The sequence below is a fragment of the Camelus bactrianus genome, chromosome 21 (assembly GCF_048773025.1).
Source record: "Camelus bactrianus isolate YW-2024 breed Bactrian camel chromosome 21, ASM4877302v1, whole genome shotgun sequence".
Classification (NCBI taxonomy): Eukaryota; Metazoa; Chordata; class Mammalia; order Artiodactyla; family Camelidae; genus Camelus; species Camelus bactrianus.
Window position 1 is genome coordinate 27,489,874 of NC_133559.1, and position 132,824 is coordinate 27,622,697.

The 132,824-nt window shown below is 46.0% G+C and overlaps 2 protein-coding genes and 3 long non-coding RNA genes across 8 annotated transcripts; 2 read left to right on the forward strand and 3 right to left on the reverse strand.

Moving 5' to 3' along the window:
- The first annotated feature begins 2,157 nt into the window (after positions 1–2,157).
- LOC105068937 (uncharacterized) lies at positions 2,158–36,614 on the forward strand. The gene is made up of 3 exons (XR_006724855.2): positions 2,158–2,433; positions 8,590–8,825; positions 31,959–36,614. It is a non-coding gene; the product is annotated as an uncharacterized LOC105068937 (long non-coding RNA).
- A 29,125-nt stretch (positions 36,615–65,739) lies between these two features.
- On the reverse strand, positions 65,740–97,108 carry LOC123616833 (uncharacterized). Its single transcript, XR_006724857.2, has 5 exons — positions 96,714–97,108; positions 78,371–78,556; positions 73,608–75,235; positions 69,297–69,477; positions 65,740–68,316 (listed from the first exon to the last, which is right to left on the reverse strand). It is a non-coding gene; the product is annotated as an uncharacterized LOC123616833 (long non-coding RNA).
- An 8,532-nt stretch (positions 97,109–105,640) lies between these two features.
- On the reverse strand, positions 105,641–115,004 carry GLUL (glutamate-ammonia ligase). 3 transcript variants are annotated; one of them, XM_074349903.1, is made up of 8 exons: positions 114,846–115,004; positions 113,681–113,794; positions 111,996–112,174; positions 110,569–110,730; positions 108,857–109,003; positions 108,321–108,448; positions 107,917–108,116; positions 105,641–107,350 (listed from the first exon to the last, which is right to left on the reverse strand). In XM_074349903.1, the coding sequence occupies exons 2-8, from the start codon at positions 113,689–113,691 to the stop codon at positions 107,032–107,034; spliced, it is 1,146 nt and encodes a 381-aa protein (XP_074206004.1). In that variant the 5' UTR covers positions 113,692–113,794; positions 114,846–115,004; the 3' UTR covers positions 105,641–107,031. The 3 variants fall into 3 exon arrangements, with proteins under 3 accessions (XP_074206004.1, XP_074206005.1, XP_074206006.1); XM_074349904.1 differs by lacking the exon at positions 113,681–113,794; XM_074349905.1 differs by lacking the exon at positions 114,846–115,004 and having other exon boundaries at positions 113,681–113,812.
- LOC141574392 (uncharacterized) lies at positions 114,556–117,942 on the forward strand. 2 transcript variants are annotated; one of them, XR_012501426.1, is made up of 2 exons: positions 114,556–114,794; positions 115,679–117,942. It is a non-coding gene; the product is annotated as an uncharacterized LOC141574392 (long non-coding RNA). The 2 variants fall into 2 exon arrangements; XR_012501425.1 differs by lacking the exon at positions 114,556–114,794 and adding an exon at positions 115,198–115,333.
- Positions 117,943–121,861: 3,919 nt separating this feature from the next.
- TEDDM1 (transmembrane epididymal protein 1) lies at positions 121,862–122,767 on the reverse strand. Its single transcript, XM_010954937.3, has one exon. The coding sequence runs from the start codon at positions 122,765–122,767 to the stop codon at positions 121,862–121,864; it is 906 nt and encodes a 301-aa protein (XP_010953239.2).
- Between the last annotated feature and the right edge of the window lie 10,057 nt (positions 122,768–132,824).

Genomic DNA, 132,824 nt, shown 5'->3' on the forward strand with positions numbered 1-132,824 from the left:
TTATCAAAATTCATCAAACTGTACATCTGAAATATGTGTAGTTTACTCTACAGAAATTATACCACAATAAAATTGTTTAAGAAATTTTTGTTTAGTTGAAGTGTAGTCGGTTTAAGATGTTGTGTCAATTTCTTGTGTACAGCATAATATTTCAGTCATACATGTACACACATATATTCTTTTTCATATTATTTTTCGTTATAGATTACTACAAGATTTTTTTTTTTTTTTTGGATAAGAAGTTTCCACTACATATCTCAACACTAAAGTTTTCCAGGAAAAAAGAGATGTAACTCAAGAAGAATGATGATTAATTTATGTGCAGTTTTGGCATCCTATCCTGATAATTCTCAAGGGTGTGTTTTTACTAGTTTGCAGAACAACAAGAAACAGAGAAGATAGTGGAGAGGTGATAGGGCCAGAGGTCTAATCCTGCCACAGATCCCAAGGCCTTGCATGAGGCTCTGAGCCTTTGTGAGCTCCAAGCACCCCCAGCAAAACAACAGGCTGGGACCAGACGAACTCTGTGGGTTCTTCTTAGGCTGCAAAGCAGAGCACGAGTGTGGTCAGACTAAGAGTCAAACCACCTGGGGCTGGTTCATCTCCCTACCTTCTCCAGACTGCAGTTCTCCTTAGAGTATAAAATGCCTGCAACCCACCACGTGAGGCTGTTTGAAGGTTGAATGAGAAGACACACACAGAGTACTTACACGCTGCCTACCACATTACGGGTGCTCAGCAACTTCCGTGTTATCCTCACCTCCAACTTAGCCTCTCTGTCATTGGATAACCATATTAATTTTACAAAGAATTCACGGCATCTATCTGCCCTAGGGTAACAGCTTAGGGATGTGGTAGTGGAGGACGTGACCTTGTTCTTCCACAGAATGCCTTCTGCTATCAGTGTGGGAGGGACGGAATCCAGATGGATGGAGGGGACCCTGCACCCACTCCCTTGCACTGTGGCAGCATCTTGGAGCAGGTTTTTTTGCCAAACTGTGGTTTGGCTTGATTTGTTTTGCCTTCTCCTCATTGAATTTTGATCATCTGCTCTTTACAGATGGGTTCTTTTTTTTTCTTATTTTTTGAGGTTCATTTTTTTCATCTGCCATTTCACTTGCGCTATTATTTCCTGATTAGGTCATTTCCCCAAACTCCCCTCTCTTTCATCCGGCTAATCCTCCAGGGCTCAGCTTTTCCTCCAGGGCTCAGCTTTCTTCATGGAAATTTTTCTGAACCATCACCACCCCTGCTATTTGCTTTCATAGCCCCCTGTGCTGCTTCTTCCTGACCCCAAGATTACAGTTACATAATTTATTTGTGTCATACTAGTCTGTCTCCCTTACCAGGCTCCAAGCGCCAAGGAAGCAGCAACCTGCTCTATTTTATTCCCTGATCTGTCCCCACCAGTGTAGTGCTTAGCATACAGCAAAGTTTCCATGAATGTGTACCGAGTGGACGGATGGATGAATGAAGGAGTGAATGAATCCCTGAAGCCAGCTCTTGTGACCAGCTCACTAGTGTCAGTCCTGCCCTTTGCTTTTTCCATATTTAGTTTCATCTTCGCTCTTTGCAGGATTGCTTCACAGCTTCTCCTACACTTAAAAAAAGAATTGATTTACTACTACTACTACAAAAAAAAAAAAAAAATCAACCAGAAAGCCCCAATGGATCATGATTTTAAAGAAATGTAATCTTGCTCAGGTTGTAGCTTAAACACACATCTACAAGACCCCCCATGTTCTCTAGCTGGGCATTTAAATCTACTCTGAGATGTCCATGTAATTATCAAGAGAAGCAGAAGGGCTGAAGGACCTTACTGATGACAGAGCCCATTTTAGATTCCACTGTGACAATTTTTCCAGCCCAACCATTTGCTACTAAAGATTCCAGGTGTGCCATCTTGGGCGCCTCGCCTTCGTCTCTGGCATTTCCAACTCTCATCAGGCCCCCAGGCAATCAAATGAGCAGGTGAGCAGGTAGGAGCTCCATAAAGGTAGGTGTGTATTTGAGTCAACTCAGTATTTCCTCCTGATGACCATGACCCTCAGGGCTACAAGGACGCTTGAGTCACGGAGAGTGAAGTCAAGGTGGGGGCAGAGTAGGGAGGCCAAATAGTGGGCTCTTCCTGAGACGTGACTCACTCCGCTATTCTTAATTTTCTCTTTCTGTTTCTCCCCTTAACGCAACAGCGACACGCAGGAGTCGCCTTCCTCTCCCAGTCCGGCTGAGTCAAAATTGGGTTGAGCAACCCCAGGCGGCTGTCGGGGAAGAAGCATTTTCCACCATAACTTTCTGGAGTGCTGCTGTGTTGGGGTCAGCCCTCAGGCTTCCTGACAATGCAGCTTTGTTCCCGTTTCCTCCCCATCCCTGATCCAGCGCTGGGACGATTGTGCTGCACAGCGGAGAGGCCCCCAGCTCAAACTCCCAGAGGTAAGCTGTCATTATGAGGGAAACAATAGGCCAGGCTGTGCTGGGGAGGCTGCATATTCAAGGACGCCATGTTTAATGTCCCTGCTTCCATGAATAGTCTTCGAGATGAATAGCTTCAAGATTCCCAGGATTTCTATTTCTTTTTTTGTTTCTTTAAATAACATACAGGGTCCCCCTCCCTCCCCACTTCAGCCTAAATAGTGCCCATTTCAAGGATTCAGACCTGCCTGGGTGTGTGTCACAGAAGGGTGGGCAGGGGGCACTTTGGGAGGGATTCATGTGGCAGGGGTGGGGATGGGTATCTCAGACATCAGCTGGTCCCTCCTCTGGCTCCAGGGAATGAGAAGCCACAAGCTGAAGCTACAACGGCCAGTTTCCAAAATTGGAGGTGATGTGAAAAGCATGATTTTGAGGCCAGGGTAACGAAGGGTAACAGACAGTGGGAGGGAGGAGCATTCTGCTTGCTTGCTTCTGGGATGACACCGTGGCGTTTCAGTCACACTGAGGTCTTCTCAGACTGTAACAGCTCACTGGTCTACACGGCTTTAGGGGGCACTGGGTTGCGGGCCGGGAGCAGCACCTGCACAGAATCGGCAGTCATGCCAGGGCACTGGGAACTGTGGTGCTGAGGGGTCCTCCAGGGGTTTCTCCGGCACCGAACGTCTGTAAGAGTACATGTGAGAAGAGGAGGCGGCCACCAGATCGGGTGTGGGAGCACGTGCGCACATGCAAAAGATGCCTGGGGGTTCCAGAAATAAACCTGGGGGGAGAGACCTAGCTCACAGAGGGGATGGAGGGAGGAGTCAGTGAAACAGCAATGAGTATGGTGGTTATGACCTGTTTGGTTTTTTGTTTGTTTTTTATTAAAGTATAGTTGATGTACAATATTATATTAGTTTCAGGTGGACAACATGGTGATTTAACATTTTTGTAGGTTATACTCCATTTAAAGTTATTACGGAGGGGGAGGTATAGCTCAGTGGCAGAGTGCTATGCTTAGCATGCACGAGGTCCTGGGTTCAATCCCAGTACCACCGTTAAAGCAATAAATAAGCAAGTAAACCTAATTACCCGCCCCCCTAAAAAGACTGTTAAAAATAATAAAATTATTACAAAATATCTTCTGTAGTATTTTACCTTATCCTGCCCGTCCCCTCTTCCCCTCCTCTGGTAACCACTACTTTGTTCTCCGTGAGTCTGTTTCTCTTTTGTTATATTCACTAGTTTGCTTTATTTTTTAGATTCTACATATAAGTGATATCATACAGTATTTGTCTTTCTTTGTCTGACTTATTTCAATTAGCATGATACCCTCCAACTCCATCAATGTTGTTGCAAATGGCAAGATTTCATTTTTATGGCTGAGTAGTATTCCATTGTGTGTGTGTGCGTGCGTGCGTGCGTGCGTGTGTGTGTGTATGCTGTGTCTTCTTTATCCATTAATTTGTGGATGAACACTTAGGTTGCTTCCATATCTTAGCTATTGTAAATAGTGCTGCTGTGAACACTGGGGTGTATGTATCTTTTCAAATAGTATTTTGATTTTCTTTAGATATATACCCAGGAGTGGAATTGGTGGATCATATGGTAGTTCTATTTTCAGTTTTTTGAGGAACCTCCATACTGTTTTCCATAGTAGCTGCACCAATTTACAGTCCCATCGACAGTGTACAAAGGTTCGCTTTTCTCCACATCCTCAACAACATTTGTTATTTGTGGTCTTTTCGGCAATAACCATTCTGACAAGTGTGAGGTGACATCTCATTGTTGTTTTGATTTGCATGTCCCTGGTGATTAGCAATGTTGAGTATCTTTCCATGTGCCTGTTGGCCATCTGTGTGACCCTATTTAGACTCATAGTTGGATATAGCATAGCATGGGGAGAGCACAGGTTACAACAGAATTATAAATGTCAGTGCTGGGAAGGATCTTAGAGATTGGCCAAAAATTCATCATGATATCACAAATGGCAAGAGATCACCTTTTTACAGCTGTGTCGTGTCCCACTGTATATATACACAGAGGGCACTGAGGGTATTGGGCTAAGTGAAATAAGTCAGATGGAGAAAAACCAATACTATATTATTTCACTTACATGTGGAATACAAAAAACAAATAGAAAAAAAATGAACAAACCAAACAAAAACAAACACATAGATACAGAGAACAGAGTGGTGGTTACCAGGGGATCAGGGGGGAGACAGGCAAAATAGATAAAGGAGATCAACTGTATGGTGATGGATGGACACTAAATTTTTGGTGGTGAGCACGCTGTAGGGTATAACGAAGTAGACATATAATGTTCTACACTTGAAACTTATGTGATGTTATAAACCAACATTGCATCAATAAAATAAATAAATAAACCAGAAGAAGTTGGGGGGCAACATGAGGAGCCTTTGTGGTGATGGCAATGTTCTGTGCCTGGATTGTATCCATGTCAATATCCTGGTTGTGAAATTTTACGACAGTTTTACAAGGCGTTGCCATTGGGGGAAGCTGGGTGGAGGGTACGTAGGATCCACTATATCATTTCTTGCAACTGCATGTGAATCTACAATCATCCCAAAATAAAAAATTTAACTTACAAAAAAAGTAAAAGTCCTCATGACACAGGTGATGAAAATGAGGCCCAGAGAGGTTAAGCTACTTGCCCTTGTTGCACAGCCAGTTAACAGGGCAGCCAGGGGCAGACCTAGTCCTCCCAAGTCCCAGCCCATGACACTCGAGGGACTCTTGACATTCGAGAAATGTGTGTAGGGTATTGAGGGCTGTTGCTCTGCCTACAGGAAGGAAGTGTGTTTTGGTTACTTTGAGAAAACTCCAGGGTGCCTTTGGTCAGTGGAACTTGTGGTGAAGGATTCTGTGTGGGAGCACATGTTTCCAAAAGCCCTGCGGGGTGGAGTTCTGCTAGCACTTAGGACAAAAAGGTGCTGTCTCGACTGTGGCTTGGGAAGGTCAGAAGGAAAAAGGTGTAGCCTCGTAGAAACAGAACATAAGCTGCATCTCAGGGTGCTCAGTCTGTTCATCTAACTATACCCACATCCTTGAGGACAGATGTTTTCCTGTTCAATACCAGATCAGCCTACAGGGTCTAGATCCACCCACTAGGGCAATAAGACAGTATTTTGCATCAGTGAGGGTTTTGTTTTTTTATATCAAAATTCTCTCTTCCGCGGTTTCAGGCCATTTACTTTTGATTTGTCCTGAGCAGATCAGGAGCAATGGTACTGCTGTTCTGTATTTCTCTGTGAAATCTGGTCCCCCCTCAGTCTGCCCGAGGTGAAACAGGCTAACTCCTTTATCCACTGGCTCTTTGGAACGTGGGACGAAGTGAGTCTCTGGTTATGGAATGTTCCAGAAGCTGAGAAGAAGATTCAACTTTCTACACCTCACAGCGTTCATTTTCAGTGGTTCACCTACGTTACAGTATTAAGAGAGTCTGCTAAATTTAGCTCACCCAGAGCCCTCAGGAGGTGTATTCTGACTTAGCAAAGGTGTATGTTACACTGCTGGGTAATTTAAAACTTAATTTTAAAAAATGCACGCACACCTTTAACTTAAAAATACACATATGATATATTTTAAAAAACCCACAAAATTAAAGCATAGCTCTTTCCTCTGGATGGGGAAATTTCGATGTAGAGTAAACAAACGGCCATCTGAGCCAATTTTAGGGTTATGCAGACGCCCTGTCTCTCTGTTCCTTTCAGCATTCTTGTGAATGAGCCCCAGTTGTCCCCGACACAGTTATATTCTCTTTCTTTCCCTGTCACTCCATCGATGCACCCCTTAGTCCCCACACCTCCCTTCTCCTTTTGCCATCACAAGTGCTCATAATAGAACCGCACAGAGTCATTCTAGTGACTCCTTCGTCACGGCCTCACACCAAGGCTGCGTCTGCAAAGTCAGAGCAGTCTGCTGCGAGAGGCGGGTGCTGTATGCGGGAGACCCACTCTTCGGAGTCATCATTTGATTGTGCATTGAGCCAGCAGTGCTTAAGGGAAGAATGAACCTTCACTGGGTTTCTGGTCCAGCTCCATCCCCCACCCAGTGCAGCCCTTGACACTCTGGGATCCACTCACATACAAATCATTCTCTCGGGCCTGTCTATACATTCCAAGACTCCTGCTTAATCTCCCTAGCAAAAGAGTCAATCTGAAGAATGTCTATGTCTTCCCCCAAAACTCCCGTAAGAAATCTTGCTCTAAAGGAAGTTCCAGATACCAATGGCTATAACACGCAGGGTGAGATGAAGCCAGCAAGACGAAATGTAATAGAGTTTGGGGAAGTCTCCGGAGATTTAAAACAACAAAAACAACAGCTCTGATAAAGGCATCATGAAAAGATTGAGGGTCAAGTGTTGTGATGAAGGCAGATGGGGTGGTACCTGCCCAGGGTCCCACAGCAAGTTGTAAGAGATCTCACAACCACCCCGTGTCTTTCTAAAGAGCAGGATTGTCAGCAGCAGGGCACAGTTATGTCACTGATCAAGTTCCACAAGGCTGGGATGACCCAATGGACATGACCCCATGGCCATTCCCTGCTCTAGGCTAATCCAGGGAGATAGCTCACGGCTTGGGAGAGGGACAGATTTATGGATCTTTTACCTCTGGACTCCTTTCCTGATCCTGAACTGAGATCTTGTCCTCTACACAGTTTTTTGGTCAAAAATACATCAACCGGTAGCAGGTAGATGGAATGACTCTCTGTTAGAGAAAGAAGATTTCAACTGCCAGAATAAGGAATCCAAAAGATGTGGATTCCAAAAGTACCAAGACAAGAATGATGACATTTTTTTGTCTCTCATTTGGAGGGAAAAAAAGTGAACCTCACTGGAAGGTTAACAAATCTCTCACATTTATTTTGTTTTTATTCCAGTTTTCCCAATTTGTCCCCAGTCCGATTCCTCCATGAAGTCTATATCTTCCAATTAAAATGGAATTGTAGCAGCCTGCTCTGAGAACCTGCGGTACTTCTGTGTACTTTATAATGCTTTACTATGTCAGCCTGCTCCACCAAAGTGGAAGCTTCTGTGTCACTGTCTCAAGAGCGTTCAGCCATTAGAAGACCAGTCAGTGGGAGATACGGGCAAGTAATTCATGAAACTTCCTGGGGACGAGTAGGCAAGTCTTCCTCACTGTCCTGCCCTTTCTGTTTTACACTCGGCGCTTTGACCACTGCTAACGCCCGTCCTGTGGTCCAGAAAGTGGAACCCACTGAGGTTGCGTAGGAGGAGGGCTCTGTTGAACAAGAGATGTACATAACAAAACCTCAAGTGAACTGTCTAGAAAGAAGCACGCTGGGGAAGAAGACCCAATGAAGAGTACCAGGAAGCTTTTTGGGATTTCTCATATTTTTTCAGGATGCGGCAGAGTTTTAGAACTATAAGGCATCAGTCCTAGGTTTCCCTCTACATGACTTACCCTTTTTCCAGAGGCCACCCGGTCTCCTTTAGTACATCTACTATTCGAATGGGGACCAATGGTTCTTGTCCTTACCTATTTATTCAAGGTTAACAGATTGGTCTGCACCGCTGTCATTAACACCCTCATCTCTGTAACTAGCACTGTGATCACCACCACCCGCGAACGTCTGGGGCCTCACAGTCTACAACGTGTCTGCCTGTTCAAGCTCATTCCGTGCTCACAACAGCCCTCCGAGAACAGGTCTGCTGCTGGCGTCGTCAGCACTGAAGTCACCGCCTTTTCCTTAGGCCTTGAAGTGGGTGTTTTCATAGTATAAGAGCAGAAACAAGGTCATAAAAAAGTACTGTTGTCTAACCGGGGAGAGAAGGACCCTTTAGATACTTGTGTCTTTGAGGCCATTTTGCTGGGGTCATCTATTTGACTCGTCTCCTGGTTTTTTGCTGCAAAGATAATGATGCTAACAAACAAACAAACAAACAAACAGGACATTGGTTAAGAAGGATTATAATGAAAAGAATAATTTTCCAAACTGTCCTTTTATAAAACAAGACTAAGACCCACTGGGTCAAGTCACGTGTGGAATGATAACATGTAATAATAAAAATCATGCAGAATAACACTGATATTACATACAAATGCTCAGTTCTTTATAAGTGCCTTTATCTAAGTTAGCCTCGTGGGTACCTTTCAAATTATTAAAATAATCATTATTATCTCCATTTTACAGATGAAAAAGGATCTCGGTTAAATAACCCCCGTATCTTGGTGTCAGAAACAGACCAAGACCCACGTCACCTAGCTCCTGGACCACCGCTCCTCCTTACCCTGGGCTGCCACCATGCAGTTGTGCATCGGAGGCCGGGCTGTCCCAGAAACCCTCTGCGAGAGAAGCCACAGAACGGTAGACTTCTTCTGACTGGCACCTCCCATTTACAGAACTCAAATTGAAGACACTGTAAAACAGTAAGCTTATATTTTATGCTCTAATTTATTAACAAACAATTTGATATTAACACACGAAATGTAGATTTAATATACTAGGGTGTTTTGAAAGGTTCACAGGATCTTTGTGGAATACAGAGACCGATGGGTTGTCATTTAGGAATGGTCTTTGGTTTGCCCGGTGTCTGTAAGGCTCTTTTCCATGGTTCTTTCAGGCCTCCCTCTCATGTCTCCTTCTGTGGGAGTGGAAATCACCTGGTACTAGGGTTCGGTCAAGGTCTAGTTTGTTGTTTTCCCGCCCAGGCTGCACCTTAAATCGCCCGGAAGCTTTTGCTCCCCTCCCCAGGACAACTGCATCCGAGCCGCAGGGAATAGAGCCTAGGCATCTTTTAGGGACTCCCCAAATGTTTCTTTGCTAAAGTAAAGGTTGAAGATAATAGTTTAACTTTATTATTTAAAATATTATCACTTCGATTAGCATCATTATTCCTGCGTGTTTACAAGCCAGTTTGACTCTGTAAGAGTGTGCAGCAACCGGAGTGTCACCCTCTGGGCCCCTCTGCCCTTTTTGGCTCTGCTTTCCTGGGTTTGGGGGGACATTGTGGTAGCGGCAGAACCAGAAGCGGACAAGGGCCAAGCCTCCTCTAAGCCAATCTTTCTTTCCACGGTAAAGAAATGGTACTTGTTGGTTAAATAAGTTGGAAATGGAAAATCTCAGCCTAGTTTTTCATTCTCTTCTATCTGCTTGTGGACAAATTACAATCTGAACTATTTAAGTTACATCACCAATCAAAAGGCTAATTGAAAAATAATCTCCTCCTTCCCCCTCCCCTGAAAGGCTAGTATAAATGCAACTTTAAGTGTACTTTCCATGTATCCCTAAGTATGTTTACATTAGAGCTGTATTATTCTTAGCTGACTCTGGTACAGTGAAGGGCACGGCCTTGTTCAGGCTTCACAGAAGTCTGTGTCAGGAGGGGCCCTAACCCAAAGCTAGGGACAGAGTTTCAGGAGTTCTTTGTTTCTGACATGTTGTCTATGCAGGACGAGTAGCTCCTCAAAAGGAGAGACTGGGCCTGCTAAGCCTATGAGGGACCCTCTGAGTTTGGGGGAGGTGCCCAGAGAGGAGCCAGGTCAGTCCTGGGGCAAAGGGAGGCTCCCCTCAAAGGAAGGAAACATCTTTGGAAAAGAGAATTCCAACCGCTCACTTGGAAGGCTGGGTGAGACATTAGGGGTCATTCCTGCTAGAATTAAACTCCAGTGCATTGGTCCATACGTAATCTAACCGCTGGCCCCTTCCCTTCCCACAGGGTGGGTGACTGTGGGCACCGCCCAAAGCTCCTGTTCATTGGGAGCACCTTCTCCTGCCTCTGTCTTTTGCAAGGCCAGGCCTGAACGAGACCGTGCGGCAGCTGTCATCCACGTTCAACTTTCACACAAATACCAAGCCAACCCATCCCTGATGCAAGCTTGCAAGTTCTGATCTTTTTTCGGCTGGTGTTAAGAATCGCCGTGGGTGTGAGCTGAGGGAGGGGCATGGTGGATGCTACAGTGAAGGCTGCCAAGGCGTCTGAGCTCCCTGGCATGCAGCTGGCTTGTCCTCAATCCCAGAGGCACCGCTTCTTTTTCATAATGAGTTATTTGGGGGCCAACTTGGCCTTATGCCTCCGTGGATATGGCAGGACTCAGCTCGAGATGAATAGTCCTGAACTCACCGGCACTTGATCTCCTGTGGTCAGGCATTCTGCTTCCATCAGGGCTCAGTACCACACCTGGACTTATTTTTTCCAAAAGTCATGTAATTTATCTACTGCAAAGTGCATGGCCTTGATCCACGTGACTCTCTTTCTAGGGCTTTCTACACATTCCACATGACACCTTTCTGTACCACTGGTGCCTCTGACACCACTGGGTCTGCTGGATCACATGGTCCAAGTGGCAGGAATACTTGCATTGTTTCCTGGACCTGCCGCCAAGCATCTGTCTGCTCTGAGCCTCACTCGAATCTGACAGCCTTTCGTGTCCTCCATTCGTGGGAGTGGAATATGCCGCCTCCAGAACCCCAAAAGGCCCACTGGGGGTCAAGCTTCCTTTTTGTAGTAGGAGGCCTGTGACTTCGGAGGCCTGTGATGCAATGAGTTGCATTTCATTTTGAAGGGGGTGTCCCAGCATCCTCCTAACCACTAGACCTCCAAAAATTAGTCAGAAGCGACAGGCCCCCAAATCTATGTAGGGTTAATTTTCTACCCTCTGGAGCTCACGTGTGCCAGCCACCTGCTGTACATCAGGCCCAATGAACACAGTGTCATCAATACAGTGGATCAATGTGATGTCCTAGAGAAGGTCCGGACAGTCCAGCTCTCTTTGGACTTTGTTAGGACAGAAGGAGCAACACATAAACAGCTTCTGACCCTCTTTTTCAACTGAGATAAAAATCAATGGTGATACACCATGAACCTGAGGCCACGTGAGCCTGTTCTGGCAAAAATACTTAATCTAGAAGCAACTGCCATCAGGCTACTGATGTGAGCTCGTTATCATCTCCAGTCACCCTTCAGGGTTCATCTTGTTTTGTAGTGGCCAGACTGCTGACTCAGATAGAGAGAAGATAGGAACCACCACTCCTGAATCCTCTGGACCCTTAAGGATGACCCTAATCTCTGGCATCCCCTCAGTCCCCCCTGGAATGTAACAGTGGTTTGGTTTTCTTTTGTTTTATTTGCCATCTTGTGCAGGGGCGGTTTCAGGAGCTTCCACTTGGCCTTCTCCACCATGATAGCTCTTACCCTATAAGCTAAGGACCCAACATGGGAATCGGACCCGGTATGTCCATCCTAATTATACATTCAAGGGCCAAGGAAGTGACAGTGGGTGGGTCTGCACACGCGGGGGACCTTATGAGCAGAACTTTGGCTGGAACTCCATTGACAAGCCGGCCTCGGGTGCCCTCCGGGAAGGCCGTGTGTGTACTTCAGGTCTCTAGACAGCAGCGTCAGTTCAGACCTGGTGCCCACCATGCAGCTACCCAAACAAATAGCTGGAGGTCCTTTGGGGAAAGGACTAGAGAAATAGCCTGTTCACCTGTCATGGTGTTGCAGGACCCTCCTGATTGTTGCCTGGAGATCCAGCCACTTCATCAGATAGTGTGTTCCAGGTCTGAAAACCAGCTCATCCCTAGGGGCTGTGCAAAGGCTGGTGTCTTGGTATCAGGCTGACCACCCTTCTCTCATACCCAATCTCCCAGTCACCCATGCTAATTTTTCTGCTCATACAAGCTGAGTAGTACCCTGGTCAGCTTCCCATCTCTCTTCTCCTAGGAACCCTAGGTCCTATTAACTGTTGCCACAACTCTCTCTGTGGATCAGGCCTTCTTGGCTGCCACTCTGACCACACCAGTCTTTTTAATAATTACAAACACTTGACTTTGGCAGTTAAATGCTGTCTCCTGGCCTTTATTATTTCAGGGTCCTATCATCCCTACCTCTATAAGCAAGCCAAGGTCTGTAACAGTTGCTGCTACCATCAGCCCTTGGCCTTCAGAGGAGAGCCCCTATTTCACTCTCCCCTAGCACATCCCAATAGCCATGTTGGATGGTGTGCCCTTGGGGCATTCCTGTGGACTGTAAGCTTTTGGTGGATCACCCAGCCGAAGCTACTATGCTCACTGCCACATGACCACCCAACCCCATGGCCCTTGGAGCCCTCTCCCTACCATCTTCCACTGCAATTCTGGCACTTCAGCTTTTCTCAGTGTGGACCACCCCCCCTTTTTTTTTTTTTTTTAATGTTTCTAGGACCCGTCTTAGTAGCAAGTTCACACTGTCTCCTGGGCTCCTTGCCAGGGTGTTAAGCCTTGTATCTCAGGAGGCTTCCCCCAATCGCACAGACCCTTCTATACCTATGTATTTGTTTCATCTCCCTTGATCAGAACCTCAGAACTTAACTACATGTGTGGTCCCTCGGCTTCTGCCAGCACATTCTGCTCAGTTCTTCCAGCTCCTTTGAGGTGTAGGCACCCTCCTTCCTCATAAGGCCTGGTACTTTTCCAGATGTGCCTCAAATCCAGAGGCCACGAGAGAGGTCCTGTGAAGGGCGAGTCAACCCAAATGTCCCCATGCGATGTGCTAGGGTCTCAGGTCTTTCCAGTCAGAGCCCTGAACTTGGCAGATCAGATCTACCTTGACTGGGCATTTAAGTTGAGTCACTCTTCAGCCATGGGCTTCATCCTTGACTTTCCCCATTCTTCCTCTGCAGGACGTGAGGGTAAGTGTCAAAGAAGCGCTCTGGCTTCCACACCTGGCTTTCAACTGCCTGTGACTCTTCCTCATCCCGTCTTCGTCTTCCTGCAGGGCACCAGTGGTGCTTGCCAGGAGCCGTCCACCACCATCACCCTTCCCTCCACACACTGCAAACACCCGGCGTATCCGCACGGGTTAGTGCATTCCCTGCCACCAGTACACCCTCCTGATTCACAGAAGTTCAAGTTTTAACAACTGAGTAACTGCCTCGTGCAGGGGGCTGTCTGTGCTCCACTCTCCACCAGGACAGGGGCCCACTTGCCAGCTGGGCCACGAGGGGTCCAGCGAGTGAAACCCCATTTCACCCCTTGCTTTTTTGGCAAATGTACTCACAGGCTGGGTTCTTTGGAAGACGTCAAGATGAAGTTTAGGGGGTAGATTCTTTTAGCTGTCAACTATGAATGGATGGGATGCAGAAGCGGAGCGGGACAGAGGAAGCAGTCAACCTGCAAGGCAGATCCGACAGAGGCCAGGCCGACCTGGTGGGGAGACCTAGAGCGAGGGTTGCCCACCCTGGGCTGAAATGCTGGGCCTTTTTACCCCTTTGCACTCAGTCACCCCCGAGACGGGGTGACTCCAATGAGTTAGCTTTTGGCCACTGGGGCAGCCTTGAAGGAGATGACAGTGAGGGGGTGCCTGCTGGGCAACCACACACCCCTCAGCTGCTCCTTCCTTGGCAGGAGAAGTCTGGGAGGTGTATCGCCACGTCTGCCACTCCTCTACGCTGCAAAGTAGGGATGCTGAGGTCGGACTGGGTAACACAAGGCAAGTGACAGTGTCATACAGCGCCAACATTTGGGTGGGAATATTGTCACTTTAGATGTTACTTAGAAATATATTGGCCACGGCTAGGGACATGAAATGTTTAAAATTTTATTCTGAACTTTTTATGATCATGGTACAACTTTTAAGAGGATTTTACCTTAAAACACCAAAAAGGCAACTTTTAATAACGGCCCTAGGGATAAGAGGTGCTGATTACAGACTATCTGGTCAGCCCGGAAGCAGCCTCTGTGCCAAGGTGTCTTGTGCGCTTTTATGTTTGGGGTGCTGGTGGCGGGGGTCGGAGAGTAGGTAGTTAGTATTTCCCCAGGAGAAGCAGTGACTAAAAAACCCTGCACCCCTCTCCCCTGCCCTGCAGCAGCTGAGCAGCCCTGTCTCATCTTAAATAATTTTATTATCAGCGTTATACATCTAGTGAAGACATGCACACTTTTAGAGCATGATTGTAGATTTGAAAAATGGTCAGGATGGTGCAAACCACCAAGTCAGCTCTGTGCAGTGGGGAGGTAGGAGGACAAAATCCATTTTAAAATAATCGTATCTGGGTTTGGGAAGACAAAGGCAGTATTTTGAGCATCTGTATCATCAATTGCATTTTACAAATTAGTTCTTTAATACTTTCCATCCAAATTAGGAGCAGTCTAGGAACCTCTCACTCCTGCCACGACCAGGTCGGGGACCTTAGCAGCAGGGCCAGTGGGGGAGTCAGATGAGAGCCTTCACCTGACCACAGGGGTGGGACCCCAGTCCTGGTCTCCTGACTCTCCAGGCCCTGTTCCAGGCTGTCATACACCCAGCCTCTGAGAGTACCCAGCTCTGCTGTTCACATTTTCAGCCTAGAGAGGAGTTCCCCTTCAGGCAAGAGGAGGACCAGAGCGGGGTTTTAGAATCTTAGGCTGGTGATGGTTGGTCCAGGACCCATCTCTGGTCTCTGGCCGTATTTTGACTGGCTTCTCATTCTTCCTCCAAATTAGGTGGACCTGCCAGTCTTGCTTGAAGGAGTCGTCCATTGGGTTCATTAGACGCTTTCTCTAAGGGAGCCGCTGTGCCTAGCCCAGTGGTTTTGGTGTAGGTAAGACAGAGGCAAACGCTCCCAGAATTTCCAGCTCTCAAGGTGTGGACCAGAGGAGCCGAAAACAAAACAAAGGGTGCGGAAGTTGGGTGTGTGCCTGCGTGGACTGAGATGGGTCAGAGCACTCGGCCTGGGGCCAGTCTTTCTGTGCTGGCTTTAACGAGGTGCTTTCAGTAAACCCTGGCAGTGAAGCCGGCCGTTTCTAAGAATGGAACTTGCTGTATCAGGAAACAACACTTGCCAAAGACAGGGCAGGGAAAGCGTCTTTCTTTTCTTTCTTTCTTTATCTCTGTCTGTCTTGTTCTCTCTCCCTCTTTCTCCTTTTCTCTCCCTTTTCCTTAATAACTAGTGATGAAACTTTCAGAACTTTGGGGCTTGGGGCCAGCATCTTCCTCCCAGAGCTCACATTTGTGTGTGATCAGTTGGCGAAATTGCCCAGAAAAGTACAAGACCGGTCTCAGGGCTCCATCCTGAGTCTCCCGCAGAGGTTGGCTCTGATCTGTGGCCCAGACTGCTCCCCCTTGCCCTTGGAAGCAGCTACCTTGCTGCCTGAACAAAACAGGCCACCACGCCTCCCCTCTCCCCCCAGAACTCCACAGCAGGTCCCATCACAAGCGGGCGCATGCTAGCACTTGCCGAGAAAGCCTTGCTCATGCCTTTCACTGCCAGTTCTAACTGCTGGGCTTCCTGGGTGCGCAGCGCTGTTAGAATCAAAAGTGCCTCAGCCTTCAGCAGCAGCATCGCAGGCTGTGGCTGGAGCCTAACAGTTGTGCCCTGCGGTTATTTTGCCAGTTATGGGTGAACCTCAAACAGTTGAGAACTGGGACTCCGTTCCAGCTACGTCGCCAGTGACTTGGGCGCTTCTCTTTCCCTCATGAGTCTGCAGAAGAAGACGGGCAAGTGTTCAAGAACAGGCCCTCTCATGAGATTTCCTGTGCTTCCTGCTGCGGCGGCTGCTGCCCAGGCCACGTGTCCCCCAGAAAGCCTTTCTCTTGACAGGTCAGCACTTCTGCTGCCAGCTGTGGCAGAGGCCAGATGTCAGGAGAAACATGAAAAGCCAAAAATGAAGGAGAAATGTACCCTCTACTTTTTCTCGGGGGGTAGGGGAGGGTCTGAGGGAAAGAGGGGATGACTTGAAAAATTTACATGCAAGCTCATGGAAAGTTTGCAAAGAGGACTAACTACTGTATACAAAGTAGGTAAACAACAAGGTCCCACTGTAGAGCACAGGGAAATGCATTCAATACCTTGTAATAACCTATAATGAAAAAGAATATGAAAAGGAATATATATGTCTATATATGTGTATAACTGAATCACTATGCCGTACACCAGAAATTAACACGACATTGTAAACTGACTCTACTTCAGTAAAAAAAAAAAAGTGCGCAAGGAAGGCTCACAGTGCGTTTTAAGTGGCCCCAGGCATCGTGGAATTAGCCACATGGGCGTGCATCTCTCTCAACCAGACATTTACGTGGTAGAGTACTGCAAGAATGAATATTCAAGTTCTTTCTCTGCTTTCCCCCAGCTCCTCCTTCATGAAGTCCCTGTACAGTTCATTGAGTATGACTGTGTGATATTCAAGAGGGAATCACCAAGTTCAAGGTGGTAGAGAACACTGACTGGTCACCACAGGAATCATGTGCTTCCAGACCATCTTGGAGCATAAGATGCTTGTGATGTCAGTGGTGTATCTCCGTGCCCAGGAAAGTGCCTGGTAGCTAACCAGCACTCAAGCAATATTTATGGACCAGTGAATGGAGGCAATTTTGGCTCAGGTGAGCATTAGATTTAGAGAAAGATAGCTATTTTAAAGCAAAGCAGATACGCTATTTTGTTGCCTGTAGAATGATCGCTGGCCTTTTTCTTTGACCCCTATCCTAGAGAGAACCCAGAAGTGAATCTCCTCTGCCCCACCCGCAATCACACAGCCACTCCGAGAGCTTACCTTTCCTTTTTTTTTTAGATGATAGTTTGGACAGGGAGGAACAGGGTGGTTCCCACAACACGACAAGGTCCTTGATCTGTGTATCTCCTCAAAACCTCAAGTCTGGTTCAGCCAAGAGCTAGAGATGACCAGGGGACTGTGGGTGGCAGCTTGACTCTGCCACACTTGGAGTCGCCCCTGAGCCAAGGGCCTAGGCAGCCCGCCACACTCTGAGATGTCCCCAGCAATTCCAGATAACTTCTGAGGGAAATTCCTCACATTTCCAGTTCTTTTTGACACTTCACTCCAGAGAGTTTGTGGAATAAATGTACATTTCCTTAGAATTCTAAGACTGGTCTGTGGCCTCTTAGCCATCTGGGACATAGGGTACACCCCCCATTTTCATCTGGACCCATCTCGTACCTCCTGAGGTGGCCCCAGGCTCAAACTCCTGGTGACACCCCTCTCTCTCTCCTTTCCTTCCTAGAGAAGTGGTTAGTGAATTATCGCAGAAGAGCTAAGACCGTCCCTCAGGCTCCATAAATACTTAACTGAGCTCTTACTCTGCCCGAGGCCTCCTTTGAGGCTTACGGGACATAGGAAGTTTTATGTCCCTTAGAATGCGGACTAGTGGTAAGAAAAATACAGACCAAAAAATGAATGTAAAGGAAAACATGTTAAATTCCACTAGGAAGCGAAGCGCTGTGGGGGTTTGGCGATCGGGAAACTCCATCTATTGTGGGAGAATGAGGAGATGCGTCATTAATCCTGGGTATAATTTTAAATAATTGAGATAGAAAGGTCTGTCTAGTAGAAAGTATAAGAAAGTAATGGTATGGGGTTAGAAAATTTAAGTGTGCTTTGAAAACACCAGGGAAGACACTTTGCTTACAGGATATGAGCACATTTAGAAGAGTCGTGATTGGTAAGACTAGAAAAAGCATCTGGGGTCACTTTGAGAAGAGCTGCAAATGGAGGTAGATGAGTTTGAAGTCAGAGATGTTTGAATTTGAATTAGTAGATCAGGGAGTCCAGAGGTTTTTGAGTAAAGGATTCTTTCAGGAAGAATTTGGCTTGAAGGGCATTGAGGCTAGAGGTGGAGAAAAATGTTAGACGTCTGTGGCAATAGGTCTGGAGACCTTTCATGAAGGACAGCATTAATGAGATGGTGTCTGTGGGCACAGAAAGCCAGAAGGAGATTCAAGGGGAAGAACAGAGAGAACGCGCCTGGCAGTGGAGTCGAGGGCAAGGGGCACCAGGGATGACCGGACTGAGACCGACACCTGGGAGAGTGGTGGAAACCACAGATGTAGGCCGAGGGGGGATCAGGAAGAGCAAACCGTCTGCTGAGCCCGCTTCTTGCTTCCTGTTGCTCTGCCCCAGCCCGTCTGGGCAGCCGTCTCGGGGCCAGTTCTTTGTGAGGTCCTGACTCTCGCGAGAGCAAGGACCTGTCTGTGTAAGAGGCTGGATTTTTTTTTACTCTCCTCTTGACCACAGTGCTTCAAGGAATTTCTTATCCAACAGGCCACTCTGATCATACCTTGTGCTTCCTTAACTTCCGTAGGAAAAACTCTCAAGGAGCAAGTTTTCAGATCCATCTGCCAAGTGTTCCCAATAGAGGCTCTTTGTTCCAAATAGCGAGAATAATCTGCATGTGCCAGTGCCGCAGGGTCTGCCCGCTCAGCTTCTTGTGTATAAACTTGAACTATAAATTGCATTTTTCATATTGGGGTAAATATGCCTCAAAGATTACCTGAAGTTCTCATTAACCCAGAAAACAAATAAAGAGCTCGCAGTCTCTTTTGGGGGTGTGGTGGGGTGGGGACTAGGTTCACTTTTTTATTTATTTATTTTAGAGGAGGTACCGGGGATTGGACCCAGGACCTTGTGCGTGCTAGGCATGCACTCTACCAGTTAAGCTATATCCTCCCCCGAAGAGTTCTCTGTCTTGCTGACATATATCACAAAACTGGGATTACCCTGGTCTGCTTTAAAGGTAACAAGATTTTTCTTCAATACAGTCAATCTTATTATTCATGGATTTTGTACTTGCAAAATTGCCTACTTTATAAAATTTGTTTGTTACCCCCAAATCAGTACTAAAGGCACTGTTCCAGTCATTCACAGACCTGTGCAGAGTGGAGAAAAGTTTGAGTCTCTTGATGTACAAGTTCACAGCTAAGGCCAAACTAGGTTATGTCTCACTTTCTTACTTCAGCCCTATACTGTGGGCAAGAATCCTTTTTTGTGGTTATTTTGTGCCATATTTTTTTCACAGTTTTGTGCTTTTGTCAATGATTTCACTGTTTAAAATGGTCCCCAAGCATAGTGCTGAGGTGCTGTCTAAAATTCCTAAGCACAAGAAGGCTGTGTTACACCCAACGTTGAAAATACATGCGTTAGATAAGCTTCGTTCAGGCGTGAGTTATAGCGCTGCTGGCTGTGAGTTCAATGGTAATGAATCAACAGTATGTCTTAAATAAGGTGTCTTTAAACAGAAATGCACATAAAACAAGTATGTATTGATTGGTTAACAAAAAAAGTTGTGTAAGACCAGAGATGCCTACATCCTAACCTGGTTATCCCCTCTGGGCAATGGTTCAATACTGCTCTGTTGAGTGTTTGAGCCTTTATTGAGCGTAACTACTACAAATAACAAGAATCAACTGCAGTCCCTTCCAAAGCCGTAGCCTCGTGCTGAACCCCAAGGAGCAGAAAGTCAAAGACAGGGCAGCCAGCCCCCAAGTTCAGCTGGATGGATAAAAATCCATCCTGTTCTGAAGACACCATCATGGAGACATCGCTACCCCATCCCTCCACTTACGCATTGTGCACCTATCCTCATTCAGAAGAAGCCAAGAAGCGACTTACCTGAAAGACAACATAAACCAGAACTGGCTACAACAAGAAGTATTAGAGAGAAAGAAAAAGGACACACAGAGTTGGACACAAGATGGTGCCAGGAATGAAGTTAAGACACAACGCAGGCTCGGAGGCACTTATCAAAGGTCACGAATCTAGCTCAGAACAGTTGAGCAGGAGATGAGAAAGGGAAGCGGGTTAAGATATCTGTTCACGGGGCCCCCAGATCAACATGGCAGAGCAGCCCCGGTGTGTTCTCAGCTCCAGAAGCTGCCCCTCCCCTAGAAAGCCTGATGCGCGGGTCCTTCAGGGCTTCGGTCTCAGCAGCTCACAAGCCCCTGCTCCCTCCACACTGGCTCCCTTGCTGTGACTAGACCGTGTCAGGCTTGCTCCTGCCTCAGGACCTTTGCTCTTGCTGTTCTCTCTGTCGGGGAAGCTCTTCCTCAGACAACCGCGTGGCTCGCTCCCTCAGTTCCTTCAGCACTTTCTCAAAGTCCCTTTCTCGTGGAGCCTTCCCTGGCCATTCTATCTAAAATGTCAGCCCTACCCTGGCGTCTCACGTACTTCTTGCCGACTTTATCTTTTATCCTATCCCCTATCACTGTCAACCTCCCAAGTCCATCTCAGAATGTAGGAAGAGAAAGATGCCAAAAATAAACAAACAAACAAGCAAACAAACAAGACACACAGGACTGAGCATTCTGCTCTATCGCTAACAAAAGAGGCTGACCTTCTGGCTGAAGTTACAGTAAGCCTAGTAAGAACCAGGAAGAAGATGACGCAAGAGGTACTCATTTCTATGAAAAAATGGGGTTTTAACCAGCATTTGAAGACTGAGGAGATATCCCCAGCTGCAAGTACAGAGCCAGATTCTATAAAAGACTGTTAAGAGTTCCAAAGAAAGACCACAGAGAGAAAGGCTGAGAAGAGGGCCCACGTGCAGCCGGCCCTTGGCCCACCTTAGGTTCTGCATTGTGGATTCAGCCAAGAGCAAATTGAAAATATTCAGGAAAACAATTCCAGAAAATTACAAAAAGCTAAGCTTGAATATGCCACGAGCTGGCAGCTATTCACATAGAATTTACCCTGCATTGGGTATCATAAGTAATCTGGTGGTGATTCAAAGTATCCAGGAGGATGTGCCTGGGTAACATGCAAATACTACCCCATTTTATGCAAGGGGCTTGAGCATCTTCGGATTTTGGCATCCACAGGGGTCCTGCAACCAACCTTCTGTGGATAATGAGAGATGACTGTAGTAGACTTCAGTAGTAATACCAGAGTTTAAGTAACAAAATAAACTGGAAATTTCCATATAAGATTGGAAATACAGACTTAAGGATTTTCTAGAGACTTAGTGGACAGTGTCTGGTAATTGCAACATGGCCCTATGCTTTTGCAGATTTGCTGGACCTAGCGGACACAGCACATCTTGAATATCCAGGAACTCAAAGACGAAAGCCCGAGGGGACCGTTTAGGGGAAAGACAAGGAAAACCGGTGGTAATGACACGGCTGGACTGAGATGGACCTGATGAGGGACTGCTTTCAGTTATCTGGAAATCTACTGCAAGTATCTTTTTTTCCCCCTAAAAGCCGAAGTCCTCTAAATTCTTCTCCTGCACACAGAATTGAGGAAGCCATAAAGAATCTGCTATTCTAGACTTAATTTTGATCAACAAGGAAGGAGTCATCAGGATTGTAGAGATGGGGAAAATTTTAGGGAAAAATCACCATGAATAGCTAAAAAAGGAAATGATGAGTGGAATAGTCCCAACTTCCAGAGAGCCAATTAAAGTTCAGAGAAAAAAGATCATTGGTCCCATGGTCAGAAATGCATACAACAAAACTGACTTGAGAATTGCTAGGCATTATACCACGGCTAGAACACAGCACTGAATGAAGCACATTTCTGGTTCTCCTGGAACTTTCAGTGTAGTTAAAGGAGAGAGGGACAAAAAAGCAAATATACAAATAAGTATGTAATTTCAAAAAATAGTGCTAAGTGGTATTATAACATTGAGTAAGCTCTTTGGAGAAATGGCTGATCGTAGAACTAGGGCCGGAAATACACAAGATAAGCTTGAACTATCTCATAGGGGCAGAAAGCAAGGAAGTGCTCGAAAACAAAACACAAAAACCCCCACACTCATGGGAGCACGTCAAAGGGACATGGGAGCAAACTGAAAGCACTCCCAATGGCCAGAACTGGAATAAACTGAGCAACAAAGTTAAGTAGTACTGAATTATAACCCACGGTGTAACATAAATATCTCTGAGTCCATACTGGCATAAATAAATGATTGAATAAATACATGGAAAAGAGGCAAATCTCCCATGAAGAAGAATTCCAAATAATTTAAGTAAATAATCCTGCCTCAAGGAGGTGGGCGATAGCTCCCACCCCTTAAGTGTGGGCTCTGCATCGTGACTTCCTCCAAAGGCAAACAGTGCACGTGCCGTCTCCCTCCGGCCTGCCCAAGTCTCCTCCCGGCTCCTCCAGATAATAGCTGTGTGACCTTGGAGAAGTCACTTAAACTCTCTCAGATAGAAAGTCTTCATCTATACGATGCAGATCGTACTAGAAGCTGCCTCTGGTGGTGGTGGGGGTTAAGTGAGTTAATACACATAAAGCAGTAACATCCTTGGCATATGAGAAGGGCTGCGTAAGTAAGTGTTTAACCCCTTGGAGGTGCTGAGCAGAATGGCGCTAATGGCTTAAATTAGTTCTTGAAGGGACTGCTCTGCGTTTTCTGTGGAGAACAGTCTAGGGTGGCAAGCACAGGACTAAGAGCTCAAGTGGGAGGCCAGAGATCATGGCGGAGGCCAGCGTGACGGGAACGCAGACCAAGGTGGTCATGGTAGGGGTGGTAAGAAATAGTCAGCTTCGGGATAAATTTTAAAAGCAAAATTGGTAAGATCTGCTAATGAACTGGACATAAAGTATAAGTGAAGGGGAGGAGCAAAAACATCTACAAAAATTTTAGTTTGAGTAATTGAATGTTGGTACCACTTCACTGATATAATCAGGACACTGTTATAGGGAGGAGGGAGGGGTTTTTTTTGGTTTTTGTCTTTGGTTAGGGGAGGTATTAAGAAAGTGTTTAAAAAGGGAAGTGAAATGAGAAGCTCTAAAAAATTCAACTCTGACAATTTAATCATAAACTATCCCAATGGAGGAGAAAGAGGATGGCGTTTGAAGAAATTTACATAGTAACAGAATTTGTTATTTAATGAACTCAGATTTTTAAAGTCAAAAAGTAGACAGGCATGACTGGGACATTATGCTGTACACCAGAAGTTGACACATTATAACTGACTGTACTTCAATTAAAAAAAAAAAGTAGAAAGGATGGCAAAGAACCATGCCCACCCGTGGAACCAATGCCAATTTCCTGGTTTTGCTATTATATTATAGTTAAGTAAGAAGTGACCATTGGGAGAAACTGGAGGAATAGAACTTGGGATCTCTTTGCATTATCCTGAGAATCCATCGTTGTTTCAAAATAGAAAGTTTAAAAAACTACTCTTGTTCAGGAGAAAGAAACAACAGAAGATATTTTACAGGTTCTGGCTGACTCCGAGATGTTGTGAATCAAAACTGCGATGTGGTTGACGAACTAACCCTGATGTGGCCAGGATTAATGGAAGTATAAAATTCCAAGGAGGGACTGTAGAAGTACCGCTTTATTTTGTTCAGGTCAATCCACATCTGAAGTGGCAAGTTCAACTCTGGGTGCCACGCTTCCAGATTAACAGCTGCACTGAATGACAACGAGACAGAATATCCAGACTAGGGCAGCCCTGTTGTGTAAGAAATTGTTGAAGGAGGCTACAATAGTTAGCCAAGAAAATTACAGACTTCCATGAGCCATAACAGCTCAAACACTCAACAGACTGTCATCTGGTGATCAAATTTAGGTGAGTCTTTGACATCCCTTTAGCTACAATAAACTTACACTTTCTCTTCACAAAATGCCAGGAGTATTTTTAAAGAACATTTAGGAAAACCGCTTCAGCTGCGTTGAAATCTATGATTTTTTACAACAATTGAAGCAGAATAAACCTGGGACATCAGAATGTTCTCCCAACTGAATCTTAACGGTTATTTCACTCTATTTGAAAATGGCATTAATTTTAAGGAGTCTCCACTTTGTTACCACCACCTTCAACCACTTCGTCCTGAAACTGTCTCAAGAGCTATTAAGATAAAAGATCTATGACTCAGAGGTCTGTCAGCCTTTCAGATGGAGCCAAGACGTTTTTATTAAATATTTGCCTTGACTAGCAAGGATGGGAGCATAGCACCTGACCTAAGGATGGAAAGGAAGATGGATTTAAGACTGCAAGGTTAATATTGCTACCTGTTAATATTAGTTTATATTATACACTGCAATGAAGTTTAGACCAAAGTTTAAAAAGAAATCACTAGCACTTTGCTTTAAGCAAAGGCTATAAAAAGTATGAAAATGAAATGCAATGAAAAGAATCTTGCAGACACTGGTTTTCATATCCTGATCATGATGGAGGCCTTAACTGAGAAGTCTCACTGTTGTGTGTCTTTTCAGGCTGCTGATGAATTTTTCCATTTCTGACCCAGCAGAGAGCTTGAAAATCAATGTACTGCTTTGGTCCAAAAAGTCAAACAAAAGTGCTGAACATCACCATGAACCAGAAACACAACAGAAAACATTACTCTTCCTTTGAACAAAGCCAGACTCTTGTTGCACCTGGCGTGGAGAGCGCTTGTGGCTCTGGACAGCGGCCGTCTGTACAAACTCACAAGGGAAGTTGGCTGGAGAAAAGGATGAAGCCACGAAGGGACTTTGCACACTTAGGATGTGCCAGCTTTTTACCCGAGGGGATTGTGCTAAGGGAACTCTGTGTGCATACGAAGGCTCACAGCCACCTTATTCAGCGGGGAATACTGCTGTTCTCCTCATTTTACAGATGAAGAAACTGGAACTTAAGGAGGTTAAGTCACTCCCAAGGAGACCCAGCTGGAAAGCGACAGAGGTGGGATTCCAACCCACATCTGCCTTGAGCCCAAAGCCCACACTCTTAACTACCATGTCCTACTTCATGATCACTGAACATTAGAACAGCACCCATTCTCCCCATCCCCATCTGGAAGATCAAAGGCTCAGAAAGTTGAGGAGACTTTCCCAAAGCTGGCTGGTAGCAGAGCTGAGGTTTGAACCACGATCTTCTGACTCCCAGGCCAGGATCTTCCTGCTGTGCATGGGACCACTCTGTCTGGAAGGCTAAAAGCTGAGAGTGAGTGACACCAAACTCTAGGAGATTCCAAAGGCTAAGGAGAGAATAAACTTAGACTCTTCCAAAACCCAATAGTATAAAAACACTCGGACTAGGACGCGTTCTGGAAGCTTGAGAGAGATGCATTTAGAACAAGAAAGGGAAGTGCTATTGTGTTCACATGGCAATGAACTTACAAAACTTACGGCCCCTGAAAAGCAGCAGAGGCTGAGAACAGAGATCCAGACAAGATGTTAGCTTTTATTTTTATTTTTTTTTAACATACTATGTGTTAAGCACTGTTCTAGGTGCTTTTATTGGCTGAACCGTGTTCCCTCTGAATTTTTCTCTTAAAGCTTTAAGCCCCATAACCTCAGAATGTAACTGCATGGGTGATAGGACCTTGAAAGGGGTGGTCAAGTTCAAATGAGATCATCAGGGCGAACCCTAATCCGGTCTGACTGGTGTCCTTATGAAAAGAGATTAGGACACACAAAAAGACACCAGGGGTGTGTGTGCACAGAGGAAAGGCCACGTGAGGACAAAGCAAGAAGTTACCACCTGCAAGCCAAAGAGAGAGACATGAGAAGAAAGCAGTCCTGCTGACACCCTGATCTTGGGTTCTACCCCCTGGAACCGTGAGGAAGAAGTTTCTGTTGTCTAAGCGCCGGTTTGAGGACCTTCGCTACGGCAGCCCTAGCAAGCCGGGACAGGGCTTTACAGCCACGCGTCCGTCAGTCCCTACTGCAGCCTTTTGCTGTAGGAACTACTACCATGATTGCCATACTACAAATGAGGACCCGAGGCTTAGAGAGGTTAATTAACGACGTCAGTGTCACTTCACTAGCAAGTGGCAGGGAAGGGATAAATTCACGAATGACAGACCTAACAGATTATCAAAGGAGTCTGGGTCCTGCCCCCAGCCTTAGCAGGCGGACTTTGAGATAAAGACGAACCCATCTCATACACCATTTTGCTCTGGACCAGGTGGATGGGGGCCATGAGCTAGCGTGACAATCTGTGTTGGTATATGAAACGTTGAGGAAGGCACCTCTGAATAACACACAGAACATCTGGGGTCAAATCCAGTCTCCAGGGCTCTTCTAATCCCCAGGTATTCTTTGTTTGTTTGTTTGTTTAATTTGGGGGGGGTAATTAGTTTTATTTATTTGCTTATTTGTTTAATGGAAATGCTGGGGATTGAACCCAGGACCTCATGCATGCTGGGCGCTCACTCTGATGAGCTATACCCTCCCCCCAACCCCCAGGTATTCCTGAGCAACGTAATCTCCAAATCTGTTTTCTAATCTGCGGAAAGGGAATAATCTCTGCCTACTGCTTTGGGGTGTTGCTTTAGTGACATTAACGTTTCACAGCTCTCGCCGGGCTGTATTAGAGCTGGCTTTAATATCACTCACCCTTAGCACAGGTTCCTTGCATGTGATTGGCTCTCCAAAAACGCACAAGGGATGAAGATGGAAGTTCTCAGCGTATTGTGTAAAGAGAAGACTCTCTGGCTGACACAGAGGAAGACCATTTTATCGTGTTTCCCTTTTTTCAACCCTGGTCCCGAAAGGGTAGAAAGTTGATGAGTCTAGAAGCAAAGCCCAGGGCCCAGGTAGCCCCAAGGGAGATCGCAGAGGAGAGGGCTGTCATCTGCTCCGTTTGCATGATGCTCGCATCCTTCACCATCTGCACGTGTCTGAGTGCGTGACAGTTCTTCCCATGTCGCCTTCATCAGTAATCTATTGCCTCTGCCCAGAGGTCCTTAATATCCACCAATCTGTACAAAGGAGCAGGAGGGAGCTCTACAAATGGAAATGGAAGCCTTTGTTCATTTCCTTCCCTAGAATCAGTTCCAAATCCCTTTTCCAAAAGCCGTAATGGGTCCCTAGGAGTAAAGAGTCTACCTTGCCTTCCTGGCCCATGTCAGCAAGGGAGGAGAGGTGTTAACACCCAGAATAAACACTCAACAAACACTTTCTCACTGATGCAGAGGGTGTGGGTGAGCCTCTGTGGTCCAGCCATTCTGCTCCAAAAAAATAGCAGAGTCAGTTGGGGAAGGTATCACTCAGTGGTAGAGTGCGTGCTTAGCTTGCATGAGGTCCTGGGTTCAATCCCCAGCACCTCCATTTAAAAATACATAAATACATAAATAAACTTAATTACCCCCCCAAAAAAAGCAGTCATGCACCCACTTATTTGTTTATTCATCAATGTAATCATTCATTAAACGTGTATTGAGTGTGCTCTATGTGCCAAACACTGTTCCAGGTGCCGGGCTGCAGCAGAGGACAAGACAGGCAAAAGTCCCTCCTCCTGTGCCACGTGCCTGCTCCGTGGGAAGAGGCAATAAGCAAAATCAACGTAACTTGTGAGGCGAGTAAGTCTTATGGAGAAAAATGGACCAAGAAAGGAGATGAGAAAATGCTGAGATCAAGGCCTAAAGCTGAGAGAGTAGGGTAAGCGAGAATTAAGGGAAGAGCACTTCAGGAAGAGTCTTGGGGGTGGACCTGGCGTCTCCCAGAGCAGAGTCAGCAAAGCAACAGCGTGACAAGTCACAGGGAGAGCCTGGCAGGCCACTGTGAGGGCTGTGGCTTCTATTCTGCATGAGAAGGGCAGCTGTTGGGGATTTGAACAGCAAGATTGACCTGATCTAAACTACAGTTTTCAGGGAGGAGGGTATAGCTCAGTGGTAGAACACCTCCTTAGCACGCGAAGTTCCTGGGTTCAATCCCTGCTACCTCCATTAAGTAAATAAATAAATAAATAAGTAAGTAAATCTAATTACCCTTCCCCCTCAAAATTTTTTTTAATTAAAAAAGAATGATAATAAACTACAGTTTTATAGGACGGCTCTGACTGCTATGGTGAGAAGAGGCAGCCAGGCTGGGAGGGGAGCACTCAGCGGGAAGCAGAGGGGTCAGGAGGCTGCTGTAGTAATCCAGATAAGAGCTCATGGTGGCTTGGAGGGCGACTGTGCTCAAAGTGGGGAGAAGTCACTGGGTTCTGGATTTCATTTGGAAGGTAAAAATCAAACAGCATTCGCCACCAGTCTTGTTGTGGGATGTGGGAGTCACAGGAGAGCCTGGGAAGGATGAAGTCACCATGAACTGGGAAGAGGAAGACTCTGGAAGAACAAGTTGGGAAGATGGAGGACATTGGAACGTCATCTGGGGGATGCTTGGCGGGCGATGCCCTCAGATACCGGATGGGTGATGACAAGCGGGCAGTCGGCTACGTGAGGCTGCGATGCAGGGGCCAGGTCTGAGCTAGAAGTGTAAACGGGGGGTGGGCATGAATGGTCACTGGACTGGATGGAAACACTCAGAGCGAGGCTAGATGGAGGGGGGACGAGGCTCCCCGCCTGAGCTCTGGGGCGTGGCAGCGCCCAGCAGCAGAGGAGGAGGAGGAACTCGAGGCCGGGGCTTCCCCTGTCCCCTTGCTGCTTGCTTTCTCCCCAGCTCTCACTCTCCTTCTTCACTCTCCGCCACTCTCAGCCTCGCTCTTAGGTAAACAAAAATGTTTTCTGTCAAAGTGCGTGAGCCAAAACAGATATTGACTAGGTAAACACTAGCCTTTTAATTGGGTGACTCTTTTAAAAAGGTACACAGACCTGTCTTCAGGGCATTCCTTGCAGCGTGTGGATCAGCCGGAGCATCAACTCTGTGGGTTCTGTGGCCCCGCCTGCCAACTGGCGTTGAAGATTTCCTCATTAGTGTTGCTGCTCTTATTGCTCAGGGAGGCTTCAGCCCCCGCCGCACCCCTCCCTCCTTCCTTCTCCCCCTCCACCCCCTGAGCCAGAGGGCAATGAATGCTCACATCATTTCACTTCGGTCCAGCTGCCAGGCTGGGGAACAGATGTTGTATTGTTAACACCAAGAAGAAAACAAACAGCCCCGCTCCTCTGTGTTCTCCCACCTCCCCGCTCCCCTGGTGAGAATGGGCAAACAGTGCTGGGGAGAGGAGAGGCTGGGGCTCCAGTGAGCGATGCCATCCTCCCCGGCCAGGGCTGAGCCCTGACCGGAGGTGCACAGAGCGTTCTCCCGGGGCCCTGTTTACAGCAGACACGGGTTCTGTCAGCTGAGCAGCTGGCTCGTGGCTGGTGACATGAAGATGCTCGCACTGAGCGGGGCATTGAGAGAAAGAAGACAATGGGCCTCTTCTGCATGTGGCCCCGGGAATGCATTTACCTGCGTTTGATGAACAAAAGCTAGGACCAAAAGACAATTTCAAAGGCAAAAGGAAATGGTTCCTTGGCCGAGGTCCATTGCTGTGTGTCTGACTCTTCCTCCTTTGGAAACTTGTCAGAGGCAGAGTAGGGGGATGTTTCTTTCTTTTCTGGTGACCAGGGGTTTAAATGCTTCTGACTTTTTTTTTCCCCACTTCTCACGCGGGCCTGAGCGTCTGGGGGCTCGGGGGAGGGGAGTAAGCAGGGACAGCCCAGAGCGAAGGCTAGGATGAAGCAGCGTGTGGCGCGGGGGAGGCCGGGTCGGGGGGAGCAGTGTGCGCGGGACCGTGGCGGCGAGGCTCAGTAGCTGGACTTCCCTTCCAGGTGCTAAGTGGCAATGGAAAAGTTTTAGGCAGGAGAGTGACATACAGGAAGCAGATACTCAGCTCTGTGACGGGCGGCGGGGAGGGGGAGCTTGTGAAGAGGCTGCTGTCACAATCTGGGGAACAGGCAGAAAAAGCTGTAAGATTCCGTTAGAGCTGGCTCACCTGTTGTCAATGAGGCAAAATCAAAAGGTCTTAGGGACCAACTGGGTGTGAAGAGGGGGTGGCTGGGGATGACCAGGGCTATAGTAAGAGCTTATTACTGGTTCTAAGCCCTGAAAAAGTGCCCACCCACCACCCTGTATACATCACTCAGAATAAAATAGGTGTGAGGAATTCCAAAAAGCCTCCTTTTTATCCTAGGGATGGCTACATAGATACTTTTTTTTAAAAACACTAAACTCTTCCCAAATAATTTTTTGGCACCCTGGTTCTGTTTTCTTGGTGTTTCAAGCACATCCCTTTTCATGCTTATTGGCAGCCCGGCACTGGGAGGGAGCTGTGAAATCGGTGTGCGGGCCGCTAGGTGGATGGCACGCTTCGCACAAAGAACAGAGATGCAGGGAGAGAGGAAGCAGCGGGCGGAGTGGGGATGATGAGCTCAGCCCTGGACGTGTGGGTCTGAAGTATCAATGGAGACAGACACTGCTGGAAGCCAGCTGACCAGATGCGCCTGGAGCAGAGGTGGCGGGGCTGGGCGTCGTCGGCATCGTCGGGCATCACGGGGTGGTCGGGGGGGAGAGTGATGGGAGAGCGTGAGGTCATCCAGGGTGACTGTGTGGAGGGAAAGGGAGAGGGCCTGGAACAAACCCTCCAGAAAACTGGCATTTTTAGGAACTGGATAGGAAAAAGAGTCTGAGGATGAGTCTCCAGGAAGATGGAAGTAGATTCAGGAGGCAGGAGAGCCCCCAAAAAAGGAATAAAGGAGTTTCAAGGAGGAAATAATCAACAGCATCAAATGTGACAAGTCAGGTAAGAGGGTGGGAAGGGCTGATGAGCACCATCGCACGTAACATCACAGAGGTCACTGTTGGCTTATTACTGAGAGTGAGTCCTCAGGACCAGGATATGTGGAAGGATGCGGGAGAAGCCAGCGAGATGATAAAAAAAGAGGCAGGGAGTTTACTGTGCTATTAGCAGTCGCTGTAGAAGAATGGAAGGGTGAAGCTGAGAGAGAGTTTTATGTAAAGATGGCAGAGAACACATTCATATTTCATTTACACTTGCCAGACAAATACATCAAGAACCACCAGATTTGGGGGCAGAGTGGGGAGCTTTCAATACGTAAGTGATTTTTAGGGGACGATTTCCCTTTGTACCATCTGTAGGCTACAGAGAGTCAGCTGAGGCAATAATTTTGTTTGCCTTGGATGTGGTGTTCTGCAAAGTTGGAAATCATCTGTCAAGCACCTGTTAGGCATGCTGGTTAATGCATGAGCTGCTGTAGGGAATTCAGAAACAGTGAGCTCAAGGAGCTTGTCACCTCCTGGAGAGAGAAAACTTGCATCAAAGACTACAAATCTACAGTATGAAACACTCATTTTGTTTGTCCTACATAGTGTCTTTGTGATCATGTTAAAAGGTTACATACAAAGCTGGGTATCTGGTTTCTTATGAAAAACTAGAAGATATAGGACCTTTGACCTGCATTACTGCCAGGCAGCAATTGACTAGAGTGAAGGTGTGACTGCCCATTGTAGCTCCAATTTACTCCAGTCCCCAGAGCTCTCTGTTAGCTGACTCACTGAAAAGACCTCATTTACATTATCTGCCTAGCCCTTGGGGGTCATTTGTATTGGTGACTGCACCCGAGGACAAGCTAAGTCATGATGTACTGTTTCCTAGAACGCATAATGCCAATAGCTATGATGCAGGTGCTCAGGGAAAGGAGAAATCTGCAGAATTAAATAGTTGAGCAAATCTTCTTAGACTTGGTCCTGACAAATAGGGAGGATAAGGATAGGTGGTTGGATGGATAAATAAATGGACAGACGGAAGAGAGGAAAGCATTTCCTTAGGGTTCTGGGATGGACTCGCTGCATTTGCATGGCAGGCCACGGCTGAAATTGTGGGAGCACAGATATGGCACTTTTCCTTTGAAATCTGAAAACTTGTTTTCAAAGCTGGGAGAAGAAATTTCAACTTATTTAAAGACAGTGGTATCTGTAATTTTTCTATTCCCACATAACTACCATTTTGCAGACAGCTTCCCAAGTTAACAGCAGTAATCAGATAGCAATATTGCAAGAAGGTGCTCCTTTGAAAGTCAAACACAAAAATCATGTAACAGTAGGGCTTTATATTATATAATAGCTCTACTCTTGCTTGGTACAACTGCATTAATCCCAATTCCCTGGGTAGTCAGAATGTCTAAGTAATCTTTCTTTTCATTTTTTCCAGCTGGTTGTTGGTGCCCGCCCCCTCAAAGAGGATGCTCCTCAAGCTTAAAGGGTTGCAGTTCCAACCTCGCATCCAATTTCAAGTTTTAGACTACATCTGAAATGACCTCAAAGGGATAATCATCTATTAACCCCTTTGATGATTTCCAAAGTTCAAGAATGAAACAAAAGAAAAGCCACCCTAAATGAAAGGAAAAAACACTGAACTTTTACCACACGAATTCATTGATCCCTGTTTCTAGGACTTTACAGAGTGGCCTTTGCACTGCATTTTCTGTCTTCTGAATGTGACCAGCTGTGAGTGAAAAAGCCCACTTGCCATCTGATGACTCCAAAATGCAGCCTACCAGTCGGCAAACTTAACTCTTAAGTAAGAGCAGACAGCCAGAAAACTTCAGATGCTTAGGGAATCCCTTCAGCGTGAAAGATGGAGATGATAACAAACAGTGATAAAGCAAACTGGAGGAGGCAGAGGCAATTCAGAAAGTAGAAAACTACCAATGAATATATGGTTAGTCTCATCAGTGTCTTCAGAGAGGTGGGAGCAATATTGTATCATGAAACAAGAATAAGATGCAAAAACAACAACAAAAGGAACCATGAAAATTAAGAAAAAGTGCTTGAGAACTAAAGATACAATAAACTCAGTGGAAGATGTAAAAAATAAAGTTGAAGGACTCTTCCAAAAGATCGGAGAAAATGTGTAAAGTGATAGATAAGAAGACAAAAAAAAAAATAGGGAATCAATCCAGGGAGTTATTTTTCTGACCAATGATAATTCCAGAAAGAAAAAGAAAATAAAAATAATAGAGAAGAAATTATTAAAGAAGTAATACAAGAAACTGAATAAGACAAGGTCCCAGACAGAAAAGGCCCATCAAATACACAACATAATGAATTTTAAAAAGATTCACACTAAGGTATAAAATCGCTGAATTTCAATACACTAGGGATAAACAAAAGCTTCTGGGGGGAAAGTAGGTTACAGATCAAGAAATGGGAAATATGAATAGCAGAAGAGGTGGGAGGGTACATCTCAGTGGTACAGTGCGTCCTTAGCATGCACAAGGTCCTGGGTTCAATCCCCAGTACTTCCATTAAAATAAATAAATAAACTTAATTACCTCTTTTCTCACCTCAAACAGAAAACAGAATAGCAGCAAGCTTCTCAACATTGTCACTTAAACTAAGCTAGTAGACAAAAAGGAAATTTTGAAGGAAAGTTATTTTCAACTATTCCCTAAAGTTCCTAAGTAAACGTGAGCATAGAATAGACATTTTCATATAAGCAAGATTTCAAAATGCTTACTTCAGAGTCGGGGGAGGATATGGCTCACGTGATAGAGTGCATGCTTAGCCTACACAGGTCCTGGGTTCAGTCCCCAGTCCCTCCTCCAAAAATGAATCAATACGTAAACCTAGCTACTTCCTCCCCTCCAAAAAATAAAAAATACTTACTGCCTATGTACGCTTTCTCAGGAATTCTTGGAGAACATGCCCCACCAAAATGAGGATGTAAACTGAGAAAGGGGAAGACAGAGGATCCAGGAAACAGGAGAGGCAACGTAAGAGAAAGATGAGGGAGATTCTTGGGATGACAATGAAGGGAACTGTAGTCAGATTTTCAGTGAGCCTGGAGAGCAAGCCCAAAGTGGGGCTGGAGGACAGAGGCTCCTGGAGGAAGATCTACAGAAAAAAAAAAAAAAAAAAAATGAAGCTGGACACAGAGCAGGCTTCAAGCTGAATGAGAAATTATCTCCATCCCCCACCGACACCTGATTTGACCACGTGGAAATTTATACAGAGGGGATGTTGAATGGTGTAGTTTAGCCATAGATACAGAGATAATTGATACAAAGATAACTGATGAAAAAGAAGAAGGGGCAGGGGGAGGAGGGGAGGAAGGGGAGGAGGAGGAGGAGGAAGCAGGCCATCATGAATCACCTGAAAATAAAAACCAAAGGGTGAAATCATAGTCCTTAGGCTTAGCACGAACAATCTTTCAGTGATCACAATGATCTAACACACTGAATATTGTTTTAAATTCTCTGTTGGAGGAGTTGGAAGCATTAAAGAAAGAAAAGAGGGTGTAAGAGATCTAATACCTCATTTACAGTAAAGTTTTTAAAATAATGTCAGGTCATTAATCAAGCAGCAGGATGAGCATATTACTTAAAAATATAGTTAAAAAAAAAAAGTACACATTGCAAGGAAGGACTGAAAGGCTTGAATGCAGTTGCCTCTAGCGATCAGGATGCGGGGGAGGTGGTCAGGAAGCCACTGGGCTGCTGTGTTGATAAGTATTTTTAGCACATTTGACTTGTTTCAACCCAGGGCCTATGTCACTTTGATTAAAATTTAAACTAGTTTACTATCAGAAATAAATAGTAGCCCCTAAGCAGTTTTAGAATAACTATGCACCTGCCGAGGTGAACTCTCAGAACGGTAACAGCTCACTTAGATGCGCCGTTTATGCATCTGGCATTTTATCAAGCAATTACCAACCCGGACTTCCAGCTCCTTCATGCACAGTCACCCGTGCGGACAAACACTTGCCCATAAGCTCAGGCAACAGCTGCTTCTGCCAGTCCTGTTTCGGGAAGAAGGAAAGTGGATGAGTTTGGCAAAAATAGGTGTCTGTGTGGGATGAGGTATTTTTACCTTCATCTTTAAGCCTGCTACGTGTTCACCTCCTATGACAGAAGCCCGAATTTTGAACAGTGTTGAAACCAACAACAAGTTCTCAGCCTCCTTCAGAGGGGTCTAGGCAAAGCTATAGAGAAATGGAATGGAACTGGCCAAATTGCTGAGATTTATTCAGTATTCCCTCCCAGAAAAACCATCAGCTTGTTAGAAGAAAGCATCCCACCCAGAGATGCTAGAATGCTTCGCACTGAAAGGGGAGTGTTAGAAAGGACCTGAGACATCATGCAACTCAACCGTCTCTGGAGACCCAGAAACGCAAAGGGACTGGCCCCAAAATCCCCCGCTGACTTGCATCAGGACCAGATCTAGAACCCTGGTTGGGACTCCATACTGCCCATTTCAGTCCATGGATGGGTAAATAGATATAAATGTTAGAGCAGGATTAGGATCTGAGTGCAGTTGTAATTCTGAAACTTGTGGTCCTTCCAACACTCCAAAATGCCTCACAAAGCAACAACATTAAAAGAGGAGTGATAAAATCCAAAAAGTAAGAGGCTTACCTCTGCCTGAGAGGCCAACCTTTGGGGTTTAGACAATCCATGCGTTCAACAATGACTTAATGAGCATCCACTGTGTCCTGAGGGGTTTCCAGACAGAGGTGCCTAGTGGACAGGGGGGTGCTGGGGTCTGGGACCCCAGAGATTTCAGAGTCACCGACATACAGGTGGGGATCACTGTAATACTGAAGAATGAGATTGCCCAGGGAGAATGAGTACACTGAGAAGATCCCCCAGCAAAACCCTAAGGAGCATCAGCCTTAACAGGAGGAGTCGAGAACAAGGGAGTACCTGACACCTACACCTGTCTCTGGATAACTGTCTTCTATGTCTTGAACTGCAGCATGAGATCCCCATTGCTTGTTTTTCTCCTGAGTGTTAAACATGTGTTACAAGTATGAGTGGCCAATGCTTGAAGGGATGGAAGGAAGGAAGTGAGAGGATTTAAGGGTGAGCAAAGGCATTTGAGGTTCATCCTGGAGAAGCTGGCGGAACAGTTTTTGGACTTCCTGTGGAGCAGTAATCTACTGCCCACTCTTCCCCCATCTTAGAACTTTTGCCACTAGCATGGGTCCCAGGGAAACCTGGGGAGGACAGGTGTTTCCTGGAAGGGTTAGTGTCAGGCCATCCACCCTTGCGCTAAATAGACCCAGTCCAGATCAGAGCATGTGCTGCTCAGGGCCACGTAGCGCAAAGGTTGGGTAAACATGCCCTTTCTCTGTGCTGAGGACAACGACCGAGGAGACTGGAGATGACCAGAAAGGTTATCATACGCTAAAAGCAAAGGGAAAAAAGGAAATGACATTCACCTTCTACCTAGTTAAGTGTATTTCTCAAGGAAATGTTATTTTAGGAAAAACTAGAAATTCTAAGTAGGAAAATGTTGAGCTGGCCCAGGAGGAGTTGGTTGATTGTTAATTTTTGACTGGCCTGAGATGCAGGAGGTTTTATGAGCAAGGAGTTTCATGTTAATTTTTGACTGGCCCAAGATCCAGGAGGTTTTATGAGCAAGGAGTTCCAGATCTCTCCTCCATGTCCTAGTTACACTAGGCCCTTCCTGGAGGCTCTCCTTGGCTGGGACTTCATACCCAAAGGGAGCAGAGAGAGCTGGGAAACACTGCGGTAGAGAAGAAAGAGCCCAGGCTTTGGAGGCAGGCAGCCCAAGTTTGATCCCTGCCTTTCATCATTAATCCATGTGGCCTTGTGAGAGTTTTGTAAACTCCATAAGTCTTGGTTTCTTCACCTGTAACATGGGGATGACACTTACCTCAAAGGATTGAATGAGGTAGTATTTACTAAAAGGTACCAATAGGTACTCGACCAGGGCTCCCTCACCTCCCACTTCCTCCTGCTCACCTTACCCTTGAGATTCACCCATTATGTCACCAAGCTATCGCACCCTGGGCCTTGCACGCTCCAGTCATTGGGAATGAGTGGACATGCTTTTGTAACTCTCAGCTGTTCACCCGGTTCTTTGAGAAAACATTGCATGTCTCTCTCATTAGAGGTAGTGGAAGCTTGATGAGTTTCCTGGTTTTCGATCATCTCAAAATCCCCAGGATGGCTCAAGTGCCCCCGTTAAGGACAACCCCTCCCACCCCCACCCCACCCCGCCCCACCCCCAACACACAGCAGCTAAGCAGCTGCTGCTGGTCAGCATTGATGAGATTTCCCACTTTTGCTGCTGTGATTCACCAGCCATGGGCCCCGTCTTGTCTGGTCTCTCTCCCTGGCATATGAGTGGTTCCTCATTTGCACTTCTTTCCCTGAAATTCATGCCCTCAAGCTCCTCCCGGAACCTGGATAAATTTAGCCCCTTTCAGGGACTTTTGCTAACTTGGTTCCATGACTAATGAAGATTTGGCTGCTCCCCAGAGAGAGTTTGGGGCTGGTTCCCCTCACTTGGAGATCTCATCTGGTTCCGATGACTGCTTTGTCCCTTGCATAATTGGTCGTTTGAGTCACCTCGGGCCATGGTATGCACTTTGAGAATCAACCAGTTTGTGTTCCTGGAAGCTGAAGTCCTGCATTCCCACTTCTGAGCCCTTGGAACTCCTTCCCGATTTTTGTCTTGCCCTGAACAGCCTATGGCTACCGCTCTCAGCCATCACGGTCATTTCTCATTAGGGCTGAGAAGGCAACTAATAAAGGCTTCTTGACTCTTTTCTCCAGGAGCAGGGCCTCAGGTGCCATTACCAGGATCCAGCACAAGGAAGCGCACTTAACAGATGCTCATTTGATGTTTACTAATTTGACTTGGTCTCACTCAACATGAGAGGCTAGAGTCAGACTCCCTCAGTCAGCAACTAAATGAAAGAGAAATGCATGCAGAGGCCATTGTGTGTTTAGACATGTTCATGTTCAAGGATCCAAATTAAGGCTCATGCATCCTGGTGAGTAGGTCTGTGCTGGACCTTGAAGGATGGGAAGGATTTGAATAGATACAGAGGAAACGGAAGGACCTATCAGGAGAAAAGACCGGCATGAGCTCAGGGAAGTAGACCAGAGGCAAGAACTCGTACGAGGTGCATGTGTGTATGCGACTTGGGGGTGTCTGTAAAAAGCTGGCCCTACTCCAGTGCATAACGGGAGGAGGATAGTCACCATTTGCTGGGCCTTAAGAGTTAGGCTGTGACCCAATCAACCAACCAGCTACAGACTCCCCTTGCCTCCCAATGGCACGAGCAGGCTCCAGTTGGGGAGGGGAGATTTTGCCCTTGTTCTTATGGGAACAACCAGGTATGACCTCTTTCCAGTCCCATATTCACTCACACCCCAGCTTAGCTGCCCTTGACTCATAGAAAATCAAGTTTAAAAATGTTTGTAGAGCCAAAGTAATCCACTCCAGAAACCACTCATGTGCATGCCCCACTGCGAGGGTCTCCAGCAGTGTCTGGGGCGGCAGACACTCGCCTGAGGGCTCTACCCCTCGGCGGTGGGCAGGGCTACCAAAGGCTACAGCTTAAGAGGCAGTGACATGAACAAACAGCTGTGCCCTGCATAGACAAGGGGCCACCCACTCCTGACTGCCCATTGTCCTGGCATGTGAATGGACCAATGGCCCAGGTGTCACTGCGGCCATCCTGGCTGATCCACAGGGAAGTGAGTCAGGTCTATTTTAAGAATCTGTTCGACTGGTCACATGGAGAAATTGCCATCCCAAAACAGCTGTTTCCAGGAAAGTAAAGCTCCTGCAAAACGAAAGGTTAGTATACTGTCTCCAGTAACTCTTTAAACCAAAGCAAACACCCAGGCGGGCCACGTTTGCTCTGCAGCCCTGCTTTCTGCCCTGGGTCATCTGATTCCCAAGGTTCCTGGTTGGTCTCCTCCTTGGGAATAAGCTGACAACAGGCAACAGGAAATATCAAGGGACGGGGGTCTCTTGAGGGTGAGGAGGTTGGGGCCCTGTTACAGTTCTCTTGTTAAATGATGGGACTTCGGTTGGTTTTTCCAGGAAAGTCAAAGAGTTCGACCAGGCAAAACCCAAAAGAATCTAGAATGTTTAAGACCCTGTATCAAAAAAGTGTCCCCTCCACTTATATCTAAAGATTCTGTATTATTGGACAGGAAATGGTCCACAGAGATATTGCTCAGACTAGAAGACCAAACCATCCAGGCAACGCCAAGAGCATTAAGATCGATGTTGAAGAGACTACAAATGTGCTGACTGTGGCACCTGGGCAGTGGCTGGGACTTACTACAAGTCGCCACAACAGTATGATTTCAGCTTCTCTGTGGGTGTCCCTGAGCCTTCTTTACCTCTCAGCTCCCAACCGAGTCATCTCAGATTAGGAAATCGTTATGTGGCCTGTCCTCTGAAATTTACAGTCTTGCTTAGGGCACAGTGTGACACATATATGCAACAGAGAAAATAATACAAGGCAATATACAAATACTTGAGAATAAGTGGCATTAAGAAATTCAAGGTGTGGGTGGGGACAGATCAGTGTGCATGTGGGGGGACAGATCAGGTACTGCGGCCTAGAGCACACGATGAAAAAGACACTGTCTATAATGGACATTGAGGTCCCTAGCCTGATTCCTGGTGCTTTCCATAATCTGGCCTCAACCTGCCTCTTAGCCTCACCTCCCAGGACCCCCCTCCTACAATCCAACCAGACCGTACCCTAAGCTCACCCTGCGGCATGGGTGGTTTTGGACCACTTGGCACAACTCTTCCTTTCCTCTCCTTCTCCAAATGCACACTGTGTTTGACACCTGGCTCATGTTCTCCTGATCCTTGACACCATTCCAGCCACCACCCCCAGCCCTCAGTGACCTCACCCTGCCGTGTCCACCAACACTTCACTCATAGCAGTCCTCACTGTCTGCATGCTCGTTCATTCATCAGTCCGCAGGCAGCCTTCAGATGGCTCTGGGCTAATTATCTCAGACTTTTGCCCAGCCCTTGACTTTGCCTGTCATCCTCCAGCTGTACCATTCTCTCTTCGGGAGTTCCTGTCTTGGGTGGCTTGCATCACTCAGCATAGGACCTAACACATAATAGGTGGTCGATAACTATTTGTAAAATGAATGACAATACAGACAGCCTTCTGATGCACAGCTGTATTTCCTAACTTACTCCGCCTGAGCAGGTAAGAGAAGAGGCTATGTTTAGTGAGGGTCTCTCGTGCGCTTGTTTGGCACTTTATGAACATCCTATCATTTAAATTTCACATCAGTCTGAGAGGTAAGAACATTATCTTCAAAGACACACTATGAAAATAAAGATCAAAGATGTAAGACAACTTGTTCAACATCAGTCAGCTGTAATGAGAGAGAACAGAGAGGCAGACTCCAGGGGGCCTGACTTGGAATGCCACGCTCGTTCAGTGGTGCCACGCTCTTCCCCACCTGAACATCCATGGAAAGTTTGCTGAGTTTCCTCTTGTGGGTCTTTCGGATGCCCTACCCGTGACTTTTCACTTCATCACTCCATGCATTGCCTCTCCCTTCAAGTTACCTCCCTGGAACTGCTTCTCCTGGAACCCATTACATGCTTTTGTACTTCTATGTAACTCCTTTACAATTCCCTCAGCCTGAAAAACATCCTTCCATCTTTTCTACCAGTGAAATCTTACTTACCCTTGAAGGTCCACCTGAAATGAGTATTGTCTCCATGAAATTTTCTGTAACCCTACACGATTATAAAAGTAAACACCCTTACTTCTACATCCTCACAATCCACTGCCTCTTCCACAATTTAGAACTCACTTGATTCTGCTTCAAACTCCAATCAGTTGTTTACCTTCCTGCTTCTTCTCCTAGGCTGTGACCCAAGGGCAGGGAATGCATCCTCTTCATCTCTGTAATTCACCACTCGCAGGGCAGCAGCCTGGTCTCCCAAGAGTCTTTGATGGTAAAGGCAGCTGACGGTGCAGGGCATTGACTCAGTGGCATCACACGGACCTTCAGTGATTCTGCCCAGGTCATGAGCCATTGGACACCAATCAGAGCCAAGGGTCAGAAGCTCCAAGTAGATTTCCCATGTCTGTTTCCAGCTCTCAACCTTGAGGGATTTCCCTTGAAGCTATCTAGTCCCCAGTTTTAAGTGATTCAGGAATGGTTTTACCTCCCTTCCTAATCTGGTCTAAGGTCCAACTGTTTTCCAAGGTAGTTAATGCCACAGGGAGAGGCTGCCACAACAGCTTTCCTTGTGTTTTAAAGTGCTGCAGAAAAGAAATGTTTATATATATATATCTCCTTATTAACCTTGCCTTTAGGAATAAGGTGTAACCTCAAGGTTTGAAAAGTAAATGAATGAACAAACAAATGAATAAATGAATGAGCATGCCAGACCCTGAATAAAGATATGACATTTGTTTAATTTTCCTTAGAGAGTTAACACCCCTCCCCAAGGTTCTAGGACACAGTCTAAGACTGGGTTTCCTCCCAAAGAATGAGCAGCCACAAAGGGATGGTAGTTAGGGAGCCAGCCCAGTGAATATGATCAGCAGATTATCTGGAGCCGGGAACTCTGTGCTCCGCATGGGACCATCTGAGTAATCCGAACAACGAAGGTCTTTAGAAGCAGTTACTAGGGCAGGGGTGTAGAGAACAAATTTTCTGTGGCATGCTATCCCTTGAGGGCACAGCTTGAAAGTTTTAATCCTGTGTTCCCAGCTATTAGCACAGAGCCTACAACGGAGCTGACACTTAATACATACTTGTAAATGGATGGCATCCTTGCTTCCTTTCTCTCCTTTTATCCTCCCAGCTTTCTCTTTTCCCTCCTTTCCCTTCTCCTCCCTGCCCATTAGGACCTATTGAGGCCCTAAGAACTGAAAATAATTAGGGCCCTAGTTACCTTCCCCTTCTCCACCGTACCCCAACCCCCAGGCAATACATGAACTTTTTTTATGAAGCACAGTCAGTTGACAATGTTGTGTCAGTTTCTGGTGTGCAGCACAGTGCTTCAGTCATACGTGAACATAGTTCCCTTGTGTTTTGAATGCCCAAGTGAGATAATCTGCGACTTGGGGATCCAGTCCTGCTCCGATTCCTTCACCTTTATGCTCATTTTTCCTCTCACATCTTTCTTACCTCCAGTGACGTCGAATCCCGCGCAGACCATCCTCCAAGCTGAGAAGCTTGGCCCTGGAAGCCAATCCTTGGGAACTCTCCTTTGCAGCTTGTGGCAGGTTTCTTTCAGGTGTGCTCATGGCTGCTATTGCCCATTCTTCCCACCTACACCCCATTCTCTTGCCCTGTGCTAGCCCCAAAGAACCCAAAATAGTGCCAAGGACTGCATCCTAGGGGACTAGACGCATAGGCTGCGCCGGGGGCCTTTTGGGCTGTGCCGGCAGCCATCTCCACCGAAAGGAGTTCTGGAGTGTGTGCCAGGTGAAGGGCAACCCTGGGCGGCAGGGAAGTAAACCACCAAGATGCAGGGATTGTCAGCACTCACAGGAAAACAGGTAAAATTCCCTTGTCTGATCCAGTTTGATTTTGGCAGAGTTCGTGTGGAATCATTTTGCTTGCTTGAGCATTGAAATGTACGCCCGCATAGTTTTGAGCCCTGGTCCCAGCACACAACGTTCAAGACGAAGTTCTCTGGTCAAGGGTGGGAGGTGGGGACTTCAAGAGCAGAAATGAGCACCTATGAACAATCCCCTTTTGCCTACCTCCCCCTCTACCCCTGGCCCTGAGCTTCCACCCCACCCCAAGCCCACAAATCCCATCTGGAGAGCCTGCCCCTCCTGGGGAGGAGTATTTGATCCTCCTGACCTCCTGATAAACTTTAAGACAGCAGAACTGATAAATAAATAAACAAATAAATAAGACAAATGAATTTATATGTAAAACAGAAACAGACTCATGGACACAGAATACAGACTTGTGGTTGCCGGGGGGAGGTGGGTGGGAAGGGATAAACTGGGAGTTCAAGATTTGTGGATACTGACTGGTATATATAAAATAGATAAACAAGTTCATACTGTATAGCACAGGGAGATATTTTCAATACCTTGCAGTAGCTCACAGTGAAAAAGAATATGAATATGAATGTATGTGTGTTCATGTATGACTGAAGCATTGTGCTGCACACCAGAAATTGACACAGCATTGTAAACTGACTATAACTCAATTTAAAAAAAAAATAATAATTCAAAATGAATCCCTGGATAAGAACACTATCTAGTCTTGGAAGGCCAATACCTATTTATTAAACATCAGTCAGTGTTTTGGAAGAATTTTTAATGGGGAAATGATCAAAAAAGAAAGCCAGCAGAGAAAGAAACATGCTATCAAGTGGTAGACACCATGCCTTCCAGGCAGAGGTAGAGGCGGACAGGCACTGAACAGAGACCACAAGGAAGTACATCAAAATGTCACACATTTTCACAAGGTTGCAGAATTATGGGTGATTTTGCTTTCTTTTTTTTTCCGTGTGTTTCTGTGCTGTCCAGCTTCTTTACCCTGAGCAAATGCGACTCTAGGAATGGTGGATGGGAAGGATATGTTTTTTATTTTGCTTTTCAGATACAGATGCCTAGCCTTGGCCCAGTCTCACTAAGAAGCCTGGATAAGAGCTGAGTGAGTCCACAGGCTCCAGATCTTCCTGTCTCAGGGCCTGGCCCTTCTCCCTGTTGTCCAGTGCAGTGTCCAGCAAAGGCCATTACCCTATCTGAGGGTAGAGGGGGAGTTGAAAGCTACACAAAAGAGGTAGTTCAGGCACATCGTTCTACAAGAACCAAGTTCAGAGACCCCAAGAGGCTCCCAGTGGCTCTGGAGCTGTGCCCCTACCCTTACCACACCCCCAGAGCTCGCTCCAAAAAGACTGGTTAGCAAAATGGGAAAGGGAGGAGGTCAGGAGTAGGAAGCAAATGAGGAAAGGGCGCCAACAAAGTGATTTCTAGTAAAGAATTGAGACTGCCCTGTTCGGCAGCTGGCAAATTTCCCAGGGCCTCTTAGGGTGGGAAGAGAAGGGCCGGGAGAAAATCAGGGAGAGGAGGCAACGTTCAAGTCAGCTCAGGGCCACCCGCCTCCTCCGCTGGCTCCAACCTCGCTGACCATTGTCAGGTCTCCTAAATTCCCTTTCGTGTTTAATTCCCTTTTGTGTTTCTCTCATCTCCCTCACCTGACCTCTAGCTCCCACCCCTGCCCTCAGCTTCATTCCATCCCCACTGGGCGTCTGAGCTTCTTTCTTCAGGGCCCGCAGCTCCCGCTGTGGGAATGACAGTCACACCCCAGATCTTGCAGAGGGAAGTAGCTGGTGAGGTCGGGGAGGAAGTGGGGGGTGGGGCAGGGTGGAGAGGAGGACAAAAAACTTGAAGCAGACTTCTCAAAAGTGTAGAGAGGGTAGCAGAGGGCACCCAGCCCCGCTCCACCCCCGCCTCCAAGGCACTGTTACTGTGGTCCGCCCTTGAGCTGCCCTCAGTGGTGAGTTCCAAGTGGGTAAGTGTCCAGGGAAGAGAAACTACAGATGCAGAGGGCAGGAAAGAGCAGGCACTGCTGGGCAGTGCCCACCTTTGCACTCACCTGGCAGGACCCACTGGAGGTAGCAGCAATAGGTACTAATGCCAAATAGATTGCTGGACAGCAGCTTAACATCTAAGAATTGTGTGTGGCCAGGCAGGGGGTTAGTGGAGGATAGTGAGAGGCCATGAGGGGAGGGTCTTTTTGGAGAGTGAGATGATGACCTCTGCAGCCCTCCAAACTTCTGGGGGAAAGATAACAAGTTTAGAAAAGTTATTAAGTCTTGAGGGATTCTGAGCCAGTCCCCACAGCCGGATATGACTCCATCTGTGCTTCCGTCCTCTTTGTCCCCAGTTTTTCTTCTGGAAACTTGACCTCTTTTTGGTAAAAAAAAAAAAAAAAAAAAAAAAAAAAAAGCCTGTGTTCTTGAAAAACAGAGCCCATCACATGTGATTTCCATGGCAATGATCCTCTGGCGCAGGAGGCAGTGTGATGCCGAGGTTAGGATATGCACCTCAGAACCACACACACCTTCAAAAGCCTGACTCTGGCAATCATGAGCTGGGTGACCAGTCTGAGCACCTGTAAACCAGGGATGATCCCAGGTGTTGTAAGAAATAAATGAGAGAACGCATGTACTGCTCTGAAGCACAGAGCCCGGCACTTGGTGAGTGAAGCAGCTACGATCAGGGGTAGCTGCCTGTGGCCCGAGGATCAGTCCTGCCTCCTGCTTACTTTTGTACAGATGGAGAGCTAAGATTGGCTTTCCATTTTTAAACGGTCGGAGAAAACAAAAATTCAAAAGAAGAATAATTACAGCATATGAAAAGTACATGAAATTCACACGGCAGCGTCCAGGAGGGAAGTTTTTCTGAGCACAGTCACGCTCATTTGCTCATATGGCTTCTACGGCTGCTTTTGCACAGGACTCACAAAACCTAAAACACTTACTCTCTGGCTCTTTTCAATAAAAAAGCCGGTCAGCCCTGCCTTAGAGGTTCAATAGCCCAATTCCCACCACTCTTCCCACCTCCCAGATAGAGATAACACCTTCCCCTCTGTCACCATAAACATGCCCACCAGCAGACACACACACCGTTTGGCTCATTCACCGTGTTGCTGCTCACACCAGCTGGCCTCCGGTTTGCAAAGTGTAAAACAGGCCCTGGCTTTAAAGCGTTTCTGTTATTTTCTGAGCAAGCACTTGGGGGTGGTGCAATCCTCGTCACCCCTTCTGCAAAGACTCAATGTGTCCTTTGTTTCCGCAGCCCTTGATCTTCCACTCTGAGCACTGTTTCTCAGGCCTGCTGTGTCCATTAGCACTGACTCAGCTGGGAAACATGAGTTGGTCTTTGTCTACACCTTTAATCAGTTCACTGGAAAGAGTCGGAAACAAAAAAGGGAAGGAGCGCTAAAACATACCCGTTATTGAACGCTTACCATATGCCAGGCACTTTGGGGCTTATGGCGAGAAATAAGGAAAGATCCCTGAGAGAGAATGGGAGGAGCACTAAGGCAGACAGTCAGAAAGCAATGCAAGAGCGGCTGTAATAGGGGCATACACAAAGTCCTGAGGGAGCAAAGAAAGTGATGTATCCAATTTGGGGTACTAAAGAGAAGCAGCAGGAAAAGTCACAGGAGGTGACAGCTCTGAAGAATGGAGAAGAGTTTGTCAGATGTGAAGAAAGGGTGGAGGTACAGGGGAACAGCACGGGCAGAGGCAGAGGGAGGGCACCAAGGGCGTGTTCGAGCAGAGCAGGTGTGCGGGGCAGACCTTGGGATAAAAGCTGGGACCAGAGTGTGGCTGACCCCATGTGCCGTAGTTGGGGACTAACACTTCATTCTGGAGAGAGTGGGCAGCCTTCAGAGATTTCAGAGACTTAAACGAGGGGAGAGAGATCATCAGATGTGAGCTTTGAAAGTGACCCAGTGACCACTTACCAATGTAGCAACAGGGAGGGAAGCGCCCGCATAGGTTAAAAACAGGTCATGGGTGATGAGAAGTGTGGCAGGAAGACAGATCTTGGTTGTAGAAGTAACAGGACTTCGTGACACACTGAGCTCTTAGGTAAGGGAGAGAAAGGAGTTGAAGAATGAATCTCAGGATTCTGGAGAGATATCTGGACAGATTTTAGCGCCATTAACTAAAACAGAAAATGCTGGGGGAACAGCAGCTCTCCTTGGGATGAGGGAGATACTTGGGCATAATTAATTTGCAGAAGATGCCAAGATTTTAGGTCATGCAGGTGAAAAATCCAGTAGGCAGTTATTGGCACTGTAAATCAAGAGCCCAGAAGATGTAGGGGCTAGAAATATGTGTTTAAGAACCATCAGCCAATGATGCATTGGTGTAGAGGACATTATTCAACAAACATGTAAGGAAAAAAAACTACAATTAAAACCCTGGGGAGTACTAGCATTTAATGGGGGTGCCAGCAAGAGAAGCCAACTAGAGATGAGAAAACAAAAGGAGAAAGCAGAATCACCAAAGCCATGGAGAAGAGAACTTAGAAAGTTTTCTCCTCCACAGGAGAGGAAAGTCAGCAGAATGAAAGCACAAAGAGCAAAAACCCCTCAAATGATGGGTTCCCATAAAGCCCAGCCGGGATTCTGTGAAACACTAAGTGTCAGCACAGAGAGTTCTAAAACTCGATCCGTCTGTTTCCAGGACCCAGTGCCCAAGGCTGGTGATTTGAAAAGCAGGGGTATTTTTCAGGACAGACGACTGGTTTTTGATGAGCACCAAAAAGAATCTGCTGGATTTACAAAAAGGATGTCATGGATGCACATGACAGGAGCAGTTTCCATAGGTTGGTAGGAACAGAAAGCAAATTCCCACGGGTTCAGGGGTCAGTGGGTCTGAAGAAGGACGGGCAAGGAGCAGAGAGTGAGCTTTCAAGAAGTGAGATCTCTATAACTCTTCTTTCCCCTCCCTGCCTCAGAAAAACAATTGTCTGTCCTGGAAAACCCCTCTGCTTTCTGATTCACTCACCCTGGGCACTGCGCACGGGAAGGAGACCAAGTGATTTTTACAGCCCTCCTAGACGGCATTTACCCGCTCACAGACTTCCAAGTGGCCCTGATGGAAATCCATTGTCTGAGGGATTTTAGTTCCTGTCTAAAAAGTGTTCTGACATAAAAATCAATGAAAAGGATTAAAAAGTCTTGCTGTGAGGGTAAGCCTTTGTAGATGGCACCACTGTGAGTCCACGCGAGAAGTCAGCCCTCCTCTCTCTCTCGCCTCTGGCATGCTACCAGTAAAGAAGGTAGAGGGCTCAGCTGGGCTCTTAAGTGTCGCTTCCCACCCAAGTTCCCTTTCTCGCTTTAGTCCGAGACCAACAAACAGCAGAGAATTTAGGGTGTTGGGACCAGGCCCCTGGAGAGCTGCGTGCTGGTTCTAGCTCTGCTTCTTAGCCACAGATCTTACCAAAAGGAGACAGCTGTCCCCATTCCATTTTGATTTTCTTAAAATATAAATATGGTTAGTGTGCTTCCTTAAAACCTCAAGGGGCCTCACCTCGCCCTAGGTTAAAATGCAGTATTTTAATAGGGCAAGCAGGGCCCTCCGCATCTAATGGCCCCCAGATATCTCCTCAAATGCTCTTGTCCAACCCATTGAACCTTTTTTTTTCCCTTCCACAGCAACGTGCTGCTCCGTATTCTTGTAGCTCTGGAATGTGCTAACCCTCTGCCCAAATGACCTTCATAGGCCCACTTTATCTAGCGACCTTAAACTCATCTCAGCATATGGGTCTGGTGCTTCAGGGAACCCTTTGCAGTCCCCTAGGCTAGGTTAGCCCTCCTAGATTAGACGAGATGTCCCTTTCCTCGCATGACCAGGCCTCTACTTGCGTAAGGTCAGTCCCTCCTCCTAGAATATTAGGTGCCCATCAGGGCAGAGAGCTGGTCTGACTTTTTACTACTATGACCCTTGTACTGAGCACAGAAACATGAGTTGTGTGCTCTTTTGTTCAATATATTCATTCATTCATTCATTCATTCATCGAACATGTTGTAAGTAGCAGATCACATAATACATGGAAAAGCTCTTTGAAAAGTGTAACACAAGATCCAAGTATTTGGGATGTTCTACGCAGAAAAATGCAAAGTCAGTTTGAATCCAGTCAACGCTTCTGAAAAGAAACTCAAAATATGCTACATAGTACAGGGCTTTATAATCAAAGGACAATGCTGCTCTTATACATACCTCAGGCAAATCTTTATGTCTACTAGCATTTATAATCAAAGGATAAAATACTGGTACTACACGTGATCACAGAGAATTTATTATATCCTAGGGCCAGAGGGATTGTAGAGGTCTTCCAACTCTATTCCTTATATTTTCTGGGGTGATAGCAAATTTAAATATCCCAGCCCTCATAGATCATTGACATTTCACAGAAACTCTAACATTCCTTCAAATACCTAAATGAATCCATCAGTAAATATTACAATGACTGAGTAAGCTGCATTCTTCAGACATACAAATACAGTCAAAATAATGTTCTTTCAACTTCTGTTGTCAGTGAATGGTAAATGCAAATATTTTATTAACTAACGCGTTTTTCTTAACTTTTTATATTGAAGTAAAATGCTCAAATCTTTGAGTGACACTGGATCAATTTTTACAAACATATGCACCTTAAAGCTGCCAGATCAAGCACTAGTATATTATCCGCACCCCAGAGGCCTCCTTCTCCCCGCTTCTGATCAACCCCCGCCCCACTCCCACCAAAGATAACCAATATCCTGACTTTTTTCACCAGAAATTGGGTTTTCCTGTTCTTGAGCTTCCTATCAATGCAGTTATGCAGTAGTCCTCCTTTACGTCTGGCTATGTTTGCTCAATATTACACGGGTGAGATTCATATATGTTTTTGGATGGAGTAATAGCCCGCTCTTTTTCATTTCTGTATAATATTCCATTGACTATATATGCTACATGCATTTATCCATTCTGCTATGGACAGACATGTGGATTGTTTCCAATCTGGAGCTCTGCTGTGAGTAGTTTTGTGTTTTGATGCACATAAGTTTCTGTTGCGTATGAACCTAGGTATGAAATTATTAAATCATAGGGTAAGCTTATATTCAGCTTTAGTAGATATTGACCAAAAGTTTTCCAATGTGATTGTACTAATTTACTGTATCAATTTACTCATCCATCAGGAGAGTAAGCATTCCAGTTGCTCTACATCCTCTTTTATATATATATATATATGCCATTTAATTTGTATATGAATAAATACTATACATAAATATATTAAAACATTATACATAAGTATATACTATGCATATAGACTTCTTAAACAAAACAAGAAAGACTGTCCATAAAGGAAGAGAGTGATGTAGACTCCCTTAAAATTTAAATATTCTGCTCATCAAAGGACACCATTAAAAGAAAGAAAAAGCAAGTCACTGAATAAGAAAATATATTTGCAATTTTAGCCAGAATTCTTAAAGAACTCTCAGAAATCAGTAAGAAAAAAACAGACAACTGAATGCAAAAGTGGGCAAAAGACTTGAAACAAATCTTCTTTATTGTGAAATATTACAAACATTAAAACATTATTGAATGTACTTTTTTCTTTTATGTAGTTATAGTCTTTAATAAAGACAGTTCATTCGATGCAATTTCATTTTTTAATATCTTTTCGTGAACTTTTACATAAATAAAATCAACAATCAGAATTTAAACAATTTTTTGTACCACAATTTGTCCTATTGGTTTTGAAACTTTGGTCACAGTGATTACTTCATCTAGTCCAGCTCCACACCCACCATGAGCCCTCATCTGCTGAATGAGCTCCCTATTCTCAGGACTTCCAAATGCTCAACCAAAACATGGGGAAACATGACTGCCCCTCCGCCTTGTAGGGATCAGGTTCAGATAAAGCTCGCCAAGCCCTTCGGGAAACTGTCCAACCTCATCTTTCTTCATCTCTCCTGTGATTGTCTCAGAAAGATGGATTTTCCCCCCAAGCTACATACAAACTCCCCTTCTCCCCACACCACCACCATTACCACCACATTCTTGGAAAACCTTCACAGTGTCCAGGAATGGACAGAGACGGCAGTAAAAGCAGGAAGGGATCTCTGCAGGGAGGGAGGTGGACCAGCGGGAAAGACCAGGGTAGGCGCCAAAGCTCTCTTATCTACAAACATAACATCTCCCTGCAGTCCCTTGGGGGCTGGACCACAGCCCAGGGTTAAGAAATATCTATAAGTAAATGCAAATATCTTTTTCCCCCTTTTCTTCCCATCTTACTCAGTTTTTAAAAAGAGAAAAAAAAAATTGAACTGAGAACGTGAAATGGCAAAGCCAACACTGGAAAAAAAGAGAAAGATGTGTCAATTCCCAGTACCTCCTCTCAAATCTAAGTAAATAAGTAAGTAAACCTAATTACCACCCTCCCCAAATAAATGAATAAATAAATAAATAAAATTAAAAAAAAAAAAGAAAGAAAGATATGGACCCAAATATTTACTGAATGCCTACCAGACGCCAGGCAGTATACTAAATGTTTAATAAATCACCACCTTCATGGCATTTGCAGTCTAGTATGGATGAGCAGTTTTAACAGCCAGAATAGCAGTGATGTTTATTTAGTGCTTACACTATACAAAGGATTGTACAAAGCACTTTAATATATATTTAGTATGTTTTGATAGAGAATACATAAAAATATATGTAATATAAAATAATATATTGTAATATATAATATATTTAACATATGTTGTACAATATACTAGTGTTTCAAATGTCTTGAATCCTCATAGCACATTTGAGAGGTAGGTATTTTTACCCCCTTTTATAGATGAGTAAGTTGAGATAACAGTAGGTTAACTAACTTGCCTGAGGTCAAGTAATTAGGAAAAAGCAAGGTTAGGAGTTGAACCTAACACAATTAGAAGGCAATAACTGCAAGTGCATAGAATTAAAAAGTATATGAAGAAGAATATATATAAATATGTGTATAACTGAATCGCTATGCTGTACACCGGAAATTAATGCAACATTGTAAACTCACTATACTTCTATTTTTAAAAAAAAGAAAAAAAAGAACTGCACAGATAGTAAAATATATGTAAAGTATGCTGGGAGCACAAAAGAGGGGTCTTTAGACCAGCCTGGGGAAGTCAGGCAAGGCTTCCTGGAGGAAGTGATATGTGTACCATACAGAAGGGTAGGCGTGAGATTAGGAAGGCAAGTGAAGGGAAAGCATTCTGGGCAGGTTTTCAACAGCTGGGAAGATACGGAGGTGTAGGGCAGCGGACCATGCAGTGTGACCGAGTCACAGGGGATAGACAGAGCCAAAGAGGGTGGGCAGAGCCCTCATCTGGAAGGGCTTTGTGTGTCAGCAAAGGAGAACTGGGCTTTAAACTGAAGGCAATGACTATCCAGAGGAGGATTTTAAGTAGGGAACTGATGAGGTCAGATATGGACGGGGTTTAAGATGCTTTGCTGAGACCAGGAGAGTAGTAGGGAAGCTGGTTAGGAGGGCATAGGAAGCCGAGAGAGAGAACTCTTATGGAAGGAAAAATCTTCTGACTTCAGAACAGGACACTGCCCAGAGGTGCGGACTTCCTAGAGGAAGCAAGACCCAGCCCACCACCAGCTGTGGCTAAGGCCGCTTCCTTCGCGTTCCTGACCCTGCCAACGGGCACAGAGGCCATCTCCCATCCTTGCCCAACCCACCACAGCCAGGCTCCTTCAGCCTGCACTGTGTTCTCGGCTCCACGAGGTAAGGAGGTTTAGCAGTAAGCACATGCAGCAGGAGGGGTGACAGAGGGCCTAGGCTTTGGAGTCAGAGAGTCCTGGGTGTGAATTTCAGCTCAGCTGTACCAAGTATGTCACCCTTGGGTTCCTTGCTGCAGCATGTGAATGACAACACAGGGCAGATTGAGCACTAGTGGTCTTGCAGGTAAAGTGTGCTTTGTTAATCGTAGCTATTATTGTTAAACAGACCCCTTATGAGTGGGGGCCTACCTGCTCCGGGTTCACCTCCTGCCAAGCACCCCCTTACCCTGCACTTTACGCACTGTCAATATCACTGTGCTCATGTTTTCTCAGATATGCTATTTGCTTTCACACACTCATGCCTTTTACACACTATTCTCAATGCCTAAAATACCACTTCTCTCTTGCCTGCCATGGGGATTCTATTTCCACTGTTTTTCAAAGCCCATCGCAGGTGTCATCTCCTCAAGGAAGCCTTCCTTCATATTCCGTCTCCCAGTCACATGCTTTCTTTGTCTTGCATCTTGAATGTGCTTCTATTCTTGCATTTCTCCCTCTGATGATGTCCCGCACTGTACGAATCTGATTGTTCACCTGTCTCCAAGGGCCCAGTCCCTGGTGGACAGCAGTTGTGTCATATTTATCTCTGTACCCTTTAGCACAGGGCCCAGTGCCTAGGATCTAGAAAGGGATCAACGCGTTGAATGAATGAAATGACATGGAGCGTGAGTCTAGACAGCCCATAGGTTTTTGGTTCTGCCAGCCCCCAAGACAAGGGTAACAGGAGAATAATTGGTTTAGGGGTTAAGTTCATCCAGTAAAGGTCTAGCAGGCAGTTTAAGATGTGAGACGATAGACAAGGACCTGATACAGTTTTGAGAGCTCAGTCCATGTCTATGTGGTAGCCAAAGCTATGATTTTGGTTATTGATACCCAAGAACAGTGAGAAATGGAGAAATGGAGAAACTGAGTGAGAAGTGGAGAAAGCCAAGAACTCCTGAGGAGCTTTCATTTCAAAAGTCAGCCAAAGGAGGAGATAGAGATTAAAAGACGAACAGCTGGAAATGTAGGAGAACCAAGGAAAAGAGGTGTCCGCCAGAACAAAGGAAGACAGAACTGCAAGAGATGTCAGTACTCCACGGATGGCGGCGGCTATGGATCTGGCAAAATGAAGATCACTGGGAAATTCAGTGGAAATGCTTTTAGCAGACAGCAGAGGGATGGAGTGGTTGGGACTGCAGATTACTAGGGAGAAGGGATAAAAGGAGGAAGTGGCGGCTCCACCTACCTGGTGACTCAGATGAAGCACTTTCTCACCTGCGTAAATATCTTACGGCAGTATCTGTATTTCTCGAAGAATGGTTAACAACTCTAGACGTCCAAGTTCAATATTTGTGGAATGCATGAATGAATGAGTGGAACTGAAGGAAGGAAGTCTGGAGTGAAAGACTCAGATCTGTGAAGGGAGCAACATCTCATGCCTTCCCACTCTCTCCCACCTGTTCCTCTAGCCAAGGAACCAGGGTAGGGTATCTGGCTTCAAAACTTTTTTAACTTTCCATACTTCAGATTTTGTTGGATAGGATTGTGACCTGGGCTCCCCAGGGCATTAGTGAGATAAACCCAGCTGATCAGTTAGCCAAGAGTTTTCACTCCTCCCTAACTTGAAGCTTTAATCCCCTTTTGTCTCCAGAAGTTGGTAAAAGGAGAGCTGAAAAAAATCAGTAGGGCTTTTCCAATCCCCACAGTTATTTCCCTTCCCCCACTCCCCTTTGACCTTCCAAATTCTTCAGTTCCTCCCACCACGCAAGCAGAAAGGCATAGCAGGGAGGGCATAGCTCAGGTGGTAGAGCGCATGCTTAGCATGCATGAGGTCCTGGGTTCAGTCCCCAGTACCTCCTCTAAGAATAAATAAACCTAATTTATTTATCCTCATTAAAAGGAAAAAAAAAAGAAAGACCTGTTTTCAGGTGGGCCAGTGAATGAGGGGACTTCTCTGCCAGTCCCTCGGTTTACAGGATACAGGAGAGTTGCTCCAGGACTGGCTGAGACTAGGTTCCAGTGACCTTCTGCCTCCAGTGACCTTCTGCCTCGTTGACTTGATTTATTGCTGTGTCAAGATGAGCCTGGGACAATTGCTTATGTCACCTCCCAGGCCTAAGGGAAGACCTCTGGCTGCTGAAACTGCTCACCCCATCCCGCCACTGTCCTGGGCTACCCGCTTGCTCCCTAGTCTCAGCTTGCCTTCCTTGGCTTGCTGCTGGGGGCTAAACGTCTCAGGGGGTTTCATCTGTGGCTGGTGCTGTTGTTTGTGCTGAGTTTTGTTTTGTCTTTCTCCTAATGGGGAACAGATGGACCGAGGAAATGAGAACCAGTTGACAATTCTCGAAGCCACTTATCTTTGGTAAATTTCAAAGGGACAGTGGGAGCAAATAGACAACCATTCAGTAAACAAGTATTTAACGCACACTGAGAGACTTATGGTGATCCACATTAGTCCCGGCCAACAGAAATAGAACGTGAGCCATGAATGCAATTAAAAGGTTTTAGTAGCCACATTAAAAAGGTTAAAAAAAGTGATACTAATTTTTATAATATATTTTATTTAGCCTACGATATCCAAAATATTATCATTTCAACATGTAATCAGTATCAATTTACCCATATGATATTTCACACTAAATCTTCAAAATCTGGTGTGTGTTTTAGACCTCAAGCACATCTCAGTTCAGACTTAGCCGCGTCTCAGGTTCCCAGGAGCCACATACGGGTCTAGTGGCTACCTTACCAGACAGCACAGATTTTGATAGAAATCTCTCTTACCATCATACCAGTGGGAAAGTTAGAAAATTAATAAGTAAGGAGATTAATAAAGATGATTGTAGATTGTGAGAAATGCTAGAAGTGAAATAACGGTGACGGGCCCGCAACTGAGGGGCAGGGAGGAGGTGTACTGCTACTTCAGGTGAGGAACTCACCTTGGGCCTCTCACAGGAAGAATCTGAGTGAGTATCTGCAACGTAACAACGAACCAGCCAGGTGAAGAGGTGGGCAGGAGCATTCCAGGCAGAGAGCACTGGCAGCGCCAAGGCCCTGAGGCAGCCCATGCTCAGCTGGTAGGTTTCCCCTAGAGAGCGCTGACCATGGGGGAGAACGGAGCCAGAGGACCTGGAAGAGGTGAGTGAACATCAGAGCACCTGGGGCTTGTAGGCCTTGGAGGAGAGCTGGATATAATTCTAGAAATGACAGGGAGCCCAGAGGGATTTAAACAGGGAAGTGATGTGATCTGATTTCTACTTGTGAACAAGTTCTCTGCCTTCCGCGTGGAGAGTTAGTTAGAAGTCAGCAAGAGAGATGCACATAAGTTAGTTGGAAGAGGTCATCGGGTGGACTAGGTGAGAGACATCAGAGTCTCAGCAAAGGTGATGACAGGATAAAACAGAAATGACTGCGGGACATGCTTTGAAGGTGAGACTGAGGGACTTGCTAATAGGCTGGTTACAAGGGGTGAGAAGGAGAGAAAAATCAAGAATGTCTCCTACAATTTCGTCTCGAGCATGAGGCTTCCTTCCCCTTCATCATCCGTAGCCCTGGCTTTTATAACCCACATCCCTGGAATTTCCCATCTCCCCGTGATTTTAGCCAGAAAATCGGCTTTCCTGGGCACTGAACAGGAATCTGTCTCCAGAGTTGCAAGCCAGCATATGCACGCCTCTCTCTGCTGGCCTGTGCTCATGCACTCCCGAAACCTTCAAGGAATTCCAAGCTCCCACGCCAGGACTACATTCCTGAGCAGAGAGTGTCAAAGCAATGGGGCTGGTGAAGTGCGGGGAAGACGGCCCCACTCAAATCACTCGCACTGCTGAACAGGTGAGCCAGCCTGAGCTGGCAGGTGAATCAGTCCCAACGATTGCCGGGAAGGGTAGGAACTTCTTCTACGGGGCGAGTGTCAACCAATAACGCGTTCAAAATAAGGGGCTGGAAAGGCAAGCCCGTGTGCCCGGCGCTTTGTAATAACCAAAGGTGCTGGTCTAGTTTAAGACACAAATAAGATCCTAGGAAATGAATTTCCCGGCAGCACGTCCTTGTTTAGCCTAGGCAAATGCGGGGCCTTAAGACACTTGATATGACGCTCACAGAAGCATTTAAATTGTGTCATGGCTTGAAAACTAAGGGAGGGTTTGGCTGTGCATGAGTGGGGTCAAGGGAACGAGGGGTGTGACAGTGAGCTGGGATAGCAGGCAGAACATAAAAAAAGAGGGTGACCTGGACAATGGCGAATGCCTGACCCCTACCCTTGTCCCCTGCCGCCTGGGCCCAGGGTGGTAGGAGGCACGCCACAGGGCAGCTACGCCAAAGCAGAACTAGTAGCATTTTTGCTGCCCAGCAATCAGTACCCAGGAGCATCCAGTTTCCCAGGAGAACAGAACCGGAGACATTATGGGTCTGAGCTTAAATCCTGGAACTGGCTGAGCCACAGTAACTATGGAGGAAGGTCCCTGTTCAGTTTATCTTGCAGTCTTTCCTAGTGCCAGACCCCCCCACTCCCACCCCCTCACACACATAGTCCAGGAACTAACGCTGCATGGACTTAAGAGACGAGAGGACACGGGACCTAATTATTTCAGTCTGTGCCATGACACCTTCTCAGTAACGGGCATACATCCCGGGCCTAGCTCCGCAGATACAGCCAATAGCTCCCTGGGAAGGAAGCATGGCTTTTTCTCTCCAGTTCAGGTCCGTTTCCTTTTCTGATACCTTTGCTGGGGGATCAAGGAAGGTGATGTTGTCTACAGGAGACTCCCCCCAAAAGCTAATTCATTTCTAAAGCTAGAATACCGGGGCCTGAAGCCCATCCCCAAAGAGATTTGCAGGAAAAGGATCCCCACCAGATCCAAGACAGGAATGGGTGGGAGGGAGATACGGAATGGAAGACAGGGGTGGGAAGAAAGGTAATGGAAGAGAGAAGCCAGCAACTGAGGTCAGACCAATTCAGACCCCCTTTGGACACCCAACAGGACTTCAGATCCTGACCAGGTAACTCCACTTACACGTCATAATTAACCTTTCATTATTCACTCTCCAGATGGTATCCAGACCCTACTCAACATCTTTTTTTTTTTTTTTTAATTTCATTTACTTGTGTTTTCACTTCAAAGTGTTCCAACCATGCACTCCAGTTTAATTGGCAGAGTCTGTTTTTCTCTACATCAGAACTGGCCTTTCAGTTGAGGGCATGACACTTTCCTTAGATTTAGTAGGGACTGAAAATTCTGATCAACTGACCCCTAACAGCACCCTGATAATGCTGTGTGCACACGCACGTGTAATCTGAGCAAGGCCACTGGATCTAATCTAGTGCCTGGAGAGCAGAGACCCAGAAATCAGGTGTCCGAGAGTCGGATTTCAGCTTTGCCGCTGAGTTGTCAGACTTTCAACAGGTCCCTCTTTCTTTCTACTGCCCACCCCCGCAGGTGAATTTAGGACAACACCAATTCAAAAATAGCAGCAATTCTCGGCACACAACGTAGCACTGTCCTGGGGGTTTGTTCAGGATTGGGAATGGGGGCTGGGGGGTGTTAATCACTTGCATTTTTAAACAATAGAGGTGCACCCATGAAAAATGCACTCAGCAGTGCACAAAAGCCTGACCTGAGATAAAATTCTGAACAATACCCTCATGAGAATCCACAAGTGTTAAAAATTCACCAGCGCTTCTTGGTGGTTTGTCTTTCTGGGGCTTTCAGAGCCTCGAGTCTTGCACAAGCAGCAGCTGTAACCAGCCGGGTGATTCTGCAAGGGGACAGTACGTGACAGATCCTGGCCAAACAGACCGGCCTTTCATTTCTGGAGACCTGGAATTATCCTGCCTGCCTGGGAGGTAGGAAGGAACGAAGGGTTAATCTAATCAGCCTGGCTGCACAGAACAACCCTGTTAACACGGAGGAGGGTCAGGGTACTTAGGGACTTAGCTACATACCTTCCAATTACAACTGAGAAGTTGAAACTGAGTTGTTTCCAGTGGCGTCTGGCATTCTCAGGAGAGGAGAGCTCAAATATAAAGTCCGGAGACAAAGGCAAGGTCCTGCCAGATCAATAGTTCTGAACCCCTTCGGGTGTTACTTCATCTTATTTTTGCTTATTATTTATCGTTTGCCTCCCTCACTAGAATCTAAGTGTTGTGAGGGTAGGACCATGTCTATTTTATTTCTATAATATTCTCTGGCCTAGTGGAGTACTTCACATATAGTAAGCACTTGAAAAATACCTGCTGAATGAATGATCAATGCATGCATTCCTTAGCCTCTTTTAAGATCCTGGACCCCTTTTAAAAATTGGATGAAAGTTGCAGGGGGAGGTATAGCTCAGTGGTAGAGTGAATCCTTAGCATGCACGAGGTCCTGCGTTCAATCCCCAGTACCTCCATTAAAAAATAATAAATAAATAAACAAGCAAACAAACCTAATTACCTCCCCATCAAAAAAGAAATTAACTTCTCTCTCCATTAAAAAAGAAAAAAAATATATATATATATATATATTTATACGTATAATTGAATCTTCCCATGCAAAGACTAGTTTCCAAAGGACCTTCCTGCTTCACCTGTAACACTTGGTATCTCTTAAAAGCACATAAACAAAAGGTCTATTGTCACTACATTCTCCAGTCTGAAGAGGACCAAGAATGGGACTAGGGTCTTCTGACTCCTGAACTAAGGTGTCTGAAATTGACCCTTGGGTGGCCAAAGGGCTCTGGGTCACATTTGGGTACACGCCCAATAAAAAGAGACCCTCAGCGAAAGGGAATCAAAAATCCTAAATTTGTGACTCAGAAAACTTGAGTTGAAACCCAGCTCTCGCCCCTTACCAGCTGCGGTGTCAGAGCCAGGCCGCGGACCTCTCTGGGCTTGGGTTTTCTCATGTGAATTGAGAGGTGTGGCCGAGGCCCAAAGATCCATAATGTTGTAACTTGTGAACCCGGCCCCTGCAGCAGCTGGCAGACTTGCCGTGTAGTTCAGATGTCTGTCTCTTGGCAGTGCTCCCTCACTCTGGGAAGAAGAGAACACAGTGTGTGCTGAAGCAAGAGAGATTCTAGGCAAGACATTGGGAAGAACTCTGACCTACAGAAAGCATCCGAGTGGGGGCGGGACCTCCCTCTGAAGGTACGCGAGGGTGGCGGCCGGCTCTCGGCTCTCAGATGGCCCACTCGCAGGAGTGCCTGGCGAGGGCTCAGGTCGGACTGTCTCCTAAACCCACCCAACACTTTGCCTGCAGGAGAAACCCTAGGCTTACCTTTGCTGCAAGTAAGATCTTAAGTGCCAAATTCCTGCCAATTTATTCTAACTCTTTGATCAGGATATTGGTTGTCTTCGGGTGCTTTACCTCTAGTCAGTTCTTCAAACAAAGAAACCTGGTAAAAAGCAACCTGGATTGAGACCCTATCAGGCCGAGTTTCTTGTTTAATCCTAGAGCAACCCTGCAAGGCATTTTTTTTAATACCAATTTTATAGATAAGAAGACTGAGACTCAGACAAAGAAAATAACTTGCTGTCACAACTCAGTCCAACCCTGGGGGTTCACTCTGAGGCTGTCACTAGGAAACAGAATTTAAATCCAGGTCTGTCTGGCTTGGAAATACTTGCTACAACACCTGATGCCAGTGGGGAGGAGCTAAGTGCTGACTGGGCAGCAGAGGGGTTTCCCGGCCTCGGGGAGCACGTGTGCGAAGCACACTTGACTCCTCTGCTCACTGGGGGCCAGTGTGCACTCTGGAGTCCTCGCTGCTTAACCTTTTCCTGAGTCGGTATCTCTGAGCATCTCCCTTAAAACAATAGACTTTTAGACATGGAAGAAACTTAAAAGACACATTACTAAATGAAAGAAGTCAATCTGAAAAGGCTACAAACTGTACGATTCCAACCAAATGACATTCTGGAAAAGGCACAGCTACAGAGACAACAAAAAGATCGTGGTTTCCAGGGGTTTGGGGAGAGGGAGGGAGGGAGGGAGGAATAGATGGAGCACAAGGGATTTTTAGGGCAATGGAATTACTCTGTGTGACACTATAGTGGTGGCTACATGTCATTATGCGTTTGTCAAAGCCCATAGAATGTACAACACCAAGAGTGAACCCTAATGTGAGCTGTGGACTTTGGTTGATAATAACGTGTCTATGTTGGTTCATCGATTGTACCAAATATGCCACAGTGACGAGGGAGGTTGAGGGCAGGGGAGTGTATATGTGTGGGTGGGGAGGGCTATGTGCAAACTCTCTGTATTTTCTGCTCAATTCTGCTGTGAACCTGAAACTGCTCTTAAAGAATAAAGTCTAATAAAAAAAGTTTTACAAAAATGGACTTTTAGACCCCAGCACATAGTTGGAATGCAAATGGACATCAGGTGGAAAAAAAGAAGAGACAATGAATTTGTGAAAATATGCTCAGTCCTATCAGAAATCAGGCAGATGCAAATTGAAATCACAGGGAGAGAGCACATCGCACCACCCACTGCAAAGGCAAAAGGGTAAGCGTCTTGAGGACCCCCCCTGTGCCCTGAGGATACTGAACAAAGGGAGCTCAGGGACAGCAATGGAGGAAGGGCATCTGTACCATCATTTTGGAAAACAATTAGCCTTATCTTGCATTGCCGAACATGCCTGCAACCTTTGACTCAGCAATTGTTAACTACAACATATTCTATATCCTTCTGAATGTGTCAACCATTTAATAATAAAAATATTTTAAAATAAATAAATTAGCCTATCATATACATAGACCCTGAGGGACTGTGGGACTGAGGGTTTCAATGAGCCTTAGATGAAGAGGTTCCCAGCAGAGAGGGGTCAGCCATGGAACAGAGCAACACGAGGTGGCCTCCGGGGAGACTAAGCTTACCGACTAAGTCTCATTCGTTCTGAATACAGATGCCAGGCAAGACACAGGACGCCCAGTACATCTGAATTTCAGATAAATGAGAATAGTCCTTTAGTTTTAAATATGTTCCATGCTATTTGGGACATACTTACACTAAAAACATTTACCCCCCAAAATAATTTCTTTATCTGAAATTCATAAATACTTGGCATTCTGTATTTTTATTTGCTAAGTCTGGCAACCCTAATAATAATGAACCTCTTATTACTTGTAAGCTTCATGTCTTTTGACCCATAAATCAAAACCAATTTTTCAGCATATAAAGAGAACTGTTTCACAGCAGTAGGATTTTCTTGCTCATAGGAAATAGAATAGGACTGTTAGGAGTTTGGAGTGTGAAAGCAGGCAAACCTGGGTCTGAGCCCTGGCTCGGCCACTTGCTAACTGTGGTCAAGAGTGTCATTCACTCTTTCTGTGTGCTGATCTCTTGATCTGTACAATGAAGCGCCTGCCTCATTAGGGCTATTGTGAGCATCAAATGAGGTAGGATGCCCTGCAGGTGCTCAGCTTGGTGCCGGACACATTCTGTGCCCTTGACAGTATGAACCACTCTTCTCCACGCACTGGCCTGACTTTAAAACTAAACACTAGAATAGATTTATAGCATCTTGGTGGCCAGGATATCATCCTCATTTCTGGAATATTTAGGACAAAATCAGAGGCAGGAGTTTCCCTCTCCCCCTGCCCCCCACCAATTCACCCATTGTCTGAGAGCGGAAGTTGGGAGAACGGACAAGATGACCTCCACGGTCCTCCCAACCCTAGCATTTGGTGGCCTCTATGTCCTTAGCAATCTTAGATTCCTGAAGGCCACCTTCTCCGAGGCTGTAACTGAGAAACGTATCAAGTTGTGTTCCATCCCGTGTGACTCAGTCCAATCCTGGGGGTTCACTTTGAGGCTGTGAATCACCCCTACTCTGGGAAAGGCACTTTCCCATGCTTTCTAGTTCTTATTCATAGCTCAAGTCATTACTTTGGATCTGGTGAACACAACATACAGGATTAGGTGATGACTTGGCCAAGAGTTTAAGGACCTCAACAGCAACACCCACCACCACCTGCAGGACCCTTTGTCTCTCTGTGTTCCTTCCTCTTTCCTTGCTTGTATTCTCACTGCCCCTCCATCACCCGATCTCTATACTCTGCCTTAAAGTTTACTTTTATTAGTGTAGTCACAGGTATAACGAACAGTTCCTTTCATTACATATTAACTTATTAAGAACATGGTTAGCAAATAATTGATACTTGATAATATTGCCAAGCATAAAAACAAAATCCATATAATAGAATATCCCTCTGTCATGAGAATAAGGAATAAAGAATCTAGAACAAACACTCCCAGGCTCTGAATCAGTGGCTTCACAGCATCAAATGACATGAAACTATGACCAGGGAGAGTCTCCTTGAAGGAGGAATGAGATGAGTAGGTTTTGTTTTAGCGGCAGACATTGAACTACGTAGTTATCATTCTTTGCAGGAGAAAACCTTTCACAGCATGGCCAAGAGGCCCAGAATTTAAACTCAGCCATCTCCTCATGAGAGATGGAGTTACACAGGGGCTTCAAATGATGTCACAGTCCTGGTGGGTTTTCCTGAGCCTGGGGCATTCCATGCCTTGCTCAGTTTCCCTCATTCTCTACCATAGAAGCCTCCAACATTGTAATTTTGGCAAATTATTTTGGTTGAGGGCTCATAAATGCATCTAGCATGTTTTCAACACCTTTAGTTTTAGGAGAAGCAGCCTTTCTTTGCAGGCTGCTCATCTCATCGCGACCTCAACCCACCCAGTCAGCCCACGAAAAGGACCAGCTAACCAAGTCCTCAGCACAATCTGGATGATGCTCCAACTCAAAGTTCCCACAAAGTACGATGTCATGTTGTGCCGCAGAGAGAGCTGTGGCAGAACTTGTGACATTGCCTGCAAGATACTGCCTGACAAACTCCGCTCCCATGTCAAGCCCCGAGCAACAGAAAGGGCCAGTGCTGTGACTGACAGTCCTGTTCAAGAGCTCAAACTTTGGCTTCCATCTTCTTTGAGAGGTTGGGTCAGGACAATCCCTGAGGTCCCTCCTTGTTTTGACATTCTAGGACATCCATGCTGTCATGGAAAAGGCAGCTCTCCCCTCACTCCCAGATGCAGACTGATGGCTTTCTATTGTTGCTGCTCTCCGACGAGCAATATTTTGTTATCCTTTCCTCTTTCACTGGCAAAAAGGAAAGAAGGAAGGAAGGAAAGAAGGGAGGGAGGAGGGAGAAATGGGGGAGAGAGAAGGGCTTTTGGAAACAAAATAAAAGTCACAAAGCAGAGCCGTGCCTTTTAGAATTGGGTGGTTGCTGGGGGCAGGGGTGCAGGGGCTGTGTAAGTGGCATTCCATCCCACGGTCACAACTCTGACCCTACTTGGTTATCACATCCTACTTGTTTATTCAAAGTGAAATGTGGGACCCAGACAACTTGCCAGGTGGCATCAGAGGTCTCCAACAGGTTAGGAGACAAGATGGCACATTTTCCCCTGCTCCTGTCCCTACAAGATTTGGGCCTATCAGCCTCTGCTTCCCAGGCTAAAACCACCATCTCCTAGTGGAGTTTCACTAGGATGATTAATGAAAACATCATCCATTAGCCCCAGATGGGTGTTTCATTAAAAGAATATAAGACACATGCACCCCAATGTTCACAGCAGCACTGTTTACAACAGCCAAGACATGGAAACAACCTAAATGTCCATCAACAGATGGCTGGGTAAAGAAGTTGTGGTATATTTATACGATGGAATACTATTCAGCCATAAAAAACAATAAAATAATGTCATTTGCAGCAACATGGATGGACCTGGAGAATGTCATTCTAAGTGAAGTAAACCAGAAAGAGAAAGAAAAATACCATATGCTATCACTTATATGTGGAATCTTAAAAAAAAAAAAAAAAAGACAAACAAACTTATTTGCAACATAGAAACAGACTCACAGACATGGAAAACAAACTGATGGTTACAGTGGGGAGGGGGTGGGAAGGGATAAACTAGGAGTACGAGATTTGCAGACACTAACTACTGTATGTAAAATAGATAAACAACAAGTTTATACTGTAGAGCACAGGGAATTATAGTCAATACATTGTAGTAACTTATGATGAAAAAGGATATGAAAACGAATATATGTGTGTTCCTATATGACTGCAGCATTCTGCTGTACAACAGAAATTGATACAACATTGTAAACTGACTACACTTCAGTAAAAATGTATAAAAATATATCTAAGATGACACTGAGAAGTATCTTATTTAAGAACAATCCTTCCAAACACAGGAACATTTGAGTGTCCTTCCTCTTCCCACCCGCAGTCAGAAGTGGGAAGCAGATTTTGCTGAGGGGTTCAGGGAGGGACTTCCTCCTTGTCTCCATCCCCAACAGTTAGGTAAACTGTCCCCTAACTGCAGTGACTACAGCAGTGTTAATCATTACTGAAAAACGAAGACAAAATCACTCAGCCGCGGGAGCTAGGCAACCAGGGGTGCAACATTCAAATCCACTTAGTTCAAAAGGATTTCCAGAGGAAAATTCCACGTGATGTTCCCTCGGCCAGCACTTTCCTGACTGCCTATCGCCTATCCCCAGAGCTTCCTCCCCCTCCTCCTCCGCCCAGCCTAACCACCCCATGAAAAAAGCGGCCCCTGGGCCCCACCCAGGCAGCAACTCCTGTCAGAGCTCAGGGCAGCGTCACATCTGGAAGGGAAGAGAACTGGAAAGGTCATTCCAGGTACTTCCTCTCCTGCCTATCTGGGGACTGAGGCTGGAGGCAGCCAAGTGTGTGTGTCCATGTCTGTGTGTGTATGCAGCAGGTCGTTCATGCGTGCTGACGTGAAGTTCCCGTCACAAGCAAAACAAAATTCCTCCCTTGGAAGAAAGAAGGTATTCAAAAGCAGTGCTTCTCTAAAGATGTGCCACAGAAGATGCGTTATAAGCAAAAATGCCCTTTGGTCCTATTTCCAAAGACTGTTCCTAACAATCTTAAACTAATTTCTTGCCTGTGAGACTTCTCAGATATGGACTGTGGATCTCTGAGAAGCGGCTACAGCTTCCAGCATCCTCTCGTTGCATTTGACTAGGGAACGCTTTCGTCATGGTGTGATGCTATGGAATGAGTATTCTTCAGAATACACTTTGGAAAAACTTGACTTTGGATGAAGATAAGAATTCATCTTTTTCCCGCCTTTTAACCTCTGGTTTCATTCTTTGGGGATTGTCGAAGCCAGAATTGATTTAGAACCCAGGTCACATCTGTAAGTCAAGAATATGATGATTGTTCAGCATGGGGACCTACGAGCCATTATTTAGCTCTGCTTATTCTGGTAGCAGAGGAGGGAAAGATCTGTTTGTCTGCCATGGCTTCATCAGTGCAAAAGCAGCCTTTTATCTCCAAAGCCCAGGATCTTTGAGTAGAAAAAAACCCGGCCACCATCCTGGGGCCCTTACTTTTTCCCCAATACCTTTGAAGTCAACCTGTCTTGACTTCTCCTGTCCTCAACATGAACTGCTTCCAGCCTCCTCCCCGTGACTGGTCAACAGATGCACTTCAGTGGGGTACATACAGATGGGGTTTCACCGTGTGCGGTTTCTCTCAAAGCATGGTCCCTGGACCAGCAGCAACAGCACCACTTGGAAACCTGTTGGAAACGCCCCAGCTCATTCAGACATTCAGAATCAGAAACTCTGGGAATCAAGGTCAAGCAATCTTGTGTTAAAAAGCCTTTCAGCTGATTCCCTTACATGCTGAAGTTTGAGAAGCCCTGTCTTAAGGGAACCTTTTCAACACTTTCGTGCACTTTTTTTTTTACAAATATTTGCTGAAGACTGAGGCTAGAGTCATATTCAAGACAGACAAGGTCCTTCACCAGAAGGAACGTACATTAACGCGAGAGCCAGCGATAAACAAGTAAATAGACAAGAAAGTTAGAGATTGCTATGTGGGTGACGGAGGAAATAAACAGGCTGGTAGGCAGAAGAAGTGAGGCGGGGATGACTGGGGTCAGCAAGGGTTTCTCTGAGTTGGTGACATCTGAGCTGAGATCTGAAGTATGAAAACAAGCCATCCTTTTAAGGAACCAGCAGAAGAACTATGTGGACAGCAGGGGCAGTGCAAAGCCTCCAAGGAGAGAAAGAGCCTGGGGTATGAGAGGACAAGAGGGCGAAGAGGTAGAAATACATTACGGGGTTGGCACAGTCAGCTGCAGTCAGGTTGCAGTTAAATTCTACTCTGACAGCAGTGGGAACTCATGAGGGGAGTCATGTAGGCTGGTGTCTGTTTTGGGTGCATTGCAAGAACCAAGGATATGTTCAGCTATTGATTTTCTCCTGGGTCTGACCCTTAAAACAGACAAAATGTCCAAAACATCATCTTTAATTTCTGATTGGTCTTTTCTAGGAAAAAACTATGTCCCTTAGTTCTTGCTATGGTGTGCTGAGGTTAACTAACCCCTTACAATGCGCACTAAAGCCAAACATGCAATTTGATCACGAGGACGGTAGACCAGTAGGGGGAACGCCTTGTATGCTGTATTTTAAAACCACAAGAGGAAGTTCAAATGGCACCACCCCAGCCCCCCTCCCCTTCAGCTCTGCTTCTCACACACACACTTCTCAGCACATGGCACCCAGCGTGCCTCTTAACCTTATATTTTACACATTCTCCTTCCAGGTAGAGTCCTGAGTTCTTCCTGCAGTCTTCTGGTTGTCAGTTACAACAGGGACAAATCCTTCCCCCTGTCATGTAAGTCAGATGTACACCCAACCGGTTCTCTGACCTGTTCTCAGGGTGTGAACATATGAGAACGGTTACCTGATCTGGGAGACCTTTAACATAAAGGAGACTCAGAAGTTCCAGGCGTTGAGTGACCAGAACCAAGCCACTTACACTCCCAGAACTTTTGCAAAATGCCCTGCAATGTTTGGGCTCATTCATTCATTAGATCAAAGTTTATTAAATGCCTCTTATGTTGCATGTACTATGACAGTCACTGAGAGACGAAAATACTGAGGCATGTCCGCAGCACACAGGAACTCCGTTTCGGTTGGGAGCCATGCACGGACACTTACTGGAGCTGAAGAGTACACACAAATGCCGTGCGAATGTTAGTAGTGACATTTTTGGGGATTTTAAGAGCCAGCGATGACTTACGTGCACCTTGTCCATATGATACAAGTACCGCATAATGCTGTGCTCCCACGCATCTCTTTCCACCTCCTCATTCAGTGTTACCTTAAAACCCCCAACTTTCCATGGTGGAAGAATTTACACCATGGGAATCGGCAAACACTACAAATCAGTGCTTGATTTCTTGTATAGTTGACTACCAGGCTTAAGCGATGAGGGAGGACGGCATAGCTCAAGCAGTAGAGTATATACTTAACATGCACGAGGTCCTGGGTTCAATTCCCAGTACTTCTGTTAAAAATAAATAAATAAACCTAATTACCCCCTAAAAAAAAAACAAAAAAAAATTAAAAACCGACTTAGGTGATGGAGAAAAATGTGAAGAATATATATAAACACTCAAAGTGTCTCAAGTCTGTAGCTGTTACATTGTAAATGGTACAGAAAATTGAGGAAATATTCTTCCAGTACTCAGAAGTTATCATCCATTTCAGCAAAGTCATCCACAAACAAATGAAGTTCTTTTTCTTATTAATTATTAGAAAAAGTAATTAGTAACTTTTGTTATTAATTAATGTAAGACTGGCTATGCATTCAGGATTTTGCAGAAAATAAAAATCATCCTGTGAGGGGACATCAGGCTGTGGGAGGAGAAGAGCCTCCCCATAGAGATGGGTTTGTCATGTCCTCAAAGAGAGCAGAACTCTTGGTCCGCCCCTCTTCCCACCACACCCTGTGACTTAAGTTGTCCCAGCTCTGTTTTCCAGACACCGGCCGGTGGTGCCAACTCCAGGCTTTGATCAAGGAATGTGAGGCAGCGAAGCCACAGAGAACAAAGGCGGTTTAACTCCTATTAAACTTGTTACCTGTGTTGCACTGTACAGTTTGCAAAGCATTTTTTGGTTTTTTGGGGTTTTTTTTAGCGCAGAACTCTGCCTAGAAGGCAGTTCTTCCCCAGCGACTGGGCTGGCTCCTTCTCAGTCTGCAGGTGGAGGCTTTTAAATAAATGTCAGCGCCTCCCAGGAGCTCTCTCTTGCATCATTCTGTTTGTCTCCTGCAGAGCACTCGTCCCGGTCAGCGATTTCCTAATTTACCTATTTCCTTGTTGTCCCCTCACTCTGGAACGCAGGCTCCAGGAGGGCAGAATCACAGCTGTCTTGTTTGGCACCGTATCCCAGCACTGGAAAAGCCGGCACACAGTTTTTATTAATGAACGTGTAACTGTTCTGAGGCAGGTGCCCCTCAGATGAGTCCCTGGGGCACAGAGAGAAAAAGTGAGCTGTCTAAGCCTGAACACCTGGTTAGCGACAAAACCTGTCCTAGAATCTGAGTTCTCTGGCTCCTTGTGCAACAGTTAGCAGGATGACAGCCGCGTGTCCCTGTCCTGGAGAGGAAAGAAAACTCAGCGACATGCCTGTGGGAAAGGGAAGTGAGGGAGAATCAGACCCAAGAACAAAATCAGCCAAAGTCTGTCCTCTTCATTACCCGTGTTCCCAGTGGATTTCCTCCTCTGTGCTTGGGACCTGGGGCAGAGGAGAGAGAGAGGGCCTGGGTCCAGGCGAGCTGCACCCAAGGGTGCATCCACTGGCACCATCGCTTCCTGCCTGAGCCTGGACAGATCCCAGAGGTAAGGGCTCAGGTCAGTGGGACTGTCTTAGCTCAGGCCACCGTAACAAAATCCTACAAACTCTGTGGCTTATACCACAGAGACTAATTTTCTCACTGTTCTGGAGGCTAGAAGTCCAAGATCAGGGTGTCAGTGTGGTGGGGTTCCGGGGAGGGCCCTCTTCCCGGCTTTCAGACGGCCACCTTCTTGCTGTGTCCTCACAGACAGGGAGAGGGAGGCTCAGCCTTCACGACCTCGTCTAAACTTAGTTGTCTCGGGGAGGAGGGCATAGCTCAAGCGGCAGAGCCCATGCTTAGCATGCATGAGGTCCTGGGTTCAATCCCCAGTACCTCTATTTAAGATAAATAAATAAACAAACAAACGACCCACCAAAAAAAAAAAAAAAAAGATAAACTTAGTCATCTCCCAAAGGCCCCACCTCCTAAGAAATTTGGAGGGATACAAGCATTCAGTCCTTAACAGGGGCCCAGAAGGTGGGGAATCGGAGTGAAGCTTCTGTGACCCTCAGCCCCAGGTGAAGCCCCAGGTGAGGGGGGAGGAAGCAGGAAGTGGGCAGGGAGCTGGAGAATTCCACCCAGGGCCTAGCTCCCTGCAGCCCTCAGGGGGTTCCCACGGGCGTCCTGGGCACGCAGGCTGCTCGGCCGGCCCATCAGCAGGCCTGTTTTCCACTCCAGCCAGCCACAGACCTGGCGCTGGGCTCACACGCTGGCACAGAGCAGGGCACCACCTCCCGCTGAGTCACCCAGCTCGCGGACAGGGAAACTTACATAACGCGACAGATTCTGTGTGTTTGGACATGGGGCTCAAGATCCACCAGCAGGAACGAGGCGAGGCGGAGGGCAGAGGGGGAGCACGGGGGTTGGGAGTCCTGCGGCCTGAGTCTGTCTGTGCCAGGAAGTCGCTGGGGACCCAGGGGACCGAGAGAGGGCACACGCCATGGCAGGATTCCTAGGGATTAGAGATCCAGATTAAAGAGGGCAAGGCCCTTGAGCTGTAAATCAGCACGGCACAGCTCCCCCTCGGCCTGCTCTCCACAGCCTGGGGAATGTTAAGCCAATCCCAAAAGAACACAGGTGGCAAATGAGAAACTGCATAAAAATGTGAACTCCTGGACTGTCTGAGATTTGTGTTCAGAATGCTGTTACAGCCACAAGAGACCGCGCTGCAGGGAGCCACCCGTGGGCTCGAAAAATGCGAGTGGGCGGCTGTTTGAACCTCACTGCAAATCTCCTTTGAGGCAAGACCCTTTACAGATGAAAATGAGAAGGCTGGCTAGGGTAGGGGACACTCCTGAGAACTGGTGGAAAGGACTTCTTTTCCTTCCGAAGAATATTTTCCTACCCCAGCCCTTTAATCGCTTCTGAAAATGGCAGCCTCCTCACACCCACCTTCCCACAACACACACATACCCCAGAAAGATGTGTCAAAGGAAAGCTGCCTACAGATGAAGCCAATCATTCTGTCCCCCCAAAAACTGAGGATCTATTACTCGGTGGGACTTTTTTCTATGGGCACACAATCTCTTGGCATCTGGCCACTGATGGAGTAGCACCCATCTGTACTAGCTCAGCTCTGCATAGAGTGAGGAAAGAATTACCTTCAGAGAGAGAGAGAGAGACCTGAGTTGAATCCTATCCACCTTGGGCCATCTATCTACCTGCCCCCTGGTCTCTGTTTCCTCCTCTGTAAAATGTGCTGGTTCATAGCACTTACCCGCACAGTCTTAGGAGGGCTTTCAGAGGACACTGAGATCCCAGTCTGTCCCTTCCCACCCCCCGCCTCCTTGGCAACCACAAGTTTGTATTCTGTGTCTGTGAGTCTGTTTCTGTTTTGTATTTATATTTGGTTTTTTTTTTTTTTAGATTTGGATATTCTAAACCCCTGGACAAATATTTGTTAGTGTTTTTTATTAGTATTTTTTTAATGGTTAGAAAATCATGAGAGAAAGTAGCAGAAAGCAGAAAGGGAAGATGTCTTACCACATAGGGGTAATAAAAGTGAAAGGACAGTATTACTGTTTTTATTAACACCTTTTTGGTCTCACGCACATACAAAGAATCTGATGAAAACTGTTGCCAAACTTTCCCAGAAAAAAAATACACGTAGTAAATTTTCATACAATTTCAGGTTTATGCATACTTTGAAGGCCAATATAAATCTCAAAATAAAAGTCCTATAAAATGAGAGTTAGTGCTCACAAGTGCCATGCCTTTCTCTTGGGAATCAACAAGAAACAAGAAGACACTGTCATCGAAAATCTTCATCTACACAAACAGCTCCTCTCTGAACGGACTAGTACCCTAACACCCTCTTCTACTGTCTCAGAGACCAAAGGTGACGTTTAGGAACTACATATTGATCATTTACATAATGTAAGACTGGAGCTGGAATGGAAGTGTCTGATCGTCTCCTGGCAGAACACATCTTCCCACCCGTTGCCTGGAGGGTCTGTCGGGAAGGATGAGAAGATCCACTGAGGGGTGGATCCCTGTGCACGGCGTGGCCAAGAGAACAGAACAGATGCTGGGTAGTAAACAGGGAGGAAGGCAAACACAGGCCGTGTTTCCATCACCAACTGCTTCTGCTCTCCCTTCTCTGTGGGTGATGCAGAGATTGCAGTGAATCCTCCTCACACAACCATGACTTTGAACACGGAGCCCAGACCAGCCCTGAGGGACAGTGATTAGGCTCTCCGGATCCCAGAACATAAGACTCTGAGCCTCTATCCTGAAAAACCCTTCAGAAGTTTGACTCAGTGCCCCTTTCTCCATCACTCTGTGCTGCTTGCTCCATACTCAATGGCTCAACAAGAAAATAACTGAGCTCAATCTCCTAAGGCTAAGAGAAACAGAGAGGGGTCTGGGAAAAGGTTCTGCTGGGACAAATACTCCTGCTGCCTGCAGGGCATTCGTCTTGAGCTTATTCTTAGGGCAGGACCTAAGAGAGGCCTTTGGTTTGGAGAGAATTGAGTTGCCTGCCTTGGCAAAGTGGTCCTGCTGCTTCTGCTGAGTCCCAAAGTGTTTCCTTCATGACTGACTTCTTGAAGTCTGGCTTAAAAAGCACTTGTGACAATGAGGTATCACCTTACACCAGTCAGAATGGCCATCATTCAAAAGTCCACAAACGATAAATGCTGGAGAGGGTGTGGAGAAAAGGGAGCCCTCCTACACTGCTGGTGGGAATGCAGTTTGGTGCAGCTGTTATGGAAAACAGTATGGAGATTCCTCAAAACACTAAAAATAGACTTACCCTATGATCCAGCAATCCCACTCCTGGGCATATATCCAGAGGGAAACAATTCAAAAAGATATGTACACCCCAATGTTAATAGCAGCACTGTGTATAATAGCTAAGACATGAAAACAATCTAAATGTCCATCGACAGATGACTGGATTAAGAAGTAGTGCTATATTTATACAATGGAATACTACTCAGCCATAAAAAAGAATAAAATAATGCCATTTGCAGCAACATGGATGGACCTGGAGACTGTCATTCTAAATGAAGTAAACCAGAAAGAGAATGAAAAATACCATATGATATCACTCTCATGTGGAATCTAAAAAAAAAAGAAACAAACGAACTTATTTGCAAAATAGAAACAGACTCACAGACATAGAAAACAAACTTATGGTTCCCAGAGGGGGAAGGGGGTAGGAAGGGATAAATCGGGAGTTTGAGATTTGCAGATATTAATATATATAAAATAGATAAACAAGTTCATATTGTATAGCACAGGGAACTGTATTCAATATCTTGTAGTAACTTATGGTGAAAAAGAATATGAAAACGAGTATATGTATGTTCATGTATGACTGAAGCACTGTGCTATACACCAGAAATTGACACAACATTGTAAACTGACTATACTTCAATAAAAAATATATATATACAAAAAAAAATAGTACCAGCAAAAAAAAAAAAAAAAAAAGTACTTGTGAAAATGTAATTGCTGGTCATGTCTAAACAGCTTCTTAAACCATGACCAATATCAACTGATGTGTATTTCATCTATCAGATAAAATAGTGAGAAACAGGGTCATAAGAAAATGGAACACCACCACCCCCCCAATAAAAAAGAAGAAAAGAAAAAATGGAGGAGGTAAAAATCTGGGGACAAACTGGGTCATGGAGTGATATCCAGAAGGGGTGGTCTCAGTAGGGCTCTTGAGAGCCCTGGGAGTTTAAGCAACATCCACTGGATGCCTGAGGAAGCGGGCTGTCGAGTGAGACCTTCGCCACCACCGTCTGCCTGACGACCCTGAGGGCTCTGCTGGGTAAGAACTCCGCCGAGCAGTTGACACCATTTCGTTTCAGTCCCACAGCACCACAACCTTATGAGGTAGGTAGCGTTTTTGTTCAAATGAAGAAATGGAATCATTGGCAGAGACATTAAATGACTTGCCAAGGATGGCACAAGCTGGGAGGAAGGAAACATAGCCTCAAGTCATCTGACTTCATCTGCCATTTATACCTTCGCAAGTACCATCTCTATGCTGATGACTCCCATCATTAAGACATCATCTCTGGCCCAGGCATCTCTCTTGACTATCAGGCTCCTGATTTCCGAAAAATAAAAAGTCCTCTAGGACTCTCATTTGCACATCCAACAGCTGTCTGAAAATTCAACGTGTTCAAACTGAACTCTCGTCCTCCTCCCCGCAACAAAACAGAAAATCTCTAATATACACAGTGGTTGCTGTCTCAGCTAACAGCAACTTCCTCCTTGGTTGTTCAGGCCAAAATCCCCAGAGTCATCCTTGATGCCTCCTTTTGGCTCAAACCACACATGGAAATCATCAGGAAGTCCTGCTGGCTTATCTTTAAAATAGATCCAGAATCTGACCACCTTTACCACCTTCTCTAGTATGACCTCTCGTACCTTAATTACCCTAATAGCCTCCGACTGGGTCTCCCTTCTTCTACTCTCATGGCCCTTTAACTGATTCTTAACCCTGTAGCCAGAGTGATCCTCCCCCACCCCCTTTTCTCTTACCATTTTATTGCTAAAAATATATAGTTACAAACAGCCCCCAAAAGATATCTCGCTTAATGAATTATAAGGTGTGGTGCATACCCTTGGAAGCACCTCCCAGGTCAAGACACAGAATGTCACCAGCCAACCTCGGCTCCCCTCCACGTGCCCCATCCCAGTCACAGCCTCCGACAGGAACCATTGTCCTGACTTTTACAGCAGTCTCTTCCTTGTGTTTCTTTGTGGTTTTGACATCCTCGTGGGCAACCTGAGGCACAACAGTTTAGACTTGCCTACTTTTAAAAACTTGGTATGTCTTTTAAGTCTCTTTCAATCTCCAGGATCCCCTCCACCCCTTCCTTCCCCTTACGGATTTTCTGCTAAAGAACCTGGGGTCGTGCAGCCTGCACACTCTCCTGCAATCTGGGTTTTGCCGATTGAACCCTCACGGTGCATCACAACACGTTCCTCTGTCCTCTGTCGGCCGGGCACGTTGAAAGCTGCATCGAGTCAGATCCAGTTTGATTCCTTTTGGCAAACTGTGGCACATTCTTTCAAAAGGAGGCATATAAAATCTGGCTTTCACCTACCTTGTTTTATTGTTTTTAATAAACTTTAATTTTAACTTTCACTCTTTGTCGATGTTAGCAGCCAGTGGTGCTCAATGCCGAGATCCATTAATTCATTAGGGTTTGCAAAATGGGCATATTCTGATTTTATGATTTTGTTTTCCTTTATGAGCTGGAATAATTTTATGAGATGTTTCCTGCTTCTGTTACTATCACAGTTTACATGAGAAAGGCAGAATAGTGCTCGATTCTTCCCATAATTTCCTCAGTTTTTGGATAATGAATTGGTTTCCTGTCATCCTCAAAAGGTAACCATTTTTTGTATCATGTGTATGTGTGTGTATAATTTTGAACTTTGCATTTCTTTTCTTTACCGAAGCTCAAAGAGTTTCTATTTGCCAGAAACACGAAGCAGAATCATTGAAACAAAAGGATTCCTCACGACCCCTCAGTTTTCATCTTAGATTTGTGACTTTTAAAAAAAAATTTATTTGCCTACCAATAATTATCCAGGGTGAAGAATCTCCTTTGGAAGAAAATGCTTTATTTCATTCAAATTTTGGCCAGTGAAAGCCTCTTTATGATGAGTTATTTGGACAACTCTAGTAGGCTGTGCTAGGTTGAGTACTGTCCCTGCAAAATTTGTGTCCATCCAGAACATATGAACGTAACCTTACTTGGAAATAGGGCCTTCGTAGAGGGAATCAGATTAAGATGAAGTCTTATTGGATTAGGGTGGGCCCTCAATCCAATCTGACTAGTGTCGTTATAAGAGGGACATTTTGACACACAGACACGCAGAGCATGTCTTGTTATGATGGAAGCAGATACTGGAGCAATGCATCTTCAAGGCGAGCATGGCCAGCAACGACCAGGATGTAGGAGAATGGTGTGAAACAGATCCTTCTTCAAAACCTCCATAAAGAACCAATCTTGCCGGTGCTTTGATTTCAAACTTCTAACTTCCGGAGCTGAGAGAATAAATTCCCGTTGTTTTAAGCTTCCCAGTTTCTGGTACTTGGTCATGGCAGACCTAGGAAACTGACACCTAATACTTGATAACTTTTTCACTCTCTGGTATTAGGAGGTGTCCCTGGTGGCTCATCTCGACCATTTTGTGGCCCAGATCTGGAGTGTTTCTTGATCATTTTATAGATAGACCTAGAGGGGAGATAAACATATTGGAAGATAAAAAGGATAAAATTCTCATGCATTCATAATGATATTTCCAATGCAAATTCTGAGAATCCTATTTCTCAAGGACCTTGGGATAATGAAATTAGAATACTCTACAATTTCTCATCTGCTTTGTCCTATGTTACAAGGGCAACCATATCAGAATAACAATGCCAGCACCACCACCACCCATTATGCTTATTAAAAAGTTTTAAAATGCTTGCTTACGGCACGCCTCTTCTAGCCTTCTTGTTTTTTTTAATGGTTATGCTAAATGTACCTTGCCAGAGCATATAGGTAGTACATACACTATGTCCTATGCCTTTTTACTCTTTTAATCCAATTCTATAAATAATTGTATATTTAATACTCACCAATAGTCCTTATACTAATTATTCTTAAATCCCTGTGGTTGTTGGAAGCACATTTTTTAGAAAATTCTTTAGGAAGGGTTCACGGGAAAAAGATTCCTCAAGCTCTTGCATATTGATAAATTTTTCAGGGCCCTTTTTACTTCAAGGTAAATTTTGCTGGATTTAAAATCTACAGTTCGTATTTACTTTCCTTGAGTACCTGAAATATGGTATCGCATTTGCTTCTGGCATCAAGTTTTGCTGTGAAAATGTCTAATGATTAATTTTCTTTCCCTTACGAGTGACATGCTCATTTCATTTTCTTTGAAACCTGAGCATTTTACTAATATGTGTTTATTCTTCAGCCCATTATATGCTCTTCCAGTATGTAGTTTAAAATATTTTTCTTTCTTTTTTTTTTTTTTTTTTGGTGCCATTTAGGCAAATTTTCTTACGTTATATAGTGTTCAGTATTCATTCTGTTTCCTTTTTTAAGACTCTTATTAACTTCAGGCTGTATTTTTTTGCCAATCTGAAATATTTCCCATATTTTCCCACATCCTTGTCTTCATTACTTTTTGAGATTTAAAAATATTCTAACTTTTCACTTTCTATTTCTAAGGTGCTATTTTTTGTTTATTTGCTTTTGTAGTCCTTCTAATATACTTTGATTTTTTTTCTTTTTAATTACTTCTTGAATTTCTGAGCTCATGTAATTCTGATTTATCTTTCTTTAATTCCAATATAAAATATTTTCTTAGAGTCTTTTATTTTATTTTGAAAAAATATATTACTTTTTTATGCATGCCTTTCTGGCATGATTTCATGATCTATATTCTAGTTTTCTTATCACAGTTTTGTATGGATTTAATTTTGATACTTTTCTGGTGCTCACTTTTATGTGAATTAAATTTTCTAGCACTGTTAGAAGGAACCTTGATTTGGCTATCTTCTCTGATTTCACAGAGCCTCCTCCTCTGTGTTTTGTGTGATACTGAAAAACAAACAAACCAGAACAAACCATGGTGGCTTGCTCTCTGGGATTTTCTGGTTCTGTTCTCCTCCCACCACTTAGCTCTGAAGCTTTCCTTTCTGCATCTCTTTTCTCCCATTTTGTTGTGTTTCGAATCCACTCCCAGCAGTTTCTCTTCACAGAAGACTGTGTCTAGTAAGGGAGGTTGGAATGGGCAGTTTCAAAAGTTCGAAGGAACCGTTGTGCTGCAGCCCCGCAGACCTTACCACAAGCCCTGCGTCCACCTGCCAGTGGAATGCCCATCTCAGACTGGCTGCCTGTGTCTTCCGGTGAGTAACTGTTGGCTATTTTCCGGTTCCCCTGTCCTCAGGTCCATCAAATGCCCTGTTTCTTTCCTCTGCAAACATACTGATACCATACAGGCTTTTGGTGATTTGTTTCCATCCACTTCTTTTGGGGGGTTTTGGGAAGACACTTTGTCACCTAGTTTTGAGCTAAATGTTGTCCAAGGGTTTCCGTTTTCATAGGAGTTTCTCCATCGGTTGTTACGCGGAGATTCAGAACAACCCAAAACTGTCTCCATCGCTGCTGCCGTCTTTCCAGAACGATCCTTTTGAGTTATGTCAGATCAGCCACTTCTCAAAAGTCCTGAAGTGACTTCCTATTTCACTTAGACTAAAAGCCAAGTGTTTACAATGGCTTCAGGCCCTGGAGGGTCAGTGTCTCCCCCCATCCCGGCTCATCGCCTTTCTAAGCCCTTCCGCTCTCCTCTTCTTTGTCTCTCTTGGTCCAGCTATGCTGGCTTCCTTGCTGCCCCTTGAACCTGCCAGACATCTTCCCATCTTTGCACCTTTGCTCTAGAAGTTTCCTCTACCTTGATAACTCTTCCCTCAGATGTGAGCTAAGTTAACCACGTTCTTCAAGTCTTTGAAATCTCTTTCTCAATGACATCTAATCCGACCACCCCATCTAAGACTGCAAACGCCCAGCTGGCTGTCTTGGTCTCCTTTACTCTGCTCTGCTGTTTCTTTTCTCCCTAGCAGTTCACATAGCCTAACACTAGACGTTTTACTTATTTATTTTCTATATTCCCCTTGCTAGCATATAAAACCCGTGAAGGCAGGAATGTGAAATCTGATTCGTTCTCTTATGTATATCAAGTTCCCTAAACAAGGTCTGGCAGTTGTAACTGTTTAATAAATGCACAAATGCGTAAATAAATGAAGCAGCCAAGGGTGTGGTGTGCACTGAGCCAGCCCCTAAGGAGCTGCTTTGGTGTCGGGTCACCACCCTCCTGGTGTGGCCCCTCTGGATGCCTTGCTCCGCAAGTCTACTGTCTGAATGAGTGTCAGGAGCAGCCAAAATGAATTCTCAGAAGGCAAGCCGTGAGTTCAGCCCAAGCCAGGAATAGCACCCCAGCCATGTGCTTTCCAGCATTTTAGCGCATCTGCTCCTCATCCCACTGGAAGAGCACAGGAGCCTGGAGGGCTGAAAATGGAGAGGCCGCCCCAGGCCTCGAGAAGGAGCTCAGGGGTTGGGCAGATGAGAATGCATGACAATCACCCTGGCCCTGGGTGCCAGCCCTCGCTCAGCTGTGTGCCGGGCTGTTTGAGAACCCAGTAACCGGAGTCAGTTGTCACTTTGCCTCTTTGGATGGAATTCGTGACCACTGTTTACGTGGTGTTCTCAGCTTAGTCTCAGGGAACAGACGTCATGTGGCCCATCTCCTAGCTGTCCCAGCACAACTAATGCAGCTAGGATTAAACAAGCAAACATTGGGCTCAACAGTCTTACCTTCTAAGCAAACCTAGTAGGTGTCAGGCAAGCAGGGCCCCTCTCTCTCCTCTTCCTGAAGCCAGGAAGCCGAAGGTGGAGGCCATTTTAACAAGGAAGGTCGCTCCTAAACTCTCATTAGTCTTGGAAAACGCTCCCTGAGCTCGGCTGCCTGAGGGATCATTGTCCAGTCAGGAGATGACAAGCCTATTGCCAAGGCCAAGAAAAAAACAGGTAAAAGGCCGAAACTGAGGTCATTTCCGGCCCCAAGCTTAGGACCTCAGCTCTTTGCTTCATTTCCCATTTATTCAGTTCCTATTAACATGGAAACTGCAAACACAGCAACCAAGATCAACTCTCATGCTCTCTCCGTGCTGTCACGCGTGGGTCCGCATCAGTGCCTCCCCCAGCCCTTCACTGCCCTCTCTCCAGGGCACTACAGGAAGCACGTTTTGAAGCCCCCTCTTCTCTTCTGTTTTGCCCTCCTTATTCCCAGCTGATGGACGGATATTCCTTAACCAGGGAAAGTGAATGGGCCCCACTTCCGTTGGCTGAGAGTGGGCCAAGACTCCTCAAATCACAGGAAGTTGAAACTCAGATTGTCTCTCAAGGTTTCCATAGTTCCCCTGAACTTGGACCAAATATTCAGTGGTCCCCACCACCCTTACCAACCATGAGGGTCCCCAACCCAGCTGAGAAAGGGGTTACCATGCAGACATAGTATATATGGTATCTTACATATTCCATGTAAGCCCCTTGAGGTAAATACTATTATGCCCTTACACACATTAAGAAACAATTCAAGGAGGCTGAGTGACTTATCCAAGGTCATGCAGCTAGGAAAAGGCCCCATCAATTTTTACTGCCTTATGGTGCATTCTGTCTAGCCTGTATGGATGTGTTCCACATGTTCAAGGGTGTCAGAGATATTCACCTCTGAAATGTTTCTGAAATGCTAGGGACAGGACTTTCTAAATAGGAAGACCATGCATCCTGGTTTTGATGCAGGAAAAACTGATGTGGGGCGTGAGGAGGGCTGTGTCCCAGATCTCGGTTGAGCATCTGGGACGTGCCCCGCCAGGTGTGGGTCCTTGGCTTCATGCAGGAAAGAATCCAAGAGTGAGCCACAGTTGAGTAAAGGTAGATTCATTTAGAGAGATACATACTACATAGAGTGTAGGCTGTTTCAAAAGGCAAGAGAAAGGCCACAAGTGTTGGGATTGGGTGCTCAGGTTAAAGTAAAAGTGGGTACACACTCCATAGACAGAAAGCGGACCGTCTCCGAAGACAAGGGAGAGAGAGAGAGGCAGCCATGAGGCGTGGTGTGGCCAGTTTTTACAGGGCTCGGTAGCTTCACTCCTGCAAGTGGGAGGACAATTCCAGCTTCCCTGGGGAAGGGGCTGGGATTCCCAGGAATTGGGCCACCGCCCACCCTTAGATCTTCTGTGGTTAGCCTTGGGACTCTCATGGTGCCTGTGGGCATGTTATTTATCATGCTAATGTGTTACAATGAGCATAAAATTAAGCTCCAAGGTCTACCGGAAGTCAAATCTCCTGCCATCTTAATCCTCAAGGCCTAATTGGGAGTTGAATCTTCTGCCATTTTGGTGCTAATTGCTGTCATTCCTTGAATAGCTGTGCCCTGCCCCCCTTCCCTCCTGTCTCAGTTTTTACAAGAGGGTTCTGATATTCTAGTGTTATTATTAATAGCGTCCTTTTCCCAAAATTGCCTTGGTTTAGATCATAAGTTACCTAGTCACCCTATCCAAGACAGACAAGAAGCAAAAGAGTGGGAAAAATTACAAGAAGAACTGCTCAAGAGGTCACTGAGCAGGAGGCATGGAAAGATCTCATCGGAGCTTTGATGTTCCCGCGCCTGCCCCACCCCAGCCTCTCCTGTCAGCTTCACCTTAGATGCTCCCTTCCAAACTGCTTGAACCCCTCCTTGCACAATGCCAGACCTGTGACCTACGGGACGGGAGGAAATGAGGCTGAAACATGCCAGAGGTTTCTTATTACCCCAGATGACCATTCCAGTGGATCCCTGCCTCACTGTAAACAAACTATTTCTCCAGGCAGGAGACCCATGTCCTTCCAACACTTAACAGATAAAAGACTCACTCCTGTGGAGGAGAAATCTAAGAGACCATCGAGGGTTTGAATGTCCTGTGAAGGAAGAAAATAAGAATGTTTAGACCAAAGCTTTTACCCCACATGGAGGCTTCCCAGAGATTCTCCTCGGTCACAGAGTGGAATAACTCGTGGAAAGAGCAAACATCAAAAGAGGTCTGAGTTTGTATTCTAGCTTGCCCACTTACGAGTTCTGTGATCTTGGGTAAGTTTCTCACCCTCTCTGAGCTTCAGCTTTCTAATTCATCTAAAAGTGGATATAAGATGCCTACTTTGCAATGTAATTACAAATTACATCATCATCAGATGAGGTGATGTGTAAAATCTCTGGCACATAAGAGACACTTATTAATAGTGATAATGATGACAATGATGATGACCATCATCTTTCACTGAAAGCAACACAGCAACGCTGGTCTCTGGCCACAGAAGGAATATTCCAAAGGCATAAACTCCAAAAGGAATAAGCGATAAGTACTTCACAAGCAGTCAGAAGAGGTGAAAGGGAAGGGTTCAATTGTTTAACCAATTCAAATTAAACTGAGATTTATGTAGTGCCAAGTATGGTAACGAATCCTGGGGATTTCAGGGATACACATAAATGAGTTCATGCCCCTTATGCTGCTCACAGCCAAATAGAGGGGCCAGGTTAAGAGGGGACATGTGTCCACACTTCCCCATGATGCCAGGAAGAACTTTTTTTTTCTTGGGGGGAGGTAATTAGGTTTATTTATTTTATTTTTTCTTAGTGGAGGTACCAGAGATTGAACCCAGGACCTCGTGCATGCTAAGCAAGCACTCTACCACTGAGCTATACCCTCCCGCACCTGATGCCAGGTAGAATTTTAAAACACTGTCAGAGCAGAGAGGATGAGACAGACCAGTATGGCTTAGCGGGTACAGGAGCTCACAGAGGAGTAGGAAAGTGCAATGATCCTGGATAGCTAGGCAGGATTTCTAGGCATCTGACCTCATGTTTATAGTCTAGGCTGGGAAATTTCTGTTCCATTCTTCTCTCTGCAAAGAAGACAAGATGTTTCTCGAAAAAGGAAGATAAAGGAGACTCCTTCATTCTCTTCCATTCACTTCCACTTGACGTTAGTGGCCAACTCTAAAATTAAACACACATTTTGAGAGCCATCTAGACCGAAACACAGAATTTCTGATGCAGATATTAATCAAGACTTGGGTATAAATTCAAGTCACATATAAAAAGTGTTTCCACTTCATAGAGTTCATTTTGACACACTTAATGGAAAACAGCATTAAGTCACAAAAGAAGTACACCAAATGTGACTTATCAGAGGTTAAAAAGATAAAGAATACTTGACACATGTCACTGCTAAGAAATATTAACCAAGGTCACTGGCTGGGAAGAGGAATTAGCAAATTCATTCGTTAGCCGCCTGCTTCTACTAATATTCTCAAAACTTGTTTAAACTAGTAAGTTAGAAACTTTTGTTCAAATAAACAAACAAGTAATTGGCTCTGGAATGGAAAATGGGACAGAAGCCTAATTCAGCCTACTTGTTTGTCTTGTTTGGCTCTCAGCTGGTTGAGCATGAAGCGTCTCTGTTACTTGCCATCTTGCCTGTGTTTCCTCCTTTTGCTCTAAGTCCGAAGCAGCGGTCCTCAAGGTGGGGAGATCAATCCCCAGGGGCATGTGGCCGTGTCTGGGGACATTTTTGGTTGTCAAAATGGAGGTGAGGTGGGGAGTGCTTCTGGCACTGAGTGGGCCAAGTCCAGGAAGGATGCCAAACACCCTGCAATGCACAGAACAAGCCCCCAGAGCGAAAAAACCATCCAGCCCAGTTCATCAGGGGTGCTGAGACCGAGAACCTGGACAAAGTCTGGCTAAGTTGAGAAAGACCTTGCGAAGAAAAAAGAGAAGATTCGATTCAGGAAATCTTTCGCTTTCTTAATCATGAAAATGTGAGAAGAGTATTAATATAGGCAAGTACTTAAAAGCAAAGCTCCCACAGCATTTTGAAAAGCGCAAGAAGAAAGGGTCTGCCCCTGGCTTCCCAGGTGGGAGGCTCCATGGTTACTGCTCTGGTTCTGCAGTAATTCTATTTTATGAACTCAAAATTGAAACTATGGTCTGATAAAAATTTTCCTTTTCTGGGGGTGGAAAGGGATAAACTGGGAGTTCGAGATTTGTAGAAACTGACCTATATATATATATAAAATAGACAAACAAGTTCACACTATATAGCACAGGGAACTATATTCGGTATCTTGTAGTAGCTTATGGTGAAAAAGAATATGAAAACGAATATATGTATATTCATGTATGACTGGAGCATTGTGCTGTACACCAGAAATTGGCACAACACTGTAAACTGACTATACCTTGATAAAAAAAAATTTCCTTTTCTGATTAGTGAATTCATTTACATGAAAATTTTAAATAGTAAAAAAGTATGCTACATGTGTATGTATGTGTGTATCTGTATTTATATATAACATATATAGAGATATAATCCCATTTATTAAAAAGAATTATACTATGGAAATAAATATCCATCAATGGAGGACTGCTTAAATAAATTATGGTGTCTATCTTTATATCAGAGTATTTGTGTATCCATTAAAAATAATAAAGAAGAGGGAGGGTATAGCTCAGTGGTAGAGCGCATGTTTAGCATGCACGAGGTCCTGAGTTCAAGCCCCAGTACATCCATTAAAAATAAACAAATAAATAAATAAAGCCAATTACCCCCCAAACGAACAACAACAACAACAACAACAAAAAAAAAACAATAAAATTCAGCAATCAAAACCTAATAGTAATAAAGAAAGATGAAAATAGAAATAGCATGTGCTACCAGGGATTTGCTTTAAGATCCTACAACAAAAATTTTAAAAGAAGAAGAAAAGATTTAAAAATTGTCAAATTATCACAATTGTTGAAGCTGGATGGAGGTCATATGAAAGGTTATATTTTCTATATACTAAGTTATAAATTTGCTTTAATAGAAAAAGTCTAGGGTGAAGGGAGGGTACAGCTCAGTGGCAGAGCATGTGCTTAGCATGCACGAAGTCCTGGGTTCAATCCCCAGTACCTCCATTTAAAAAAGAAAAAGGGTTAAAAATAAATAAATAAAAATAAAATTTATTTTAAAAAAGGAAATAATCAAAAGTAATCACTGGGAAGCACTCTACATTCTCCTATGGAAACATCTTCAAGATACAATGCGAATGGAAAGAAGTGAGGAACAATTGGCAGGCACAGTGGGGAAGCATAAAAATGTATTTAAATGTGTGTAAGCACTTAAAGAAATTATGTAATGATATTCAAGAAATTAATTCAAACGTTTATGTGGGGGCCTGGAGAGAGGAATCAGAAACTAAAAGGTGGGGGGATAAGAGTGGGAACAAGAATTTTCAATGTGTGCCTTTTGGTAGTTTTGAATTTTTGAGCCATGTGAATGTATTACATATTCAAAAACTGAAATGATAGGAAATGATAGAAATGAATCTGTCCTAAAAATACTGGGGACATGTTGTGGCCATACTTACATTCCTTAAGAAGAACTCATATTATTTTCACAAAGATTATCTCATTTATCTTCAAAAAAAACCCTGAAAAAATAAAAAATGGGCATAAGGGACGGGGGAAGCAGGAATTTTGAGTCTGATGCAGGCTGGGTACATCACATGAAATAGAGATCTGGTTTGTCCCCCTGGGATCTTAGGATTAGGAAAAAGAACCAACATGCAATGGGAGAGAGAGAGAGAGAGAGAGAGCATTAGAGTCAACAGAAAGAATTTTTAACACAGAAAACAGTCTAAGAGAGGCCTTGGAAGTAGCAAATTCCCTGTGTAATCTCCTTCCAAAATCTTAGTGGAGCATGCAATTTAGCAAACACTTACTGAGCTTGGACTGTGCTAGATCCAAAGGTAGAACTGAGTTAAAGATGAACAGACCACATTCTTAAATACGGCTGTCTCTGCAGGGAAGGAGAGGATTACTTGGCAATATCTGTAAAGATTTTAAATGCCTGCATCCTAAAACCCAGAAATTTCATTTTATAGTATCTACATGTGCAAAGAGGCATATGTCTAAGGGCGGTCGTTGCATCATTCTTGAGCAATATACTAAGTTGGAAATGACCTATGTGTCAATTAATAGGGGATTCACTAGAGAGACTACGCTACTACATATACACATGAGGAAACAACCAGGGAGCAGTTTGGAAAAAGGAAGACAACTTGGGAAAACTACATGTAATAAAAGAATAGATTGCCAAAATATGGGGTTGAGTGGGGAAAAAAACGAAGTTGAAGGATAATCCATACGATATAATACAAGAAAAATTTTTTTAAACTCCATATACATATAAGAAATACGCAGGAGGAAGGGTATAGCTCAAGTGGTGGAGCGCATGCTCAGCCCCCAGAAGGTCCAGGGTTCAATCCCCAGTATCTCCTCCAAGCGGAAATCAGTGAAGAAGCCTCATCACCTCCCCCTCAGAGAAGAAAGATGCTGGAAAAGTTCTGAAGGAAAAACAAAAAGTGATAACAATGCTCACTTCCAGGAACTGGGAAAAGGGATGGTGAAGGACGTAGGATTGTCAAAGGAGCCTTTAGCTTTCTCTGGAATGTTCCAAATGTTTACAAGATCAGTGAATTCATGGATCACTCCTTTAGTTAAAATAGTTTTCACACTTAAAAGCAAAGAGAAGGCAGCATCCTTTCTTAACGGGCTCACAATCTTTTAAATGATATGTTAAAATATAATTCAGAATAATCTGTACAGCAACAGAGCTAGCTAACATTTGTTGAGTTCTTATTACACACCATGGGTCACCTATTTAGTAAATCACTTAATTCTGACCACAACTCGAGAAGTAGGAACAATGATTATCCCCAATTTATAGTTGTAAAAACTGAGGCCCTGAGAGACTTGACCAAGCTCACAAAGCTAATGAGTACAGAACAGGGATGTGAACACATCCAGAGTCCAGACTCGTGATGGCTACGCTATCTTGTGTAGAGAGACCGTGGATGATCTACAGTGGTCTAAGAGCTGAGACTTGGAGACACTTGTGAACTTGGATGGCTGTGCTGTGGGAGGAGTCCGGTTATAGCAGACAAGGCTACTTCCCTGCACAATATCCATTTCCTCTTTTTTTTTGCACAAAGAAAACTCTGACTTGGTGCTAGGCGTCAACGTCCCTCTATTAAAACCCTCACAGCGTCCTCTGTCTGTAGGGGCAGCCAGGTGCCATGGTGATGGCCAGTGAGATGCAAGCAGAGGCTGTTGGCAGGAAAGCTTGTTGAGGGGCAAGTGCAGCTGTAAGAGCCACGGTGGCCTTGTGCCCGTCACCATTCATCCTTTCTCTTGCTTAGAAGACAGAGATAATGCTGGGAGGTGCAAAAGCCACCTTTAGACCATAAAAAGAGCCACTTACTAAAGATGATGGAGCAAAAACATCTAAGGTGTTTGGTACCTTAATTACACCCTGGCACTGCTGCCTAGCCTGGACAGCTGTCTCTGACTTCTTGCTGTGTGAGGAAAGCAGATCCTTTTTGGTTAAGCCCACAGTCAGGTTCTATGCTGACAAACGTCAAACAAACACACGGGGGTCCAGATAGGTTCATTTAGGGGAAAGAATAGATATGCCTGAAAGGCTTTAGCCTAGCCTGGCTTTGAAAATGTAAACGAATTGCTGCTCCAGTCCAAGGTCCCCTGGGACCGCCAAGCCCAGAGCAAGTGCCGGACACACCCAGGCCCTCAGGCAGAGACGCAGTCCTCAAAGGCTCAGGGAAACATGGCCTGGAGCGGAGGCGGTGCAGGGGTTTCAGGTCCCCTTAAGCCTAAACACAGGGCAGAAGGACAGGCGGCTGGAGAGCTGTGCCTGCAACTTGACTCGATGTTTAGGGCGGCGGTTTCCACTCTACATATAGCAGCAGCAAGTGCGGCGGGGGACGGGCTGCGGCTTTGGCAGCTGTCTGCTTTGAACCTGCCTGGGCAGCTCCCTGAACATTTGTTTCAAAAGCAGGCAAAGGAAGGGGACATTTTAGGGCTGGAAACAAGGGCTTAGGGGAAGGGAAAGAAGAACAGCTCACACCATCGAAATGGACTGTATTCCCCAAGGCAATCTTGCTCTTTTCAGGTGGGCCAAATCTCCCCTGCTGGGATCCCGTCAAGCCAGAACACACCCTAGACCCGGGCTGGGCCAAGAGCCAGCTAGACTAGACTAGAAGCTGTTGGAAAGTCAGAAGGGAACCTTAGTGTCCGTCACCGACTTGAAAGGGGAGGAGCATTTTGCGAAGGCGTCACCCAGGGAGGATGGGGGTGTGGCCAGATGGCCCAGCAGTACAGGTAGCTGGGTTTTCCCAAAGTCTGGCAGTGGAGGAAGGAACAAACCTGCCAGTAGCTAACCACACATTGTAGGTAAGAAAAGGAAGGCGGTCCAGGGGAAAGAGGTAGCCAGCAGGACTAAAAGGGCACACGGAGTGTGATTTTAGATCTTGGCTGTCTGTCCGGCCATGTCCCCTCTGCCACCCCACCCTCCAGGGTGCCTGCTGTCCCTTTTTTGCTGTTCAATCTTTTTGCTTTTGGGATCTCCCAGAGAATTTGAACTTCAGTTAGACTTTCTTAAAAACTGAAGCATTTGCAATATCCAAAGACATAAGTTATGATGGAGGATGCCAAGCGACAGGTAGTGCGACCATTTGAATGACACTACACAGAGCCAGCCTTGGATAGAAACTTGAGGGTATTTCCCCATAACTAAAAAGAGGTCAGAAGCCTAAAATTTGAAAGTGAGAAAGGAATTTGGACCATTGAATCCAACCCTCTTACTTTATAAAAGAGAAAACAAAATCAGAGAGAGGAAGTGAGTTGCCCAAGTCACACAGCTGGTCTGGGGATTACAAAAGCAAACACAGAACACATATACCAGGAACTTTGCACTTTATATCCATTAATTCATTTAATTTTTACATCAACCTTACCAAGTAGATATTCTGACAGGCAAAGTAATTCATCTGAGGGCACACAGACAGTAAGGGGCAGAGCTGAGATTTGAACCCACGTAATCTGGCTCCAGAGAGTCTGCGCTCTTAATCACTTTTTATTCCCTTGCTTCCCTCAGCAGCTTTTTCTCCACCATCCCCCATCCCTCTACCTCCCTCTACTACCATCCCCCCGCCTGTCACCTCCTTTCAATGTCAACAAGATGTCCTCACCTTGCTCCCTGCTCTGAGAGAGGCGGGAGAGAAGGATGGTTTTCTTTAGTGTGAAAAGAACAGCAGAGGAACAATAAAGGGGAGATGGCCACCGTGGAGGCCAGGAAAGGGCTAAGGGCCCCAGCCAAGGAGGATCAGGCCTGCAGCCTCTGCTCAGTTCCAGGGGTGAACTGGCTTCATCTCCCGGTCTCTAGTTTGGAGCAAGAAGGTGTAAGTGGGATTCATGGAGACTTGGTGAGTGGGGATGATGGGCCCAAGGAAATGGTAGGCAAAATTTTGATCATAAGCATTTTTTCACCCCATACCTCCTCCAATACAAAAGCTGTTGTAGAATGAACCAGACTCCTGGTGCTGCCCCCTCCCACATCTCGTGGGATCCCCGGGAAGACAGCCACAACAGAGGCGAGAGCACTGGGGCTGGAGTTAGGAAATTGGGGTTCAAATCCTGGCACTGCCTCTTAACGAGCTGTGTTGCCTTAAGCAAATCACATCATTTCTTGGAACCTCAGTTTCTTCATCTCTTTTTTTTAAATTTTTTAAATTTTTATTTAAAAAAATTTATTTTTATTCTTTCTTTGATTTTTTCTTTTTTTTTTTCTTTTTCTCTTTTTTCTTTTTTTAGTTTCTTCATCTCTTAAGTGAGAATAGCCTACCTCTCCCCAAGAGTTGTGGGAATCAGATGAACACTTGCTGTGATGAACACCTAGCTCAGGCTTGGCTTGTAGGTGGCCTTCGTAGACTGTTGGTCACAACTGAATCTGGGAGGGGACGTGCAGCCCTCAGTCTGAGGGAATACCTGAGCAAGACTCCCAGCTAGTGGGTCTTAGTGGCTGCAGCTGATTGAAAGAGAGCCCTGGGCTATTTGATTTGAAGCTATATTTGCACAGCAAGCACACAGTTTTTGTTTTGTTTTGTTTTACTTAAAAAAAAAATCTATTTTAGTAACATAAACCTTCCTGTTAGGAAATTAATTTTAAATGTTTTCATTATAAAGTAGTACATTCTCCTTACTAAACATTTAAAAATGTAGAAATATCAACCACAGTTCTACCATTTAAACATTCAATATTTTTTTCCAGTTTTTTCTTTTTTCTAATTTTTTAAAAATTAAAAAAAAATTATTTTAATGAAGGAAAGGTAATTAGGTTTATTTATTTATTTGTCTGTTTATTTATTTATTTTAATGGAGGTCCTGGGGATTGAACCCAGGACCTCATGCATGCTAAGCACGCACTTTACCACTGAGCTATACACTCTCCCTTTTCCAGTTTTTTCAATGTGTGCTTTTTTTGTTTGACTTTGGTAAGATGTTGATAAAATCTAATTAGGTCTTATCTTCTCATAGGACAAAACTGTAAATACAAATATATATATATATACTATAAATATATAAAATATAAATATAAACATGTAAAGTATATATATATATATGAGAGAGAGACACAGAGACAGGGAGAGAGAGGGAGAGAAGAGAGAGGTTTATTTTAAGGAATTGGCTCACAAGATTGTGGAGGCTTGGCAAATGCAAAAGGGGTGGAAATTCAGTGGAGGATTGCAGCTTGAGTAATAGAATTCCTTCTTGCTCAGAGGAAGTTATTCTTTATTCCACTAAGGCCTTCAACGGATTAGATGAGGCCCACCCACATTATTAAGGGTAAACTGCTTTACTCAAAGTCCACCAATTTTGGTGGTCTTTTTTTTTTTTTTTTTTTTTTGGTGGGGGTAGGTAATTAAGTTTATTTAGTTTTAGAGGAGATACTGGGGATTGAACCCAAGACCTCATGCATGCTAAGCATGTGCTCTTGAGCTATACCCTCCCCCAAAGTCCACCAATTTAAATGTTAATCTCATCCAAAAACACTTTCACAGAAACCATGGGCACCCTGGCCCAGCCTAGTTGATGTATAAAACCAACACTTTGTTAAAGCTCTTTATAAATAAAAGTTCTGAGGTCACATGGAGCTCCGTGCAAGTTGCTTCTCATACCGTAACAGAACTTGTGTAAAGCTTTGTGGAAACCATGTCAGGTGTTCAACCCCAAGCAAGTTCAGCCTAACTCTAGGAAGAGCTTTCTAGTCAGTGTGGTAGAGTGTGTGGGGTGGGTTTACTCTCTGGAGTCAGCAAGCTCACAGCTCTTGTTTAGATTGTATGATGGGGATGAGGGTGCAGAGAGCTGATGGCAATTGTGGTAGGAGGTGGTTAAATCATAAGACTTCCCTTGGCGAGGTCACTTGGCTTGAAGAAGCCAGGTGGGACAACAACATCCTGACAGTGCCTCTTAAGGAGACAATGAAATGTTTTTGTCTGTTTCTCTAGATCGCGTCCTCACTCTGAAAAGCCTGCCAGCCCAACCCTACTGCTCTGACAAAGCTCCATCACCCTGAGGAAGGAGCTTGAAGCCAAGACGACAAAGGGTGTTAAAACTCTGGCAAAGGTGGAAAATGACTTCAGGCCAAGGAGAGAATGGGAGCTGGAGCCAGGAGCCCTGTTATTTCTATTTTCTCAGAGATTACCAGTCTGGTTGGCAGGCATCTCTATCAAGAGAAATTTGCAGAGCGTGAGAGCTAGTCGGTCATAGGGTCTGAGGAAGGCACAGCCCCACTCCTGCCCCACCTCCCAACACACTGCCAGCAGCCTCCGTCATCAGTAACTTTATTCATTCCCAGCCTAAGATAGAGGTGCCCTGAAGCCTTAGCAGGAAAGGTCAGTTGATTTAAATAGCTGTGGCATCTGCAGAAACTTTCCTGGCCTGAGAAAGGAAACCCAAGTCACAAGAGATGCTGTGCTCATGGCTCTACCTATGGCAGCAGGGACAGAAAAAGAGGCTAACAAGCAGTGGCTAGACATGGGCTGTGTTCCCTACTAGTGTGCTTTGGCACGTCCACATGGTGGCCTTACTTAATCCTGAGGGCTGTCCGTCACTGTAACTATGTTGTAGGTGATGAAAAATCTCAGCACGATTAAATGACTTGCCCAAAGGTAAGAGGATCAGACACGGCTCCTTCACTGACTCAGTGCTATGACTTAGTGCCATGGAGCTAAAAAATATAGATTTTTGTTTTCTGAAGAGATCATAAATGTGTGATTTTTAAAAAAAAACAAAACTCCAAACTGGAGAGAAAAACAACCACAGACAATTCTCTCCTACCCCTGTCTCAAGTAATTCATCACCAGCACTTGTAAATTTTACCAGGAATAGTCTATGCACATGAGCATGTAAGTGTGTCTGGGAGTGTGTGTGTGTTTTTGGTGTGCACACATTCAAAAGGTGGAATACAATATGTTACCTTGCTCTTTTACTTAATGATATGGGTCCAATTTCCCTGTCAGTACACATAGGCCTCCTTCATTCTCTTTTGCTTGCCTTTTTCTCTCTCTTTTTTATCTTTTTCTTGTTTTTTTTTTTGGGGGGGGTGGGTATGTAATACAATGGATGGGCCATACTTACTGAACCACTTGGGTTCAATAGTTTGTTGAAATAAACAATTAGGCTATGCTCTTTCTTATACACGTCTTTACTCACATATGCAAGCGTATACATTTCTAGAAGAACATTTGCTGTGTCAAAAGGACATGCATGTTGGACACAGTGACTTAAATTGCCAAACTGCGCTCCCAAAAGGATGTCCCAATTGACACTTCCACAAGCAACGTCTGAGAGACTGCCGGTGACTCCGACCTGCCAGAAAGGCCCAGAACCAGTCCCCAGACCCAGGACTTCTGCTTTTAAGTCTAGTGTTTGTTTGTTTTTCCCTTTATGCAAAAGTTACTTTCCACATAGACATGGTCTAAAGGAGGGGGGAGAAAGTCAGAATTTAAATGAAATAGAAGGGATAGCATCTCTACCTTTGGAGCTTAGCACCTGGGAGTAAAGAAAGCAATGCAAACTTTTGAACAGGTCACTGAACAACCCAGGCTCCGATGGCCAGCTCCATTTCTGAGCCTCAGAATGCCAGTGCTTGAGTAGAGCTGCTTCATAATTTTACCTTGTCTCTGCTGAGTCTCCTTAATGTCCTCCCTGGGCCTCACTGGGCTTGTCTGGCTGGGAATGTTTTACTCTGTGGGTCCAGAAAGCTTTGCCTTCCTTCCCTAATATCTGTTTTCCAAAAGTAAAGGTCCTCATGTCCATTCTCCTGGTTTGCAAGATGAAGGGGCCCAGAGCATTTCCTTGATTCATACCATAAAAATGGAAGGTGAACTATAGGAAAAAAAAAACTTTAAAGACTTCTTAAATAATCCTTAAAATGATTTTACTTGGGATGCTACTTCGTGCAAGTCAATATATTTAGAAATATTGTCCCCAAAACATAGCAGAAAAACTCTGCTAGGCACTTCATGGATGATATCTTATTAATCATAATGACTTTGTATTCCTATGTTAATCTCATTCTACTGATGAGAAAAATAAGGCACAGAAAAAGAAAGTAAATTGCCAAGATCATAGAATAAGTAAGTGATGAGACCTAAACTTAACCTGAGCCTTCCACCTAATTCCACATCCCAGGCGGTTTCTAGAATATCATACTGAAAATAATAATAATAATTATTATTATTAGGAAGAGAGATAAACACACAAATAAATAGATTAGCAGGGTAATGTTATGTTAATTATGATACTTGTGATGAAAGAAAATTTAAGACTGATGTGCTAGAATAAAACACAGGACAGAGCAGAAGGTTTTGAGAGTACGGTTTGGGAGGGCTTTTCTGAGAAGTCACCAGTTGAGCTGAGACCCAGGAGAGTCAGACAGCTCTGCTTGGAGTTTGAGGAAGACCTGCTTCCGACTGAAGAAGCAGTACACACGCAGGTCGCCATCCTGGCGTGTTCGCGGAGCAGAAAGCAGGACAGCGGGACTGAGCACAGGGAGCAAAGGCATCCTGGTCCCAGATGAAAGTGGAGGAGGAGGAAGGGTCCAGACCCATGCGGGGCCCAACAGACAACAGAATGGAGCTTGAATTCTATCACCACAACAATGGGGAACCATTAACAAGTGTTCAAAGAGATGGGACATAATCCAGTTTAGGTTTTTTGAAAGATGACTCTGGTTGCTGTTGGGAAATACATTCATCAGGGCTTAGAGTTGAAGGAGAAGAACCATCTGACGCTAAAATGGAAGGGACAAGTGAGAGGTGATGGTGACTTGGACTAGGAATGTGATGGTGGAGACGGACGAACACAGGAAGATTCAAAATACATTTGTAAATAAAACCCAGAGGATTCTCTGATAGACAAGATGGGGAAAGAGTATGCCATGAATAAAAGGGAGGAATGAAGATTAATGACTAGGTTTGGAGGCAACAATGGATGATACCGGAGAGAGGGGAATGGGTCTTAGAAAGGGTGCTCTGAAATAAAGGGCTCCGTACTGGACATATTGAAGTTTTAGATTTAGATTCTAACAAGCCAGCCAAGTGAGGTTATCAAGCATGTAGTTGGATATAGAAGTCAAGAACTCAAGGGAAAGATCTGGGCTGGAGATAAACACTGGGATGTAGTCTGAAGGTTCGTTGGGCAGGGAAATACGTAAGAAAAGAGTCTAGCACAGAGCCCTAGAAACTCTCCAAAAGGTAGAGACTGGAGCCAATCAAGGGAGGAGGAGCAGCCAGTGAAAGAGTTGAAAAGGAAAGGCCAGGTGAAATGCAGGGGTAAAGAAGGGCCAAGAACTCACACAAATATCTGGGGATGCAATAGCTCTGGACTCATATCCAGCTGGCCCTGAAGGGAAGCCTTGTCTTGAAGTGTTGGTCAAGGCAGTGAGATGGAGGGAGTAAGTTAGGACTAGACGTACAGAAAGGCTGCCAGTTACAAGCCAGCAGTTCCAGAGAGCACAGCGGAGGGGTCGGATGTGAGGGAAGGAGGAATCAACGGGTCCACATTAAGGGATGTGTGGAGCAGCGCAGACACGACAGACCCTACCATAAGGGCTGAGGTTTGGAGATCTGGCTGGATTGAGAGAAATAGGGATGGGGGCTTGACGGAGTAAGTATCAGGAAGTCAGTTCAAAGCACAGCCCAGAATATCCCTAATGCCTGAGCGAGGACACTAGGCTTTGTAGCAACAAGCTCCCTCGCGCAGCTTGGGGCATTATGAGCCCCACTTTACAGGTATAGAAAATTACTCTTGATGAGTTTAAGTAAATGGATGCCAGATGGAGAGTGAAGCAGGCCCTTTGAGTACGAAATCAGGGCTTTCCTTGGCACTCTGAAGCCGGGAGGCATTTCCTAATCTTGATTGAGCAGAAGCATCTGGGCTATTTCTTAAAAATACATACTCCCTCTCTCCCTCCTGTGGACAGTTATGTAGTTAGGTCTACGGTGGAGTCCCTGATTCTGAAAGTTTACCACTTGCCCCAGCTGTGGAAAGAACGTGGTGCACAGAACTCTGGTCAGTTTCAGAGGACCACTTTTATGTGGTTGTGATGTTTGAAGAGAAGGTGGAGGGGAGGTAAAAGGTTAGCTCTAGCTTAATCTAATGTATCCCCACCAATTAAAAACAAACAGCGTACAAATAAGTCCTTTGCCTTTTGAAAAGCAAAAATTACATGGTCAAGAAATACACCAGCTCTGTAGCAACGGGAGGTCTAGAAAGCACTTTCCGAGGAAACTCAGGACAAAATAGTTTCTGTGTTCTTCCTTTGGGGAAGGAGTCTTGAACCTCCTCTTTTAGGGATGTCCTGAAGGCGCAATAGGTTACCCGCAAGCTCCTAGGATGTACTTAGGCATGAGGAGCCTGGAGAATCTGTAAGAATCAGAGAGGGAAATTCAACCTGTTCGTTTTCCTTCCTCACCCATCTGGTCATGTTACCCCGTGTTGCAATGCTTTAAGACTACGATAGAGTCACTCTCATTACACTCAGTCTTTTCAGATCACAAAGGAAAGCTAAAATGGATGTGACATACAGGTATCCCCCGCTTTTCAGAAATTCACTTTATTCCAGGCTCCTTTATGCTCTCCAATTATTGGAAAAACCTACGTTAGTACCTACTTTCCCTAACAGAAGGAAATCCAAAGAGGATTTTTGCTTCTACTAAAAAAGGTGAAAAGTGAAAGTAGTGTTTAGGGTCCATCTTGCAGGAGCTTTCATAGAAGCAGCACGTGCCTTAAACAGTGAGGGGGTCACCGCCAAACTCCTTCCTGGGAGCTACACTCGGCATCTCAGCATCCAACCGCTGTACCTTTGAACTGTGTCTGTGAGCATCTGTGCTTTATCTCAATTTATTTTGTGCCTCCATTAGCAAGATGTGTCCTAAGGTGACTGCTTCATCGCGTTATGCCATTTGGACTTAGGGAAGTTTTCAGAGGAACCCTCTACCTTCATAAAGTGGGGGAACCCTGTGCCGCCTTCAGGATCTTCCTCTGATCTCTCCCCTCTTTGCCCCAGAATAAAGTCACTTCCCAATCATTTTGAATTAAAAATAGAAGCTGGGTGATTCCAGCTCTGTGAGGAAGAAGACCAAGGCACCAAGAAGTCCAGCTTACCCTGAGTTGGAAATGTTCTCTTTCTGAGACATGAAGGCAAAGGGGCTGGCACCAAGGACACAGGTTCTAAACTGAAACTGTGGCCACGTCACGGGAAGTTAAAACAGGAGAAAGGGCTCTGTTACTCTTATAACTAGAATTAATGTATGCTGATGCCATTTTGTGCAAGTTACAAAGCACTTTCACGGTTACCATGTCCTCACCAATACCAGTGCCTTTAAAAAATGGCAGAGGGGGGTCCAGGAAGCTGTGGAACCGGACTGCCTGGAACCAGATCCTAACTGGGCCTCTTACTAGTGTGCAGCCTTTGGCAAGTGACTTAATCTTTATATGCCTCAGCCTTCTTATCTGGTTTTTTTTGTTGTTGTCTTTTTTTTTTTCTTTTTGAGGTGGAGAGGTAATTAGTTTTATTTATTTATAAGTATTTTATTTTATTTCGTTTTTCTTTTTTTTTCTTTTTTTCTTTTTTTTTTTTTTTTTTGGTTGGTGGAGGTACTGGGGATTGAACCCAGAACCTTGTGCATGCTAAGCAGGCACTCTCCCACTGAGCTCTACCTTCCCTCCAGTTTTCTTATCTGTAGAATGGGAATAATAATCGTAACACCAGCTCATAGGGTTTTTTGTGCAGTTAAATGAGTCAGTCGCATGCAGTAATTATCAATGTGTGTGTGTGGGGGGGTACTTTTTTGGAAAAAAATCTTTACAGATAGTCTTTATAAGAGAGATTTCTGTAGTTTATACTTTTTTAAAGCACATACTCAAAAAATAAAGGGATATAAATGAATAGCTCAGCTCCATGAGAATTCATCCACTCATTCAACAACATGTGTTGGGTATCTACTAGGCACTTGAATAGATACCAGAAGGAGGTGCCAAAGATAGGGTAGAGGGTTCTGGATTTACACCCACAAAATGTTACTTTACTTCGTTTGCTTTAATTAAATTAAATATCAAGCCAATAGTAGTGATGCGGAGGTAAAGCCTGGTGGCTCCAGCAATCTCTTCATCTCCCTCAGAATCTCTACTCAGCCCTTCCGAACAGATTTACAAGCTAAGGAAGAGTCCCCGTTCTGCAAACGCAGCTCGCGGACAAGTCCTCTGGCTGCCCCGACAACCCGAGAGCTGCCCGGGCCCCTCCCTTAAATAGAGCGCTCGCTGCGCTCTGAGCCTGCGTTGCTGGGTCCCTGGCCCCGCCCAGGACTGGAAGTAAATTCCGGAGGATTACCTGGTGCGCAGACCACAAGGGAGAGGTGGCAAGTGGCTGCAGCAGCCATGACGTCAGCGCCCGTATTCTCCTACAAGCAGGTGGCCTGCCCACCGCTCTGGTCCGGCCTCCTCCGGTCACCCCTACAGTCCTTCCCTTAGGAAGTCCTTCCACCTTCCTGGATTCCAACCACCCCACCCCACCCCCCGCCCCGCCTCCCCCGCAAGCAGTATCAACGTTCTTTCTGTCTTAGGGAATATTTCCTTTAGGTCTTCTCAGAGGCTTCTTTTCTTGGGGACCCCTCTGTCCCCTCCCCCCGGAAGATTTAAAGTGTTTGAGCTTTCACTTACGGACCGCTGGGGAAGTGGCCTTCCGGTAGCTTCAGGTTTCCACCCAGGTTCCGATTTCCAACTAGCAACCCAACCCTGCCCGGCAGCAAAGAAACAGAAATCCCAGCTCACTGCTGGCCGAGCGGCGGGGCCAGCTGGGCGTGGGGGAGGGGAGGGCTACCTGCTGACCTGCTCTTGGAACCATCCTCAGTGACCTTAGCAGACGGGTAGCCGGGATACTGTACACTGCATGAATGTTGCCCTCACTTTTTAAAATACGAATTTTGGTAATGAGCCTGGTAAGCTTTTTAATCCCAGTAAAAGTTTAGAAAAATCAAGAAAGCAAATTTTTAAGTGATAATCAGTAACAAAAGGCCTGATGGTGACAAATAGGCTAAGAAAAAGTCATGACAACCTGGCCAGACTTTTGTTTTCTTTTTTTCCTCTTCTTTCTTTCGCTCTTCTTTGATAGTGTCACTAAACCAGTAGACAAGGGCAAAAACTTTTTGACAAAATTTGTTTTGATTCAGTAAGACATTTGAAAAAAATCTCTTATGAGCAAACTAACATGCTGAAAAAATATAAACTGGATAAAGGAAAGTTAGATGTATTGGTCTGGTGAACAACCAATATTCCATGGAATATTGATAGATAAATGATTCCAGCCTCAAAGGAAATCTTTCAGAATTTACAGCAGAATGTTCTGTCTGTCTCTGCCTCCATTCTGTTTTTTTGTCATTTACTTGATCGAAGAATTTATAGTAATTCAGTTACATAATTTGCCAGTGACTCAAAGAGGAAGAAACCAAATAAATTCAAAAAGGTCACGGTGGCTTGAAAAAGTTGTACCAAAGTTAGCAAGGTGATATGTAACAAGGATAAACCATATCCTTATGAAATCCTGAAAATCAAGAGCACAAATGTTGGAGCAGTTTATCCCCTTCTCTCAAGGATTTCAATAGACTGCAGTGACAGGTGTGATTAAGACCTTCAAAAAGTCAGCGAAATTTTTCTTGTGTTAATTAGAAATGTGGTGTCTATATGGGAGAAGCAGGCACCTGTTCTGAAATCACACCCATTAGAACCGTCCTAGGGAATCAGCCTCTTAGAACTGGATCTGTGATCCAGAGAATGTCTAGAGGAGCAAGGCCAGGCTGGGGCAGGATCTAGAAGTCATTCTAGAACAGAAGTAATTGTGAATGTCCGATGTGAAAAAGAAATGACCCAATGGAGACATGAGCCCGGTCTTCACATCTCTCAAGAATTGTCATATAAAGAGAGAGACTAGCCTCCTGGGTCTGTGTAATTTCAGAGGGCAGAATGAGGATAAAGGCAAAAAAAAAAAAAAAAAAAAGAGAGAGAGAGAGAGAAGAAGAAAGAAAAGAAACACGAAAAACAAAAAAACAAACAACTACGGAGAAGCAACTTTTACTTCATCATAAGGAAAAACAAAGCAGTTAATAAATGGAAAGGGCTTCCGTAGGAGATAGTGACCTCCCTGCCCTACAGAGGTTGAGCATAAGTGCATGACCGCCTATAATGGATCCTGTAACAAGGGTTCCTCAACCTAGGAGGCTGCACGAAATGAGCTGCGGGGCAGGAGTCCTTAACCCGAGTCCCTGGTTAGGCTTCAGGAAGACTTCGAACACACAAATTGTATTTATAGCACATTTTAGAGGGAGACTGTCCATTAACTGCTTCTGTTTGTTTTAACCAGAGCATCCGAGAGGGGAATAACCTACAATAGAGTTTGAGGAGATTGCCCTAGGTAGACTTCCAGTTCTGATATTGCAGGATTCAAACTCCTGCACCAACATCTTTAAGCACCAAAGTCTAACAAAACTTCCACTGAGCATGCGCTGATGAGAAGAGAGGATTCCTTGGGTACCTGGCACAGAGATGTGGGCCATCCACATGTCAGCATCACTACTCTTGGCTTCAGATTTAATTTGATTAAAGCAAATGAAACAAAGTGACATTCTGTGGGCACAGATTCGGAACCCTTTGCCCTGTCTTTGGCACCTGCGGCTGATGTCGACCCAAGATCCTGGAAGCGGGTGATAGTGGGCCCTAATCTTCTGAAATATGGCGGAAGAAAAAGGCCTTAGGTCTCCAGGACCCTTTGGGGCTTCCCTACTGACCAGCCCCGGACTCATGTGGTCAGCGTGGAACTGTTTTGTAAGCTGGGTGAACACAGATGGTGTCATGCCAGTTTTCCACCAGAAGCACTCCATGATACACCATGCCGGGCAGCTGTAGCCTCCAACAGGAACGGCAACGGGACCCAGGTGGTGCCTGCAGGCAGCTGGCCCTCAGCAAGCTCCCTTACATCATGAACTGACGGAGAACTCCTGCCCAGCTCAAATGAGGGGAGAAGCACATTTTGAGTAGTATATCCCATCGCTGGAGACCAAGAACCTATGAAGGAGAGATTAAATAGTCTCGCTGTCTCTGCTCTCTCCTCTATTTTTTCTCTTTTCTCCTCTTCCCTTCTTGTTCTCTTTCTGTATCCTCTCGCCACTTCTTTGATTGTCCCTCCCCTCCCTTCTGTTGTGACCTCTGAGTTGGCTCAGCGTCGTTCAAGAGTTTAGTAACAAAATATGGCTTATGAAAGCAGAATAACTCTGCTGCCTGCAATGCCAGGCTGGGTGAAACCCGGAGGAGAAGAAAATGCCTGGTGCTTGGCACTTTTGGGCTTTCTTGGACGCTTTGCAAGGAGAATCAGCAGAAAAGGGCTTACGTGCTCAGAGGGCACCAGACATCTAAGTCTCTCTTGAGACCAACTCTGTCTTGGAGCTTTCCAATCTGTTAAAAGGCAGAGGAAGAATGTGTCAGAGACAAGGGAGGGTGGGGATGGAGTAGGTGGTGGCAAAGAGACTCAGTGATTAAGTAAATGTGAGAACTAGGGCAAGACCCTTCCATTCTTTCCAAGCTCTGTCACCACCTCTGGAATTCTTAGTTGGCATCTCTGCTGAAATTTTTGCACAATCCACATTAGTTTAGTAGCCCCTAGAAATGTTTCTCGGTTTCTCAATAGTTGTGTAGACAGAGAGGCAGGGCCATATCAATAGCTTCAAGCTCCCAGAAGTGACTTACGTTAACTTTGTCCCCTGGGCGATGGCCCTGGCTCCCAGATCTTGATTCTTCGGGCAGAAATATTAATACAAGCCCCTAAGGGTCCCTCCTGGAAATGCTGTGTCAAGAACATAGAAGTCTTTTGAGGTTTCTAGATTTGTATGCGTTCTACTGGGGACTTGCCTTTCTTTCCTAAGCATCAGAAGCAGGGCTGATCTGTAAAGTCACTTTGTAGAATCAGAGAAAGTGTGGCCTAGGCTAAAGGGAGAATCAATCTCATTGTGTAGACGTCTTCTCCAGACATTTCAGTCCAGGTGAAACGTGGACTGCAATGACTGTCAAGGGTGTCTTTGATGGGAAGGAGATACCTCGCAGAGGGGCATGCAGGTCTGGGCTTGTAGTGGACCTAATATGAACGCGGAGGTTACAGCCGGCTTTGGAAGGCCTGACGGAGTCCAGTCTGGGGACTTATTTCCATGCACAAACACAGACTTTGGGGCTTTTTTGGTCCCTGGAAACATTTCCTCTGTCTTCTTGCCCGCTCCAGCTTCCCTGCATGGCTCCCAGAGGACTGTCCTACAGTTTGGGAGGAAGAAAGGAAGAGAAGTAACCAAATTACCCCTCCCTCCCAATTAACTGTGGACACTGAACTGGAAATCCTTAATTCTGCTCTCTGACAGCCGAGAGGGAACACTTAAGAACAGGAATTGAAAGAAGGAAACCAGAAACCTTGAATAGAAGACGTTCTCTGCAGGATAATGCTTCAGTCTTTACTATTGTCTCAAGGCCAAAGCTGCCCATTGTGATCAATTTAAAGATTTGCCCACAAACTCTTTGATATTCCTCCCCTCAAGAGGTAGAGCTTTTCCTTCCTCTAAGTGTGGCTTGGATTTAGGGACTCACTTCCAGCGTATAGAGAATGACAAAAGTGATGGGTTATTACTTCCAAGATTAGGTTATAAAAAGACTGTGCCTTCCATCTCTCTCTGTGTGTCTGTCTCTCTTTCATTTTCTCTCTTGCTTCGCTTGCTCTGAAGACATGTCATGAGTGACAAGGAACTGAAGCCTCCTGCCCAGTCATGTGACTCAGCTTGGGAACAGATCCTGCAGGGCAGTCAAATCTTCGTAGACTGCAGCCCTGACAGTTTGACTTCAACCTCCAAGGAAACCCTGAGGCAGAACCACCCAGCTAAGTCACTCCCAGATTCCTGACCCCAGGAAATTGTATCAGATTAATAAGTTTTTGCTGTTGTAAGCTGCTACATTTTTGGAGTAATTTGTTCTGCAGCAATGGATAATACACTTCAATGCTTTCAAGTTATATATATCTGCCCCTCAGGGATGGCGAGTACTGGGCTGAGTTCTCTGGGGAGGATCATTGTCCAGTGCAGGAGAAACCATTTTCTCTAACCTAGAAGAAAAGAGTTTTAAATCACTGCATGGTTAAATATTCCTGTTATTATCCATGTTGCCTCATGGGTAAATGATGAAATGTTGCCTCATTTTTTTCTCCCCAAAAGAAACACTGCTTTAAGTTATGATTTGTTCATTTCTTTCAGACTTCTTCAACATACCTGACTTTCTGAATTCAGTTGTGAACCTTGATCACAAATAAGTAACTGTAAGTTGAAAGAGAACTCATCCCCCAAGAAAGCAAATTCATCCCTCAGCTGCTTCATGGTTCACAACACAGAATTCTAAATCTGGAAGGAATTTCAGCGATGTCCATAGCTTATCTCAGGCTGATTCTATAAGGATGGTGGCAGTTTCTGTACAAATGAATCATTTAGTGCCACATAGTCTAGGTGTGTTCCCAACTGTCCCCTCCCAAGGGCAGGAAGGAACCTGCAAGTGTCAGCAGCTTCTGGGATATAGCAGACGAGATGATCACCCTCAAAGGCCCTGCATTTGGGGTCAGGAGGAGGAGAGTATTTCTGGACCAGGTAATTTGGGATTAACTACAGGAGTGGAGACGTTCATACATAAATCATTAACATTGAAGATTAATCCTTGTGAATTAACTGCCCTCCCACCCCCACCCTCCACCCCAGTCTTCCATCCACTTCTTTTAGCCACTGACCCTGGTAGTGACCTTTCTGTTAATTCAACAAACATTTACCAAAGGTTTACACGGCTGAGTGCCTTGAGTGGGCTAGGCCATAATGTACTTATGTAAAGATGTTAACAGGATGGCAGTTTCTGGTTCCTAAGCCCACCTAGGCATGAGTCTGGTGGAAAGTGGTTTGGGGAGAGAAACCCACTACGTTTATTTTATGATTCCCTCTTATAAAGAAAGCCATGGAGAAGTGGATTCTCCGATTTCCTGTCTCTCAGAACTTAACTCCTCATGTATCACAAATTCCTTCCCAGAGACCAGACAAGTGTTCACTTCTTCCAAAACAAAAACCAAACCAAAAAAACAAAAAAACAAAACCTTCTTTCCTCCCTGCTACCAATATGCCTCTGTATTTCATTATGCCGCATTATTTGAGTTGAGTTACCAAAATCACAAAATCACTTGAGGATAAGCTAGCAACAGGCCCAGAAGTCTCATACCACTTCATGATGCCAGTGACACTTTTAGCTGTAAGAGGGATGGCGATGAAGGAGAGGAAGAGACTTTCCACTCACTTGACCCCATCACTCATATGTTTGCACCAAAAACACCAAAAAAAAAAAAAATCATGTTATTTTGTCCTCATTCTATCTATTAAATTTTGGAGGTATCTTGAATGCCTCTTCCATTTAACGTCAGTAGAGCAGAAAAATAGTCACAAGAGAGGAGTTACTCTGAACCTTTATCGAAAGGCAGTTGCAGGACGGCTTTCGTGAAGACTTAGATCTGGAGTGGACCTCAGCAGATCTGCTGACGGCACCGTAAGGCGGAGGAGTCCAGGAAGCTGAGACGGTTGCCATCCCAAGACAAGGCAAGTAACTCAGTCTGAAATCTTGAGAAAGAGGACAACACGCTGAGGGCCAAGGCCCTCCAAAGGCAAGTCATCAAATGACAGTAGGAACTGCAGAGACACTTCCTCTGTATCAGGGCACTAGGACACCACCCCCTTTACAGCAGGGGCTCTCTGGGCAGTGAATCATAGATAAACAATTAGCTGGCCGCACCCAAGAACCTCCTGCCCATAAAGCACAGGGGAGTGTGGGATCCGAAAGGGTTGGCGGTAGAATCATGCTTTAAGAATGATCATAGCTTCTATGTCTGGCCTCCCCACTCCTAGTGACGGCTTCTCAGGACTTTTCAGTGAATCCACCTGAATGTGTCCTCCTTCTGGAAAAGATAAAAGTTCCTGTCTCCTTTATAAGGTGCTATGGCTTTGGCAAAAATTTCATGATACCTGTATTGTGTATCTCATGTGTACATACTTACATATGCCCTTATTTGGTGTCTGCATTTTGTATATGTGCATATATCTGAATACCATAAAATCAAGTTTTTTTTTTATTTAAATGAGTGGTTAGCGATTGAGCTAAAGGCTCTAATCAGGTCAGATTGTTTACAGTATCAATTTGCCTGAAGCTTTTGGATTTACGTGAATTGCCACTACTCATAAAGCATCGTGGGGCTCTTGGGAGCCTGATCTCAGCCAGACTTAACCAAGCTAGCAGTCATTAAAAATTCAGTGAAACAGAACTTTGCCTTGGTGCTATGGCCAGAGTGAAAACACAGCCAAACCGCTAAGACCTTGTGGGTCTGACACCACCCAACAGAGCTCTGGGCTTAGAACTCACAACACTGATTACTTTAAAATAACTTATTAAACAAGTTCTGCAGGCACCTTGACGGGTCAGGATACAGTCCTGAGAAAGGAAAGCAGGCTCCCTGTCTTCATTAAGTTTGCAATCAGAAAGTCTAGTGAGTGATGGGCTTTGGGTTAGCAAGTGACTTACCAAGCTTTGCACCTTTCATTGGTATAAGGGCCAAGGAGTAGCTGGAATTACCTAAATGAAGCCTTTGGCAAGGTATCTGGAGCCTGGGCACCATGTATTTGTTTAGGACCTTCTTTTGTTCACTCGTGTAGGTAGCGTGGCAGCCGGCAGCACAGATCTGGCTTGTTAAGTGGCCTCAGTAATAATTATCCAAGGAACTCTGGAATCTTCTATTAGCTCCGTGACACTCCTCTATTAGCTTGTGTTGTCATTTAGCTCTTACCAGTAACTGGCAGGATGAAATGAAGGGACTCGTGTTTAAAACTGAGAACGCCTTTTGTGAATACTGGCCTGTCTCTTTAAGGCTGAATGAAGGCTTGGCCGTCATTCTGTCTAATCTATTACAGATAAAGATATCGCGTAAGCTAGTGTCTGCTAAATGAGCTATAAAAAACACCTTAGAAATACAAGGGAATTGCACTGTGAACTGAAGGTCAAAGCTAACTCTAGGTAAGAGGGTGGAGAAGGAAATACAATGGTTGTTTCCACCTAAATCCTGATCACATTCATTTAGAATTCCCTTTCAGGTAATCTGTCAGAGATTCGGTTACAATGAGCCCAAAGGCAAAGTGCCTCAGTGCAGTGCAGAATACCCACGTGGCCAAGGACTACAGGAGTGCCCTGGGGAAGCCACCTGCAGCTGGGGAGAGGCAAGCAGAGCTTCAGTTGAAATAATTTATCAGCAAAACCAGGAAAATGCTGAGAGCAACGGAGGGCACTCTCAACAATCATGCCAAGACATGGTGCAACCTGGGACCACTCGGCAAAGCAACAGGCGAACATCAGCCTGCTTTGAAAATTATGTCAGGAGGTAACCTTTCTAGAAAAAATGCACATGTCTAGGATTACCTAAGACTAGAGCAATAAACACTTGCCCCGAGAAAACTGTCATCTCTAAATGTGCTGTTAACAGTCTCCGGCGACCTCCACCTTTTAAGACAGTTAATACAGGGCACCGCATTTAAGACAGTAATTTACTGCTGCCCGCAATACCTGGCACCTTGCAAGGTTAGAAAGTGTTGGATGAGTAAGTGCTTTTGCTAGAGGTGTGTGCACGGCACCAAGGAGCAGGAGGGAGCGCCTGCCCAGCCTGGTGGAAATGAACTAAGGTAGCAGAAGTTGGGAGGACGCGGAAGAATTTCTAAGTAAAGGGACCGAGAGCAAGGGCACAGAGGTGTCAGTGTGGAGTTTTGGGGGACAGCACAAGCAGCTCACTGGTCCAGTGCAAGGAACAGCACATCCCAGGCATATCTGGGTCTGGGTGGCCCTCAGCGCAGCCAGCCTTAGAAGGCTTTTAACCAGGGTAGCAGCGTGGTCAGTATTTGCTATTTAGATGCAGTCACTGGCAGCTGGGCAGAGTGACCAGTAGGGACAGAGATCAGTTGAAAACACACTCAAAACTTTAGGCTACTATAAAATTAAGCCAGAGAGGTGTTCAAAACAACACAGTAGCATGGTAGGGCAAAGCCAAGCTCTGGAGCAGGAAGGGCAAGGTTGGGGTTTGTCCCCTATTACAAAACTCTAGGGCTGGGAGATGCCTTAACCTAGATATCACAAATACCCAAAGCATGGGGAAGAGCTGGTTGGCAACATGACTCAGGAAAGAGTTTTTTAATTCCAAGAACAGGTAAACCTGAACTTACTATGCCTCTTTTTAAAAAAATCTCTTTTTTTGGTGGGAAAAGAAGGGAACAAAATGGCACATAGGGATTTAAAGGAATCACAAAGAATCAAGTCAGAAGAGATCTTATAAATGTTAGGTTGATTTATAAGAGCTGCTCTGGGCAGTTAACACAGTTTGTTTACAATGAGGAGTTAGTCTAACTCTGAACATACTGTACATGGCAATTAGAAGTCATCATGGTAAGAGAAAAACCACAGCCCGTCCACCGCAGCCAACACAGAAACAGCTAGAAACAGGAGGGGAAATGTAGGGATGAAGGTGGGGTTTGTTTTTATTATAAAAGAAAAAAATAACTCCTCAGGAATCTTAACAAAGGAAGGGAATATTTCACACTCAAGAGAATTGACACCAGGATACAAAATTACAAGTGTTTTGACTCCAGTCCTGTCCCCGTCTCTTCCAAGAGCAGAAATGGGAACAGATAGCTGAAGCAAACAAGCAATTCTGTGAAACAAAGACTTAGAAACCCTACAAATATGATTAAAATCTAAACTTGTTTTGCTTTTTAAAAAAAACTTTTTTTTAATATATCAAAAGGCCTGCTTTAGTGACATGCTAGTCCCACCAGAAAATTACCCCAATACCCCTTTGTCAGTAACATGCTCAAGTTGACCAGCCAACTCATATTTCCAAACCTGCGTGTACAAGTACATGTGTGTCTTTGAAACCAAAGCCCCGGGGCTCAGGTGTCTGCTTCTGCTATCATGGGCTTTCCACCTGCTAACTGACCAGTGTCCACCCCTCCAGAAGGGTGGGCAGGGCACAGAGACACCCTGGGGTGGTAGTGAGGGAGTAACAGCCCCGAACTGCCAATATTCAATGGCACCGCTTCCTCCCCTCACCCCGACTCAAAAGGAGATCCTTATTTCTAATCAGACTCCTCCGCTCAAATTTGGTTCCCGGTGACCAGAACGGTTTTTCTGCCTTAGGAAAAACACACATTTCATCTGCACACCCATATATATAATTTTTTTGTTTTTACATTTAAATATAAAAATACTACTCTGCTTTGTGTTATAAATGGAGGATCAAGCAATAAGGACTTTTTCTTTTAAGGTAGGGCTATCCATCCATTTATGCTGAGCTTGTCCGGGCGTGTAGCCCCAGGGAAGCACCACACCAAGAGATCGAGGGCATTTTTGTACTTGATTCTCACCCAGCCCTCTCCCCTAATTCTCACTTTTAATAAAAGTTCGTTATAACCTTGTAAGAAAGGGGACTTCGCACCAAGAAGGGAAGTCTTAACCTAATCACAGCCAGCCCCCCCCGCCCCCCACTCAGCTACCACTCAGAGAACGTTCTCCCCACTCCCTGCAGACACTATGCTCTCTGTCCAGACAGCTCTGCCTACTGGACAAACATACCTGATTAAGTGGAAGCAGTGGTTATGGTTCCCCGCCCTCCTCCCCGTTAACGCACTAGAAAGCTTCAGTGATAGGGGAAAATAAAGGGGGGGGGGTGAGGAGATTAAGAATGTGACCCTTCTATTCTGGCCCAAGAAAGCAAGAGATATTAACTGGGCATGAGGAATAAAAAAAGACCATGATATTTCGTCCTTTGAGTTACAGCTATTATGACAGTTGAGAAGGAGCGGGATGCAGAATTAGGAGGGGTCTGATGGCTACAAGTCTAGTCCGCTTAGTTTTTGTACTGGAAGGGCTCATCGCCAGTTTCGTTGAGAAGACACGTGCGGATGAGGGCTTCTGTCACCGCAAAGGGGTCACAGTTGGCAGAGGGGCGACGGTCTTCAAAGTAACCCTTCTTCTCCTGGCCGACAGTCCGGGGAATGCGGATGCTAGCACCACGGTTGGCCACGCCGGCAGAAAAGTCGTTGATGTTGGAGGTTTCGTGGAATCCAGTTAGGCGCCGGGCGTTGTCCAGGCCCCCCTTGGGATCGTAGGCTCGGATGTGGTACTGGTGCCGCCTGCTCAGTTTCTCGATGGCCTCCTCGATGTACCTGAGGAAACAGGTAAGATCAGGGTTCCTGTCACCAGGAAACCCACCTCAAGGGCAGAGGAGCAGGTATGGCTCCAAGAATGGAGTGACTCATCTACCAAAGACTGTTTTCCAAGGTCCAACTCCCCAAAACATGGCCCCAGGGGAACAAATACTCCAGGAGGGCAGCATTCTGCCTTGTAACCTGTGTGTCTCAGTGCTCAGAAGACTACTGGGCACGCAGGAGATGGCATCTGGTGAATGAAAAGGCCCTAATCAAAGACTTCCTCTCACCCACAGGTATTAAGTTCACTCATAAGCTTGTGTTGTTATTCATTTCGTTCTTACTAAAGACTTTCAGATGCATTAATCTATGTCAGCTTTCCCCCATCACTATCCTTGAATCCTGCCCCTAGAGTATTTGGGGGTACTTTTCAGGTAGAAACAGAACGATAGGACTAGAAGACAATTTTGGAAGCAGAGTGCCAAGAGCGGAGGCAGAAACCGAGGGGGTTGCTTTACTCATCCATCCCAGGCAAGTATTCCTGCAGAGGGAGTGAAGCGGCCCCAGCAGCGGGCGGCACTCACTTCAGGCCATTCTCCTCTCGCATGGCCTTGGTGCTGAAGTTGGTGTGGCAGCCAGCGCCGTTCCAGTTCCCAGGAATGGGCTTAGGGTCAAAGGTGGCAATCACGCCGAAGTCTTCGCACACGCGGTGCAGGATGAAACGGGCCACCCAGAGATGATCGCCCATGTCGATTCCTTCGCAGGGTCCTATCTGGAACTCCCACTAGAGGGAAAGAGAAGACTGGCCTTTAAAGCGAAGCCAGCTGCTCACCCCAACCCAGAAGCTCTGACACTTGTTCCCGTCTCACCTCTACTCCAAGCCACCTGGAGGGTTTTGGGTTAGGAAGCGGTGCCCCACAGCAGCCCTTGCCAGCAAAAGCCCCCGCTTGCCCCGGCGTGGGGCAAGTGACGGACCAGAGCCACTCACCTGGGCAGGCATGACCTCGGCATTCGTGCCCCCGATCTTGATGCCGGCGTACAGGCAGGCCCGGTAGTGAGCCTCCACGATGTCCCTGCCGTAGGCTTTGTCTGCTCCCACGCCACAGTAGTAGGGACCTGCGGAGGCGCCAAGATGGGGTGTCAAAGGCGGGACCCCGAGGAAATTCCTATCTCTGTGAGAGGCGCGGCCCGAAGCCAGAAACCAGAAAGCCCTCAACACCTGCTCCCTGGAATCGCGATCCGCACCTTCACCTGGAAGGAGGGGAGGGGCTGCAGGGGGCTCCTCTTGGCCACGTCCTCAGTGAAGCCAAAGGTGGTCTCTCAACGTTAATGTCTAAACAGCCACCTCTGGGTTTGCGTGACACGAGGGCTGTATCTCTTTAGTTTTCTTTCAGCCATTCTCAGAGCTGACAAAGTCTCCTAGCTTTCTGAGCCACAAGGATTCACTCCCTTCTCGGGAGAGACTTTTCTTGCAAACTAAGCACCTGGAGAGGAGCAAGACTGACCTCTCACCAAGGGACTCACCTTGGGGCCCAGGGAAGCCATTGGAAGGCCAACCAAAGGGGTGCCCATCTGTGCCCATCAGAGTGTATTCCTGCTCCATTCCAAACCAGGGGTGCTGGTTGCACACCATGTCCATTATCCGTTTACAGGTGTGCCTTAAATTGGTCTCTAGGGGAAAAAAAAAGGGTCAACACACAGATGTTCAAGAGGTATGGACAAATGTACCAAATCTCCGTGTGGATGGGAAACGGTCCCTGGATTCCACATACCTGTGATGTTGATTATAAGCTGAAATGACCCAGTGTCAACCTTCCCGTGCCCCGTTGGTATAAGAGGGGACAATGAGAGAAGCTATAATTATGTATCTGTAGGGAGACTCTCAAAGGCTTTATTTATAACTAAACTGGGTTACAACAAAGTCACATGGGAGCAGACCCAGAACAGAGCAACTTTTCACCTTATCTGCAAGCTGGCCCCCTCCCAAGTACCAAATGTCAGGCACTTACATCCTCTATTCACAAGAGCTTCTAGCTGTCAGACTTAGTCCTGGTTTCTCAGGCATTTAGAGCTCAATCTACAGTTTTTATTGAGCATCATTTGTCTACTAAGAGCCTTCCGTTCCAGAAGACAAAGTGCTAAGTTCTGTAGTACTGGCTAGTGCAAAAATAACAAATATTAAAATGTGATGAGCTCAACTGCAAATGATTTCTAAGCTAGAAGAGAACTTATAGACTGGGACAGGTTCCTATGCCCCTGGAACCATTTTAAGACGGTATTATATTAAAGAAAACGAACAACTGAGTCTTCCTAACAACTGTGAGGTGGGTATTAAGAGTCTATTTTTACAAATGGGAACACGAGGCTGGGAGATGACAGGCAGCCCACCCAGGTGACAGCACAAGCAACGGTCAGGAAACCCTGCTCGTCTTGACTTCAGAGCTCAGGCCCTTCGCCACAATGCGATACTTCCTCTCAAAACGATGACACGTAAGGCCCAGAGTCACCAAGTGACTTGCCAAGAAGTCTCACGGGCAGAGTGTGGCAAGAGATTTCACAGAAGTGAGACTTCAGCTGTTTAAAAAGACGAACGATGGAGAACTGGGAGGAACTGGCACGCCCGAGAAAAACCAAAGGGGCAGTTATAGCAAATTTTAAGGCAAAGACACGTCTATCAGTGAACCAAGTTGCTCGTATTTTCAAGCTGTCTGGAATGAAAAGGCAACCAGTATTCGACATACAATTGTTCTCAATTATTTGCACATGTTAATTCAGTCAATCCTCCAAACAACTTGATGTGATGAATTTTACTATTTCCCCCATTTTAAAATTCGGGAATTGAAAAGTATAGGGGTAAAGGATCTTGCCCCAAAACAAGTTCACAGCAAGTAAGTGACAGACCTAGAATTCAAATCCAACATTCTAACTGCAGAATCCACGTTCCTAAAGTCTGCAGGCAGGCAGGAGGGCTGTGACGTGGGGGCTCCTCCCGCAAACAGATCTAGAAGAATCCAGTGTTGTTTTATGCAATCATTAAGAGACGATGGCAGGAGGGGCCGCACCACCTCTCTGAACAGGGATGCTGAGGATGGAGAGATGTGTGCCCAATCCCTCAGACTTCTGATGCAGTTCTGAGATCGGCTGGTGTTCCCAATACTGATTCTGGAATATCCTCTCCCCTGACCTTTACAATTCATGGACTGGGGTGGGGGCACCTATACCCATCCTACACACACCTGCAGGCTTTCGGTTGTACTTGAAGACTTCACAGAATACCAGCTTGTTGGGGTCCTTGCGGAAAGGGTCCCGAAACATGGCAGCAGGGACGAGATACATGTCACTGTTGGAGCCTTCAGACTGAAAGGTACTAGAGCCATCAAAGTTCCACTCAGGCAACTCTGGGGTCAAAAAGAGAGAGGAAAATTTAAGTTAAAGTGCACAGGAGCTTTCCAGGCGCGAGCACAGCCCCTCACCCACCTTTCCATCTCCAAAGGTCCATATTCTCTTTTCCAGAAAGGCAGTGATGCATGACTGCCACTATTAATATGCAAACCCAGACAACTGCATGCAGCCCTACTGTCCTTCCTAGCTGAGTTCCAAGTAAGCCTACTGCATCACTTTCTTAAAAGAAGTCACAGGAACAATCTAAGGATAACATTCCCTCCCTAAATAAAGTCTACTGGACACCAAGGAGATCACCAGTACGTCAGTCTTCATTTAGTTTTGAAATAGAAGTAAAGATTCTCTGGTTTCTCTCAGTAGCCCTCTGTGTTGCTTCTTTCTTTAATTCATCCCCTCACTGTGTTGATGGACAATCCTAGCTCAAGTCGGGTCTTTATTTTTTAGGTGAGGAAACAGATGACTGGCAAGATGTCTTATTCAAGGATACTCCCGTATCATTTATCCACTTTCCACGTTATGTTTTAAAGACCAGTTTCAGACTCCCATCTCATATTTCCAGGGATGCCCAATACCTGCCCCACAGCAGGTGCACAATACATTATAGTCATTCATTCATTCACTCAAATATGAACATTATCAGAAGAGTAAGCTACCCTAAAAGTAGGAAAAAGGTGATGGACCATGAGGAGGGTGGCTATGGTTTGCTCTAGACCAAAAACAAAAACAAAACAAAACGAAATCATAACTCACCTAAGAGCTCCTGTGGGATCAGCAATCAGCCAGTTACAGAATCCCAAATGTGGCTTTAACTAAAAGCACTTTTGCTTTGTATTGAGAACCTCAGTGGCATGAGTATGAAACAGCATTCAAAGAGTTTGTAAAGTAGACGGCATAGTCAGGTTAGAATGGTGGTTTTCAAACTGGGTTCCTGTGGGTACCTTAGAGCCAACTAAGTAGGGGTGCCCAAGTCAGCAAAGTCTTCAACTCCCCTCTCCCCCAATCCAGACTTAATCTTTTGTCCTTCAATATATGGGCTTTATACGCAAGAATCTATTTAAACAAAAGGGTCCATTGTTGTCATGCTTGGAGGCAGTGTAGAAGCTTAATGTTGATGGAATGAAGTCTGCAAAGTCCTGTCTTAGAAACGTTTCACAAACAGAATAAAAAAGAGGCCAAATCTAGTGGTCTGGCCCCAGGCTTCTGTGCACCACTACACTGCTCCCCTCCCAGCATGCACGTGGCACTCTGCCCAGTCTCTCACCTTCTATACACTTGGGCTCACAGTCCAGGGTCCGGGTCTTGCAGCGCAGTCCTTCTCCGGTACCGTCAATCCAGATGTACATAGCCTGGACCTTCTCACCCTGAGGCAGGGACATGTACACCTGCTTGATGCCTTTGTTCAAGTGGGAGCTCGCTGAGGTGGCCATGGTCGAAGGTGTTCTGGAGAGAGAAAAACAAAAAACAAAACAAAATAAGAACACCAACTCTAAACAGAGCCTCTGCAGGAATGACTCAACAAAGACAATTAAATTAAGAAGTCATGGTGGGAGTGGTGGCCTCTCCCCTTGGAAGTCACACACTCAACAGCACAGTATATTTATTTAATTTGCCTTCAGGGAGATCAGTTTTATACTAGACAATCATCTCCTTACAGACTTCCTCACGCTAGAATCTAACCTTGTGAGGACTAAGCTCTATTTTTTACAGGGTATCATTGGTAGAGGAATTTTTTTATTTTTCATACTAAGATGCTAGAGGGGAAAAACCCCAAAACACATACATAAAAATACACAAAAAAGTTCAGACACAGGAAATTTGCAGAACAGCTAACACCTCCAAGTAAAATCCAGCCCCAGGAAGGCTTGGCTGCTAGGATTTCTGGGTATGCGTCCCTTTTCCTTGCACCCTAGAGGGTGCATCAATTTAAAAAACCCTTTAAGATTCCTCCACTTCTGCAAAAATCAAACAACCCCTCCACACACATTTAGTTGGTAGAATGAAACAAGGTAGCCACGTGATTTAAAGGGCTGGCGACTTCCTAAAAGAATGGCCAAGATGTAAAAATAGCTGATCCAAGCTGGACTTGAAGATGCACACTGTCATAATTTCCATCAGTCGGGGCAAAGTTCTCCCTCAGGAAGTAGATTCGAGTTTGAGAGTGACCAGATTACACCAGAGAACTTCTCAAGTAACTAAGAAATTCCCACTTCTAAATCATAAAGGATCTGGGGCTTCAAAAGCTGAGGCATGCTGAAAAACTGCAAGCCACCGCCACAAAACCCCTGCAAGACAAACTGAAGCCACAAGACCAAGCCTCAACACAAGAGGAAACGTTCCACCCCTCCCTCCCCCGATAGCCCAGGGTGGCTGGAAAGGGAACACATTGTTCCCCTCCAATGACTTGGGCAACTTTCTGAAGTACAGTGGCAAAGTTTCTACGGGCAACCGTCCATGTTTGCCCAGCTGAAAACATAACTGCTTCTCCTTCCAAGAGCCTCACCCTTCCCCTGGGGGAAGAGAAGCTGTCTGTCGAGTTGTGTTAGCAGACAACCACTACCATAGCCTATTCCCGCTAGAAGACTGGGGTGTGTCAGATCCCACCCCCCACATCCATCCTGCCTTTAAAAGCCAGAAGGAGCAATCCCTTGACCCTTTCAGCTCCCACTACAAGTTGCAACCCGTCTCCAGCTGTCCTCCCCAAACCATTACACCTCAGACAGTAAGCCACGCTTTCTCCCTTAATAGCCTCGGTTCCTGCTCTTTTCGGGGATGCCAGCTGGGTTCCGTGACGAGTTGGATGTCAGCAGCCTAGTCTACTGTATCAACTGGTGCCGAGATCTTGTGTGTGGGGGCGGGGGTGGCGGGATGGCATGGGATTTTGCAGTTCTTAGCTGTTTCTGCAGCTGCTGCAGGCACCGGGGTCCTCGTCCCTGCCTCCTCACTCACCCCAGCCACATAACTGTGTCGATGGGGTTGCCCTCCTTAGCCCTTCTCCTTTTGGAGTTGCGTTCGCGCCTCTCGTGGGTCTCCGGCTCTGGCTGGTCCACGCACCGGAGCTTTCTGGGCGAGGGGGATGGAGAGGGAGAGGGAGTTGGAGAGCGGTCGGGATCGGACGAGCAGGAATACGAAGGCTGGTGGCTCGCGGTCTTAATCCTGACTCGCGGTTTCTCTCCGGGGTTCACTGAATAGGCGACGAAGCCGAAGCAGTTGGAGGGGGACCCCGAAGACCGCGACTCCAGGTCATTTTCTTCTTCGTTGGTGGTTTTCTTCGAGGATTTGCGGCTAGGGGAGGATCCCCGCTTCCCGCCCCCGGGGCAGTTGGAATAATCCACTTTGAGAGCTGCCTTTTCCCACTTAAATATCCCGAAAGTCGGCGCCCCACCCCTTGGGCCCCGGTGCGTATCTCAGGGCCTCACCCAGGGGGCCATGCCTCTCCAAGGCGGGGGCTGGGTGGGGGAGGAAGGGGAGGGGGTGTCCCGCCGGAGGGACAGCAAGCCGCTGCTGTCCCTGCCCGGCCGCCCAGGCCTCTCCACCCGCCAAGCCCGCCGGCCACGCCGCGCCCCGGGCTCCCCATTGTTCAGTCACAGGGGTAGGCCCCCGGGACCCGGTGGCGGGCGCGGGCCGCGCCACCAAGGCTCACGGCCCCTCGCCTCCACGTAGGCGTCTAGGCACGAGGACCGCCCCCAGGGCCCGCCACCGCGGAGGGAGAGAGCCAGGCTCCCGCAGGGGGACCACTCCATCCACCGCGCACACCACACAGCCGAGCCGGGGGCGCCGGGCGCAAGCAGAGGCTCCACGGCTCGCGCCGCCGAGCGGCCTCCAGGGGCGGCGCTTCGGGCCGCAAGCAGCTAAAGGAAGATCAAAACAACTCCCCACCCTCCTCAACGCCTGGCGACATGCGCGCCCCGCAGTCGCCAGCCCCGGCCCGCCAGGAGTCACGGGGGCGGCGGCGGCCCGCGGGAGGGCCCGCAGGCGGAGGCGCAGAGGCGCAGAGCAGGGGCGGGAAGTGGGAAGGGGCCAAGCCGAGTCGATCGGCCGGGACGCCGCGGCTGGGGAAGAGGTAGGGGCGGCGCGCGTCACTTCCGAGCCCCCCGGCCGGTCAGCCGCTTACCTGAGGCGGCGAGCAGGCGGCAGGGCGGGCAGGCCGCGAGAGCGAGGTGCGGAGAGGAGAGGCGAGGAGGCCAGGGGTGCCGCTCAGACACCCTACTCTTCTCCCATTCTCGGCTCTGCACGGCCGCCCGCAGCCCCGCACTCTTTATCCGCGGCCGGGGCCGCCCCCGGCTCCCTGATTGGCTCCCCGCGGCCGGGAGCCGGGCGGATCAGCTGATGCGCGTCCCGACACCGCGGCCATTGGGCGAGCCGCCGAGCGGGCGCCCGCGGGGTGGGGGCGAGCCGGCCGCGGAGAGAAAGAAAGGGAAAGGGGCGTGGGGGAGGGGCGCGTGGGGGAGGGGCGCGAGGAAGGGCGGGCGGAGAGCCGAGTGCCTGCCGGGAAGGCCCCCGGGAAGGCCCCCGGGAAGGCCCCCGCCCGCCCCCCGCACCGCCGCGCGCCCCGCGCCGGCCTGGCCTGGGGTCGTCCCCGCCGCCCCCTGCTGCCTTCAGGTTGGATTTTTTGCGGGAGACCCCTCTCTTTTACGAGGGCACACTGCACACCCCAGAGCCCCCGGAGGAGGATCTGACCCGCAGGCACCCCCTTTTGCCTTTTGTTGGTAGAGAACCTCCCAGGCCCCCTTCCCGGCGCTCGGGTCAAGTTCGGGGGGCGGGGAGCGCGCGGGCCGCGGGGGCCGGGGAAGGCCTGGGCTCGCAGGGGGCGGCGGAGGGAGGAGGCTGCGGAGGTAGTCCTGGAAAAGCCCCCTCTCCGGCTCTCTCAGCGGGTTGGGGGACGTGAACAAAAGTCGAGGATCTCACATTTGTAATCAGCGTGCTGTGTTTTGTATCATCCCTTAGAGAGAGGATCCTGGCGGGCCGAGACACAAAGTCGGGAGACCTGTCGATTCCGCCCGGGCCACACCTGCGGCCGCTCTCTTGGCCTCTCTGGGCCCAAGCTCCCTCCTCTACAAATAAAGCGGTTCCAGAAAGAACCTTTAGAGCCTCCCCTCAGATTTGAAATGCTGTGTGCCAACTGTTTCCCAAGGGCTGCTGAAAGGAAAGCGAGGTCTTGGCATCCCCTCTTTGAAGCCCAGGGTACGTCAAAAATTTAGAATTCTCTCTGGTTTTGCTTTTCAAATAATTTATTGCACTTTCTTTGCCGTCTGGAAAATGAGAATCAGTAACCCTTCCTCCTCATTAGCCTTGCTGTGATGGTTGAGAAAATGCATATGTGAACAGCCTTGAAAGGGATACCTGTCAACATATACACAGTAATTGTATGTATGCATATGGGTACTCGATCATTCTATTTTTACTGCTTGAAACCTACCTGATGGTGTCTAACCTTTATTGCATCTTTCAAGAGCCCCAGTGTTTGAGGCTTGGAGATTTTCTGTTTGAACTCTAAGAAAGTCATGCTTCCAGTGCCCTTGGAAGAGGAAGGGAAGAAGTTTGTTCTTCTGGTTATTTTTTGTACCACAAATATGGAAAAGAAATGTTGCCTGTGGCCACACACACATAACTTGGCTTCTTGGGTCAGCATCCCTTCCCTGTAAGTCTGTCTAACACTACAGTGCTTTAAAATGACAGATGCACGGGATTCATCTCAAACTGGGGCTATTGCTGTGTGTCAGACAGGTGACATTCTGGACCAGGTAAGCCACCCTGCAAATATAAGGGATTCTCTCCTTTCTGTGATCCTTCAAGATGATGATTAAAGGCTGGGCCTCAGGTCAGACAACTGTTAGGTTCCAATCTGGGCTTTGCATCTGACCAGCTTTGTGCTGGCTAGCTACTTAGGCCTGAAGCTTCAGGGTCCTACCTACAGAATCGAGGTATCAGCTACCTTGAATAATGTACGGATTAACTGTGGTGGTGCATGCATGTAGTAAATGCTTAGTAGACAGAAATTATAATTATTATAGGCCCAGATAATCTGAAGAGATTGGATTATTTCTTTCTCCACAGCAACCTACAAAGTACAACTTTGTAACTCAGTGAAGGGCCCCACGTTTGGTTTTCTGAGAGTAGGCTTAGACCTGGTAACAAAGTGAGCTGTCTTCATTCCATTTCTTTCCTCTCCCCTCCTTTTCCTTCGCAAAAGGAGGGGAGAGGAAAGGTCATGTTCTTGTTTTAAAAAATGTTCCTTTCCAGCGGCCAAGCTGCCAGAAGTAAGCCAGGGCCTTTTAACAATGCTCGTCCCCGCCAGCACCCGCAGTGGGGCCGGCACCCAGAGTGGAAAATGGAACAGTGAGAGGCAGGTGCAGCCCCCAGAGCTCCCGGGGTGGCATCCCGCTGTGTGGGCGCCTGCTGCCCGCGCTGTGTCTTCACCTCCTTGAGCTGCTGGTTCGTCTCTGTGTCCCCCCATCGTGTCCAGGGGGAATGTTCAATACCTGCTGTTTGTTGACCACACAGAAGTGACAGCGGCACCATCAAGAGAACACGCGCTTTGAGCTCCTTTTCCAAGAATGGCAGTGGATTTGCTTTGATCCATTCATGTGACCGGGGGCACACTTGGTGAGGGTCAGGGAGGTAATACATGACCGCTGAGTGCTTCAAGAGGGAACAAGGGCCCTTGGCCTCCTGGGCAGCCCAATCCTTACTTAACCCAGCCGAATTAGGGCCCAAATGAGCCCAAGGACTGTTCAGGGAAGCTGGAAAGAGTATGAGGGAAGAAAAAGCAGAAGAAAGTCCTTCAGGTGGTTCACCCGCAGACACCCAGACTGTCCTTTCAGAGAAGTTAGAAGTGGAACGGCTGCTCCATCCAGTTTGACTTTTCTGTGGCTGTTGCCCTTTGTTCTCTTTCCCGTCTTCCCTAAATTGCCCCCCCACCCCCACTCTCCACCCCCTCCGTAAAAAGCCCGAGAGTACTTGAACTCCTGAACTCCTGGTCTCCTGGTCCACCCAGGATCAAAGCTGACAGGGGCTTCTGTACTATTACATGTGCTTTGAAGTCGGGTTTTTCTCTGTATCCAAGGGTGGGTGGAGTGGGAGGGCAGTATCACAGGTAACAACTTTGTTCCAAATCTGCAGAAAAGCCCGGGACTGAAAAAAAAGCGTTTCTTCAATGTTTTTCTGCTGCCTGAAATAAAGGCCTTGTTTTGGGTGGCCTTTGCCTGTGAGTTCTTCTGAGTTTCTTTCTCTCTTTTTTAAAGGACACATTCTCACTCTGCAGGTCACAAGCCCTTCACTGAGTGGTCCGAGCGTGCCTCCCCGGGCTTGTGTGGTTGCCTTCCCTCGTTAGAGACACAATTTGGGGTAAGGCTCAAACATACCCAGATCTTCAACCAGAACACGCAGTTTGGGAAGTGGAATTTTTCCTCTATTTGAATGATTTCAATAGACATTCAGCAAAAGCCTTGACTCGCTAAAGAGACAAAGCTGAGACCCAGGCTTGAGGAACACCCTGCAAACCCAACCCAGAATTATAAACTTAAAAAATTTTTTTAATAAGCCAATACCAATTCTTTCCTAAAGAATAGACCATTGTATAATCTTCACACACAACAAAAATGAAACAAAAGGGAGAAAATGAAACAGCCTTGGAAGTCGATGTCATGACTCTTAAGCCTAATTTTGGGAAGAAGCTGCAGTTGCTGAGTTTTCAAATTTCATGCAACATAATTAAAGAAGGAAAGACCAGATTTTACAATTCATTACCTAACACTGACCCAGAGAAATTATTTTTTATGTCCTTTCTCATGGTTTGATATTCTTAAGCTCAGGTTAGCAAATTAGAAGTTCAAGTATTTTTCTTCAGTCTGACTTCTGTTGAAGGCCCCTTGAAATCATCCAGATAGGTGGAGCATTCCACGTCCCAGCCTGCACCTTAGGACTGAAGGTTTGGGTCTGAGCCCTGCCCCCAAGTCTTGTCTCTACTAGGAAACTGCTTGGATGGTTGGGAAGAATTAAATCCATCTTATCTAACAACATGGGAAAATCAGTCCTACTGAGAGAATTACAGCCGTGCAATTCTAGAATTCATCTTCACATCATTTTGTCTTAGCAGTGAGGAAGCCGAGGCCTTGATCACTTGCCGCATCTTACTGGAATCACCTTCGTGCAGTATTTCACAGCCCAGTGTGCTTCCAAGGTGTAACTCCCTCGAGAGCCCTTTTCTGTTTCCCTTCCTTCAGCCTTCTTGGCCTGTGGATGGTGCCTTCCTGGGCCACCACCTTGAAAACTCTGAAATCCCTACTGTACCCACGAAGGGAAGTACCCAGGGCAGGGGGCCCCCCAGTTTACCACGGAATCCTGTATCATGGTTTACCCAGTGCCTCACGTACAGCGGACGTTCAAGGTATTCTTTGTGAATAACTAGATTACCAGGGGAAAAAAAATGGCTGTATGACAGGTTCTCTTTAAAGGACTCTTTGGAGCTCATTCTGCATATTCAATCTGTCTCATTGTTTTGTGAATCTGGGATTTTCACAGATAAATTTTGTTCCTAATTCTCAATGTACGTATGGATCTTTGTTTTCTAGATTGATTGAAGCATTATTGAAACTTCTTTAAAAGTTCAGAAAATTTAGTGTCTTGGTCAAAAATTGCTTGGATCAGAGTGCGTCCTTTACTTGGTATTCCTCCCAGTACACCCTCAGCTGGACCCACAAGTCCTTCCTCCCGCACCCCCATCCCGTTCATTTCCCGTTCACATGCCAAGTTCCAGTGGGAAACAAACAGCCCTCGGGTTCATTTTCTGGATGCTTGGGCAATACTTAGGCTTGGTCTGTGTTTTTCCTGACCTCCTCTCCCCTCCCCCCACTCGTTTTAAACAGGTTCTTGGGAGACTTGTTTACAGGTTTGGAGCGAGAGGTTAAACTGGGGTGATGTGAATGTAGTGCCCTCTTGTGGAATATTTGGAGAATTACAAATATCTCCCCCCAAGCTTAAGAGTGGAAAGTTTCTCGGCTGGCCCTTCGCCTCTCTGTTACATCTCAAATATAGTAAATAATAACACGCGAGTTTATTACCTACACTGGATATTTAAGTTGGGGGTACCAATTGCTTACCAGAGGTTTGTCCATCATTATAAAATTAGGCCTCAAACGACTACAAATTGGCAGCTAGCGGCATCTGTGCTATTTCATCGTCTCCCTTCAGTATGTATGAGAGGTAAAGGGAAAAGGAGGGCTCCAAGAAAGGCAACTGAAAAGGGTCTCAGGACCAAGAGTTAAGGGGAAATGGCCACAAACGAGTCTTAGCCTCAGCCCTTACCCTGATCTGAGCCCAGATTTTTAAGACCCAGCCAGGAGTTGAGTCTTCCAGACTCTCACTCCCCGGGGGGACTGGCGGGGGCAGAAAGTGTGACACAGACACACCCTGTGGGGGGTCTAGAGTATTTATCCTGTGCCACTTGCTCCAGGTGGGCCTTCTGGCTGAGCCATTCCTTCTCTCTTGTCCGTCCTTCCTCCCCCCTTCCCTCCCTCTTCCTCCCTCCATTCTTTCTTTCCTTCCTTCCTTTTTTTTTTCTTTCTTTCTCTTCCTCCCTCCCTCTTCCTTCCTTTCTCTCTCTTCCTTCCTTCCTTTCTCTCTCTCTCTCTCTCTCTTTCTCTCTTTCCTCCTCTCTTTCTTTTTAATAATTTCATTCTGAGGATCACTCCCTTCTCCATTGCCATTAGTAAGGTCTTTGTGGCCCAGAGGACACAGTCGCTGGCCTGAATCAGAGACACCTGTGCTGGAGTTCCTGCCTTGCCTCGTGCCAATTGTAAGACTCGCACAGGTCAACCTGCCGGTCTCAGCTTTCTGGAGGCTCCTTAAAGAAACATACGAGGATTAATAAACAATAACAGTACGCAGTTTGGAAACAGATTAGTGGATTTTGTTATCCCAAGAACGAGGAAGAGAGTGCTTGTTAAGGAGGTGACTCAGGCTTTGGGACTGTTGGTGTCTTCCCGACGTTCCCAGAACCTCGGGCCTGTCCGGAAACGCATTTAGAAGGAACAGGTAGGCGGGAATTCTGGAAGCAAATAAGCCTTTATCATGCATCAGCTATGCTACATATTTGGTGTGTACATAGGGGGTTATGTAACTGGGATGTGAAGGAAAACCTCCTCGGGGAAAATGATTTCAGAAACAGAACAAAGGAAAATGTGTCAGCTGTCTGAGCAAATTAACAAGGAGGATGTACTTTAAGTGCCTAGGGGTTCCAGAGCAAAGCAGTCAGTAAGAATATTGGAGAAGGCCTCCTTGGGGATGCTCAGTGGGGTCAGGGTGAAGGTGGGTTTTATGCTGGGTGCCAAACACATGGCAACAGTGTGATGGTGGGATGGCTTTCTGTGAGTCAAGGCAGTGAAATTTGCAAAGACCCAAGGATAGGATCTAGTAAATTCTGTGTGCAGTGGCGGTGATGCTGAAATACCTAAGTTTTGGCTGGAACAGGAGCAACAAAATAAGAAGCTGGGGAAGTAGTGAGCATTTGAATTATATACAAATTTACAATCTGCAAATTTGAAATGTTGCCATAGCTCTAATGACGTTTCACCCTATTAATCTGAATTTGAAGTGAAGCCAATGCTTAAAAACTGGGGCAGAGCAAAACATTTTCAACCCGTATAAATTAATTATAAATTCGGTTCATGCTACTTCCACATGGTGGCGCCACTTTGGTGCGCAAACAGAAATGCCCGCTGTTCTTTGTTGGGATGAGATTTGAATGGTTCCAGTTTTGAGTGTGAGAAATCAGTGTTCCCTCAGGTAAAAGGCTGGAGAAGCACCTGGTGACGGCATGGCTGCTGGACTCTCCTCAGCTCCCTTCAAAGGCCTCCCTGCTGCGTTCTCTTCCCCTCGTGGCGCTCTGCTCACTTGCCTCTCCCCCCCCCCCCCCTTCCCCCAGCCCCCGACCAATCCCACCAATGTCGCCTTCTTGTCTCCGCGGAGATTAGAGATTCGGGGACAGGAGATGTGCCAGCAGATGGAGACCAGGCTCTCCTGCATGGCCATTACCTTCACCGGGGACCAAAGAGGGTACCATGCACACGTCGGAGAGAACCGCAAGGAGGCAGAGGGGTGGACAGCGTGCCCGGCAGCGCAGGCCCGGTGTCAGGGGGAGCTCTGAGCAAGAAGGAGAGCCCGGTCCTCTTTCTCTGACTGCTCCACCTCCTGCAGCAGTTTGTAGACGGGCCCCACTGCGCTCGTGTGACACGGAGTGTCTCTGGACCCGGTCAGCCTCACGCTGGGATGGTGACAATGGTACCAAAAGCAGGAGACACCGTAGATTCCCAGCAGGCACAAAGCGTTGACCATCACGTGCCAGCAGAAGAAGGTGGTGACAAACATGATGTCATTGATGTCATCGTCCTGCCACGGGTAGCCGGTGACTGGTTTGTATAGAATGAAGCCCGCCTGTATCAGCCAGGAGCCCATCATCTGAAACAGAAAGGTCTCGATCACGGAGAGCTGAACCGCGGCCGGAGTCCACAGCGCTGCCGTCAGCAGCAGCGTCAGCAGGGCCACCACCAAGATGAGCAGCGCGTGAGTCTGCAGCTCCACCCCTTCCGAGTCCTGGACGTGTGACACCAGCAGCAGCAGGAGCACGGAGAAAGTCAGCACCAGGGTCCCTTTTTCTAGGAGCAGACAGCGCTGAGGCAGCAGGTTCCTGCTCGTGACGTCTACACAGCCGTGGAGGGTGAGGAGGACGAACATGGTGAGATGCTGCCACTGTTTGGCATACATGAACCTCGGGGGCAGCTCCCTGTTCATCAGTATCAGCCCCCCTTTGACGCAGCTGATCTCGTAAGCTATCAGGACGGAGCCAGCCAGTGTCTTCAGCAAACCTCCGTAGGATACTTGCCACAGCCTGGCCCATCTCCCCCTGTTCCCAGGAGGGGATGAAGGATGCAGGAGAGAGTCATTGAATATCACGGCTTTGGAGACCACGACGGCTTGATAAAGCCCATAGGAGAGTAGAAACAGCCCTGGGTACACGTGACCGACAAAGGTTCCCATTGAACTACAGATCCGTCTGATGAAGGCGAGAAGAGCAAAACTCGGGCACGTCCACACCTTCTGGGGCCACGCCAAGGTCTGGACTTTGGCAAGAATTGCCTTCCACCAACTTTTATCATTTCATGCCACCCACTGCTCCCCCACAGAGAGGAAATGTTTCTTGAAAGCAACCTCTGACTTTGGTGGCATAAAGCCTCATTATTCCATTCCGTTCTGGGACATTGGGACCTAACTGGCTTCTGCCAAAGAAGAAAGTTGGTGAATGTGCCTTTGGGGGCTCCCCTCTAGGGCCATTGTGGTGCTTCTGGTCACATCTGTCCCCTTCTCCCATGGCTCCCTGAGCCTTGTACTGCCCAGCACTCAGAGGAGAAGGAGAGAAGGGTGTGGGATGGGGGAGGGGCTGCCATGGTCTTCAGGGAAAGCCTGGGCACTCACAGGTCCTTGAGTGCCCCTCAGTATTTCTCAGACATAACTTTGGCCCAATTGCAAGGTTCTCTTTTTGGACACATATACTTAAAAACATTTGGATATATGAGCATGTAATACATATTTCACACCTACCTGGCTTTCCTGTTCTCTTATAGACCCATTCTGAGGATCACCAAGCAAGCTCCCTCCCTCGCGTCCCCTTCCCTCTTCACATCCCCACCTGTGTCCGCCCCCAGTTCAGCATCTCCACTGCCCAGTAAATGGATTTGAAAAGCTACCTTTTGGCGTTTATTTTAGGGACAGTGGTAGTTTTTGCACTGTGTCAACCTAACCAAGCTTGAGCCGTGTTTGAGGAGTGCCCTTCCCTGTGGTTCCAGGCTGGGTTGGCGACAAGAGACGCTTACGTGAGGGTCTGAAGGTGGAAGGGAAGCAGCAGCCTAAGACACTCTGAAGGCGTCGGGGACCAGGAGCCACCGTAGCTCGGGCCCTCAGTTACTGACTCGCTGGCTCACCTCCCTGCACGGGCAGCCAGGCCTAGAGCTCCCTCAGCTGCTCTTAGTGTGAAGGGCACCAGCTCCCCCCACGGGCCGCCAGCCACTGACGCAGGAGCTGGTGAGAGGCAGACACTGGCTGCAGCCTGTCTTCGTAGGTCTCAGTTTGTCCTTGCTCTTTGTGTGATAGGCTTCTTCCTGACTGCTGCCGCATTGAGCAGACATCACCCGCGGCCCATCACACAGCCTTCCAAGGCTTCTTCGCTACAAATGCGTAGGGTCTGATAGCCATAAGAAACCCGTATTCCCATGATCTGTCCCTAACTGATGTAAAGGATTAAGGTGAAGCCCGCAAAACGCAGATGCGGTGGACAGGAGTGACTCCAGTGAGCTGTTGTTGGCCATCTGTAGTTTAATGTGAATTAGCCCATCGGCTTCATTTGTCTATCACTCCCCTAGCGCCTTGCATCTCAGAAGACAGTCCTAGGCACCAGATAACAGCCACTTGGGTGAAAGGCAGAGAAGAACAAAGTACAGGGGATATGATGCCCACAAACGGTTGTGGGTTTGTTGTGGGATGTAAACGAAATGGGAGTTTCTCTGGGGGTGAAAATTATGCTGAAGGAGGAGGAAGTTCACTGCTCAACATGAACCGTGTGGATGCCACAGTCTTTGCATAATCATCTGTCCTCACAGTACAAGCAATGCTGGGGGCAGAGAGGCAGCACCTGTATGCCGACAGCGCCCCTAGTGGAGAGGAGGAGAACTTACATCCAGGTCACAGCACTGCCTCTGAGACCGCACTCCTTCCCAGGTACCTACTCTTTCTCAAGTCTACTTAATTCCAGAAAAAATTAGATTTCTTTCTGCTCTTGAGGATGGCAGTAATTCCGATTTCTTTTTGCTACTGAGAGATTTGGTGGGGCTAGGGATTTGAGTGTAAAGGTTGGTTAGAAAAGCAAAGCTTAATTCAGCTTTCGGAGGAAATTTGCTTATTTAAAATTTTAACTTTAGGTATTTACTTAAAAATTCAATTAATGTATAATAACTTTAGAAAACTCGGTAAAATACATTAGCAAATAGAAGAACATTACAAATCATTTATAATCCCATATCTGGAGGTGACCACTGTTACCACTGACGTGTGGAAATACACTTTTCAGGAGGCAGCATGAAGTGGAAAATGCACCGACTGGAAGTCAGAAATCTAGGTTCTGATTCCCCTTTTCCCTTGATTGTCACACCCCTCAGCTGAAGAAAATTAGCGTTGAACTTAACTATTGAAGTGAAAGTAAAGGATGCAAATGCTGTCGCACAGAGTGAGCATGTGTCTTTCTGTCTCCCTTTTGGCGAGCCAGTGAAACAGCTGGAAGGACCTGTAAAGCTCCACACTCAGACGGAGGCGATTCAAAGGGGGAATGTGAGTGGCACCCCTGGCGTCGGGAGGAGAGAGCCTCAGGGGTGCTCCTGGCTTCCTGGCTTTGCTCTGGGAGGAGCAGAGGGGCCAGCGCTGCTCTGCGCGCATCAGTGGGGCCGGACGGGAAGCCTGGGGCCTGCAGGCCTCAAGAGGGGTTGCGTCTGGTGGCTCTTAATGTTGCTTCTAGAACTTCGAGGCTGTGATGCTAGTGAGGTGGGGGCAGCGGAGCTTCCTCCAGCTCCCAAACTCCTCTCCCCCGTTGCTCCTGGCGGCCGTGAGCTGGTTGCCAGTGGCCAGAGGAGGCGCGAACAACCAGGCCAGGCTGAAAGCGGCCCACCTGAGGACCAGGAGCCCCACTGAAGGGCCCATCCGGGCGGCTCAGCCCCACCTTGGCCGGGCACCGAGGCTACACGGTGCTCATTAAAATATGAACATCCTGACCAGGACTTTGAAGACAGGAGTCGCCCATCCCAAACCAGACACTGCCCACAGGCAGCCGAGGAGGAAGCCAAAGGTGGTGAATGATTAGCAGGACTGGCGGCCAGCGCCAGAGTCTGTGGACACCGAGTACCTGGGAAGAGTTTCATGAGGAAAGCTCAGTTTGACCGCAGGAGCCCACGGAGGTCCTTCATGGCCGGCTGCTCCACGGCGAGACTCCCCTCAGAGCTGCCCCCCACCCACCACCTCACATTCTCGAGGGGCCCCAGGCTCAGCCACTGCCCCTTGTCTGGCATGAAATGTCAGAGTGAGCCAGAAAGTCCTCGGGAATTCAGTGCATGTGAATTTACTAAAGGCTGTGGATCCTACTGGGTGCAGCAGGCAAATAAAATGAGTATATGACATAGTTCTTACTCTCAGAGAACTTAACAATTTGAAGGCACGCACCTCTGTACACACAGCCAAGCACACACACAACGCTAGAGAAGTGGTTAGACTACCTCTGTTCCATAGAAATCAGGTGTCACACAGGTAGTTTTAAATTTTCTAACAGGAACATTAAAAACATACAAAGATGAAATTTTATTTATTTGTCTTGTTTTTAAAATTTTTTTTAACTTTTTTTATTGAGTTATATTCATTTTATAATATGTCAAATTCCAGTGTAGAATTTTAATCAGATATTATATTTCAGTCAGTCTGTGCAAAATATAATTTCAGTGTGTAATTAATAAAAACATTATAAATGAAGAATTTTAGATTCCATATTTCATACTAAGTCTATAAACTCCGGTGTTAACGTTTTACACGAACAGCACATCTCAATTCAGGAAAATCCGTGTTATGGGCTCAACAGCTACGTGTGGCCAGTGGCTGACGTATTGGGTTATGCAGATTTGGACAGTATAGAATGACATGTTGACTCAGTTTTAAAGTTTCAGTGAAAAGAACAGTTCATCATTTGGTCAGAAAAGGCATCCAGACAGCTATGCTATGAACTTGATGACTGAGATTTTAGTACGATGCTTTCCCAAAGCATCTTTTAACTTACTTCCTTTCTGTTTAAAATGGGCATTGTCATCATAATCATCATCAAAAAGACATTCCATCTCACCTTGCCGTTAGGCAGAAATATGCCACAGGAAGAAAGCAAGCCAGAGGTGAGGGCTTGAGCAGAAACACACAGGGAGGGCGTCCATGGAAATCAGAACAAGGTCAGAGACAGCCCGTTTGTTCATGGGTCAGACACTTTTCATCTCATTTCAAGTGAGGGTTACTAAGCCTTGGGGTTTGTCACTGACTTACCAGAACAAAGCCCACAAGAGATGGAAAGCAGCTTTCTTATTTCTTAGTTTGGAAGGACCTACTTGCTTTCTTTCTCCTGGTGCACCAGCTCATAATTTTTCTCTTTGAAATTTCCTAGAATGGGAGATTTATACCTCATTGCACAACCATGACTTAGGTTTCATAGTTTGTAGGGTAGATTTCAGATACTTTTGAGGATCACATTTCAACAGCTGCAGATCTCTTTTTCTTCTGGAAACTGGTGGCAAGGTGGACGCACATACTGACCTCGGTTATACCTGTTTCTTCCTTTATAGCTATGGTATCAACTCGCACCCGTGGCTGAGGACAGAACTCAAGGTTCCTGAGTCTGTCTCACCATAGATCATTCCTCTTCCAAACCAGAATATGCATCCCCAAGTTAGGAGTTCACCTTTGTGCCCTCTTGTGCAGGATTCTTAATTCTGTGTTTTGGGAACCCCACTAAGTTTCAGAATTCCCTGTGGGAGATGCATCTGTCTCTGACCACTCCCCTCCCACGATGTAGAGTGTGGCTGGGAAGTGGCCACCCAGCCAAGCACCACGTTGCCCAGCTGTTCAGTGACTGAGTCTGGGCCAGGGGACTGTGTGTGGAAGACGCACAGCGCTTAGAGACGTGCCCCACAGAAACCTCTCCTATTCTTCACCCTTTCTTTTTCCGTACCTGCCGGCTGAATACCGAAGATTGTGAGGTACTCGAGAAGGACTAAGGCGCAAGAAGGAGAGAGTCTGGCTCTGAAAGGCCAGGGGAGAGCCTGCCTGCTGACCAGGAACGCTGGCATTTAATTTTATGAGTGTGGGAGAAATCACCTCCTGTTGGGTTAAGCCAATATGATTTAAGGGTTTATCTGTTTGAAGTCAGTTAATTAATCTACATTGTCTGTCAGGCCTCCAGCAGGCCCACTGGAATCTCATATGAATTCCACAGGCCGTCAACTTTGATGTGCAAATTACCTGAGAGGTAAAGTTGATTACTCCCACCCACCTCCCTCCTCTGCCTTCTGTATCCCAAAGTCTAGAATTCTCATGTCCTGTCCAAGCCACTGTTTCTGGGGCCCAGGAAAGAAAATTCACAAAGGTGCCTTATGATTATAGACCCAGAGCACGAGAACGTGATGGTCCAGAAGCTTCTCATTCTCATAAGGACCTCTGCTTCATTCTGGATGCGCTCTTCCAGCATCAGGGCCACACACCTTAATGAGACACAGCGTTCCTCATCACTGACCAGCGCTGGGTAAACCTTCACCCCAAAACGAATACCGCCTGTGATTAGTTTTCTATTGCTGTGTAACAAATTAACAGAAAATTAGGAGTGTAGACAACACGAATTGATTATCTCACAGTTTCCATGGGCCAGGAATCCATAATGGGTTAGTTAAGTCCTTTGTTCAAAATCTTACCACGCTGACATCAAGGCATTGGCTGGGGTGGTGATTCTCATCTGAGGCTCAGGGTCCTCTTGCAAGCCCCCTGGCTGTTGGCAGCGTTCAGCCCCTTCCAGTTCTAGGGCTGAAGCCCCCGTCTTCCTGCTGGCTGTCGGCAGCTAGAGGTCGCTTGCAGTCCCTTGCCTCACGGCCCTCACTGCAAGTTCACAACACGGCTGTTTGCTTTCTCCAGGCCAACAAGAGAGCATCTCCTTGACGATTGCCCTTGTGAAGACCACACTTGACTAGCCAATCAGCACAGTCTTTTTCTCTTTTCACTAATTCATAACTCAACTGATTAGTAACTCATCACGGGAGTATTCCATTATATGCTCTGGTTTCACGCACATTCAAGAGGAAGGGATTGTACAGAGCATGTACACCAGGGGAGGGATCGTGGGGGCCAATGGAATTCTGCTTACCACACCATCCAACCCTTCTTTTCATTCATCACTGTAAGTTGCAATATAATTGTGCACATCTTTGGACCTTTTTCATTATTATATTGCTAATTCCTGCATAGTACCTGGAAAATAGTAGCTGTTTTAGGATTTTTGAATGAATTAATTAATCTTTTGGTCATCCTGATTGAATTTGAAAGACCCCCCCCCCACAATGTATTACCCACATGTTTATAAATTAGTCCTCTTTATTGTATGTTCATTTTTGTGAAATTCAGTTGTAAAAAATTTTCACTTGTCATTGTTCCAAATAATCTGGGAGTGAATTCTGCTTAAGGCTTCTGGCCTCCTGAGCAATGACTCCACTGGTATTTCAGATAAGGTCCCAACAGGAAACAGATGGCATCCCGAACTGGAGTAGTTCAGGGAAGGTTTAATAAAGGTACTTCTTACACAGATGTGGGTAGGGTGCAAGGACATTACAGGGTAGCTGAGTAACAGTTGGAGTTATTACTCCCTCTAGGCTGCAAGGGACATAGAATGGGAGAAATTCCTGGTGTTTGCAAGGACAATGTCATGGGTTGAATGGTGGCCCCTAAGAAGATATTTCCCAGAACCTGTGAATGTGGCCTTATTTGGCAAAGGAGTCTTTGCAGATATAATTAAGTTAAGGATCTCAAGATGAGGTCATCCTGGATTTAGGGTGGGCTCTAAACCAATGGCAGGTGAGCCTGTAAGAGAAAGGGAGGTTTGAGGCACAGAGGAACAGCAATGGGAAGATGGAGGCAGAGATTGGAGGGATGCACCCGCAAGCCAAGGAACACCAAGGATTGCCAGCAGCCAGCAGCAGCGAGGAGAGAAGCATGGGACAGGGGCTCCTTGAGGGCCTCCAGGAGGAACCAGCACTGCCCACACCCTGATTTTGGACTTCTGTCTACATTGCTATGAGAGAATAGATTCCCACTGTTTTAGGATACCAAGTTTGTGGTAATTTGTTATGGCAACCTGGGAAACCGATACTGATGGTGTGGTGGCGGCGGGGTACTGCCAGCCCGAGCTGACCCCGGGGGTAGCAGCTAAGAGAATGACACCCTAATCTCACTATTCTTTCCATCCTCCTGCGGGAGCTCGTCATTGGCTGAGCGCTGCCCAAAGCCAGAGGATAAAGGAGCTCAGTGATGTGCTACAGACCAGGACACACTCCTGGGAAAGGGAGAAGGGTGGAGACGAAAGATGGATTTGGAGGGGCAGATTGAAGATACACAGCTCTTTTTAGGTTATGATAGGGTAACCATGGATCCTTATTTGTCTGAAGTTGTTTGGTTTTTCCCTATTGTTTCAGTGGAAGGATTAATTTTGTGTCCTTTCCTTTTCCAGTGTCCAGGTTTGATAATAAATTACAGAGTCACGTTAGTTATAGATTAAAATCCCACTGGATCATTATTCAAATGGAGATAAAATCTGCTGTGGGGTGCGTTAAGCAAAGCAAGTCACCACGCCCATGAAGATGTCCCATTTCATGAATGCCCTGTGGTCCTAACCATTCTTGACAAGTGTCAGGAGAAAATGTAAGACTTTCTGAAGTTAACATGAACATGCTTGTCTCCAAAACCTGGATCATATGCCCCATATCTTCTACATTTAACTTTTTCCACTTTTATCTTGAAGACCTTTTCATGTCAGGACACAGACCTTCCCTGTTCCTTTTAACTTCTGCATAGTACCCTATGTTGTATTTACCCTTTCCCCTATTGGTGAACGCATTATTTAAAGTTCCCTATGGACACAATGATTCAGTGACCATTCCTGTACATGCTTTTTTGTGTGAATGTGTATTTCTGGAATAGACACAGTGTAAGAGTTCTTAGCTACAGACAACGAGAATCCATTCTGGCTAGTTTAAGGGAAAGGAATTTACTAAAATAGCAGTTAGTTCACAGAATCATTAGGGAGGCTGGAGAAATGCTCCAGGTTAAGTTTGACGGACAAGGGTCCAGAGCTTCACTGTCAAAATGGGCTTCGGTTGCTGCTCCTGGCACTGACCTCAAAACTCCAGGGCACTTCAGCCTGGTGACGAACAGAGGTTACCATCTTTCCCACTGCTCTTGCTACAGGAGCGAAACCCCATGCAGATTCAATTTCATTACACTGCTCACTTCTGAGTTGAAGCCTTAAGTGCGTGTGTCCAATTGGTCACAGGCCTGTGCCCTAGCTAGCCACAAGGGAAGCCAGGCTTTAAAAACAGAAATCTGCCAGGAAGGCAGGCCTGACCATGTGGAAACTGACCAAAATGTTGGGAATCTATTTCAAAGATATGGTTAGGCTCACGTGACAGATGTCCAGTACGGGTAGCAGGAAGCAGGATTGTCTGCTTGCAGGATATATGCACTTGACATTCTGGCACACTCTGCCAAACTGCCTTCAAGAAAACGTAGACCACCGATATATGTAGGTATATGCATGACTGGGATGTTGTGCTGTACACCAGAAATGGACACATTGTAACTGATGGTACTTAATAAAAAATGAAATAAGTAAATAAATAAAAAATTTTAAAAAAAAAAGGTAGACCACTTCACCAATTGCCACCTTCACTGTATGATAATCTGTTTTCCCCTAATCTTCTTCAGCAATAGGTAATACTGTTTTTTCAATTCTTGTGACAATTTTTGACAACCTGGTGAAAAAAAGATCCAACTGTATTTAAATCTGCTTTTTCTCAAAATTGTTTAGGTTAGCACATTTTTGTTTGTTTTTAACCATTTGTTCTTCTTCTGAGACATAGTTACTTATATCTTCTGCCATTTTTTATATTAGGTTGCCTTTTTGTTTCTTTGTCTGTTAATATTTGAACATCTCTATATATTCTAGGTGTCGATTTTCTGTGTGTGTGTGTGTGTGTGTTACATACATTGAAAATATTCTTCCTAGTGACCCTTTATCTCTTTTTCTTGTGTCTTTTATTTATAGGAAATCTAAATAAAATGGATAATCTTTTCAGAGTATTTTTTCTTGCTCAAGAAAGCTTTTCATGTCTTTTAGTATAAAATATCTTCCTTTATTTCCTTCAAAACTTTTTTAGTCTTATTGCTCATATTTAACTTTTCAATCCCTGTAATTCTTTTTTTGTGTGTGTATTGTATGAGGTAGAAACTAAGGCTGTGTTTTTTTTTTTCCCCCAAATAGAGTCATTTACTCCTCACATTGATTGAGGAGCCCGTTCTTAACATTTATTTAATTCTCACATATTTCTGTTTCTGGGGTCTCTGTTACATGACACTATGTTAATGTCAGCATATGGTACTTGCTCCTACACCACAGTTTTAATTATTGAATATTTATAATGTATTATGAGATGAGGCAATTTATTCCTCATTTTTCTTCTAGGGGGAAAAAATAAGAAACCTGGGCTCTTCTCTAAATTTCTTTCCCAGGTATATTTTAGAGTGGGTTTGTTGAATTCTATTAAAATCATGTTGAGAATTTTTTTTTTATCGGGAGTGACTTTAATTTAAATATGTTTCTACAAGTGCAGGTATGTTACCAGAAGATATGTTTTATGAGGTATTCTATTGGGAGAAATTCATTAATTATCAGAGATTTGTTTAGAACTGGGACACAAATGACTTGCTAAGCAATGAGCAAGCGTTTTCTGCATTTCTTCATCACTTACCATGACTGTATTAAAAAATGGGGGAAAAAAATGAAAGCCCAGAAGGAAAACAATGGGAAAGAGCCCAGCAACCAAGTGCGAAGAAGCAAGAGGGGTTAGAAACAGTCAAAGCAGCATGTCCCAGGCTCCGCTCTGACCTGTACCCACTTTCTACCCATTTTGTTGTCTGGATTGGTCACCCCCATCTCTGCAGAAAAGTCAGTGGAGCCCAGATGACAGAAGCAGGGGCTTGACTTTCTCACCTATCAGCTTAAGTCCCTGTGCCTTCTCTGACCAGCCCTGAGTCTTTGGACAAATCAACTCATTGGAGTCTTAGTTATGGAGGCTCCTGGAAAGCTACCAGGGCATACCTGATGTAGAGATAAGAAGCAACTATATACAGAGAAACTCATCTTTTTTTGTTGTTTTTCTTAACATGTCCAATTTTTTTTTATTTACTTATTTGGGGGCGGTAATGTATT

Excerpts from the sequence above, each read along its gene's own strand:
- TEDDM1 (XM_010954937.3), bottom strand. The coding sequence starts at position 122,767 with ATGGGAACCTTTGTCGGTCACGTGTACCCAGGGCTGTTTCTACTCTCC.
- GLUL (XM_074349903.1), bottom strand. Across the intron at positions 108,449-108,856 it reads TGGCTTCCCTGGGCCCCAAG|GTCCCTACTACTGTGGCGTG; the intron begins GTGAGTCCCTTG and ends GCGCCTCCGCAG. Across the intron at positions 107,351-107,916 it reads CGAGAGGAGAATGGCCTGAA|GTACATCGAGGAGGCCATCG; the intron begins GTGAGTGCCGCC and ends CTGTTTCCTCAG.